General features: G+C 44.1%; 1 protein-coding gene across 1 annotated transcript; it reads left to right on the top strand.

Annotated features, from left to right (window-relative positions):
* The first annotated feature begins 33762 nt into the window (after nt 1-33762).
* SARS1 (seryl-tRNA synthetase 1) lies at nt 33763-136019 on the top strand. The gene is made up of 11 exons (XM_078644215.1): nt 33763-34057; nt 49934-50004; nt 71118-71198; nt 73090-73248; nt 81447-81590; nt 82042-82197; nt 93434-93655; nt 98347-98476; nt 107064-107221; nt 134346-134475; nt 135269-136019. The coding sequence occupies exons 1-11, from the start codon at nt 33922-33924 to the stop codon at nt 135421-135423; spliced, it is 1542 nt and encodes a 513-aa protein (XP_078500341.1). The 5' UTR covers nt 33763-33921; the 3' UTR covers nt 135424-136019.
* The last annotated feature ends 8160 nt before the right edge of the window (nt 136020-144179 follow it).

Genomic DNA, 144179 nt, shown 5'->3' with positions numbered 1-144179 from the left:
ATAAGACAGCTCAACAAGCTAGATGCAAAGAAACCCAGAATGATTCATGGGGAAAGTTGGTTTTGGCCTGTAGTGCCTTCTGGTCTGTGGTGGCTTACATTAAATCTGTGTGTGTGAATCCTAATCCTAATTCACGATTACATCTATTAGTCAAGATGACCAGGTCAATCATTTCACAACAGTTTATTGGGCCTCAAATGCCGCTCTGGCCACTGATGAGGCAGTGGTATTTCCCCTATCACTGGAATTTACTCTAGGTGAAGTGAGGGAAGCAATCAACAGAAGTCAATCTAAGCAAGCCCCAGTTCCGGACGATGTTCCTTGGGCCTTTGTAAATCTGTGGCGGATTTTTGAACACCCCTTGAATTGTTTCAATTCCGTTTGCAAGGCAGGCCTTCCAGACTTATGGCGTACAGCAGTTACTGTTCCAATATTTAAAATAGGCAATCCCCAATTACTCAAGTGCTATCGGCCGATTTTCCGGCTGGGGTCTGCCGTTAATTTGGTGGGGAGAGTGGTGCTGAATCGCTTTTTAGACTGGGTTAGGGAGGCCGAAATTCTGTCGGAGACACAGTTTGGGTTCTGTGAGGGCCTAGGTATGCTGGAGTAATACCTCAATTTGCACCTGCTGATTAGTAAACACACCATTGCTAAGCAGGGCTCCATGTACCTGCCCTTTATGGATGTCTCCTGTGCCTTCAACAGCATGGTGAGGTCTAAAATCTGGGAGCTTTTGTCTGATATGGGGGTTGAGGAGAACTTGGTCTAGTTTCTGAGAGCACTGCATTTTGACCTCTCTCCCTCAGTCATGTTTGGCTCTGCAGGAGAACAGACAGACAGTTTCACGATACGGAGAAGAGTACCCAAGGGGTGCATCCTAGTTCCGTTGCTTTTTCTGTTGTACATCAACAACCTTGGTTCCACTTTGATTGCTAAGGTCTCTGACGCCCCCTGCATTGGCAGAAAAAATGGTCCCCGTCCTATTATATGTGAATGTCCCTGTTTTTTTATAAAGATCCCCAAGTGGATTCTTTACCCAGTTTAAGAAATGTGTCTATTTCATGGGCTCGCTTGTATTAGCCACTAATCATTCTAAAACCTTCCTATTGGCATGTAGCCCAAAGTAAACCAAGGTGCGGGGTGTCTTGCCACCCCCTTGCCATTATGGAGAATTCCCCATTTCAGAGCATTATTTTTGTACCTGAAGGGCAACTGGGGCCCATGCACTGCTAAAATTGCATGGAAGACTCAATTAAACTGGCTCATCCACTCCTGTGGTGCTCGATATGGACCAATCTGCATGCCTCCCTTAATAGGGAAATTGCCAGAGATAGTCTGTCTTATGAAAGAGGTGTACACAGTCCTTGGTTAAATCCCATTTAGGTTGTGTTTGCATACTTGGGTGAGATGAATTTATTCGTTGAGGCTGAGTCCACTACCAAACAAGACATGGTACGGTTAAAAACCTGTTTTAAATAATGCCCACATCAGCATAGAGAGCTCCTTGAGCTTACTAAAACGTTTGTAGTGGAGGATGTCTCGCTATGCTGTACGTCTTGTCTGGAACGGTATCTGGAGTGGATTGATTGCGCCTGGGATAGAATGTTACTCACCCGCTTTAGATTGGGGTTTGTGCATTGGCACCTGAGGTTCCCCATGGGGCCAATTTGACCCCTCTAAAATCATGCTGTGTCCTTGTGATGAATCCTCGCCCCAGGGTCTGCTGCATTTCATGTTTTTTTGTAACTTTTATTGTGATTTTAGCAAACAGTTTTTACTCCCAAATAAGGGTCCTCCTCATACCTGAACCCAACACAACATCCATCAAGTCCCAACTAAAATTCATACTTCTGAACTGTAAGTCGGCATCAAGACAAGCAACTGAAATTGCTGACTTCATTCTCACCAATGAACCAGACCTACTAATTCTGACCAAAAGATGGCTACAGGAATCATCTACGCTCATTCTAAACATACTGGTACCCCCAAACTATGGCATCACAAGACTAGATAGAATGGACAGGCCAGGTGGTGGGATCGCGTGCATACATTGAAGCAATCTATCAGTGATCCGATCCCCAACCCATGCAGCCACTTATACACAAAGTGAGACACTGATACAGATATCTACATATTTAAACATTACACGCTAATACATGTATTCACTAAGATACACTTAAAAAGTCAGTTATACAATTAATTTTACACAAAAAATCCATTTAGACACTTATTTACCCATTTATTCTTCCATCAACATTTAGATATGCATATATAAAAGATATTTATTTTTCAGAAAGACACACATTCACTGGATGATGTCATCAATGATGTCATCAGTGATGTCACTGACCATGTCATGAGTGATGTAATATGTGATGTCATCAGCAGTGCATTGCGGGCGCGCGAGTTATAGTTAGCTGAACTAACTATAATGGGGGAATTTCAATGGTTTTGTATGAGTGAAATGTCCAGCTAACTATAACATGTGTGAAACCTATGTTTTTTTCAGTGAATATATATAGATAGAAAGTCCAGCAAGTTCATAAGAGATCGTATAGATTATGAATCAGGACGCATCTACACCTTTGCCAAGAAATCCGATATGGCCAGGCGCCAGAAAATCTTCAGTGGACAAGCCACCCAACAAACAGTCATGCCAAGCGATGCAAGTTCGGATACCGGCTCGGAACAGGAATCAGATGATGGAAGACGGAAAGGGCCAAACAATATAAGATTGCCTGTAACTGATGGATTCCGCTTTATGATCATGGAACAACAGTCAGACCATCGCATGGGAAAGGGAAGAGGATGGGGAAGGGGCCGAGGAAAAGACGACAAAGAAGAGGAGGCGAAGGGTACAGGAGGAGCACAAGGATGGCAAACAAAAAGATCCTTGCTCTCGAAAACAAAGAAATAATGGAAGAAAGTGACAAAGATGCAACTATTATTAACTTGAGTTCCGTGATGTTAACTGGAGATGATGAGACAATCTTGAAGTTAGGCCTTTCATACTGTGACACTAATGATTTTAACTATCCAAACAGCAGAATGGACCTTTATCGATACATCAGGAAATTAAAACTGGCCAAGTTACATGCAGGACAGAAAAACATCCAGGAATCTGAAGCAGAAACTGTGGTGGATACCCCTAGTACCTTCCTAACTGTCAATGATATACCGGCTTTGACGGACATGATAACATTAATGGATGATGCTTCCCAACCAGAAAGAGATGATATTATTGAACAAGATACTAGCTTAAATGTAAATGACCATACACCCTTCAGGGCACCTTCGAAGTTTCTCCCACAGACTACAAAAGACAATGTGGATTTATTCGGAGAAAATATAACCAGAGATTTGAAAAATTTGTATTTTCAAGAAAATCAAAGGAAACACAAAATGAATCCCAAGAAAGCACTTTATTATAAGACAGTAAAAAAATTACAGGCTGAAGATGGATTCCTAATTAAACCCTCGGACAAAGGAGGTAACATGGTTCTTTGGGGAAGAGAACAATATAAAAAAGAGGCCTTGAGTCAATTGCAGGATTGTAGTTGCTACAGCAGAATAAGTCCCAAAGAATATGAAAATGTGATTGTGGAATTTTATGGAAGACTGGACCATTGTAAAGAAAATGGGCTCCTCAGTTGGGATGAGCACAAATTTATAAAACAAGAGAATCCGATGGTTCCAGTCTTCCATATGTTACCGAAGATACACAAAAAACCCACTAGTCCACCAGGGAGACCCATCATTTCATCCTGTGGTAGTCTTTTTGAGAATGCTTCATGCTATATAGATTATTTTTTAAATCCAATTGTTAGATCGCTCCCTTCTTATATAAAAGATTCAACAGACTTTTTGAAATGTATTTATGATATATGTTGGGATGCTGAGACTATGGTGCTTTAACGCTAGATATCTCGACCTTGTATACTAGCATAAGACATGTGGATGGTCTAAGAGCATGTGAGCACTACCTGAATAGGAGACCGGCACGCCTTGCTTCCCAAAATTCTCTGATTCTTGAAATCATGGAGTGGTGTCTAACCAAAAACATTTTGCTCTTTGGCAATGACCTTTACCTGCAGGAACGGGGAACCGCGATGGGCACCTGTTTTGCCCCCAGTAACGCCAATTTACATCTCGGCTGGTGGGAGGAACGGGTGCTCAGGGGTGGTCCCCTGGACCATTGGACGGAACATGTTCTATTATGGGTTAGATACATCGATGATGTCTTCGTGCTGTGGCAGGGCATGGAGACATCAATTGGCCCATTTATTGAGGATTTAAATCAGAATTCCCTCAATTTAGAATTTATAGGAAATTCAAGTAAGAAAACAATCGATTTCTTGGACTTCAGAATTACCCCTATTGATAACAGATTAGAAACCACAGTGTTCCGGAAAATGACTGCAGGTAATTCAATCTTACATGCGGAAAGCGCCCATCCATCAGCTCTTATAAGAAGTATTCCGTTTGGGGAATACTATAGAGCGAGGCGAACCTGCAGTAATGACGAGGAATATGAGAAAATTGAGACAGGAATGACCCAGAGATTCATCCAAAGAGGATATAAGGATAGTATTCTAAGGGGAGCATCCAGCAAGGCAAAGAAATTGGTGAGACAGAATATACTATTTGAACCTTCTAGAACTCAGAAACAAAAGAATGCAAGTAAACGGCAGAAAGATCAGGTCAGTTCGAGATTCATAACCACCTTCAACAGTAAACATAAGGAAGTCAGATCTATTCTGAGAAAACACTGGTACCTCATACGGAATGATCCGGTGCTAGGTATGAAAGTGAAAAAGAATCCCGAAATTACCTATAGAAAATCTAAACCCTTAAAAGACCTAATCATGAAAAGTGAGTTCATAGAGAACAAGAAAAGCAACACTGATTGGCTGAAACAGAAACCTGGTTTTAAAAGATGTTTTAAATGCAAAGCCTGCCAACATGGGATGAATCGCACAAATTTTAAAACATCTTTTAATAAGACAGTTACCATCAGAAGCGCTATAAACTGCAAAAGTGAATATGTGGTATATTTAGTACAATGTCCATGCCCCAAGACATATATTGGTAGCACTACTTTACCCGTGCACCAGCGAATACTACAGCACAGACGTGCAATTGTGAATCAGGATAGATCTTATCCCGTTGCACGGCATTTCGAGTCACACCACCAAAGAAACCCTGCAGGCTTACAATATACGTGCATAGCAGATGTCCCGAAGAAAAAGAGAGAAGGTGACAGAAAAGGAGAGCTAAGGAGGTTGGAGACTTATTTTATTTTGGAGTTTAATTGCAAAGAGCCTCAGGGTTTAAATGTAGATGAGGATCTCCATACATGTCTATCTCGGATATAAGTACAATTAAAGAAATAAGAAAAATAGCCTCGAGCAAATCAAAACTGCACAGAAAAATTATGAATTGTTAGTGTTTTTAATAAACCTTTTCCCCCCTTTTTTCTCTTTTCTTGTAATACATTAGTGGTAGTTTAATATGAGAAATCACGTTGACATAGGGTCGAACCGTATGGAATGAGAAAATGCTTTTATTAAGAATATATCACTACTCGGATATGTAGTGGTATCGGAATTTCCCTTTGCACTGACACTTTATTCTAATGTGCAATAATAGTGGACTGTTTACAGTAAAAGTATAGTTTATTTTTGTTTACATCAAAGCACTTGCACTTTATTTGCGTTTATGTGCAATATGAATAGTAATTGTTTACAGTAAGAGAGTATTATTGTTTACATGCAAGCACTGGCACTTTATGAAAATAATAAGAGTATGCTAGACCCGTTGTAAAACCAGTAAAGCTACATTCCATTCGCTAAAAGTTTTTTCTATAGACAAAGCTACGTGTAAGAATTTGTTATTCATTGTCAGCTGTCCCAAGGCTAATAATTATGCTTAACTACAAAGGTTTACAGTTCAGCATGTGATCATGAACTTTAGAAAAACATGTAAATGCCAAACAATCCCAGTCTTTTGTTATATGGGCACTTGCCCTAACACACTTTTGCATTTTATACTTTCAGAAAATGTAATTGATTTTAAAGCGCACTTGCACTTTATTTCGAATATGCGTGTGTATATATATTCATTGGTTCGGGAATGTTTAAAGATGAGATATTAGGTTTTTCATGCATAATTATTGGCATTTACCATGATATGCTTGTCTGATTGCTGGAGTACTTTTTCCTTTGCAAGTGCTAAAATGGCAACCACATTGGGATACAGCTTAACAATGATCTGAATGTCCGTTTACACTGTCCACTACCATTTGTTTGTATTTTAACCAGTCTGCAATGGCGGCAAAAACATTGTGATCAAGGGAGCTTGACTCCCGAAACGCGTTGATGTAACTTGAAAATAATAAAGAAGCCTTAATAACTAATACCCTCTCTCGAGTTCCGGATGATTTCCTGTTTACGAATTTGGAATCCTATTGTGGAATATATATATATATATATATATATACATAGAAAACATGGCCGTACTCGAGGAACTACTAGAGGAGAGTGGATCCCAGATAACATCACCAGTGGATGTAGTCGGAAGAGGCACAGCCATCGGTATCGCCCAAATTGGTGAACGTAGCATCTTTAAACCACCTTCGCGTTTCCTCCCCCAGACACCAACTGATGCAGTCGACATCTTCTCAGAAACAGTAAATCGAGAATTCCAAAAACTATCCAAACAAGAGGAAAGCAAGAAATCCAAGACAAAATGGAATCTCTCATTACACCAAAGAGACACAATTTTGAGTCTTGAAAGTGACGACTCGATCGTGATAAAGCCTTCAGATAAAGGCGGAAACGTCGTGATCCAGAGCCGCCAGAACTATTGTAAAGAAGCCTTGCGCCAGTTACAGGACTGCAAGAACTATCTACCTACAACAGAACAAGAATACCAAGGAAGCATACGGGAATATCATACTCTCATCGAGCACTGGTATGGGAAAGGAATCCTATCCAGAGAAGAGTACCTATTCCTGCAGAACAAACAACCAAGACTACCTAGTTTTTATCATCTACCGAAAGTACATAAGGACTCCACTAAACCACCAGGGAGACCTATCATATCGTCCATTGGAGGACTAACGGAAAACATGTCCAAGTTTATTGACTCGTTTTTGGCCCCATGGGTAACTCAATTGAGTTCATACACCAAAGATACCAAGGACTTCCTCAGACAAATACAGGATGTAGAGTGGGAGAGTGACCTAGTGATGATAACTCTAGACATTTCTAGCTTATATACAAGCATTAGACATATTGATGGGATGAGAGCGGTGAAGTCTTTCCTGGACCTGAGATCTGCCAGATACCTGGAACATAGCAGGATGATTATGGACTTCATATCATTTTGCTTAAATAATAACATTTTTATCTTCCAGGACCAAAGATACAGGCAGATCAGGGGAATGGCTATGGGCACCTGCTTCGCCCCCAGCTACGCAAATTTATTCGTGGGCTGGTGGGAGAAGCAGGTGGCCCGGGCGGACGACAAAGCAGAATGGGTGGATAGGGTGAACTGCTGGAGAAGATACATTGACGATCTCTTCCTTATTTGGAGGGGATCGGAATCCTCGGCAGAAGAGTGTATAGCAGCCCTAAACCCAAATGATCTGAACCTGAACTTCACCCACAGTATGAGCAGGAAAGAGGTCAGTTTTCTGGACTTCAGGGTTTTTGTTAAATCAGGCGCAATTCAGACTGCGCTTTACAGAAAGGAGACAGCGGGGAACTCCGTTCTACATGAACGGAGTAGTCAGCCCACAACCCTCGTAAAAAGTATTCCCTACGGGGAACTGTTGAGAATAAAACGCAACAGTTCCCTGGATAAGGACTTTGAGGAAGCTGCTGAGAAAAGCATTAAACGCTTCAAATCACGCGGCTATTCTCAAACGGTACTCCAACAAGCTAACGGAAAGGCGTCAGCTATTGACAGGCAGACACTCCTGATTGAAAGACAGAGCGGAGCCACGAAGGGTGGCAATGGCATAATAAGATTAATCACCAACTATTGGGTGGCAGCGAATAGGGTGAGAGGCATTATGTTAAAAAATTGGGGTATCCTTAAATCTGATGCCGTTATAGGCAAAGATTTACAGGACCACCCAATGGTTACGTTCCGAAAGACCAGGTCATTGAAGGACAGGCTGGTACAAAGCCACCTGTCCAAAGAAAGATCAAAAGGAGAACTGCACGCCATGCATGGGTCATTCTCATGTGGGAAATGCAAGGCTTGCAGTACTAGTCAGAGGGTGCTCTCATATCAGGTACCACATAAGGATGCTAAGATTAGAATCCCCAAATTCATAACATGTTCCACCACATTTGTAGTGTACTGCCTTAAGTGTCCCTGCGGACTCCACTACGTAGGGAGCACTACGAAAGCGGTGAAATTAAGAATATTAGAACACCAGCGGGCCATCGCAAATAAGGACGAGAACTACCGATGGCCCGGCATTTTGCAACCCATCATAATAGCGACAGAACCTTGCTTAGCTTTTTTAGCTTAGACTGTATCCCACAGGATTTGAGAGGTGGAGATTACAAGCGGAATCTAAGATGACTGGAGTTGAGGTACATTATAGAACTCCAAACAAAATCCCCAGGAGGTCTAAATGCGGGGGAAGAATTGATATCACATCTGTAACTTATGATTCAAGGAAAGTTAGTGAGCTGTGTCAATGCCTGAAAGAATATATATTTTTTAACAACGTATTAAAGAAACCAGGATGGTAATGGGTTAATGGACTATCTGAGATATTTTTTTGAAAAATATACCCCTATTCAGTGATTACAGTGAATTAGGAATGAATTATGATTAATTTAATTTTCACTGTTTGCCCATCTAGGGCTCTATTGTTGCTATGGGTTCTGATATATTTAGGTTTTCACTAAACTTATTACCACAGGATATAATGAATTTAAGTGCGATTTTGGAGAATGTTGGATTTGACTTAATATTGTTTCAAAGATATGGAATCAATAGTCTTGAAATGATTGCCCATCCAGGGCGGAAGACGAAAGACACAATTCTCTAATGAATGTAATGTAATACTTAACATCATATGTATTCCTTCCAACAGAAATCCGAATTGCTTTAACTGGATTGATGTTATTTTTTTTTTTCAAAACTCTTTTTATTGAGAGATTGCATAAAATCACAGCACTCCGAACCCCGGAGGAGCTGTAACAATAACAGTACATCATAGTAAGCGATTCATTTGACTGTAAGAATATTGTTCCCTCCACCCTCCACCCCACACCCCAACTTCCCAACCCTCCCCTCCCCCTCCCTCTTTTTGCACCACGTCTCTCCGATACTGTATAGGTTAATCATACATGAATCAGTATATGTATCTTTGTCTCTACATGCCCATCACAACTGCCCCTCCTCGCCTCCCGTTGGTGTTGGAGGCTCCAGGCACAGACCCCTGTAGTCTGCCCACCTTTTCCATATTTATAGTGTTTTTTGGGACAGCCTCTGGCCTCAAACACCAGTCGTTCCAGTCCCATGCAAAAGTCCAGTCCTTTCTTCCACCCAATCACCTTGGGAGCCCTGGGATCTTTCCAGGCCAGCCCCACATCTCTTTTGGCCAGTGTAAGGCCTAGTAGGAGCAGGTGCCGTTTGTAGACGTTGTCACCCACCCCTTCCAACACGTGGAGTAATCCCAATTTTGCTGTACGGGGGAGGTCCCATCCCAGCACTTCAGATAAACAATCCCACACACCAGTCCAAAATCTCACCAGGTCACTACAGTCCCACACTGTGTGTAGGAGAGTGCTCATTTCATGGCCACACCGCAAGCACGCCGGGGACTCAATCAGACCAGCCCTCCACAATCTCTCTCTTGTATAATAGGCACGGTGTAGGTATTTAAATTGAATGAGGCGTAGGCGGACGGCTATAGCCGCTCCCCTGGGGGACTCGAGAGCCTCCCGCCAATCTTCTTCCTCCAGCTCACCCACATCTCTCACCCAGCGATCTCGAAGGGGCTGCAGATCCGAAGAACAATGTGTAACTAGTGTCTGATATATCCGGGATATCTTCTTTTCTTCCAGGTCCCCCATAAACACCTTCGCCTCTATCAGGCTAAATTCGGGCAAAGTTTCTAAGCCCACGAGTGCGGGTGTAAGGGCGTGTTTTAGCTGCAGGTATCGAAAGAACTGTGTGTGGGGCATATCAAATTCTGTGCTAAGTTCCTGAAAAGATTTAAGCGTGGTGCCCTTTAGGACGTGGCCCAGTGCTGAAATTCCTATCGAGTCCCAGCCTCCGAAACCCCGGCGTGACATCAGTGCCGGTAGTTGCCCATTATGCCAGAGTGGGGTCTCCCTCGTTAGTTTTCCCCACATCCCATACGACGCAGCGATTGTCGCCAAATCTGAAAGACTACTCGTGTTGCTTTAGGTAGTCTCTTTCGTAGCTGCGCCGAGTATAAGACCGTGTGCAGGGTGTCCGGTTCCATTAGGTACCTTTAAATAGCATATGCCCGATCCCCCCTGTCACTGTACCACCAATCATTCAGGACTACAAGGTGTGATGCTTGGTAATATGACAAAATATCTGATGTCGCCAGTCCCCCACAGTATGTGGATAGAAAGCAGGTTCGTAGGGCTACTCGCGACGCACCACCGGCCCACAGGAATTGGCCCAGAGCCGAGTTGACCTGTCGGAACCATTGCGGTGGGATTGGGTACGGGTGATTCTGTAATTGGTATAGCATGCGGGGGAGGGCAACCATCTTAAATATAGCGGACCTGCCATATATATTGAGGGGCATACGGGACCAGCATTTCATCTCCTGCTGCACTTTATCCCACACTGGGAAAACATTGCGCTCCCAGGCAATTGCCGGCAAGGTCGTCAAAAACACTCCCAGGTCTTTAAGACCCCCAGCCGCCCTTCGTAGTGTCCAGGCCCACGGCCCGATCTCAAAGTGGTTACCGAGTGTCCAAAGTGTGGATTGCTGCGGTTTAAGGTAAAGTCCCGAAACTTCTCCAAAGATTCTCATTATTTCTAGGACCCGCGGCCCGGACCAGTTCACGCTCGTAAGAAAGAACAGGACGTCATCCGCATATAGTGCGATTCTGTCCGAGGGTCCTGCCTCCCATTCAAAACCCCTCAGCTGCGCATCAATCCGGACCCATACAGCTAGCGGTTCCATAGCTAGGGCAAATAGGTAAGGCGAGAGGGGGCACCCCTGCCTGGATTGATGTTATTTTGATTTAATTTCACCATTGTAAGATGGCGCTTATGATTTGGGCATTAGTCCGCTTTCTATTTTGAGTATTTTTGTCTTTATTAACTTCCGCCTCGCCGTCGCCAGCTGACACTGACGAAGGCAAGTGCTGAAACGCGTTTGTTCTCATTTCCTTTTGTGCAATAAACCCTAAGAAGGTTTTACCTACTGTGAGTGCTGGTTTTGTCAAGCACGTTTTGACTGTGGAGCGAATATATATATATATATATATATATATATATATATCTATATATATATATATATATATATATATATATATATAGATATATATATATATATATATATATATATATATATATATATATATATATATTCCCCCGGGACCTGGCCCACCTGCAAGGGACTTATAAAAACAAGCGCAAGAGACTGCACTTTTTTGAAAAAGTTACGGCGGATCCTCTGTGAATTTGCGGAAAACATTTTCTTTTAAACGTTCCACCATCAGGCCTAAGGGGTCAGGGTTTCCCTACCCTGCCCCAATATCTTTTTTTTTAATCTTTTTTTTTTTAGGACCTTTTAGGACCCATGACCAAGTCGTAAGCCCTAAGATGGCTGCCATCACTTCCTGGTTGAATTGGTGGCAGCGAATCAGATCTCATTTCAAGATCTGTTGGATCATCATAAGATTCACGTCTATAGAGATACATACATCGTTTTCTATATTAACTCAAAAACTACTGAACAGATTGATACTAAGTTACAAAAAGCACTCTTTCTGGACCAAGATCGAGCTTTCTACCAAATGTGGTGTAATTCCGTTCAGCAGTTCGGGCTGTAGTTGTGTCTAAAATTCCTATTGGAAATTACATGGGGAAAATGCATTTTGTAAACCCCCCGCTTGATGAATCACCCTAAAACTTTCCAGACAGCAGCTGAAGTGACTGGCAAACTAGTATTTTAAATTTCGTGACGATTCATCAAACAGCCCAAAGTTATAAGCAAAATTAAAAAAAATCTTGTAAACTAGGTCCTAACTATAACTACCTACTGGCTACTGCCAGTAGGTAGTCTGTGTGTGTATGTATTTACTGGAAAAAAAACTGTTCAAGTGATGTTATGATAAGGTATTGGAATGAGACATGAGCTAATGTTCAACAACCACCAAAAAAACACTTAAATATGCCAGTTATAGTTTAGTGAACAAACTATAACTTGCAGTCCTGTAGTGCACTTCTTTTAATCTGACATATTACATTATCAGCACATGTTAAATGGCTTCATTGAGGGCATCACTGACTCATTGTCAGTGAAATTGCCCTCCCTCCCTCGCAGCTCCACCATTAAGTGAGACCTTCCCCCGAGCCCCTGCACTCTCGAGTGTTGGTGTTCGAGGCCCTCCTCCACCCGCTGGTTTCACCTCTGTCTCCATTCTCTTGCTGCTCTTTTTCTCTCCTTTTTCCCTCACTTCTATCTCCCCCTTTCACTCTCCTTAAGGGTCTTTCCTCCATTTTCTGTTGTTTTCCCCTCATTTCAAGCTCCCCCCTTCACTCTCCTTCTGTGTCTTTCCTACATTTTTCACTTGTTTTTTACCCTCATCTCAATCTCCCCCTTTCACTCTCCTGCGTCCTCTGTGTCTTTCATCCACTCTTTCTTGCACTTTTGCTGCCTTATTTGCACTTTTCTTTCTCTTTTTGCCTTTTTCCTTTTGCCTTTTTCAGCCCGTTTTTCCCCGCAGCTGATGCCCCCGTGCCCCTCCCCCCCAGCACAACCATTGCGACCTGCCCAATCCAGCTCCCCTCCCCGCCTCCCAGCTGTCCAGCCCTCCCCGACCCCTACTTAATGGCGGCCAGGGCCGGACTGACTACCAGGCAGTTTGGAATGCTGCCGAGCTGGGGACTGATTTCACTGCAGTGGGGGCGGATTTCATTCATGGAGACCTGCGTATGCTTCGAAATAATTAAAGCAAAACAAATTTTGTTTAGCACACGCAGGTCTCCATGAACGAAAGCAGCCACCAGCTCAGCGGCATTCCAAACTGCTCAGTATCCTGTCCGGCCCGCGCTGCCGGGGCGCCAAAGGCAAGCCCGTCTGCGCCCGTCTGTGACCCGACTGCGAACAGCGCCAGGAACCCTGGATCTCTGCACCACCAATGCTACGACCCAGCGGCACTCCACGCTTTCAACCCAGGCCGCAACAACAACTGCAAGCTAGCTTCACCAGCCGACACCCACGTACCGCTGCCAGCACAACTGCAGCACCGCCAATACCACTGACTCAGCGCACTTCGCCCGCAAGAACACAACCAAACCGAAGACCCTGCAATGCATCCTCCTCAACGTCCAATCCCTCCACAAACACGCCACCGAAATCTGGGACCTCCTCGACAGCACTATCCAGGACGTAGCATTCTTTACCGAAACCTGGACCAACACCACATCGGGACCAGACATCGCCATCGCCATTCCCCAAGGATACAAGATCTCCAGGAAGGACCGCCCCACCCGCCTGGGAGGAGGAATCGCCATCGTCCACAAATCCACCCTCCTCCTGAGCACACTCCCCGACGAGCCCACAGACCTGATGGAACACCTTCACTTCAAGATACTGGCCAGCCCTACCTCCACCCTCAGAGGAACCCTCATCTACCGACCCCCTGGACCCCGCAGACATTTTGCCAACTCCATCACGGACATCTCCCCACATGCCATCGCATCCACCAACTACACCCTACTGGGAGACCTCAACTTCCACCTCAAAAACCAACTGGACCCCAGCACCACATCCCTCCTGGACAACCTCCACAACATTGGACTCCGCCAGATTGTGACCGAACCAACACACTCAGCAGGACACACACTCGACCCCCTCTTCACAACAGGAAACTCAATCATCTTCAGCCACACCACCAAACTCCCATGGACTGACCATCGATACGTCCACTTCACCTTCAGAACACCCACCATCCACAGACACCAGCACCTGCTCCCACGAAGAAACTGGACTAGAATCACTGATGACCAGCTAACCTCATCACTCAGCAACTCCACCCCAACCATCGCAGAAAACGACGACGCCAACACCGCAGCCCAAACCCGTCACAGATGGATCACCAACAGTGCCAACATCATAGCCCCTCTCAAGAAAAACAACAACACCCACGCCAAGAAAGCTAGATGGTTCACACTGAACTTCGAGAGTCCAGACGCACTTGATGCCACCTCGAAAAGGCCTGGAGAAACACCAAATACAGAGAAGCCAACAACAACTTCAGAGCCGTCACCAACGCCCACCACCAACTCATCAGAAAAACGAGGAAAAAAGCGATTGAAGACAGAATCTCCACTCATGCACACAACAGCAAAGAACTCTTCAACATCATCAAGGAGTTTTCCCAACCCATCAGCGAGTCCACAAACATCCCTCCCTCACAAGACCTCTGCGACAAAGTCAGCACCTTTTTCCACCACAAAATCAAGAGCATCTACTACAACTTCGACGAAGACAACCAACACACTGAACTATCACCAACCACCCCGACACCCAGAAGCCAGCAATCGACAACTGGACTGCCCTCACCACTGAAGACACACTGAAGATGATGAAGTCAATCCACTCTGGGACCCCCACGGACCCCTGCCCCCACCACATTTTCAACAGAGCCGCCGACACCATCGCACCCATGCTCTGCCACACCATCAACCGCTCCCTGGCAAGCACCTCGTTCCCTGATGATTGGAAACACGCTGAGATCAACCTCCTCCTGAAGAAACCTTTGGCGGACCCCATCGACCTCAAAAACTACAGACCAATCTCCTTGCTCCCGTTCCCAGCGAAAGTCATCGAGAAAGCCATCAACAGCCAACTCACCTCATTCATCGAAGAACACAACATCCTCGACTCCTCCCATTCCGGCTTCAGAAAAAAACTACAGTACAGAAACCGTCCTTCTCGCCGCAACAGACGACATCCGTACCTTACTGGACAAAGGAGAAACAGCAGCCCTCATCATCCTCGACCTCTCAGCGGCGTTCGAAACAGTCTCTCACCGCACCCTAATATGCAGACTCCACAACGCAGGGATCCAAGACAAGGCCCTCGACTGGATCCACTCCTTCATCTGCAGCAGAACGCAGCAGGTCAGACTCCCCCCTTTCCTCTCAGACCCTACACCCTCCACCTGCGGAGTCCCCCAGGGGTCCTCCCTCAGCCCTACTCTTTTCACGTCTACATGGCTCCGCTCGCCCCAATCGTCAGAACCTACGGACTCAACATTGTGTCATACGCAGACGACACCCAAATCATCCTCTCCCTATCCAACGAACCCAACACCGCGAGACTCAACTTTCATGAAGGCATGGAAGTCATCGCCAAATGGATGAAAAACAGCTGCCTACAACTAAACAACAACAAAACGGAAGTACTCATCATGGGCCCAAACCCAGACGCCAGATACGATACCTGGTGGCCGCCCGCCCTCGGAAGCCCGCCCACCCCCACTGACCACGCACGCAACCTGGGAATCATATTGGAGTCAGAGCTCAAAACGGACCCCCGATCAACTCCTTCTTGTCCTCCTGCTTCCACACCCTCCGCCTCCTACGTAAGACCTTCAAATGGATCCCTCTTGAACACAGAAAGACCGTCACTCACGCCCTGGTCACCAGCAGGCTCGACTACGGCAACGCACTCTATGCCGGAATAATGAAAAACCTCACCTTCAAGCTACAGAACATCCAAAATGCCGCCGCAAGACTGGTCCTCAACCTGCCAAGACACTGCCACATCTCCCAGCACCTGCGCACACTCTACTGGCTCCCCATTGAAGCTAGAGTCACCTTCAAGATGCTAACCCACGCTCACAAGGCCCTCCATGACACTGGACCAGCATACCTGAACAGCCGACTCAAATTCCACGCACCCCAAAGGACCCTACGATCAGCCCATCTTTCCTACACCGTGGTCCCCCGCATCAGAAAGACCAGATTGGGAGGTCGCTGCTTCTCCTTCCGTGCGGCCAGAGCCTTCCGCTCCACCTCAGACAGATAACATCGCTCCCCATCTTCGCAAGAAACCTCATAACCTGGCTCTTCGAGAGACCCCCTCCTTGATGGACTGGAACCTGTGAACCCCCCCCCCCAACCCCCCAGCTCCTTGAGACCCTTACGGGTGAGTAGTTGCGCTTAACACACACCTGATTTGATTTGATTTTGATTTATATTTAAATAATATTGTTTACAATACTAATGAGATAAACTAATGATCCTGGCAGCATGCTGCAAACTTTGTAAATGAGGAATACAACATCATTAATCGATGGCTGGACATCTGTAAGCTTGTCTGTAAGCTATCACAAGAGGCAAAAGAAATTGTGTAGGAACTTTACCCAGGATTTTTCACCTTTTCCTGGACCCTATATTTTTGATGGCTATATAGCTCTGTGCACTTTACCCCTGCTAACCAGCAGCTAACGTTGTGAAATTGGCATACCCCAAATAGCATATTTAACTTATCTATAAGTTCCTAGTATCCTGTACAGAGGTCAAGAGCGAGTGTGTTCATGTTATGTCACCTGATAGGAAGAGCACCCAATGTCCCTACTGTGTTTTTAAATTCTGCCCTACTCTTTACCTTCTATAACCATAGAGGACAATAAAAAGATTATGATGTTCTTACTTAATTGCCAATCCCTTTCTAAACACGTGACCAAAATACACTTACTTCTAGAAGATAAGACCCTTGATGTTCTGTTTCTAACTGAAACATGGTTAAATAAGGATTCAGACGCTGCTATAGTTCAAGCTCTTCCCCCCAACTATGTGATTATGAGGCAAGATCGTGAAATCGGCCAAGGTGGTGGTATTGTCATCCTCTATAAAAATAATTTTAGATGCAGGTGAAAAAAAAACCCTTTAACTGACTATGAGAGCTTAGCCTTTGCAATCAGTTTTTCGTCTACCTGTGCTTTTTCAGGAATTTTAATATATTGCCACCCAGGCGCACTAGGCCACTTCTGCAATGACCTTCCATATATTGTAGCTAACTGTGCTAGCCTCTCACCAAACTTTTCAATCTTGGGTGATTTTAATATACATTTTGATGACTTGTATTCCACCTCTACATCGGATCTCATTGAAGGCCTGGAAACGTTTCAATTTAAGCAAAAAGTGTATGGCCCCACCCATGATCAAGGTCATCTGATTGACCCCATATTCTCTAATCTACAGGACCTGGTGGTGGATGATCCCATCCCGGTTCCTTGGTCAGATCATTTCCTATTACCAATTACGTGGACCCCACAGGGCCCCCTGTTGCCTTTTGCCAGAACTAAAAAAATGTGGTCGCATCTGGTCTAAATTACCTGTAGAAATCTGGGCAGCTGAGTTAAAAAACACGACTCCTTCACCTCATCCTAACCCTATTGTCACTAATGACAATTTTAATAGTTGGCTTGAATCTTCATTGGACATAGTCCTTCCTAGGAAAGAATCCCACCATCGAGTAGGGATAAAAAAAAAAGCCTGGTACTCCCACAAACTTAGGCAACTTAAACAAACATGAAAACAATGTGAAAGAAAGTGTAGAAAAGACTTTGCGGTTATTAGTAAAGCCAAATATAAAGAGGCACTAAAACTCTATAAAAATGAAATCAAGGCTGGTCAAGTGAGTTTTTTTCATGATAAAATTGTTTCTGCGGCGACTCCCCCCCGGGAAATATTTTAAATTGCTAAATCTTTCCTCACACCTCCCAGTCCCCCCATTGCCTCTGATAGTGCCCAGCGGCGGTGTGATGAAATTGCTGAATTCTTTTCTGCCAAAGTCCAAAACATCTACAGGACTTTTTTACATACTAATTCCACCACTGATCCTGTAATTCTGAATTGACAAGTCTTGCTGGAAGAGTTTACTCCTTTGACTTTATCCTCCCTGCAGGAACTTCTGAGGCCATTAAAATCGGGCTCTCCCGTAGACCCTGCCCCTCCGGCTATTTTAAATCAGGTCTCTGAAATAGTATCTCCGGTAATTCGGGATGTGATAAATACTTCGCTTCTAAAAGGACTGATGCCTCCCCTCTGGAAGCAGCCACGGGTCAAAGCACTCTTGAAAAAGACAAATCTGACCCTGAAGAATGGGCTAACTATCGCCCATCTCTCTGCTGCCAGAATTTAGCAAATTAGCTGAAAAACATGTTAACCCCGTACTGTCAGCATTTTTGGAGAAGAACAACTGCCTTCATTCCACACAGACAGACTTCATATGCCACCAGGGCACGGAGACTGCTCTCATAGCCGTGATAGAGGAGTCCAAGAAAATTCTGGACAGTGGAGGCTACGCTGCTCTTATTTTGTTAGATCTCAGCGCAGCCTTCGATACTGTTAATCACCCACTAATGGTCCAAAGACTCAGGGAGGTGGGTGTGGCTGGAATCGCCCTGGACTAGCTTCAGTCTTTCCTTGAAAACAGACTTTTTTCAGTCTACGAAGATGAAAGTGCTTCAAAGCAAATTCCTTTGAGTTGTGGAGTACCCCAGGAATCCTCCTTAAGTCCTACCATGTTTAACATCTACATGAGTTCTCTTGCAGAAATGGTGTGTTCCTGGGGAATCCAGATCATCACTTACGCTGACGACACCGAACTGGTTGTATCCCTCAGCCAGCAGGACAAATCTGAACCTGGTCTAACACTATGTCTCGGGAAGATTTCTGAGTGGATGGATAAGTCATTCTTAAAATTGAATGGAGCAAAGACAGAACTCATGCTTCTTGGTCAATCTTCCCCCAGCTAATATAGATTCTCTGTGGCCCAGCTGTCAAGCCCCCCCACCTTTTCCGAAAAAACAAATGAAGAGTCTGGGAGTCTGGCTTGACTGCAATTTGGACCTTAAAGAACAAGCTCGCAAAGTTGCAGCCAATTGCTATGGACTTGTTAGGATGATAAGGAAGATTCTCCCTCTTCTTCCTTTTATCGCCAGACGATTATTAGTTCAGGCACTGATACTCTCTCGGCTGGATTATGCGAATGCAGTCTACCTGGGAGCACCACAAGGCACCACTAAGATACTACAGATTGTTCGGATCTGTGCGGCCCGCCTATTAATGAACATCCCCAAACGTAGTTCAGCCAAGCCAGTCCTTACTACTTTGCACTGGCTTCCCATTCAGGAAAGAATTGGATTCAAGGCAATGTGTATTGTCCATAAAGCTATTTCCGGGAAAGGTTCCCCATTGATTCACTCTATGGTGCAACTGTACCGCCCCAACAGGACACTGAGATCCGACAATAAACGTTTACTGGCAGTTCCCACGATCAAGCGAGCACAAACTGGAGGTCGGCGGTTTTCATATAATGCAGCTAAGTTATGGAACTGGCTTCCCGATCATATACGTCTGGAATCAAATAATCTTAATAACAGCTTTAAACTTTTCTCTTTCTGTGATTTGTTTTTAGTTTAGTAAGGTGCCACATTAAGCGCTGGGATGCCTTTGGGTAGCCATGCGCTATATAAGTTTGTATTCAATTCAATTTAATTCAATAAACAATGTATCCAGGGCCTGTAAGTTAAATGCCTGCACCCATTGTTCCACCCGCTACAGTGACAGTAACAATTTATAATCACTGATTATAAATTGTTTACCAAAATAATGGCACTAAGAATGACTACTGCTGCCCAATCTGTGGTCCATAAAGATCATTAAACAACAAAAGAGTGTCGTGGAGGAAAAAGTGTATAAGCACTAGACACAGAGAAGGAAGAATCCCCCTGAATAAGTCACATTGGAAATCAGTTGGGATTTCTTTGGAAGCCCTCACTCACCACCCTGGGTGGTGACATGCTTCATCATCGGGCCCACCAGGAGAAGCCGAGTGCCTCCCTGGTGTGCTACAACGCCAGATTACTGCGGAGCTGGTTCTTCGTGGCAAGGCTGTCAAAAAGAAATGTGAATTAAAAATGTCAAAAACTGTACCATACAAAAAGTTTATTCAATGGTCAGTTTGACATGGATAAAATATGTGTGGGAAAACTACCAGTTAATGACTTGGTTGTTTCCACTTAAAGTGGGGTCAACATGTTTCTGCCCATCTATGTGTTATCTACTGGGCTTTCATCAGGACGGTAAGATAGTGTACCTTGGCGGTATGGGTGCGCTAACGCCCACCCTTACCAGAGGACGTGAAAGTTAAAAGAAGGTGTGGAAAAGATTTTAGTGCAAAAAACAAACCATAAGTGGTGGGATACCTTCAATTTAGAGGTACCTGTACAGTTTGTGATTTACAAGATCCACACCCCATGGGTCTCGGGAGGGGGTGGAGGCGACAATGGCACACCGCTCGCAACACCTGTCACCCGTTCAGCACCTAGCGTCTCCTGCTACCGGACCCCGTGCACGCCCATACCGCCGAGGTACACTATCTTACGGTCCTGACATTTTTAATTCACATTTCTTTTTGATGATGAAGCATGTCACCACCCAGGGTGGTGAGTGAGGGCTTTCAAAGAAATCTCAACTGATTTCCAATGTGACTTATTCAGGGGGATTCTTCCTTCTCTGTGTCTAGTGCTTATACACTTTTTCCTCCACGACACTCTTTTGTTGTTTAATAAGATTGACTAGGGGGACGAAGAGTGCCCTTTACCCTCTCTCTCAATTTGTTATTACTGTCCATAAAGATCAGTCAGGGTTTTTGCTTGGTAGAAAGCTGGCAAGCAATATCAACTTTCTAGTTCAGTCAAATGATTATTATCTACAAAAAGACATAGAGGCTACGATAATTATGATAAACGCCGAAAAAGCTATTGATTTATTTCCTTGGAAATCTTGTTTGCAATTTTAAGGAAATTTAATTTCCCCTTAGAACTCGTAAAACTATTAAATACTCGCTATGATAATGGTGAAGCAAAGATTATAATAAACACTCAAATCGTGGCAACATTACAAATCAAACGAGGTACTCAGCAAGGGTGCCCAATGTCTCCAGTGCCCTTTGCGCTACTTATAGAGCCTCTAGCCTCTTTACTATGACAGGTCCAGAAAATCAGACCACCCCTTCCGGGCGCTCCAAAACTAAAACTTTTTGCAGATGACCTAATTCTATACCTGTCTGCGGAGCAACATAACATTTTGATTGCCTTTAAAAAAATTAAATTATTCTCCGACTTGGGTGGATACAAAATCAATCATTCCAAATCTGAAATTTTGCTTTTTAACTCCTCTAATCAGGTACTTCCATTAGAAATACAGAATCGGGTTTGGTCTTCTGGTCCAATTAGATATTTAGGGATATATGTCTCTCGGGATCCTTCTCAGCTATATCAGCTTAATTATGAAGGCACACTTATGAAAGCCAGAAATCTTTTGAAACAGTGGCAGAACTTACCACTCTCATTGATAGGGAGAATTGCAGTTGTCAAAATGATGATTCTCCCTTTGTTCCTTTTAGTTTTTTCAAAACTAATAATTAAAGTTCCTCCAAAATATTTTCATGAGGTAGACCAAATAGTTTGAGATTTTGTCTGGTAGGAAACCTCACATTAAATTAGAGACTCTACAATTACCAGTTGTAGAGGGTGGACTTGCACTACCTCATTTCAAAAAATATTACGTAGCTGCATTTTTTGATTGGTGTATCAGGTCACTTACAAGACATGATCTGGGCTGCAATTTTTATCTGGAGCAAATGGTCTGGGAATCCGGTTCCCACCTTGTTCCTTTCATTAACATTCTGATGTTTCCAAAGCAAAGTAGATATAAGATATTCCAAATCATTTCTGATAGGTTTCTTCAATTGAAGCAGGAATATCAGTTTACTGCTTTCCATCCAGAAATGCTAATCTCTCCAAGTAGAGGGATAGGTCTTCAAATAAGCTTAAGAAACATATCAGCCTGGAAGAGAATAGGAGTAATTTGTTTTAAGGATCTCTTTGAAGGAGATCAAATTAAATCTTGGAATCAAATTAAACAATCTCATCCAGGACTTCCACTTTCACAAATGCTTTCACTTTTTCAGCTTAGGAATTTTTAAGAAGCTTTCAACCTTTCTCAGATCCACAAGCAGATCTGATCAGTTTTAATATTTATGTAAAAGAAAGCCAAGGGATAGGCAATTGGTACAAAATTTTACTTAGCTACTTTCAGACTAAAACCGCGCCAAAAACTTTACTAATGATCCAAAACTCCACTGGCTGTAGGCTGGATATGCAAACATGAAGGGCTTAGAACACCTGGGCTCATAAAGCTATAAGGGGTGCTAATTTTAAGCGTATGGCTTTTGTTTCCAAATGGAACCTTCAGTATACTCCTTTTAAACTCTCTAAAATGTAATCTTCTATTCAGGAGCATGTTTTAGATGCACACATCCTTTTGGGGACTGGCTCCATATCTGTTTTGCAAGTCCGGTTTTAGCAACATTTTGGAACCAGATCTATCAGTGGCTTAGTAACAAGCTTCAAATAAATCTAGCACCCAAACCAAGTACTGTTCTTTCAGGAAGGACTAATACACTAATACACTTGCCTTACCACTTTGACAACAACAGTATGTTTTTATTGCATCACTTTTTGCTAGGTCATGGATCTTGCAAAGATGGAAGGAGGCTGACCCTCCAACATTTTCGCAATGTCTGGCTAAGATGTCTCATATCAAGTCAAAAGAAAAGCTACATTCGCAAAGAATAGGAGCCTTATGGAAATGTTAAGAAATATGTGGTGGGAACTAGGGCTATGCATGCCCTTATACACGCAAAGTCCGCTTTTATATACATAAGTATAGATTTTTATGTATGTTAAGTAACAAGCATTAATGATCATTTTATTTGGATGATTTGTTTATTAATGTTTGTATTTACTAGCTGCAAATAAAGAAATTTAAAATAAATACAGTGACAGTACCAACATGACTGCAAGCCTACCTTTTGTAGCGTGGCTGTGGCAGTTCTAAACTGAAAATGTAACCTGACAGAATAATCTCTTTTGACACATCAAAACCTTCCTTTTATATATTTGAGGTCGCCCCCCATGTTAGCCGTATTGCCCAAAAGGCAGGGTGCATGGTATTTAAATGTAAGACATGTAGGAATTTAATGTTAAACATGTCTTTGCAGTGAAAAAGCCCCAAACGATATTTCACTGTATCAAGGCTAGTTGTTCCATAGGAAACACAGGGTTACATTATTACATTTAATTATGCTAATTTCAGTTAGCAAACAGCCAGATAAATAATTACATATTTATTTTTAATAGTTATTAAAAATCAAATTCAATGAAGAAGTCGAATTGATGATTAAAAATTTGGGAAAACTACTTTTAGAAAGTAACCTTTTCCAAGCCTAATGCCTCTGTAGGGTATTTTGCATCTGCACTTCCCTTCTGTCAGCCAATAATTACCAAGTGTGGGAAATTGGGTTTTCAGCTTAGGGGGGGTGTGAGCCCTACTCAAGCAAAAAACACAATCCTTGTCATAAAAAAGTAACTAAATTAACCTGTGCTTAACCTTCTTGTAGCCTGGCACAAAATCAGTAAGGCTTAACTTAGAGGCAATGTGTAAAGTATTTATGGAGTATTAAAGTGAAAACACAACACAAAATAAATCTCACACCAATTTATAAAAATAGAGTAAAATGGAATAAATTATTTGACATCAAACAACAAACGTCCAAACAGTAGAACCAGAATTATGAATTTGTAAAGTTGTTAGTTCAATCTAGCACCTAAAAGATCAAAGCGCCAACCACAGACATCGAGTTGCACAAGACCAGGGCAAAGTCAAATGTCATGACCGACTGCGGTGGAGAACAATTTGGATAGAAAAAGTGAATTGGGCCCAGTATCGGCTTACTTTTGGACTTTGATGACATTTCAAAGACAAATTTCTGAGAAAGTAAAGTTCAGCCAGCAGAGACGTCATCGTCGAGGAGCCGCTGAACAAAGTTGGGGTGAAGATTTCTTCATTCGGACCCTAGTCTCTTTTTTGAAGGTCAAAAAACTCTAGCCGGACTTCAGGCTGTATCAAATGAGGGCTCCAGAAGGCAGGATACCCTCCAGGAGAATACAGGATTTTCTGCTGTGGAGAAGAATGTAGCTGGAGTCTCCCCGAAGTTGAGCAGACCAGCGATGCACCTTGAAGTGGATCGGCAAGCAGGTAGGTCCCAGTCTCCTTTCGATTCTCAGAACACTTTCTGGCAGAAAAGTTTTTAAGTTCCAAGTTTTGGATTTTGACTGGTTAGACACCTTTAGAACCACCTTCAAGCGTCCAGGACATGGGGGCACCCATTGGAGGGTCACTACTCACTTCAAGCTGGGTCATGGTGCATTGTGAATGTCGTTGGAACTTTTTGTCTCCTATAGCTCTGACCAGGAGGCCAGCAAACTAACCCTGGGAATCCCTCTGGTGGTCCTGGATTCAAGCAGAAAAGCAGCCTCAAGCAGCAGGGTAGTCCAATGAAGGCACGGGGCACACTTCAGGCAGCAGAGCAGGCCTCAGGCAGCAGAGCAGTCCTCTGAGAGTCCTCTGCAGGTTCAGAAGTAAACTGAAGAGTAGGTCTGAGCGTCTGTTTTTTATATCTCATGCCCGCTTTGAAGTGGAAGAAACTTCCAGAGTTTTCCTCTAACAGATGATTTTGGAATTTCCTGTCTCCCTGCCCAGGTTCCACAGGGCCTGGGGGTCACAAAAGGCTATCTTGTGAAATCCTTTTTGTGTGTGCTGAGACAGCTTCTTTGAATTGTAAGTGGCATTTTCATAATTATTACTGTCTGGGAGTAATACACAAAGGCCAACTGTCATCTACACTTAGTCATGTGTCCCAGGATCCAGACTGCAGGCACCAAATGTTTAGGACAAGAAAATGCCAACTTTCTAAAAGTGGCAATTTCAGTATTGTGACTTGTTTTGATCCGTTGGTTTCTGGTGCTCAGCACATGCACTTAATGATCAACTCCGGCACTTATCACAGTCTGCCACATAGTGGAACTGTTTGTCTAATTTAGACATGAGCGCAACAACAGGTATTTATTTATTCATTCAATATACATAAAAATTACTAATACCTGCCACCCAAGCCAATCCTATAGCTTTATGGGCCTGGAATATTCTGTAGGAATGTGATGGTTAGTAGTTGTGTTGGTACTGTCATTGGCAGCTACAATGGGTGGTTGAAGCTACAGTGACCTCCTGACGAGGGCCCTTGTATTTATTTTGTGACAAATTAAGCAATACTTAATATCCAACTTTAGCAATAAAGAGGATGTTAAATTACAATTCTTTAGACACCAAACACAAGCTCTCTACCTGTTCCCAAATAAACCTTAGTACTTATTCAAAATAACAAGGTAACCTCAATGTTATCCTATGGGAGAGGTGGCCCCACAGTAGTGAAAAATTGATTTGTGAGTTTTTCACTACCAGAACATGAAAAACTTAAAACTATATTTCCAACATTTTTTTACAAACAATGCACCTTGCCCTATGGGCTGTTTTGGGCCTACCTTAGGGGTGACTTATATGTATTGAAAGGGGAGTTTTAGGCTTGGGAAAGGTTTATTCTGCCAAGTCAAATTAGCAGTTTAAATCTGCCCACAGTCTGCAGTGGCAGGCCTGGTGCGTGTATTAAAGGGCTACCTAGGTGGGTGGGATAATAAGTGCTGTAGGACCACTAGTAGCATTTAATTTACCGACCCTGGGTATATGGCATACTACTTTACTAGGGACTTATAAGTAAATTAAATATGCCAACCTGGTGTGAGCCAATTTTATCCTGTTTTAGGGCATGAGCACAGGCACTTTAGCAAGGGTTAGCAGTAGTAAAGTGTACAGAGAGAGTCTTACGACAAGCTAATTCAGAAATAAGGGGGGGTGAAGGCAAAAGGTTTTGGGTTGACCCTGCAGAGATGGCCAAGTCCAACAGCATGTGAATAGGTGTGAAATGCCTCCCAAAAGCAAACAATAGGCTGAGGCAGGGAGAGACTGTGAGCTTCCTTTTTGACATTAAAATGTAAAATCCTGCTTGTCGGGTCTGCTGGGTTTTTACATATACGACATGGGTGCACTTCAAAGGGCGACTACAGGATGCCAAAACAATTCTTGTATACTGTGGGCTTGCTGGAAAACCCTGCTTTGATCTACCAAACTGAATGTTGGTGTTAGATGTGGAAGGACACTATGTTTACCGTAGTGCTCTCCCAACATACACCCCCAGCCCTCAGATCACTCATTTAGTGTTGCTGAAGACTTCCTCCATTTTGCAAATGCCCGAAGTGGGTATTGTTGGCTCTGGGAACTTTTTCCCCATTGGTTAGGGTGTGCCCAGGAGTCACGCCCATCCACTAACTCGAGCCATGGGTTATTGTGACATCTCTACTACATCCTACTTCAGTCATGCCCATCCACTAACTCAAGCCATGAGTTATTGTGACATCTCTACTACATCCCACTTCAGAACACTCCTGCACCTGAGGAAAATAAGAAGAAGCCTGGTTCTGCTGTCTGCGACTTGAGATGAGGCCTGAAATTACTGGACCTGCTGACTTGTGTACCCAGGACAAAGATGTGGACTCCAAGGGTAATAAGGCTTCCCACTATTGAAGCAACAAGGACACAACAAGCTACAAGAGGCCTTTTATTGCAACTGCCCAGCTGACCAGTAGCAACTGGACCTGGACTGGACCCTGCTGTTTGCCTTCTACCTGACACCCTGTGGGTCTCCAAGTGCCTCCCCTAAGGTCCTAGAGGGATTTAGAGGAGTACTTCTATAGTGAATTGGAACTTAAAGAGCTAAGTCAGAAGAAAGAAAAAAATCTTTGACCAGGATGAATTTGCTTGTTTCCTGCGAGAAATGCGCATGAACGGATGCGTGCGCATGCGCAATTTTCTCAAAGAATTACCAGGACGGCGAGGAAGAGGAGTAGGGCAGCCCAGGAACGCCGCGTGCCAGGTAAGTGGTTTTAATTTCATGTTAAAACATGTACAATTCATTGTTAATATAAGGGGGCTGGAGGTGGGGGCTGGCCAACTCCGCTCCACCGCGAGTGTGCAGAGATTTTCCTTCTCCGCGGAACGTGGAGGAGGCAAATCTCCGCACACTCGCAGGCGGAGGTCTCCTCCTGGGGTTACTTATTAGAAACCAAAAATTATCTTCCTATGGAAAGTCTGACCTAACTATAACTACACAGTGACGACCACACAAAATAATGTGTATGTATATATATACGTGCACCTTTAAGAGCACCTGCCCTCAACAAAGTTCGGCATAAATAATGCCCCTCTTTTTTTCATGGTATTGAATAACTGCTTAACTTCCGCAAGCCAAGCAGGAATGGTCTGCCTGCTGCCTGCTGACATGAGTCAGCTTATGACTATGTTTGCAGAGTGTTATAAAAAGGGGTGTGGCCTTCAACCACCTCTCTGCAATCCCACTGTGCGGGGCTTACTGGAGGTACCTGTTGGGCTAGTTGACCCCTAAGGATTCTCAGCAGCGATAGGGACTTCATTCCCCAATCAAGAGCGCTTCCAGTAGGCGTGTTTGCAGAGTAGTGGAGAAAGGGGGCAAGGCCTCCGGCGAGTTGCCGGTTCCTATATTTTTATTTTAGGAAAGGGTGCTGACAGCATCTCGAGAGGAAATTGAAAAAGGAGTTTTTTCCTTACTAAAACCAGCACTTTTTATACCTTTTTCACTAGCTCTACCTATCTAAAAGAGTAGCTTTCAGCATAAATTCGAGTTCTGATTGGACAATTTGGGGTAGATGAGCATCATCTCATCATTACAACATGTATTCCGCTTCCGTCAGCCATATTTTAAATGGGTCATTTTTTTTGGGCCATGTCCGGCCTAGTCTTGTTCTCAGTTAGCAATTTTACCAAACTCTCTCACGTTCATAACCATTGTGCAAAATTCTTTGCCAGCCATCCAGACTTCCAGGCCACTCTGTCCTTGAACCGCTTTCACTCCAGGCACAAGCAGCTCGCATTCGAACTCAGAGTCGGGCTTGCGCATGCTCAGTTCATTTTCTATTCACAGTTCAGCAAGTCAGCCATCTTTTATTAGGCCTCACAGGCAAGAACGGGAACTATCATAGAAACAAAAACAAACAAACGTTAATTTTAGAATTTTAGCCCTTATGTTTACCTCCCCCTTACTAAGGTTTTCCCTATTAGTAGTTACCTAGCAGATAAGCAACATTTAGGCGTAATATACTTACTTATCCTTTGGTTTCTGCCACAAATACATAAACAAAAGCACATTTATGCTGCATTTTATTATTTCAAAGCTGCTTATTAGTTTAGGACACAACATAATCACATAGTTAGTTAATTATAATTGCAACATAAGCAAAGTTAATTCCCACGTGTACTTGTGTAGGTGCAATTTTACTCTAGATAGATTAATTCCACGCATCATTCCATTAGTTCATGTTATAGTTATGGAAGTATGACTTCACAAGGGGTACACAAAATGTTGTTTCTCCTCCTTGCTCCATCAATATAACTATGTATTTCATGCAAGGATAGTATGATTCATGTATTAAAGACTTTTGAATCTTTTGACTTATACATTTACATAATAAATTGTTTTTGAAAAGATGCTTTGTACATATATGAGATATTCAGATGCTATTGGGATCTCAAAATAAGGTATCTACATATAAGTATTATACTAATGCACAGCAATAATGTTTTATATGTCCAATAATAATTTATGTGTTATTGTTGACTAAAAAATACAAGCTAAATCTGTCCCGCTTGAGTGATTCCCTCTTTTTTCTGATTTATTAGCCCAAACGTTAGAGGGTTATTTTGCCCTCCACTCCTTATTCCTTGCTACAAGAATTGCAAGCGGTGGCTGGCGATATAGGTGTGCCGATAGCTCTGTAGAAGATTGAGGACTCAAATACAACATTGGCTTGCCTGGATCTTGAACTGGACACACTGGAAATGGAAGCTAGGTTACTGGAAAATCAGATACAAGAAATGATTGAGGTGCTTGAAAATGCAATAGCAGCCCCGAAATTATTATTGCATCAGATGCAGTGGCTACTAGGACATCTAAACTTTGCAAGCAGATTAATAAGTGTGGGCAGATCTTTTTTCAGAAGTTCAGGTTTTGTGATGTCTTAAACAAAGGTGCCCTATCCCACAGTTAGAACATCAGGTGGTGTGTGTTAATTTTAAGTATGGCTGTTGTTCCTGTGGAATTTTAATGGAGTAGTTATGTGGTCTCTAGACTTGAGTTTGCATGGCTGATTTCAATTATTTCTGATACAGCAGGCTCTGAGAGGTGGTCACAGAAATAGATGTAAGAATGGAGGTTTTTTTTAATCCATTGTTGGTAGCAATTCATTATGGGGTAAGAAGCTAACGAACAAGACAGTGACTTTCAATGTAGACAATAAAACATGGTAGCATTGGTGAATGTACAAAAGGTGAGAGATAGGAAATTGCTGAAATTATTGCAGTGCTTCATGCTAGGTTGTTTAATGTACAATATTGTGCTTAAACGTGTGCCAGGTGTGGAAAATAACATCGCAGACGCCTTGTCTCGTTCACTCAGGCAGAGATTCTGGGAATTGGCACCCGGAGTGGATGTACCAAAGACTAAGGTACCGGAAGAGATTTGGGAATTGGGAAATTGAGAATTCTGGGTATGGAAGAAAACTCATTTGCAGGTCAGCTTACAGACAAGCATGGGAAGAGTTGATCTCCAGTGGTGCTGTCAGTAAAGAGCAGGACAAAAAGAGCATGGCGGAGAGAAGGGAGGATGTAGTACATTTATTATGACCAAAATTGGAACGGGTATCCTAGCAACAACAATTGAAGGGAAATTGTTAGGGATTAGCTTCTATGGCAAATTCTTTTGAGGATATGCATGACCCCACTGTAGAAGAGATGGGTAGGAGAATGTTGCACTGTTGAGCGAAAGGAGAAGCGGTGAACCGGCAGAGTAAGGGAACCTATAACGATGAAAATGTTGATAGTGTTGATGCAGGGCCTATGGGAGGTATGTTTTTATGGTTTTGAAGTATTGCTGTTCAAGTTGTGTATGATATTTTTTGTGCATTTAGAATGTCTAAATTGTTGGGGATTGGCAGGGAAATGGGTTTAAAGGCTGAAGATCTGGGACTAAAAGAAGAAAAGTTGCATTTAACATTGCACAAGACAAAGACTGACCAATAGGGAAAAGAGGCCTAAGTAGTCTTGCACAGCATAAGTGGGCTGGGCAGGATTTCAAAATGTCAGGCGAGGCGAACTATAGAAACATGTTTTTACATCTGGACCGGAAGTTGTTGCGGGTTTCACAGGTGCTAAGTGTGATAAGAAAAATACTAGGGAAGGGAGAAGGCAAAGGATTTTGCCATGCATTATAATCAGGACTGAAATGGTGCCTGAGGCAAATAGTATGGGTTTTCACAGAGGAATATTATGAGGTTGGAAAATGGTCTTCCGAATGCTGCTTGAGATATATTAGAAGTATTGGAAGTATGCAGTAAATATATACTTAACACGGTCTCCTTTTGTTTCTAGATTGTGTTGCAGGATTAAGCGTGTTGATATTTCCCATCTGGATTATTGGGCACTCTTTTATAAAGTGGATGGTGAAGCAAGCTGAATCTCAGCCCTGTGGAAAGGATCCGGGGTTTCCAAATTGATTGGTGGGGCCAGGGTGGTATGAAATAGAGGCAATTGCTGCCCTGGCTATCTGACTTGGTGAGTGGTAGACCCTGCCCAGATGTATTAGTCATACACGTAGGAGAGAAGAATCTGGTGCAAATGTCAGGTCTAGGTTTCATAAACATTTTGCAAATAGACTTAGAAGTGACTGGAAGGCCGTGGTCCATGACTTATATATTTTTTGGACAGGGCTTGTTGTAAGTAGAGTTTGGTGTGGGGCTGTTAAATACAATGCAATGGAGAAAGCTTGGTGCACAGTTAACAGAGACGCTGTTTTGATCACCATATGGGAAAGGTGTCAACATGAGGACATCGCAAAGCATGTTTTTACATTGCTTCACCATGATGGGATGCATTTGTTATTTCTGAAGAATAAGATTTATTTGCTTGAAATAAGGGCTCAGCGGGCAAAGAAGCTAGGTGTGACGATGGTGGTAATGGATGAATTGGCTGTTGGCCGAAAGCCACAACTGCCCGGTGGCTAGTCCGGCCCTGTCGACAGCCCGCTTGGAGTGAGATGAAGATGTCCTGTTGGAGCAACAGCTATTGCACACAGACCATATGGAATATGGCGAGCATCAGGAAAACACCTGTTATGGGATTTTCTTGGGTGGCAGACAAGTAGAGGCTCGTGCAGTAGGCTAGAATGGTTGGAGCCGAACCGGGGTCGGGATGTTGGTCGAGGGAGTAAAGGGGAGTGATGCTTGTCTCAGGTGTGAAAGGATTTGCTGCGCTCCTGCAGGCAGGGTAGGTTTAGATTTTTTCCCTCTACTCAACGTCATTTTCGTGGCCAGATGGCAGTTTTTTTTGTTTCTTTATTCCTGGGTATGCGTTATTGGCTATGCAGGCTGGTGCTAAATTATAGTTGTTGCATTAGGACAAGTGGCAGCCAAGCTGAAGGTTCATGCTAGGAGGGCTCAGGGCCGTTTCTACCATTAGGCAGGACTAGGCAGTCGCCTAGGGCGGCAAAAGGGAGACGGCGGCAAAAAACGTGAGTTTGGGATTCGGAATGAGTCATTTTAAGGAGTGCCTGTACTTTTCGTGTGATTGAGCCTGCAGCTCACGTAAGCGCAGTTTTCAGTGCCCTCCTGGCAGTTGAAAGCCAACATAAATATTACAATATAATAAAATACAACACAAGCAAGCACCGACGGTCCAGGCTTGACAGATTAATCGCTTCCGGGGCAGCAGAGGGTGAATTCTTTGTTGGTCTGTGTCTTTCCGGAGCGTGCCATTTATTGCTAACCAATCGCACAATTATATGGGGCTGTGCAACCAATCCCCAATTCCCTCCTAGTACCAGCCTGCCCTGCCAATCAGTATAAACTAGATTTCCGATTTCCTCTACCTATCTTCACTTATTTAAAGTCGGTTAAAGTTCTTCATATATATTGAAGTGGGTCAGAGTCGTAACAAAGGCGTACCTGCTGTTGTCGGATTTTTAAGATGCTCTTTATCGGACGACGAGAGGAAAGAACAGCTTTTGTCACGTGCGAAACTTAGAATTATTCTGATAACTCCAGTGACAGGTATTTGTAACGTGCACAGTAAAGTGAAAAATGCCAGTATAGAGTTGAGGGTTTAATTTGTCGCCTGTTCGTCTCTGAATGATGTGCAGCAGGTGCCCAGAAGAATAAAACCATTTATTATCATATTATCAACTAATCGTGTGAGTGGGCGTAGAGCTTTGATTGCCTTTGCAAGGCATTTCAGAATATCATTGTTTTTACTGTAAAGAGAGTGTATACATGGCACTTTAAGCAGCGGCGAGCGCTGTTCATTTTTTTTTATCGAAATGTGTGGAGCCTTAGTTTTCATTTCAAATTCTTTGGGTAAAATTATTGGTATAAACGGAGCAAAGCAAATATCTGAAACGTGCACACTGTGTTATAAATGGAGCAAAGAAAATATGTCAAACAACCATAACAGTACGAAGTTCGACACTTCTGTCCATGAATATCTTCTTTTCAAGTACCCATTGTGGATTTTACTCTGTCTAAAACTGGAGGTCAATTTCCAACCAATCTTGGCAACAGTTTTCGGTTTGCAAATTCCATATCACTATTAAAGAGTGTTTTCCGGCTCAGAAAAAAATTTCGGTCCGTCAGGGCTATCTTATGATATTAAGTGAGGCCCTATAATTAACAGATTGTCCGAATTAAGACTCACTATACTCCTTATTTTTTATTGTACCATATTGGACGAATTGTTTGTTATATGCTTTTATTTTTGTCACAACTTGTTGATATATGTAAAGCGTTCTGACCCTTGCTGGCCTCATACGTGTTACAAAAAGCTGCTAAATAGTAATGGGGCACAAAGTTGAAATAATGCAGAGTATTGCCAGCTATACACTGGGGAGGTGTTCTTTGGGTTTAACGTTCCATTTTGATCTCTGATTGAGGCATGAAAGCCTGGTATCATGGAGAGGCCATGGTAGTTAAAGGGAGGGGGCAGCATTTTTCAATTCTTGCCTAGGGCGGCAAAACACCTAGAAACGGCCCTGGGAGGGCTGGGGCTTTGCGGGGGAGGGGGGGGCATTGACAGAGTGTGTACAGGGGAGTGATGCTTGGGTCAGGTGTGAAAGGACGGGAATGAAATGTAAGGGGGATTGTGGTAAATGTTGGGATATTTTGTATAAACAAAATTATTTGTAGGATATTTTATTGCTTGCGCTTTGTTGACGGGAGGAAGACACAAGGGGATGCCTGTCACCTAGGTGAGTATGACAGCTGTAAATATAACCTTTATAGAAATACTGTGACATATGTGACATAAGTTTGCGCAACTCTTGTCAAAAGCCTCTGTCGCGGTTTTTTGCGCATGCTCATTACACTGCCCCAGCAGCGCTTGCTCGGTGCACCACGCCCGGGTGCCGGGGGTTCTTCTGCGCACGCGTCGCGCTGATGCGGGGTGCTCGGCGGTGCGCATGCGTGCTACTTTCTTTTCTCTCCGGTCCCCTTCTGCGGTGCCGGTTGTGTTTTGACAAGGACTGAGCAGAGGCGTGGGAGCAAGCCCCCGAAAACCCGCGACAAGATGGTGCTCGACCTAGACCTCTTCCGTGCCGACAAAGGCGGAGACCCAGAGGCAGTGCGGGAAACCCAGCGCAAGCGGTTCAAGGATCCGGGGCTGGTGGACCGACTGCTGCAGGCTGACGGGGTCTGGAGGCGGAGTGAGTACACGAGGGGGCATGCACGAGCCGGGCCAGATAGGGGTGGAAAGTGGGATAGGCTGTGGCGCGGGGTAAGTGGGGAGACTGGGACAGACAGGAAGGTGCATTAAGAGTGTATACAAAGGTGCGTGGACTAAGAAGTGGTGCTAAGTTTACGAGGAGCACGAACAAGGTGGGTGTAGGGAGGGCAAATCATTTGGGAGGGGAAGGAGAAAGACTTGCCTGTTGAAAGGCAGGTATAATAAGGGACATGTCTAAAGGATACTTGGAGGAAGACAAGCCTGGGATAAATTAGACCAGGGCAGAAGAAGGCCTCTCCTCCAGGTGCTCCCTGGGGTTATAGATGCTGGGAGGAGGGTGGGAAAATTAAGGCTAAGAAGGAACTAACTGTCTTCAAGAGGCTGAATGTAAAGGATGCAGCGTGAGCGTGACATTCTTTTAGACAATCTGGAAAATAGCGTAGCTTGAGTTACTGAATGAGACATAGTTCAGTGAACGTGTGTATATGTAAATTCAAGGGGCGATTGAGGTTGGGGACTCTAGATTAAGGGTCTAGGGAGAGAAGAGCTTTGGCCAAAGGTGATAAAGGGGCCTGTCACTATAGAAGATTGGGGGAAGAAGGTACCTGGAAGGCAGAGAGGCTGCGAATAATAAAGCTTGGCACAGACTCTGGAGTGGCTGAGATACTGTGGTCATGGCTATCGGTGTTTAGTGAGAGTGAACGGGAATGGAGAACAGTATGACAGGTCGTCGAGATGATGAGACGTGTGGAGACCCTTGATTGAAGTGGCTAGAGGCCATTGGGTGTGTAAAGTGGCCCGGTTTGCACTATAGTTTCCTGTGTCATAATCACTGTGACTTTTCCGCTGTTTCGATGCTATGCCACTTCCTGTCTAGATAAACGTGTTCTCAATCTGGAACCTCCTCTCCTCGTCTCATTTATGTCATTGCACTAGGAGTGGGGCCTCCGATTCCTGTTGTGATATGGGCGTGAGCTCACTCTTCGAGTTATAATTATGTTATATCATTGTGACGTGACCCCAAACTCTGCTTTCAGTTTCCACGATTTTGATTTATGAATCTATAGTCTGGCACACCCATGCCGTGTCTGTGTGATCTCACAGTCTGTGATATAGTGATGTCACAAGGTCACTTGAGTCTATCTGTTGCAATCGCCAGTCTCTGCCAACACCTTTTCCCCGTCTAACTGAAATACATTTTTGCTACTTATCCAGAATAATTTGTAAAGGGTCGCCCAGACTATTTTTCTTGGCTTTCATTAACCAGTCTGGACCCTGCCGATTTAGCAATTCTCCCACAACAGCGCCCACATTTGCATTCATTCAAGAACGGAACTGTTATTTCGTAATTGCTATCTTACTCTGTTTATTTAAGATGCTTTCCAACTGTCTTTAAGACGCATCCAGACATTTTTTTTAAATAGCTGCAGCGTTTAGGGGCTCGGTTAACTGTTTTTAACTTGTCGATTCACGAAAATCTGTATGCGAGTTTGTATAAATCCAATTAGAACTTTTATTTTGTGTAACCTCCTCCAGGCGACCACTGGCTGTACGCTCCTGCTTATATGCGGCTTCGGGTGCTGACGCGTGCTGCTGCTTCCTCAGCCTAGACCGTCTGATGCAATATTGCTGCAACCAGCAGAGGCTCATTCATACTGCCGAGCACAGGCCGCGCCATTCCTGCCCAACTAGTTTATCTGACAGATTTCTTTTACCGGCTATTAAGTTTTTTTTCTGTAGCTCTGCACTTAGACTTTGCCTAATGTCGTGCCCCACAGTACTACTATTCGCCCCCTCAACATTCGCACGCCCGAGTAGAATCAGCTGAAACAAGCATTGGCAAAGCCAGAAGGTCTGGTTTGCATTGTGAGTCTTGACAAAACCTTTAATAACGCGTGTGGCTGCGGAAAACACAACACAAGATTTCTTTCTAGTTAGAATACGCCTGTTAGGTTAAAATAAGTGTGTTATGATTCATTATAATTTGAGGTAATAAAGTGTTTGCTCATGTACGGAAATGCAATGATACATCAGAAGGTGATACTTCTGGCAGTGTATTCAAAGCCCATACATACTATGTATATTTTCAAGAATTGTTCAAATATATTATGCAGGCAACTGTCCGGTCAATCCATCCCTAAACTCTCACTCCTCCTTTAGGCTGATTAGGAAATAGATATGACATGAACTACGGATTTACATTTTTGTCAAATTAAATGTACCTACTGTAAATAATTTCTGTTATTGAAAAATATGGCTGTCATGCTATTGCATAAAAACGGAAACTAGCGTATGTACTTTATTAGGAGTATTTCAAAGAGAACCCTTTAATGTTTATAATTTTACTGTGCACATCAACTTGCTTTATGCTTTTATTTACCTACTTTTTCAATAACTTAGCTCATCATTGATTTAAAAAATAAATTGTATAGACGGATTGAAGGACCAGAGCATACACCACAGGTTCAAAGGATGGAGAAATTCCTCCCCATGTGCTTGCACATTTGGCGATCAATGAGGTTGATTTTATCACAAGGCTTTTGTAGGCTTGCAAGTCCATCTTTGACATCCATGATGCACAGGCGCTGAAGATGTTAGGGCGTGGTAACCTGTGGGTGTGGTTAAGTGAAGACTGATGACTTTCCATGGCCTTCATTAAAATGTCGGTCATGTATGTGCACCTATAGTAGAGGTTCACTGTCTCCTTTGGAGATCTCTTAATACAGAGTTGATGATGCTTCCTTGGACCTCTCCATCATTGTGATATTATTGCTATGGTGCATAAAGACTGAGCTCATGCACCAAATGTGTTTAGTTTGCAGCACACTTTATACAGAAGACTCAAATAAAATGTGTCTGTTGCTGTCTGTTATACATGATATTTCATTTGATCTAATTCATTGTGCTCATAGAAACTCCAGAGAAGAAAGTACCTATTCACGTAAATGAGTGAATGGCATAGCATTGAATAAAAGAACACATTGTCTGGTGATGGCCCTGCCACTGTTTTTCCTGGTGATGGCTACTTCTCTTTGTTTACTGGCTACCTTTTACTTGGTAACAAAAACGCAGCAGGACTTGTGGTTTCAAACCTTTGGTGCTCCTTTCTTATTGTGTAATTGAGGCTTTCGGTTTAGTCATCTTCTGTAGGCTGAAGGATGGTTGTACATTTGCTGTTCTGTTTACTTTTCAGACATTCCAAGTGTCTTTTCTCGATTTGGCCAGCTGTGTTTTCTTCGTTACATCATTGTTTTGCTTCTTGGTTGTAATTTTTAATGCTGTTAATTTTTTGTGATATTAACCAAAAGGTTGTCATTGATATGGTTATGCTTGTCAATTCAATTCATAAAGCTTTAGTCGGAGCATAAGAAACATGTCCATAAAAGCACACAAAATTACAATTACAAAACATTTCATCATTTTAAGAAAAAGAAAAAGAACACACATAATACATAATATAATTATCCAGAAGGGGATGGAATAAATAATTAAAAAATGATTAAAACACATACTTTTCCTGGCACCGATTGCTTTAAGCAGGAAGGTAGCTGTAAAGTAGCAAATGTCCGGATGATGCAAATTAAAAAGCAGTTTCATAGAGTCAGTGATTGTTCTTACTCCAAATCTTCTCAACATTGGTTTTAAGAAGATTTTCCGTAACTCACTGTACAATTGGCATGACAAAAGAAAGTACGTAGTGCTCTGTTCTGTATTATTATCACAGGCACAGGGTCCAGTAGGGTGCATTTTTATATTGGGACATGCGACCAGATGATGTACTGTTCCCATCCTCATCCTTGTCAGCACAAACTGGTGCGAAACTCTGGTCACCTGTGCCAAGTATGGATGGAATCCAATAAAATCATTCAAGCTATTATACAGCACACAAGTAGAAAGTTGTAATTCTTCCAGAGCACGCCTCTCTGCACAATAGTTCAGAAAAATGATTTTCATATTAGACTTGGAGATGTCAGAGGCACAATATCGATCAACGGTCATATTAAACCCAAAAACCTTTTGAAATCAGTCAATAGTATATTTGATCCAAGGGATCTTTAAGTGCTGGTCCATAGTGAGGCAATCCACGATAATGGCTCTATTCAGAGAGGTACCATCATTCAGCCATACCTAGCGCCACAATAGTAAGGGTCTTAGCATAATCATATCATTCAGGAATTGAATCCCTGTTTCCTTATGAACCAAGTTGTTGGAGGTAGTTTTGGGTAAGCACAGGAGCCTTTTCAGAAAGTTATTCTCTTTTACCTGTAGACTCCCGGCTGATGCCACACCCCAAACTCCAGCCCCGTAAAGGGCCGCAGAAAGACATCTAGATTGAAAGATTTTTAGCATGTCCTTAATGCTTCTATTCCCCAACTTCTTGGCAAATACAAAAACCCCATTAGCACTCCTAATCATCTTTGTTTTAACAGCTTTATGTTCGGTATCCCAGCTGCCATTTTTAGAGAATGTGATCCCCAGATAACAAAAATTATCAACTTTTTGGACTGTTTCACCTTCTATGGAATAATGGGAATTAACTTTCGTTTTAGCTCGTCCAGGCCCACACTCCATCACATAAGTTTTCGACCTATTAATCACCAGTTTCCTACTTTTGATGAACTTTACAAATCTGTCTATCAAACGTTGGAGGCCCAAAGGGGTCCTTGACAGCAGCACAGCATCGTCCGCATAGAGCAACACAGGGATGTTAAGGTTGTTAACTCTTGGGACGTCTGCCGAAACTGTCTGCAGAACAGAATCCACCTCATTAATGAAGAGTGTAAACAGCAGGGGTGCTAAAACACACCCCTGCCTAATTCCCCTTCTGATCCTGAACTTATTAGTACACTCCCCATTAGGTCCATACCGGACACTGGTGCAAAGTTTTTCATATAGGCGTGCCAAAAAGTAAACTATACCTTTGGGAGCTCCCATTTCGATCAGTTTAGTCCATAGTATTGCGTGGTCTACCATATCGAAAGCGCTGCTTAGGTCAGCAAAGCATAGATAAATTGACCCTTTTTTGGCCTGGGTATATTTCCCTACCAAAAGTTCTAAGTTCAAGCACTGTTCAATGGTGCCCGACCTTTTCTGAACCCAAACTGACTGTTGGTTAAGATCTCATTAGTCTCAGCCCATTCCTCTAGTCTAACTAAAAGGACCCCACTCATAACTTTTACAGATGAGTCCAGTAACGATATAGGCCGATAATTTTTTGCATTGCCCCGGTCACCTTTTTTAAAGATCGGGACAATTATTGAATCTGCCCATGTTGACGGTATCTTGCAACTAACTGCTGCATTAAAGATCTTAACCAACAATGGGCCCCAGATCTCCGGGGCAGTCTTGTACACATCTATGGGTACCCCATCAGGTCCCTGGGCCTTCCCTCCCTTACTGGCTTTTATACTATACATGACCTCAGCTGTAGTAATATTTAAAGCAGCAATAGGCCAGCCATCTTCAGAGAGGGCCGGTCTATTACCAGAATCAAAAATACTGGAAAAATGTTGAACCCATGATTCCATGCTTACATTAGATGTAAGCTCAGGGACCTTTTCATCCTTAAGGAATGGACTGTTCACGGTAGTCCAAAACAGTGTACAGTTCTTCAGTTCAGCCGCTTGGCTAAGATTGTCCCACGCTTCCTGCTGGATTTCAGCCTTTCTGCGTTTAAGGGTCAAATTATAATCCTGCCTAAGTTGAATTATCAGACTCTTATCTCTAGGTTTAACTGCTAAGGCCTCTTTAAGGCCTCTCCGGGCAATAAGACAAGCATGGTCAAACCATCCCCTTTTTTGTCTACTCTTGTGCCCTTCTGCCCTAGAGAACTTCCTATTGATGATTGTGTTAATTCTATCAAAGTGATCAATACTGGCAGCCACGGTTTCATCCTGTTCGAGGATCGCCGTAATTTCCGTCAAACAGTTATTAATGATGGAATCAGATGTTAATTCGGCTTTATCTCCTTTCCACCTCAACCTAAACCCGTTCGGTCTATAAGGTTCGATATTAACTATAGTACCCAAATCGAGAGTGGAAACTGGTTTCCAAATCATGGCTTCAATAGTTAGGCAGTTATGGTCACTTAGCATAACATCAACCACCTTGGGCTCTGAGCACAAAGGGATTAGGTTAGAAGACATGCACATAAAATCAATGATAGTATTAGCCCCCCTCCCTTTAAACGTCGGTCAACTTTCTCCCTGGTCATTCTTTTTGTTTTCCATGATTTCCATATCATAATCTATTAGGAAATTATTCAAAGTTTCGCCATACAAATTATGAGGAAAATGAACATCAGCATCCCCTGAACGGTTATAAACACCACATAACTTTTGAAGTGATAAGGGGCAAGCTGAAAGATTAAAATCCCCAACAAAAATAAATTCAAAAACACCATTAAAATTATTCACAATCTTACTTAGTACATTTTCTAAGTCATTGATAACTGTGTGCCTAGTGCCATCAAATATATTATTATAGAAATTAATCAAAAGTATATTTCTACCCGCTTCTTGTGCTAGCCATAAAATCTGGGAGTGAGCCCCCACTATTATATACTTTTTCACAGAGATTGGCAACTTGACTGAAATCAGGACCAACAGCCCTCCTTTTGCTCTGCCAAAGGGCGATGCCAAGGCAGGAAGTTCATAGGATGCAAAGCCATCACTGCCCTTAAAGGTTTTGCACCAGGTTTCCTGTAGGCAGATGATGTCAAATAAACTAATAAAGTCTTTCCATCCTAACATATCCTCCTTGGCCGTCAGGCCTGCAATATTCCAGCTGGCTATATAACAAGTTTCCTCTTTCCTAAGATGGCTAACAACAGGCGGTCCATCACTAAATACGGACATATTCTCATCCGGATTTAAAAGCTCTGTATTGTACATAAAATTCTCATCTTCTCCTCCAACAAATATGCAATCTACATTCACTTTATTGACCGGTTCAATTTCGGGCGAAATAAACTCTCCAATATTATTTATGTTTACATCCTTCCCGTTTCCCGAGACCATCTGATGTCAATCATTTTGGTCCAGAAAACTCAATGTCTGGTACCTATTCTGGATTGGGACTTGGTAATGTCTTTGTTGGTTGTTTAAGCGAGCACCAAAATATAGGGCGAAATATTGTGCTATGAAACACATTTCTGTCTGCTTTTTCATAAGTCTCAAAACTGTTATGTTCGACTTGGTAATTATAATTTGGCAAAGATTTGACTCCCTTATACGTCCCTAGTATATGGTACCAGGGGTACCCAGGGCATAGTTGGCAAAGGGGTCCCCAGAGCTGCAGCACATCTTTATTCCACACTGGGTGAACCAATCAAACTACTTACAGCAGGCCTGCCATTGCAGACTGCAGGAGTTGTGCAAACTGCTCAAACTCAACTGGGCCCTCACTATGTGCAACAAAGTCAAATGCCTACCTTTATATATCTGGCAGGGACCCCTAAGGTAGGCCTCCTCAGCCCAGGAGGCAGGGTACAGTATATCTAAGGTAAGAATTCATAAGTGCAAGCCTAAATATACCTATAGTGGTGTTTCACATTGGAAACTACTATAAGTGTTAGCGGTTCATAGGATAACATGGGCCACCACCCGGGCATTCTCAAGGTTGGCAGCTCCCTTATGGTACAGCCAAAATGTCATGTTTGGTATCAAACAATGTGCCTTCTCACCCCTGACATTAATCTCGTGCCCTGGGTGACTTGGCATGCACCCCTAAGGTAGTCCTCCTCCTGGTTGTCCCAGCTTCTCTGTGCTCTGGCTGACCAGCCCCCACTTTGCTGCGACTTCTTCCTCCAAGATAGGATCCTGACCCCCTGCTAGGCAGTGTGCTCCCTGACCTCCTGCTAGGAAGTGTGATCACTCCCAGGAGTCAGGAAAAGAGGTTTGAGCAGGAAGGACCTCACACCTCCCTCCTCCAAAGCAGGCTAGCAAAGTGGCACATCAAGGCGGTCAGCTTTGAAGGCTGCACTTTCTCTGATCTGGATCAGGGCTGACACCCAGTTGAGGACACAGCCCTCCCCTGCCCCAGACACCATTGCACCCAGGCAGGCGTGAAATTAGCTATGCTGGGAGGAGTACAACCCCAGAAGGCTAACCAAACCTCTGTGGTGAGCAGTCTGGTCTGTATACCATAGTTTGATTCCTGCCATCTTTAGGAGTGGCAGAATAGAGGTTTCTGGTTAAGAAAGGTGACCAACACCCCCGGGTGTGGTCACCTTGGGTGCGGACTAGCTGCCCATTTGGCTTTGAGCTCCTAAACCCCTAATTCCCTTAAATCTAGAATTTAAGGGACTCCCCCGCCCCGTTACCAGAGCCTCCAATCTGAACAACTTGCATTGAGGAAGGACCAAGAGGAGTCCTGTGTTGCCGACAACAGGACTTTGCGCCAGCACCAAAGCAAAAGAGGAATACTTTGTCCTTGTGGCAAAATACTTGGAACTGAGTGAACAACCCCTATCCTTGGTTAAAACTTGGCACTCCTGAAGTGAGAACACTGTGGGAGCCAGAAGCTCCCCCTGACTCCTCTGGACTAGTGAGCCTAGTCCCCTGTAAACTGCATGTGAATACACTCACCAGATCTTGAAGAATCCCTGGCCATTGGACCCTGCATGGGATTGCCCAAAAATACAGGCGGTCCAGTGCAATGTGAGAGTTGTAGTCTTGCCTGCCCGAAGATTTATGCTGCTACTTCAGTACCCAGTTAAGTTCCAGTACCATTTTGCTGTGCTTACAGCTGACGAGGCTTGTTGATCGCCAATCCGGCAACAAACCCTCACACTCAACACCTCCTACAGGGAACGCTGTGCAACCTTCATCCGACGTCGGCAGCGGTGTACCATTGTGTTTTTGCTTTCTGTTTCGTGCAGCACTGTGTGAGCGGTAAAATCAGCATCCTTGCGGCTCCTGTTCAGCACCAAGGACAGCCAAGACAACTCTGCACCCGGACTCCACTGGTTTGGTAAAATTGATTTGACTGTCATGGCCTGTGCAGGGGCCCACATGACCATAACCCTGTAAGGGTTCCACATAACTCGACCTGCGAGTGATTAATCAAAACTAGAATTTTCCCGTGTACTGCAATGTTATCTTTTTGATGCATTATTCTGCACTGATTTAATATTGCCTAAAAAAATCTATAATTTCGTTTATAAGTACGCTGTGCCGTTCTTTTTGGTGTCTAAATTAAGATAAAAAGACACTATTTTTATAAATTTGTGTCGGATTTTTCTTGAGTCGTCTCAATTGCTTATCGTCCATGTTGGTACTCTGAAATACTTAATGCGTGTTTCTCTAGTAAAGCCTCACTTGTCTTTGCCCTCTACCAAGATTGAGCTACGGATTTGTTAGTATAAATCCAAGGAGAATCCTTTGGGTATTGTGATCGTATAACATGGTGAGGTCTAACCCCACACCACAAAATACTCCACTTTCCTACAAGTAGCATAAATTCGCCTAAGCAGAGATCTTGCATTCTCATGCCTACATGTCACGTTTTAGGCACATCAAACTACAAATGTAAGATTGGCAGAGATTTAGACACCAATTTTTTGGGCCCTGAAATAAAACTTTATTCTAAAAAGGTGCCTGTACTTTAAAACATTTTTTGGGCCGATAATTCAGTGTAGTAAAACTTTTTATAATAATCTAACATCCTGGGATGACTTTCTTTTTTTTAGGTCGAGCTGGCGTTGGAGCGCGAAGCGCTCCCGCCAGCGAGACTATAGTCACCTTCCTCCCTGTCAAGGGAGTAACAGCTGTGAACGAGCCCGATACAGACCTGGGCACGAGCCGACCCAGGTCTGTGAACGAGCTTCAAGGTTGAGCAGCTTGTGCACGTTTGTTGGACGTCAGGCGCTGCAAGCCCGCCAGACCAATTATCCCAGCATGAAACTCTACTTCCTGAGGCCCACAAGACCAATTATCCCAGCAGGAGTCTCCACTTCCTCAGGCGCTGCAACAATTATCACAGCATGAGACCCACTTATCACAGCATGTCAACAGGCGCCCCAGGCTGCTGGAGCACTCAACTATAATTAATGTGCAGTTGAGTGCTCCAGCAGCGTGGGGCGGCTCTCTGCATGCTGTGATAATTATCACTTTGGGGCCTCATGCTGTGATAATTACGGTGGCATGCTCTATTTGCAGCACTGAACATTTTCAAAGAAGGCGAAGCAGTGACATTCATTGGAGACACTCACCCTCACGCCCTCACCCCCTCACCCCTCACACACCTCCTCACCCTCACACACCTCCTCACCCTCACACCCTCACCTTCACACCCCCTCACACACACCCTCACATACCCTTACCAGCACAGCAAAACACAACACAGCACAGCAAAACACAGCACAGCACAGCACAGCAAAACACAACACAGCACAGCAAAACACAACACAGCACAGCACAGCAAAACACAGCACAGCAAAACACAGCACAGCACAACAAAACACAACACAGCAAAACACAGCACAGCACAACAAAACACAACACAGCACAACAGAGCAAAACACAACACAACACAGCACAGCACAGCAAAACACAGCACAGCAAAACACAGCACAGCACAGCAAAACACAACACAGCACAGCACAGCACAGCACAGCAAAACACAGCACAACACAGCACAGCAAAACACAACACAACACAGCACAGCAAAACACAGCACAGCAAAGGACAGCAAAGCACAGCAAAACACAACACAGCACAGCAAAACACAACACAACACAGCACAGCACAACACAGCAAAACACAGCACAGGACAGCACAGCAAAGCACAGCACAGCAAAACACAGCACAACACAGCACAGCACAGCACAGCACAGCACAACACAGCACAACACAGCACAGCAAAGCACAGCAAAGCACAGCACAGCAAAACACAACACAACACAGCACAGCAAAACACAGCAAAGCACAGCACAGCAAAACACAGCACAGCAAAACACAGCACAGCACAGCAAAACACAGCACAGCACAGCACAGCAAAACACAACACAACACAACCCTCACGCCCTCACCCCTCACCCCTCACACACCTCATCACCCTCACACACCTCCTCACCCTCACACCCTCACCTTCACACCCCCTCACACACACCCTCACATACCCTTACCAGCACAGCAAAACACAACACAGCACAGCAAAACACAACACAGCACAGCACAGCACAGCAAAACACAACACAGCACAGCACAGCAAAACACAACACAGCACAGCACAGCACAGCAAAACACAGCACAGCACAGCACAGCAAAGCACAGCACAGCAAAACACAGCACAGCACAACACAGCACAACACAGCACAGCACATCAAAACACAGCAAAGCACAGCACAGCAAAACACAGCACAGCAAAGCACAGCACAGCAAAACACAGCACAGCACAACACAGCACAGCACAACACAGCACAGCAAAACACAACACAGCACAGCAAAACACAGCACAACACAGCAAAACACAGCAAAACACAGCACAGCACAGCAAAGCACAGCACAGCAAAACACAACACAGCACAGCACAGCAAAACACAACACAGCACAGCAAAGCACAGCACAGCAAAACACAGCACAGCACAGCAAAACTCAGCACAGCATAACACAGCACAGCAAAACACAACACAACACAGCTCAGCACAGCAAAGCACAGCACAGGACAGCAAAGCACAGCACAGCAAAACACAGCACAGCAAAACACAGCACAGCAAAACACGGCACAACACAGCACAACACAGCACAACACAGCACAGCAAAACACAGCACAGCACAGCACAGCAAAGCACAGCACAGCAAAGCACAGCACAGCACAGCAAAACACAGCACAGCATAGCAAAACACAGCACAGCAAAACACAGCACAGCACAGCAAAACACAGCACAGCAAAACACAGCACAGCACAGCAAAACACTGCACAGCACAGCAAAACACAGCACAGCAAAACACAGCAAAACACAGCACAGCAAAGCACAGCACAGCAAAACACAGCAAAACACAGCACAGCAAAGCACAGCACAGCAAAACACAGCACAGCAAAACACAGCACAGCAAAACACAGCACAGCAAAACACAGCACAGCAAAACACAGCACAGCAAAGCATAGCAAAACACAGCACAGCAAAACACAGCACAGCAAAACACAGCACAGCAAAACACAGCACAGCAAAACACAGCACAGCACAGCAAAACACAGCACAACCAAGCACAGCACAACCAAGCACAGCACAACCAAGCACAGCACAACCAAGCACAGCACAACCAAGCACAGCACAACCAAGCACAGCACAACCAAGCACAGCACAACCAAGCACAGCACAACCAAGCACAGCACAACCAAGCACAGCACAACCAAGCACAGCATAACCAAGCACAGCATAACCAAGCACAGCATAACCAAGCACAACAAAAAATAGCATAACAAAAAATAGCATAACACAACACAACAAAACATAGCATAGCAAAACAAAGCATAGCATAGCAAAACACAACACAACATAGCATAGCATAACAAAGCATAGCATAACAAACACAACAAAGCATAGCATAACAAAACATAGCATAACAAAACACAACATAGCATAGCATAACAAAACACAACATAGCATAGCATAACAAAACACAACATAGCATAGGATAACAAAACAAAGCATAGGATAGCAAAACAAAACATGGCATAACAAAACATGGCATAACAAAACATGGCATAACAAAACATGGCATAACAAAACATGGCATAGCAAAACATATAATAGCATAGCAAAACATATAATAGCATAGCAAAACATATAATAGCATAGCAAAACATATAATAGCATAGCAAAACATAGCATATCAAACACAACAAAACATAGCATAGCAAAACAAAGCATAGCATAGCAAAAGATAGCATAGCATAACAAAGCATAACAAAGCATAGCATAGCATAACATAACAAAACATAGCATAGCATAACAAAACACAACATAGCATAGCATAACAAAACACAACATAGCATAGGATAGCAAAACTAAACAGAGCATAGCACAACAAAACAAAGCATAGGATAGCAAAACAAAACATAGCCCAACAAAACATAGCCTAACAAAACATGGCATAACACTACATGGCATAACACTACATGGCATAACAAAACATAGCATAGCAAAACATATAATAGCATAGCAAAACATAGCATATCAAACACAACAAAACATAGCATAGCAAAACAAAGCATAGCATAGCAAAACAGAGCATAGCATAACAAAGCATAGCATAACAAAACATAGCATAACAAAACATAGCATAACAAAACATAGCATAACAAAACATAGCATAACAAAACATAGCATAACAAAACATAGCATAGCAAAACAGAGCATAGCATAACAAAGCATAGCATAACAAAGCATAGCATAACAAAACATAGCATAACAAAACATAGCATAACAAAACATAGCATAGCAAAACATAGCATAGCAAAACAAAGCATAGCATAGCAAAACACAACACAACACAACATAGCATAACAAAGAATAGCATAACAAACACAACAAAGCATTGCATAGCATAACAAAACAAAGCATAGGATAGCAAAAAAACATAGCATAGCATAACAAAGCATAGAATAGCAAAACAAAACATTGCATAACAAAACATAACATAACAAAACATAGCATAGCATAACAAAACATAGCATAGCATAACAAAACAAAACCTATCATAGCCTAGCAAAACATAGCATGCCAAACACAACAAAACATAGCATAACAAAACATAGAAAAACAAAGCATAACACACACAAGCACACACACACAACCACACACACACAACCACGCACACATAACCACAACCACACACACAACCACAACCACACACAACCACACACACAACTATCTATCGGCCTCAGTCTATCTATCTAATCGCCCTCACTATATCTTTCTATCTATCGGCCTCACTCTATCTATCTATCGCCTTCACTCTATCTTATCGCCCTCACTCTATCACCCTCACTCTATCTATCGCCCTCACTCTATCTATCGCCCTCACTCTATCTATCGCCCTCACTCTATCTATCGCCCTCACTCTATCTATCGCCCTCACTCTATCTATCGCCCTCACTCTATCTATCGCCCTCACTCTATCTATCGCCCTCACTCTATCTATCGCCCTCACTCTATCTATCGCCCTCACTCTATCTATCGCCCTCACTCTATCTATCGCCCTCACTCTATCTATCGCCCTCACTCTATCTATCGCCCTCACTCTATCTATCGCCCTCTATCTATCGCCCTCACTCTATCTATCTATCTATCTATCGCCCTCACTCTATCTATCTATCTATCGCCCTCACTCTATCTATCTATCTATCACCCTCACTCTATCTATCTATCTATCACCCTCACTCTATCTATCGCCCTAACTCTATCGCCCTCACTCTATCTATCTAATCGCCCTCACTCTATCTATCAATCTATCTATCGCCCTCACTCTATCTATCTATCACCCTCACTCTATCTATCTATCTATCACCCTCACGCTATCTATCTATCTATCACCCTCACTCTATCTATCTATCTATCACCCTCACGCTATCTATCTATCGCCCTCACTCTATCTATCTATCACCCTCACGCTATCTATCTATCGCCCTCACTCTATCTATCGCCCTCACTCTATCTATCTTTCTATCGATCTATCGCCCTCATTCTATCTACTTATTTAGATACTGATCGCCATCACTCTATCTATCTATCTATCACCCTCACTCTATCTATCTATCTATCACCCTCACGCTATCTATCTATCGCCCTCACTCTATCTATCTATCTATCTATCTACCTATCTATCTCGCTCACTCAATCTCTCTATCGCCCTCCCTCTATCTATCTATCCCACTCACTCTATCTATCGCATCACCACAGCATCACTAAGGGGCACAACAACATCACTATGCGCTACCACAACAACATCACTATGCGCTACCACAGGATCATTGAATGCCACAGCATCACTAGTCGCCACCACAACATCTCTCAGCCCCACCACAGCATCAATCTGTGCAACCATTTGCCAACAACTGGGTCAAATATGATCTCTCAATGTTTCAAGCTTTATTACAAATGTCACAAAAAGAGGTTAGTATTTCACTTCTGTTCTTGGATTTTCGTCACAATAAAATACACTGAACATATTCTTCAGAAAAGTTATTTACAAAAGTTTAAGCTATTGCCATTATAAATTACAATAACTTTTATTTAAGTATTAATTATTAAAAAAATTCAAAGCCATTGTTATTTGTAATATCAATACATCTAAGTCACGTGAATACAACACATATTGCATTACAAATGCTATAGGTGTCACAAGTTATAACTATTGGCATTGTAAATGACAAAGCTATTATTTTTGCTATTTTCAAAACCAACACATATATAACAAATGTGTCATTTACAATACCAATAGCTCAAACTTTCCTAATGCGAGACCTTATGCATTGCAAATGCTTGTTTTTGTATGGTCTCTCTGGCTGACACACATGCATGTTATGTTATTTTGTTTTTACTTGGCACAGTGTAATTTGTGGCATCTCTTTTGCCTTCCTGCCCTCATAAGTGTATTCTTCTGTTTCTTATTTGTTATTTTTATGTTTTAGTTCTCGAAGCCATTTTGTTAAACAAGAAGTCTTCACCCCCATGGCTTTGTATTCTGTCTTCTGGTTAAAATAACGTGTCGTTATTAATGTTTTATTGAAAAACGAGACTAGAAAAAAAATATATATATTAACTGTGTGTTCAGTAGTGCATAGAAAGTGTATCACCCTTCTGCTTTGTGATTAAAACTCATTCTTTCACTTACTGTATTTCCTGTAGGCAGATTTCAGGCAGACAATCTGAACAAATTGAAGAATTTATGCAGCAAGACGATAGGGGAAAAAATGAAGGTGAGTAATTTAACGTTTTTAAATGTATAGTTTATAATTCCTTTTCTGTGATACTGCAGTTTTCTGTTAATTAGTCCTTCAAATAACGTGCACTGAATTGCACCTTCAAAATAGTAAATATCTGAGTTGGACTCAGTGTGACTTTGGTTCCATAATCTGCTCCGCAAATGAAGCGCTTGGGTTTGTGGTATCTAACTGGCCTGCATAAAGATATGTTACTAGAATAGAAATGTCTTAATTACCTTGATCTGTGTAAGCACTCTTTGAACCCAGTGATCGTCCCCAACTTTGTAAGTGCCCATTTACCACTCCCTCAACAGAAAGGCTTTGGTAACATTCTATAGAAGGCAGTGGCGGCTGGTCCATAGGGGTGCCGGGCCAGCGTCCCGCAAAAGAAACTGCTCAATGCAGTTCCGGCCGGCAACAGGAATGTAAGCAGACGAATTGCTTTCACAATTCGTCTGTTTACATTTCAAAGCACAGCGCAAGCAGGCAAGCCGCTAGAGCAGGAGTCCAGAAGATGGGCCATCTGACTGCGCATGTGAGTGAGGAGCGTTGCCCCTCACTCGCATTCACGACCCATTAGGTATGCTGTGCATGCCTAGTTTAGTGCAGGCGTCTAAAGATAGGCTCATGTTGGGGCGGTGACGTGTTTTTCGTAATGTCGCCCCATGCCCGATCAAATGCCAGCCGCCCGCCCCCCGTCGCATCCAATCTCCTGATTTAGCACTGCAGTTAGTTTCCTGTTGAGCGGCAAAAGAAAAGAGCGGGGAGAAGTTAGTTTGCGGGACCGGAGGAGATGCATGGTAAGTTCTATTCATTAAATTAACTCTCGCCCCTTCATGCCAGCCGCGACGGGTCAGGGGGTCATTTGCATATGCTTAGGGTGTGAAACGCGTGTGGGTGCACACAAGGTATGATATGTGGCGAGTCGACATATAGTAATACTCCAAGATTAAACGTAAGTGCTGCTACCTTTTCCCGACTGCTGTGAATTAATAAACGCTGCATCCTAGACGCCACATTTTCACTGTAACAGTAATGAGGTTTTATGGGTGACCACTGACCAGAGAGGATTGGTTTCACATTGGTTTCGGGTTATTTAACCCCTTCGGCGCTGATGACGAGCTCAGCTCGTCATCAGTTGTGCCGCTCGCACGCTGATGACGAGCTGAGCTCGTCATGTAACGCGGCTTTTTGAAAAAAGCCGCGTACGGCGAAAATCGCCGCAGCGCGCATGCGGTTAACACCATTAATATTTCTTGTAATGGCAAAAGTCGACTCAGCGGCACCCATTCACTTTGTTTACTTACGATAACCTTCACAGCAAAAACGGTTTATGAACCTATTACTGGGGCTCTGCAAAAATCCGGCGACCTTACATTTTAAGAGCCTGTCTGTTTTTTATGTGTGTATCAGAGTGGCCTGATAAAAGATGAAATATAATCTTCAGTTTGTATCATTAATATGCTACTTTAGGGGAATAAAAGAACGAGGTTGTGAGGCCGACTGAGTTATCACCAACGTAGAGAGAGAGAGACAGACGGGGCACCCGACAGATACTCAGAAAGACAGTGAAATCGACAGAATGACAGAAAGTGACAAAGTAAGGCATAAACAGGCTTAAAGTGAAAGACACAGAGATAGAAAAGCAGACACACATAGAGTAAAATACAAGGAACCAGTAAGATACAGGCAGGCATACGGAGTGGAATGGAAAAAAAAAAACAAGCCAGAAACGTAACATCGTCAGAATGACTTTTCGAGAAAGAAAAATGGGAACAGTGACAGGCAGGACAGCCAGTACAGATAGAACAGTTAAGCATACGTTGATTCGTTCTGCATACGTCCCACAACTTTCAAATTCCACCAGCCGCCACTGATAGAAGGCAGTGATGATGCTTAGACATCCTGCCTTTCTTTGAAGAGCTTGAGCTTCAAAAAAGTCCTCCAACCCTTCCCATGAGAAAGAACCCTTGTTCGATGCTGTTTCTCCTTATAACTTCAGCAACATCTAAGATGTATCTACTGAACTACACTGGTCCAATCATTGTATGATCTTCTTCACCAACCCAACTACTGAGTGCCTCCTCTAGACCAGAAAAAAATGTAATTGGACAAGGACTCAAAAACGATTCTGAACTACAAGAATTTACACTCTCAACAATTCTACGCAGTCTTCATACTGTCTCTGGTTTAACAAGGACAAATGGCATGTCAAATCAACGGTGGCACACTTTTCCTAAAAGATCTTAACCTCCTTCAACCAAGTTTTGTCACTCAAAAGTCAGCTAATAAACAGACATGATAAAATAAATAATGCAACAATCAACTAAAACAACAGAGCAACGGATGGGTCTTAGAAAGAAATTGCCTAAATTGGAACACACCCACAGCAAACAATTCTGTAAAGTTCAGGCTAAAGGGAAAAAATAAACAGATAACAGAACCTCTTTTTTTGTGTTGCAAAAATGATGCAGACAGTAGAAACCTAGAAATGAGTTTTCAAAAGCCTTAATTGCCCAAGCCCATAGACTTGATGGACTCATCCATTGAAATTTGTAATAAAATGTAAATGTTTTTAATTCAAAATGGTAGGCCCTAGCAAACATCCTCACAAGTGCTTAAAATTAGAGCACTGCTCTACTGGATACTGCTGGAGTAGACACACTGTATATGAAACAACTAGTTTGAAGGAAGTCCTCAAAGTCATTTAACCAGGACTGTTGACTAGGGATACTTGCCCGATTTCCTCAGCAAAGGCCTCCGCACACATCGTACAACCATATATTATGCCTCTTACACAAGAAGACCTATCCCACAGTTTCAAAAATTCTAAATTACATTTCCGTTGAAGTCCAAAGCTCACCTAGGTTAATTTAGACCCCTCAGATCTTTTCTTTGTGCCCAAAAGTATTCGGGACATTTGTCAGTCTAGAAAACAAAGTGCTGATTTTGTTTGTCAGTCACAACATTCTTAAACATAGAAAATAAACATGGGTTTCAAAAACAAGGACATTGAATGGCTAAATATTCTGCATGTGACTCGTAAGTGCAAATTGATCACTGTAAATCCATCACCTCCATGCTTAACAAGGATTTCCATATGACGTTTTGATATAACCCATACATTTCACTGGCTATATCTGTCTGTTTGCAAAAATGTTTAAATCTGAGTGGTTATTGTTTCACCTATACTCAGACACTGTACAAAGTGGTTCACTCAAAAACTAGAACTTACTGCAGAAAGAACAAAGATCAACCAACATCCGTGTAATTTGCACTTAAAATTGAAAACTGGTAACCTTGCCCAGATTAAGCAAATGTAGATTTGAAGGGAAAACGCACAGCATCAGGTTGCCACCATTTGAAAATCTTTACCACTTGACATGAGACTAACCATTGCCTTAAAAATTAAGGACATCTCTAAAATGTATAATATGCTCTAAGGACTGTTTTGAAATGGGCAACTGAAAATTCAGGCTGTACATTGTTATTTTGCAACAGCTTATGAGGGTTCACCCTATATGAGCATGGCTTACTCAAGAAAGCATATATCAATTATGATTAGTGAACTCATGCACTAAAAAACATGAACCATAGTAATAGGGGTAGTTGCCAAGCGGGAGACCAAATGGCCGCTTGAGAGCGCGGCTCCGCCGACCTCCCCTTCCAGCCTACTGTCCTGGCATTGATCCTGTCGCAGCCCCCTGCTCCCGGATCAAGTAGTGTACGTGACGTCCCCTGCTGTTTAGTCGACTCCGATGCTTAGATCCGGTGCTGTATTGTCTGGCATTTTGCGGCCTATCCCTGATGGAAGCCGGATACTCAGATGAAGTGGGAGCCCGCGGCCAAACTCACAAACATTGGGGCCACAAACCGGAAGTCACCGGTCCGGCCCCGTGCATACCCCAGAATTCTCTCTGGATTTGTGGCGCGCCCCGCGGACCATACAGGAGGGGCAGGGAGTAATCGGAGGAGCCTGGGGCTGAGTGCCTCATCTGGGTGGCCCCCGTGGAGCCAGAGAGTGGAGCCGCCCTGCTTATCGGAGAGGAGCTGTATTGCGGGGTGTCGGCCTGAGACGGGCGGAGATCGGCTGGTTCGTGGCTGGGGGCCGGCGGTGCGGTCTGAAGTGCCTTCTGGAAGTGGGTGTGGGAGCTGCCCCCCCCTAGGGTCCCAGTGACTGTCCTGCATTATCCTTGTGCCTGAGGAGTTTTTGCTGAATATAGGTGGTGCCGAGGAGGTGTCCAGCATATACACCGGTGGTGGTCAAACGGAGACATCGCTCGAGGGGGAAGTCCCGGATGGGTGTGAGACAAATGACCCCGGAGGCATACGGACCGGGCGCACTCTACATGGCCATGGTGGGACCCTGTCGGTTGATGAAGGTGCAGGGTGGTGTGGGCATTTGTCCGGCGCCGAGACCTGAGTGAAGCCCTCGGCAGACCCGTGCATCTGATCAGTGAAGACGTGAAGGCTTCCGGATGGCGGCAAAGCCAGAAACAGAAAAATCCGTGCCCCGATCTTCAAAGGGGTCCAGAAATATTCAAACCAATAAATTGGATCGGTATACCATGCTGAAGGGGTCCCCAGCGGAGGTGAGGAGAGCTGATTCGTCGGGGGAGACTGATGCTCCCACTGAACCAACCTTGACGGATCTCATGGCCGCTATCAACGGGGTACAGGCATCCCTTGGCCAGAAAATGGAAGCCCTAGATAACAAACTGGATACAGTCACGATTGAGATGGGATTGATACGGGCGGATCTGACTAAGGCGAGTGAGAAAGTCAAATCACTTGAAATTAAGACGAACAGTTTGATCGACGATGTGGCATTGTTGCAGCGAGAGGTGAAAGACCTTAAGGCCTCAAGAACCTTAACAGACCGTAAGTTGAATAAATATGAAGGGAAGGCCAGGCGGAACAATATTCTCATTCTAGGGGTGCCTGAGAAATCGGAGGGCCAGACGCCGGACCTATTTGTCGAAGATATTGTCCTCAATCACCTCAAGCCCAAGGGCCTAAGCAACTTTTTCACAGTTGAACGTGCGCACAGAGTGCCGGGTGGCAGACCCAGACCCGGGGCCCCCCGTCGGCTGATGATTGCCAGGGTCCTGAATTTCCGCGACCGGGATGTGATCTTGCAGACGGCGAGGGCGGGGACCCCCTTGCGCTATGAAAATGCGACGCTTTCCTTCTTTCCGGACTTTACCCAGCTGGTGCAGAAACAAAGGCAGAGCTTCGGAAACTTAGGGACAAGGGACTAAAATACGCCATGATGTTCCCGGCTCGCCTGCGGGTGGAATTCAACGGGAAGGCCTGGTTTGTTGATAACCCAGAGGTGGCAACGGACTGGCTGGAAGGCGTGCATGCAGACGAGCCGGAAGACCGAGATCGAGGTGGAGAGGATGACCGACAGGAATAAGCATGAAGGAGGCTTTGGGACTTGGACCGTGGTATTGTATAGTTAAGGGGCGGGGTGGCTTTACAGCTAATATCTTGCCTAGATCTATTCCACTAAAAATTACATTGGATTGACTTGATTCGAGGAAATGTTGAGAGGCTGGGGAGGTGGCGGGGGGTTACCGGCCCTCCTTCCTTTTCTACCTTTAGTTAGTTTGTAGATTAGTGTTTGGGCGACAGGCACACTGCTAGTTGTGGATGGGCGTCTGCCATGTGCAGGGAGGGGGAGGAGGGTTGAGAATGTTGGGATTTTTGGGATTTGAGATTGCATTGTGTGCAGTTATATTTGCAATTTGTTTTCATTTTCTTTTTACATCGGGTGACATAGCTATGAGTGAATCGATTCCATACCAATACAATGTCTTAAGGAAGACCGGGATTGGGGATAAAGGTGCTCATCTGGAATGTGAATGGACTCTGGGATAGAGGGGGATGGTAAACCAGCTGATTAGGAGACATTCCCCAGATGTGGTGCTACTGCAGGAGACACACCTAGTTGGTAATCGTTGCATGGCCTTACATAAAGGGGGGTGATAAACTGGTGGCATATGCTGGATTCACTACGGGAACCAGGGGGACGGGCATCTTAGTGAAAAACTCCTTTCCTCTGACAGTTCAGGCAACATGGGCTGATCAACGAGGCAGGTACATCGGCAAATCGGGATTGTGGGAGGGGAGAATTGTTACTTTTATGTCTTTGTATGTTCCACCGGGCCTACAAACTGATACTTTCTGTGACCTGGGCGCGATCTTCCTGACTTTGCCCGTGGGTTTATTGGCGATGGGTGGAGACTTCAATGATGTGATCGATGGTGATATAGAAAGATACCCTGCCCAAGCTATGAAGCCGTCTCAGAGGTGGCTTCCTGACTTCCTAGAAACAACGGGCCTCACAGATGGTTGGAGACTGAAGAACCCAAGCGGGGTACACCACACGCATGCATCAGCTGCACACCGCACACTAGCCAGAATAGATTATGTACTGATACCATCGGCTCAGGCGGCGACGGTCCGGGAGGTGAGGCACTTGGGTAGGGGAATCTCTGATCATTCCCCGATCTGGCTCCGGGTGGAGATTGGTCAAAGCGACGCGGGTAGAATCGCCCCCATAAATGCATGGCATTCAAGGGACCCCGCCACCAAGAAGGTCATTGTCAGGAGCACGGACAGGTATTTCCATGAAAATGCGGGTTCTGTCAATTCTGCACAGACCCTGTGGGAGGCGTACAAGACGGTTATTCGAGGGGAAGTTTTATCATTAGTCGCAGAGAAAAAGAGGAAAGGCTGTGCCGAGGTGGACAGGGTTGAGACGGAGTTGACTAACTTGGGGATTGAGGTGTCCAAGGATGTGACCCCAGAGGGTCACATCCTTGGACAAAACTGGACAAAACTAATGTATTGGGATCTTAAATATCTTCACATCCTTTAATCAACATGTTTCAGCCAGTCAACTAAGGCACTTTGAGTCATTGGCTTCATCAGGGCTAACAGATCTCACGCTATGCTTCCTGAACCTTAAAAACAGTGAAAATATAGGGGGCACGGAGATAAAAACAACTTTCATACATACACGAGTAGTTTCAGGGATAAATCGTAAATGTTTCCTGTTGGATAACATAACTTGTATTTATAAAACGCACGGAGAGGGGTTGGCCTAACGGCTAAGGCGCTCGACCTCGGACCTGGGGAACTTGGTTCGAGTCTCGGTAACGACGCCAAAAACCCCCTGTGATTCTGGGCAAATCACTTAATCTCCCCGTGCCTAAAAAAAAAAATGAAAATGAAAGTGTGTCCTCATGTAACTGGTGCTATGTAAAGCGCTCTGATAACTGATTCGGTTCAGTTCTAGTTCGCGCTATATAAAAACTCTGCAAAAAAAAAAAGGGTATCTTGGCGCTGAATAACAGATGTTTGTTACCCAACTCTGGGGCGGTAGGTCCACGATTGTGGGCTGACTGTCAGTGATAGACTTGATGTGATATTAGATGTGGGAGGCTACGCTTCCTTACATTCTTTTTAATTGCTGCTAAAATACTGATTTACTTCTGCTAGTGTGTTTTACCTTTTAACATTTATTTTTAACTGATTGTCCTTTTTATGTGCACTCTACTTTCACTTACCGCATAGCGCACTCTCCTCTCGCCCGGTCCGTCGCGGCAAGTGCCGATTGAACGGAGGGCGTTTCCCTGTATCTTTCCTCTTACTCACTTCCGGGGTAGACAGGCACTTCCGGGTGGTGAGCGGGCTAGTCTTTCCTGCTGTACCCCCTACATAGCTGGATGTCGGAACGGACGCGCAGTGGGCGCGCCAAAGGCAAGCCCGTCTGCGCCTGTTCCGTGTCTAGGGCCATAACCCCCGTGCGTTGCTCGGGAGAGCAGAGAAACATAGCTTATTCCAAAGATGAGCTATGCAAGTTAAGTGCTTGGGGTGAAAGTCCTAGCTACCCGCTTGTTGAGCTTCAGGCAGAGCCAAAACAGTGTGAACGTTGCAAGATGCAGCTGAGCTTTTCCAAGATCAAGGCACTTACACTTCGGCAAAACTTAATAAACACCGGCCATAAAAATAACATCCCACATCTCAAAGGAATGTTAGTCAATGCAAGGTGATTGGTGAAACACAATACCGATGTTGCTAAGTTAAGGGGAACTCCTAAAGTAGACCTGGCATTTATAACTGAAACCTGGGCAGACGAGACATCAGATCCAGAGCTCGCTCTTGCCCTCCCGGCAGGATTCACTATTATTAGAGCAGATAGAATGCTCAAGTGGGGGGGTGGACTAGCGATAATATTTAGAGAGAGCTTGCGAGTGGTGGAATCCTCTGCAGGGAGCTCTGCGGACTGCGATACTCCGTCTTTTCAGATCCCACTTAGTAGCAGCTATACTGTAAATGGCCTTCTTTTATATTTTTTGTCGAACGTCTGGATGGACACGTGAAAATATGTGAAGCTTCCAAAGAGGCAAATGGGATATGATGTGGAAATTATGAAGGACGAATATTGTGTAAAAATATGGACTAAAAGTGGACTAAAAGTTGATAAATAGGAAGGAGTAAAAAATCAGTGGATAAAATATCCGGTTATGCTGTGCGTCTGGGTGTGGAGCATAATGCTTATGCTACCCATAACGATGTACTTCTTTTATATAGGCCTCCTAGGGCACGGACCCCCTCCTGAATATTATCAGTCCCTTTCTGGAGTCCAGCCTAGGTGGTTCAGACTTCACAGTACTCGGAGACTTCAACTATCACCTAGAGAAATGTGGGCCTAGTAATATGGCATCATTGACTGATACAATGACTAGTTTTTCTTTGAACCAGATCATTATGCAGTAGACACATGATGCCGGCCAGACGTTAGACAGGATTTTTACCTCTAATCCTACTATTAAAATCATTGAGGTGTTACTCGTAGTGTGGTCGGACCACAGAGCAATAATGTTTTCAGTTAGTGCAGGTCAGCAACAGCACAGGTCCGCTTGCATTCCTGCCATGGTTACTTACCAAGATTGGGGAAAAATAATTATATCTGCTCTTCAAGAATCGCTCCTGACCTCTAAACCAGATCTCCGAACCGCTCTAATACAGCTGCGCATAGACTGACTTCTTGGGTCAAAGCTGCGGTCGATATTGTGGCCCCGGAAAATAATTTTATCCCCAGGAGATCAAAACCTTCTGAGCCATGGTTTAAAGAATAACTCAGACTGCAAAAACAGGAATGCAGGAGGCCTGAGAGAAAGGGAGAGATAACTATGATCAGGTCAGAATAGCGGAGTATGCTCAATCATTACTAGTATATAAGAAATTGATCATTGAGAAAAAAAGTAATTACTTCACAACTAAAATCCGAGATGCCAAAAACTCCAGCAAGGCACTGTTTGCCCCAGTAAAAAAACTAACCAACATTTCAGGAAAAGCTCCAGTGATGAGCAGCCCCGAACTTTGCGATACTTTGGGAAATTTCTTTATCGATAAAGTTGCCTCAGTTTATTAAACTTTTTTCAAGACAACCTCAATGTCCCTTCGATACAAGCAAAAATCGGGACTGATATTAACACAATCAATACAGGTTTCGTTTTTCTCCCCCCTTCTTTAGATCCGATCATCCAGGTGGTGAAAAACACATAAGTCAGGATCCCCTTCAGATCCCTGTCCCCCTAAAATTTACCATATGTGTCTGAATTATCTTGGTGAATAATAAATGTTGTTGTTCGCTAACAAGTTCCAATCGGGCATCTTCCCAGACACTTGGAAATTATCCTCAGTACTGCCACTGTTGAAGAAACCTAATCTAGACCCTAAAAAGCCTAGGAGCTATCGCCCAATTTCAAGGATTCCCTTTCCATCTAAGGTGTTAGACAAGCTGCTTGATACCCAGCTCACAGAATATATCACCAAAAAGAACCTTTTGGACCATGCACAATACGACTTCAGGGAGGGTCATGGAACAGAGATGGCGCTGGTCATGGCAGCAGAGGAACTCAGGATAATCTTTGATGCAGGGGGAAGGCCGCCTTGATCCTGTTAGATCTGTCGGCGCCCTTCGACACCATTAATCATGAGATTTTAGCTAGTAGACTATGATTCTTCATTAAAGCTTCTGTCGTCATATTTAGCAGACAGAACCTTCTCGGTGGAACTGGGAAACGCTGCTTCTAAAATATTCAAACTGCCATGTGGGGTATCACAGCGGTCTTCACTTAGCCCCACCCTTTTTAGGTCTCGCCTGTCAATGCGCATGCGCATTGAGCTTGCGAGACTATAGGGGCTTAAACAGACTTTAACCAACTTGCGATTCCGTGGCGATTCCTTGCAGTGCCCGTCAAATTTAAGCTCAATGCGCAAGCGCATTGACATTAAAAGCGCGTGCACATGAAAGCGAAAAGGCTCCCTCCCACGGCTATCACCGCCGCCAGCACCTCCCCTCGCTCTCCCCGCACACAGCCAGGCTCGCATTTTTCCTCCCCCTCCCCAGCCGCCAGCACCTCCCCTCTCTCTCCCTGCACACAGCCATGCTCACATTTCTCCTCCCCCTCCCCAGCCGCCAGCACCTCCCCTCTCTCTCCCTGCACACAGCCATGCTCACATTTCTCCTCCCCCTCCCCTCTCTCTCCCTGCAGTTTCACGGCCGTGTCTCGTCTTAAACCCGCAACTCCACGACTCCAAGCGCCACCGCCTCAGCCTGCACAACTCGAGATAACAGACTATTTAAAAAAAAAAATTAGCCAGCCTTCGCCATCTGTTCCCCAGCCGCCATCACCTCCCCCCGTACACAGCCAGGCTCGCATTTCTCCTCCCCCCTCCCCAGCCGCCAGCACCTCCCCTCTCTCTCCCTGCACAACCACTACCAACAGAGCAAAGCTATTAAAGTGACCAGGCAGCCCACCTCCTCCCTCTCCACACTGAGTGGATTTCAGTGACGATTGTTTTATCACTCAGAGTTGTTTTGTTCAAATTTCCACTGAAATCTAAGCAAATCACCAGCTATGGACAGCTATGGACGCCAAAAACAAAAAAAAACCACCCATGTTCTCTCTCCACCAATCTTAATGCTGGCGCTTTACTAAATTACAACTTCGCTAAGTGTAGAACATACTCATAGCAGAACAAAAACAACACTATTCTGACCGATGGTGCCGCAAAATACATACAATGTTACAGACTCACAAAACAAACAGAACACTAACGGCAATCACTTATAATAACAAACAAATAATCACTGATGAAAGCAAATCCACTCATGCAATGGAAAATTGAGCACATAATGATTGCAAGAGGCAGGCAGCAGCAGGCCCATCACAATACTTTTGATTGGAAAAAAAATCCATCTGTTTCGAGAAAAACAAAATGATTTGCTGTGATACGGCGAGCAGCGCTGTGGGTTGAGAACATCCACAAAACCTGAGCTCTCACTTACATCTTCGAAAGTAAACTTTGCAAAAACTGACCAAGCATTGACGGCCTCTATTGACTCTGTTACAAAAGCTGGGGATTTGATATGCATACAGGAGCAGACTGGAGGAACCAAATATCACTCCGGACAGCAAGTGCAATGCTTCACATATGAGTGCAGCCTTTATATGATTGTATTCGTAGCACTGTGGGGTCATTGTGTGGAAGTATAAGCACCCACCATACCAGTCCAAAGCTACAACAACTCAGCATTAAAACAAAAAGCGTTTGCATTATTGCACTTGCTGCTGCCGTCACCCAGAGGCTGGAATCCACGCAGAAGCCCTGGAGTAAGGCCCAGAGTTAGCGTATTCTCCAGCATGTACAACCTTGAGATGTACCTCTTACAGTAGTTGAATGATACAGCAAGTCCACACACCCACGCACACGCACTCTCTCTCACCCACCCACGCACATGCACTCTCTCTCACCCGCACTCTCTCTCACACGCCCTCGCACACTCACTCTCACGCACACTCTCAAACGCCCACGCACACTCTCTCTCACACGGCCACGCACACTCTCTCTCACATGCCCACAAACCACCACCACCACCACCCACACACCACATCCGCCCATACACCACAGCCGCCCACACACCACAGTTTGGGGTCCAGCATACGCCTGTCAGGCATCCGCTTCAAAACATGTATGTTTGCTATAGACATGGGCAGGAAGAAAAGCAGATGAGGCGACAAGTACTATCAAAAAGGTTTTTATGGTCAGAACGAGGGAGGAAAGTCGTCATCGTTTACAAGAAGTGTGCAGCCTAAAAAAATCAAAACACCCATGTTCTATCTCCACCAATCTTAATGGTGGCGCTTTACTAAATTACAACTTCGCTAAGTGTAGAACATACTCATAGCAGAACAAAAACAACACTATTCTGACCGATGGTGCCGCAAAATACATACACATACAACACTCGCCCTCAAACTCTCAGCCTCACTCACCAACAACTATCGTCACACACTCTCACACACCCTTACCCTCACCCCCTCATCCTCACACACCCTCACAACACTCACCCTCAGTCATACTAAAACCGTCACCCTCAATCACCCTCACACCAGCACACACCCTCACACCCCCGGACCCTCACATCCACTCACCCTCACACTCACACCGTCCAAGTCCACCCTCCAACTACACCCTATAACTACAATACCACCCTACAACTCTACCCTCCAACTACAACTCCACCCTCCAACTCCACACATAAATAGCGTTAGGCAACATTTATTTTAATAAGTAAAAATCGGATTACACACTTGTAGCTATTCAAATATAAAAACGTAATGCATTGCGAGGACAGTGCAGCAATTAATACACAAAAATGCAGAAAGAGATTGTAAAATAAATCATTTTTTTAACAAAAAACATAAATGCACACAAAATAGGGAAACATCTGAATACACTGCAAATAATACAATTTAAAAGGACAAAGCCATCTAAAGGACACAAATTCACAACAGAAAGCACTTACTAAAGTAAGGGAAAATAAACCATTAAACAATGCCGGAAAAAACCAAAACACAAACAAAGTGCGTAATCACAAAAGCACGAGACTTCACAGCCTAATTGCAATTCTTCCAAAACTACAATAAAGTATTCCACTCAAAGTAACCCCAAAATTATAAACAATTAATAAAGGTGGCTTCATATGTATACTGGACCATTAATTAACATACATAGTACTTTAAAGTCATTCAAATGGTATTGAAAACATAACATTTCTTTTTGATAAAAAAAAATACAGGTTTTGAAAAGTATAAGCTTACAGTCCATAGGTATTGCTTTAAAATGTTATAGTACTTACAAAAACATACATAAGGAATTTGTGCTCAAAAGCAGTAAAAACATGTAGGTTTCAAAATATACAGCAAATATAGCTTTTACGTACCAGTACAATAAATAGAAATATTTAAAGGTGGGCGAAATTCAGAAAGTATACGGAAAACAAAACAACAAAGAAAACATAAATACAATTTAATCAACACCAAAACACAAGGAACAATAAAAAGTACCGTCTAAATAACACATTGTCAACTAAACAAATATAGCAATATGTAGAAAGAGTACATCCCAAAACGTTTTCTTTATAACATACATTACATAAAAGTAAGCAAAAATACATTAACTAAGGGAAATTAGAAACATTCCATAAAAGTACAATAGGTACATACACAAGCCAAGTACGATCGCAAAGTTAATTCTTTAAAAAACATTACAAAACCTAATAAATATATATATAGTAAAGAAACACTAGGTAAACAACACAAAAAAATGATTAGATTGACAACTTACCTGTCAAACGACGCGGCTACAACGCGGGAAGCACGACGCGCCTTAGACATACGCCGGTTCCAGAAGATCTGGAAGTTTCCCAATTAACGTGACGCAATTGCAACGCTACGTAAGAAAACGTTGCAATTTGATTGGACGGAATACACGTCAATCAAAATCCAAGGTAAATCGGCAAAATAAACTAGAACGCTAACCTAAATAACATAGGTAGCGTCCGCAATTTTTACGCACAAACAAAAAAAAAAGGGAAAAGGGACTAATTCTAGGACTATGCAAAATTCCGTAATCAAAACGCACACACATACAAACTCACACTGCCACACACACAAGCTCACAACAACACAACACACTTACAGTCACCCCCACACACTCACCCTCACACAATTACCATCACACCCCATCTCTCACCCTCACACCCCATCGCCCTCACACCCCATCGCCCTCACACCCCATCGCCCTCACACCCCATCGCCCTCACACCCCATCGCCCTCACACCCCATTGCCCTCACACCCCATTGCCCTCACACCCCATTGCCCTCACACCCCATTGCCCTCACACCCCATCGCCCTCACACTCCATCGCCCTCACACTCCATCGCCCTCACACTCCATCGCCCTCACACCCCATCGCCCTCACACCCCATCGCCCTCACACCCCATCGCCCTCACACCCCATCGCCCTCACACCCCATCGCCCTCACACCCCATCGCCCTCACACCCCATCGCCCTCACACACCACTCACCCTCACACAACATCAATCACTCACACAATAACCATCACACACAACCACTTACCCTCATCCAATTACCCTCACACACCATCACTCACCCTCACACCCCATCACCCTCACACACCTCACTCAATGCCACAGCGTCACTCAACACCACAGTAACACTCAACGCAACAGAACCACTCAACGCAACAGAACCACTCAATGCCACAGCATCACTCAGCACCACAAAATCACTCAGCACCACAAAATGCCACAATACACCACAACGCCACTGCACCACTCAATGCACAGCATCCATCAACGCCCAAAAAAAACAGCGTCACTCAACGTCACAGAAAACACAAAAAAAAGCATTGATCAAAGCAACAGCATTACGCCACACCACAGCATCACTCAATGCCACTGCATCACTCAAAAGCACAGCATCACTCAGCACCACCACAGCATCACTCAGCACCACCACAGCATCACTCAGCACCACCACAGCATCACTCAGCACCACCACAGCATCACTCAACACCACCAGAGCATCACTCAGCACCACCAGAGCATCACTCAGCACCACCAGAGCATCACTCAGCACCACCACAGCATCACTCAGCACCACCACAGCATCACTCAGCACCACCACAGCATCAATCAGCACCACCACAGCATCAATCAGCACCACCACAGCACAGCATCACTCAGCACCACCACAGCATCACTCAGCACCACCACAGCATCACTCAGCACCACCACAGCATCACTCAACACCACCAGAGCATCACTCAGCACCACCAGAGCATCACTCAGCACCACCAGAGCATCACTCAGCACCACCAGAGCATCACTCAGCACCACAACAGCATCACTCAGCACCACCACAGCATCACTCAGCACCACCACAGCATCACTCAGCACCACCACAGCATCACTCAGCACCACTCAGCACCACCACAGCATCAATCAGCACCACCACAGCATCAATCAGCACCAGCACAGCATCACTCAGCACCAGCACAGCATCACTCAGCACCAGCACAGCATCACTCAGCGCAACCACAGCATCACTCAGCGCAACAACAGCATCACTCAGCGCAACAACAGCATCACTCAGCGCAACAACAGCATCACTCAGCGCAACAACAGCATCACTCAGCGCAACAACAGCATCACTCAGCGCAACAACAGCATCACTCAGCGCAACAACAGCATCACTCAGCGCAACAACAGCATCACTCAGCGCAACAACAGCATCACTCAGCGCAACAACAGCATCACTCAGCGCAACAACAGCATCACTCAGCGCAACAACAGCATCACTCAGCGCAACAACAGCATCACTCAGCGCAACAACAGCATCACTCAGCGCAACAACAGCATCACTCAGCGCAACAACAGCATCACTCAGCGCAACAACAGCATCACTCAGCGCAACAACAGCATCACTCAGCGCAACAACAGCATCACTCAGCGCAACAACAGCATCACTCAGCGCAACAACAGCATCACTCAGCGCAACAACAGCATCACTCAGCGCAACAACAGCATCACTCAGCGCAACAACAGCATCACTCAGCGCAACAACAGCATCACTCAGCGCAACAACAGCATCACTCAGCGCAACAACAGCATCACTCAGCGCAACAACAGCATCACTCAGCGCAACAACAGCATCACTCAGCGCAACAACAGCATCACTCAGCGCAACAACAGCATCACTCAGCGCAACAACAGCATCACTCAGCGCAACAACAGCATCACTCAGCGCAACAACAGCATCACTCAGCGCAACAACAGCATCACTCAGCGCAACAACAGCATCACTCAGCGCAACCACAGCATCACTCAGCGCAACCACAGCATCACTCAGCGCAACAACAGCATCACTCAGCGCAACCACAGCATCACTCAGCGCAACCACAGCATCACTCAGCGCAACCACAGCATCACTCAGCGCAACCACAGCATCACTCAGCGCAACCACAGCATCACTCAGCGCAACCACAGCATAACTCAGCATCGCCACAGCTTCGCTGGTTCAAATATGTTCTCTCAATGTTTCAAGCTTTATTACAAATGTCAACAAAAATGTTAAAATGTCACTTCTGTTCTTGGATTTTCGACCCTCCAAAATACACTGAACAAAATATTCACTACAGTTATTTACAAAAAATTAAAGTATTGCCAGTATAAATTACAATCACTTTTATTTAACTATTAATTATTTTAACCAAAAAAAAACAAAAAACGAATTACAATATCAATACATCTAAGTCACGTGAACACAAAAAAAAACATCAAACCATCGGCCTAACACCCCATCACACTCTCACACCACTCACCTTCACACACCACTCACCTTCACACACCATCAAGCACTCGCACACCGTCAAACACTCGCACACCTCACCCTCACATCCTCATAACACCTCAGCCTTACACCCTCACCCATTCTCACTCACCCTCACTCTCACTCATCCTCACTCACCCTCACACACAAAAAACGCTCTAGCGCACTCACACATCCTAAACAACACAAACACTCATTTCCTCAAAAACTCTCTCAAAAACTCACTCACCTACCCTCACACCCACAAACTCCCTCACACACCCTCACTCATTCAAACCTTCACTCATTCACACCCTCACACCCTCAACACCTCATTTTCACACACCCTCACTCAACATATACACTCACCCTCACACATCCTCACTCACCCTCACACACTAAAAACGCAATAGCACACTCACCATCACACATCCTAAACAACACAAACACTCATTTCATCAACTCACCAACAACAACTACATCCTCCAAATACACACTCAAACACAACACCCTAACGCCACAGCACCACTCAATGCCACAGCACCTCTAAATGCCACAGCAACACTAAATAACACTACACCACACAATTCCACAGCATTACTCAATGCTACAACATCACTCAATGCCACAGCATCACTTCATACAACAGCATCACTCTATGCCACAGCAACACTCAATAGCACAGCTTCACTCAATGCCACAAACAAAATAAACGCCACAGCATCACTCAGCACCAATCAACGCCACAACAACAGTCAACGCAACAAAACAATTAAATAGCACAGCACCACTCAGTGCCACAGCGTCACTCAGTGCCACAGCGTCACTCAGTGCCACAGCGTCACTCAGTGCCACAGCGTCACTCAGTGCCACAGCGTCACTCAGTGCCACAGCGTCACTCAGTGCCACAGCGTCACTCAGTGCCACAGCGTCACTCAGTGCCACAGCGTCACTCAGCGCCACAGCGTCACTCAGCGCCACAGCGTCACTCAGCGCCACAGCATCACTCAACGTCAAAGTGTCACTCAGCGCAACAGCATCACTCAGCGCCACAGCGTCATATAACGCTATAGCATCACTCGGCACCACAGCATCACTCGGCACCACAGCATCACTCGGCACCACAGCATCACTCGGCACCACAGCATCACTCGGCACCACAGCATCACTCGGCACCACAGCATCACTCGGCACCACAGCATCACTCGGCACCACAGCATCACTAGTTCAAATATGTTTTGCCAATGTTACAAAAAATATTCAAAATGTCAAACTAAATCTTAAAAATGCACTTCTGTTCTTGGATTTTCGCCACAATAAAATAAACAAAAAAATCTTCACTAAATATATTTAATAAAGTTTAAGCTAATAGCAATATAAAATAACATGCCTTTTTTTTACGTATTAATTATTAAAAAAATGTAAAAGCCATTGATTTTTTTTTATATCAATACATAAGTCACGTACATACTAAACATGTTGCTTTACAAATGCTAGAGGTGTCACATTTACAAAAATTATAACTATTGCCTTTGTAAAGAAGAAAGCTATTAATTTAGCTATTTACAAAAAAAAATACATAAAAAAAAATATAACACCTATAGCTCTAACTTTCCTACTGCGAGACCTATTGCATTTCCAATGCTTGTTAATTTATAAGTGGCGCCACTGGCTATTATTATTGGATAGTGTGTTTTTTTGGCTACCTCGTATGCTGACGACACACAGGTGGTGGTGTTGGTCTCAAATAATGTGGAAGAGACAGCTGACTGTTTCAATCACTGCATAACGCAGGTGAATGAATGGATGCAGGCTAACTGCTTAAAGCTGAACTGTGAAAAAACAGAAGTTATGCTGTTAAGTCCCAACCCTCCCTTCTGGTCGCCAACTTGGTGCCCTGATAGTCTGGGCAACTGTCCAACTCCAGTCTCTAAGGCTAGGAACCTGGTGTTTGTCTTTGACGATAAGCTTACATTTAATGCTCAGATTAATAAGCTAACTTCTACCTTTTGGGTCATCATAAAAATGATTAGGAAAATTTGCCCTTTCATCCCTCGCGAGGCGCTGAAGACATTGGTCACAGCTCTAGCCCTGTCCAGACTGGACTATGGCAATGCCCTTTATGTTGGGATGCAATCGCAACTGCTGCTGGCTTCAGAGATTGCAGAATGCAGCGTCAAGATTGATACTTGACACCCCCAGGTATGAGCTGGTCGCCCACAGATTGGAAGCTCTGCATTGGCTCCCAGTGGCCAAAAGGATTATTTTTAAATCTCAATGTTTGGCCTTTAAAACATTAAAAGGCATTGGTCCGCAGTTTTTAAAGACTCATTTGAAATGGTATACACCAGGCAGGAGCCTAAGATCGGCTCACGCTAAACTGCTACAAAAACATAAGTTCAAGCAGTTCCAATGGGGAGGAAGAAGTTTCCTAGGTGGAACAATTAAAATCTGGAACCTCCTCCCAATCTCTATCAAGAGCAGTACGTCGCTTATGTCGTTTAGAAGAGCATTGAAGACCTGGCTCTTCACAAATAGACATGGTGCATAATCTGCATTAAAACGATCCTGTCCTACTGTCCCTATCGCCAAGATGCCCCTGGGCATTCGTGCGCTGTATAAATTATAAAATCAAATCATAAATTATAAAATCAAACTCAATGGTACTCATTTTATTGACCACAGAAGGATGAAAGGCTGAGTGGACCGTCTGGATTAAAACATATGACCATAAGGTCGAACACAGGCCCCTACAGTGGATACATTAGTCCACTAAGGACCAGACCCTGCTTTTTAGAAGAATGTGTCAAACAGATATAACTTGAAAAGAGACACTTTTATATTGCAAATATGCGAAAAAGACGTTAGGCATACAAAAATACACCATTGTGTTACATTGCACTTGTTGTGTTAACAGTACAATCCAAAGCCAGTACACTGAACTATACAGGGCACACCCTAGACAAAAAGGCCCAGGAATGTTCCATATTTTTTTACCAGTTCATATCTCTGTATGAAATGTTCATCCTTAGCCTCCATATTGTCAGCTAAACATATAGGGTTTGAACATGGATTTCTGCTTCCACACAGAAAGCATCATATACATACTCTGTGTTCACTCTGCTACATTTATATAGAGCAAATATACCTACTTCGTTGATATCTAGTATGGATGGGATGAACAACCCTCAGGCCTCGAGAAATCTACTCGCCCACTTGCTTTAGCGAGTCAGATTTGATCAGGGCTATTTTAGGTCCTAAAGGCATGTTCTGGTGAGCTGATAAAGAACTGGTGTTCTGTTCGCTCAGAACGTGAATTAGCAAATAATGCCTTTAAATCTTGTTTTTAACTTGTCAATTTTGCTCTGCTTTCAGAGACAGAGGTTAAATATTAAGTTTGTCTTACAGTTTGCAGTCAGAGAAAGAAAAGTAAACAACCTCCAGGATAAAATAAGCAGTAAAGTTATAGGATTTTATAAAGTGAAATTTCTGACAATCGTGCTGTACAAAGAGTGTGAAATTAATGGCTGTAGGATGTCAGTTTTTTTTCTAACACATTTAAATAGTTTGTAAATGAACTGTACAACGTTTAAAAATGTATTCTAATAGTTATCAAAGCACTCTTGTAATTCTGTGTGATGAAAACAAGTTTAATACGATGAAAAATCCTCACCTACATTCAATAGATACACATTTGGAGGCCAGACATTCCTCATCAGGGTGGCAACATTAGGAACTCTTTACAATTTGACATGAAACTAGTCGTGGGCTTAAAAAATGAAAGATGCCTCTAAACTTGGTACAGTTACGAATGTTTTGACTGGGGCAACTGAAAATTCAGGCAGGGCTGTGACATTGTGCAGCAGCGTTTGAGGGCCCTTCTCATATGAACTTGGCTTGTTTCAATAAGGACAAATCAAATAAGTTTATTGAACTCAGGCTCTAAAGAGCTTGAACCACTCCACCAATGAAATGTCTTTCCATGATATGCCTTTATCATGTACTTACTTTGTGAATTGGATGACCCAAACCCAGAATTTGTGGCATGTATCATAATTGGGACTTTTCTCAACACTAACATCATTGTATAGTCCGGATGAACCAATGCGATAAATATTTACAGTGCTACACAATAGGACCATGGAAGTGAGCACTGTCAAAACGCATAGTATTGTATGGACTATTTTTATTGGAGGGGTAATGTGTTTTTTTGTGTTCGTTTTTCTTTTTGCCAGACGTTTGTCAAAATTCTTTAACATCAGCTGGACCGGTTACCGTATTTTCTAGGTAGCTTTCACCCCCTCATCTTTTGGTATAATAGTTATTTTGAATGTTCTGTTTCAGAAAAAAGAACCCGTAGGGGACAACGAGACCATCCCAGAAAATGCACAAAACCTTGATGACCTCACAGCAGAGATCCTTGCAGTAAGTCTCACTGGCATGCACTGTGAATATTCACTATTTGTTTATCTTTACTTGCTGTTTTTTGTCTCTTCTTTTGCATTTTTTCTATCATTTGCACCTTAAAGTTGCAATTCACTTTCAGGCGTATCCTGAAAGAATTGATGAATTTGCTGTTAAAGTTAGATTTTCTGAATGCACCATCAGAATTTGACTTTTATTTGGACACCTATGATTCTTGGAAATGTTAATTTTTTAAGAGCTATTTGGTTTTTCTTACCCCAGTCTTTGAACTGACCAGTCGTAACACTTTGAATGTATTGGAAGAAGACTGTGGCAAAATAAGGAACATTCAATAGGAAAGGCAGGGAAATGCATGCACCATGTTGGATATCGAACATCCACCCATCATATAATTTATGCACAAAGGATTAAAGATTCCTCTAAAATTCGCATTTTTTGTATGCACTTCTTAAAATCTTTTTTCAAAGTTTTAACTTTGCTCACATTTGTTTTTCTGTAGAAGCACAATTGGATATAAAACTTTGAAGCAAAAAGTTGGGTCCCACTATGGGTATCTAAAACAACCTTTTTGTGTTCGGAGAGAGCACCTCACCTGCTTTTTCATGTATTCATTATGTGAAACCTAGTAAAATTCAGCATTGGCACATTTTCAATGTTCTTCTTTCCAGTCTTTGCTGATTTTCAATTTATCTTCAGTAAATGAAACATAGAAGAGATGAAACCAAGATTCTAGCTTGCAAGTTTATTTATAACTGCACTAGGGTTATTTGTTTTAGTATAGTTGCTAGATGAATTTATATTATGGCCCACTTTTGTTGCTTGTAGCCAAGGAACAATTCAAATTTAGGAAAGATGTGTAGGCTTTTTAGTTAGTGAATGTGTTGATCCGAAACATTAGATTGTGTTCTCTGTGAATGTAGTACTAGCTAGTTCCAAAGAATATATGCTCTCTCATTTCCTCCCTGGCTGGGTACTTCCTAAATAATTAATTAGTAAGACGTAGGGTTGGATATGTCAATTTCTTTTCCTTTTCTCATGCAACCCCTCACAGGTTTATGCATCTAGCTTTCCTGAGGCAGAACGTCAGTTTAACTTTCTTCTTGCAGTTTCTTTTCCTCACTCCCGTCCCTTTTAGGCTATGTATTGTAAGAAGCCATACTTCTGCCTGAGTCCCACTTGCCTGTTAGAGATGAAGATCAGTTCAACTCTCTCACTAATAATGAAGAATTGCCTTCATAACATTTCTGGATAGGAACCCTTCATCTCTGTTTCCACCCTGGTTTTTTTTGGGGCAGGACGTATGCTGAACCCTCCCTTTTTATGCCCCCTTTTATAAGTATATTTATTCTCACCAACTTGTAAATTATGCCCCTGTTCGTCTTCCTGCTGAGAAGCAATACATTTGATTAGGAACCAGGAAAGAAGACCTTCTTTTTTGTGACTTCTTAGGTTGTTTGCACAAGCTTTCTCCAACAGTCTCTGTGGCTGAGTGTGTGGTGCCTGCTGGTGGTATGCATAATACCCTATTTGCAATCGAAATTGGGTTTCTCCCCAGCTAACACCCACCCAAACAAGTAAAACGAAATTGACCTCCAAAGCCCTCTTGGAAAGCATTGGAATTTATTGTGCATGTGACAGGTTAAGGTTTTAGATAACCTGGCTTTTTATCTAGTGGCTAGCAGAGAATTTGACAAGTATAGAAGGAGTTGGATATTATTAGCAAATCTTTGTTGTATGCCTTTATTGATAGCGTGCCTGAATGGAGACTTAATTTTAGTCTGTGATCTAGGCCTCTTGTGCATGTGTTCTGTGTAAGTCCTGTGATTAGCAAGGTTGTTGTCCTCCTTTAAACTAATTCTGGTGTCAAAGTAATTTGTTTGATTTGTTCCAGGGTCTTACAGTAACACAAATTAAAAGGCTGCGTGTTCTCATAGACGAGGCCATTGAGAAGGGTAATACTGAAAGGGTGAAGTTGGAAGCTGAGCGGTTTGAAAATCTGCGCGAGATTGGAAACCTTCTCCATCCCTCTGTGCCTATTAGCAATGATGAGGTGAGTAGCTGAATTGAATTGAATTGCATATTCTTAGGTGAGAGAAATGTCATTCCTTCTCGCCCCCTTACACCTTCTTCCCACTTTTTAATATATTGCCAGCTCCAGTGAGTATTAGTTAGGTTTAACCTTTTGTTCCCGGAAGAATTGAAATGGTTTTCGACTCCCATGCTATGCTCTTACCTGTCTTTGAACGTTCCATACAGATTCCTGCTGGTTCCTATTTGAGGAGACCAAGAGTACGATAGATTTCTTTCTGTGCTTTATCCGTAGGACAGAAGCAGTCAGAAGGCCCATAGGAGGTCTGTAGGCTTAACGTATACAGAACAGATAGAAGCACAACAGAGTGAGGGATGGAACAGGCAGTGAGAGGGAGACCACAGTGCAAGGAATAGCACAAATACCTTGGCGTTGCAGGAGGTATACTTTGTAAAAAAAAATCAGTTAGCATAATTTTCTACTCCTATTCTTCGCTCAAATGTATTACAACTTTTGTAACCACATTTGATCGTAAATGTTGAGCCTGGTAGTAACAAGTACAAACTATTGATAAAAAATACAGAGACTACACATCATTTCTGATTTCTCAGCACACTAATTCTGTGGTATAGTTATATACATTTAATACATACCAACCAAGACCCACATAAGTAAATCCGGGTTATACATGATTAACTCCCCTAAGAAATTTTCTTTAAAGAATCCACCAGTTTAAGATATCCATGGAAGTGTAGTTATTTTGCTACGGTTATGTTAAACAAGGATAGGCAGAAATATGAATTCTTATTAAATATAAGAAATAAGGGAGATGTAAAATTAACGGGTCCAGGATGTTGGACATAATTAGAGAGGGGGAATGACCAATTATTTTGGAAAGTAGTGGGCAGAGAGATGGACCAAAATACTGTTTAAATGTCCAGAAGAAGGTATCACAAAATCATCATTAGAACGTGCACATTGGATCCCTGTTTCACCCCCAGTATTTTTAGCCAGCGGTCTAAAAAAAGCCACCTTCAGAGCACCTCCTATTTGATGTGAAATCTAATGTCATTCCTTCAAAAAATTTGGGGATGAATTTTACAGAATAAGAATTTGATATCACTGAGACATATACACACAACATAGCACTAACTCATACAATGCTTATAGGTTTGCAGCTCAGCCACGGCCGGTGAAGTGCCCAGTAGGTGTAAGATCAATCTAGATAAGACCAAGGTACTATGTTTTGCATGTCACACAATCAAGTACCAGCAGAGACTGGGTGAAGGTAGATTGGAATTAGTTTCTGTCAATATTTGAGCCTGATATTTGAATGGAAACATAATACTGTCTCTGCAGAACAGTGCCTACTTGTCTGATTTTTTTTTCCCCCTCAATCAGAAGCAAACACGTTTGTTTTGTGAGAAATTACATTTGCGATCAGTGTTTACCAAGAAAGATATTTTTCATATCCCTAAACTTTAGTCTATTGATGTTGCTGAAATGAAAGGAAACTCCTTTCATAACCAAAGATTTCCCGGAATTATTCTGTTCAGGACTTAAAACTTGCACTCAGGACATTGCACTGACTCTCAAGCAAGGGGTTAGTTTCAAAACTCTCCCAGTTTTCAACTGCGCAGTCTGCGTGATTGGCCATTATTTCACAGAAAAATCATTATTTCACTGAAAAATCATCTACAGGTGTTTGCTGCTCTAAATATTCCTTTAAATACATTTCCACCTCTTTGTTATTAAGCCCATTTCCAAAATGGCAACAGACTCCTCAACATCGCATTGTGCATGCCCTTTAATAGCCTAAAACAAAATGGCATGTCCTCTTTCTTAGCATATCCTTAAATATGACTACCCGATCTGTAAACCCTAAAACCATTCTCTTCCAATCAACTCTCATAGCTGAACTTGGCATGCCGTTTCAGTGTAGCTGGGAGCCACAAATTTGATTTAGCACACAATATAAGTCCCTCATATCAGAAGCAAGGCTTCTGCAAAGCTGAAAATCTCCATGTACAGAGCCTATCACATCTGTCCTTTCCAGCTACCTGCAGTTATAAAATGGAACCCTGTGCCTTTATGCATTTGAAATCTTCTGCTACTCTAGCCCTTCTGCAGAAATGTCAAAAAAGTTGCTCTTTCGCCAACACTTCAGTGACTGATAAAACATTTACATTCCCAGTTTTTGTGCATTCTGCAATCAGCCCATTCGAAACACACTCTGCTCCCAGTTTTCTTGTTTAGTCTTGTTCTGTTTTGTAAAGACAAGATTTTGGGCCAGATGTACGACCATTGGATTTAGCTTCTCGCAATTTGCGCGGCAATAAATCCAATGCACAACAGCGCCTCAGACACTGTTTGCAATTCCCAATGGGGTTGCAAAATGCGAGGCTCATGATTATTAATAAGCCTCACGCAATTTGTGAGCCTATTGGGAATGGCAGGCCCTCCCAGGCATGGTGCACTGCTGGGCTCAGCAGACCACCATGTCTGGGACTGCTTTTAAATACAGCAGTTTTTTTTAATGCAGCCCGTTTTCCTTAAAGGAAAACGGGATGTATTTAAAAAATAAATGAAACATTTTAGTTTCATTTTTTAATGGCAGATAGTAGTCCCTAGGACCACTGCCAGCCCTTAATAAATATTTTCAGAGCCTGTCACAAAGGGGAAGGGGTCCCCTTGGGACCCCTTCCCATTTGCAACTCCATTACCACCCTCTTGAAGAGGGTGGAAATTTGCGAGTGTTTTGCTACCCAATTGTGGTTGCAAAACATTCGTACATGGGTTAGAGAGTCGCTATTAGGAAGGGAATGCCCCTTTCAAATAGCAAGTCTCAAATAATTTTTATGCGAATCGCAATTCATTTGCGACTCGCAAAACTGTGTCCAGTTTTAGCATGCGCAAACAGGTCGCTAACCCGTTTGCATGCTAAAATTGGGCATACATCTGGCCCTTTGAGGATATGCAGTCTGTTCATGAATACCTGTAGTAGCTCCCGGACGGAAACTGCGGCTGCGGTCGTTGTTCGATCGCGACCGGCCCCAGTCAGTTCCCACCCGAGTGAGGGGGGGATCGGACCTGGCCCGGGTGGACACCGGAGTGAAGGCGGGCGCTCTTGGAACCAGTGAGCGCAGCAGACCTCTGGACCAAGCTGCACTTGTGTGTGAGGCAGTGGGGGCCAGCTCAGCTCATCAAGAAGGTGCGTGGTGCCGGCGTTACACCCTCAGTGCCGCCTGACTTTAAGATGTTATAAACAGGGAGTTAGGTCCTGGGACGTACGGGCAGCTGGACCATATGTCAATTTTAGAAAAAATGTAGTGCTGGCCGTACATATACTTTACAACGTCTCCTTAATTGGAGTAACAAATCACCTATTGATTGAGGATTTGTATGGTATTGTTTATTTATACCTTTTGAATTATTTATTTCAGGCAGGAAGATAATTTTACGAAAAAGACATACCAAATATACACAATTATTCAAAAAAATCAACTATACAAAATTACGACACTACTACATAAAACATGAAACAGAACATTTCATATGTACATTTCATATGTACATTTGCACAATATTCAAGTTTGGTCAATATCATATATACATTACCACAGTATCCACATTTTTGATACAGTTCCAATCAAGGAATGGTGAAAACAATTAAGAAAAAATCAAGTGGAGAGCAGATGAATCAATAACATGCACAATATTAATCAATGAGAGAAAAGAATAAACTGAATCAATGTTTCAGTCATTCAAGAGTGCTTGTCTCCATTTGGCCGACGCGTTTCGAACTCGAGATATGAATTAACGTGTTCTCATCAGGGCTGTATGATTTTCCTGTGTGGTTTTGTGCAAAAGAGTAAAGAGAAAAGAAATATATACATGAGTTCCTAATTTAAAATAGCCTCTGTAAGCTGCTCCAATGTGAGCTTTAATTGCAAGGGGGTTACCTTACAAGGGTCGTCGCACTTTTTATTGGGTTTCAGTTGAAGGAGTTCAGTTACTTTTTGTGGTCCCTGCCGCAGATTCTGAAAGAGGGACACCAGATCAATAACTTGTTCCTGGATAAGGTCAGTTTATAATGCCAAAAACGTGCACTATTTTCTCGACATTTGTGACATGTGTTACCTTAAGGTGATTGCGTTGGGCATCCCAGATAATTACAAAGCGGACTTGTGACGTGCCCACCGGTGCCAGTTGCGAGCCTAAAGAGTTAAAATAAGGTGGAATGTGAATCACACTCGTTGTGTGCTAGACCACATATGTAAATTTTGAATGAACAACGCTTGTACCTGTACTTGGGTTCGCGTGTTTTCAATGCACCAGGTGGTTTTAAGGATGGTTTTTAGAGTGAGAAAATTCCGGGCAGATCAGCGCGGTTCAGTGCAGTGCAGGACCTGCAAGGGGGAGAGGATGTTTGTACCATCATGCAACATGAGCGCTAGCTTTTTGACTCTCATTAGCGTGTTACAAGGCATCTATTATTCTCAACTGACAGTCGCTTGTACCTGGGCTTCAGGTCGCGTTTTTCACTGCTTGTGGCGGGTTCAGGGCGACAAAGCTCAAGACCAAATCAGAGCGTGTTCGGTTCTGCAGGAAAAACGAGCGCTCAGTTACTTCAGTAACTGAGCGCTCGTTTTTCCTGCAGAACCGAACACGCTCTGATTTGGTCTTGAGCTTTGTCGCCCTGAACCCGCCACAAGCAGTGAAATTAGGAACTCATGTATATATTTCTTTTCTCTTTACTCTTTTGCACAAAACCACACAGGAAAATCATACAGCCCTGATGAGAACACGTTAATTCATATCTCGAGTTCGAAACGCGTCGGCCAAATGGAGACAAGCACTCTTGAATGACTGAAACATTGATTCAGTTTATTCTTTTCTCTCATTGATTAATATTGTGCATGTTATTGATTCATCTGCTCTCCACTTGATTTTTTCTTAATTGTTTTCACCATTCCTTGATTGGAACTGTATCAAAAATGTGGATACTGTGGTAATGTATATATGATATTGACCAAACTTGAATATTGTGCAAATGTACATATGAAATGTACATATGAAATGTTCTGTTTCATGTTTTATGTAGTAGTGTCGTAATTTTGTATAGTTGATTTTTTTGAATAATTGTGTATATTTGGTATGTCTTTTTCGTAAAATTATCTTCCTGCCTGAAAATAAATAATTCAAAAGGTATAAATAAACAATACCATACAAATCCTCAATCAATAGGTGATTTGTTACTCCAATTAAGGAGACGTTGTAAAGTATATGTACGGCCAGCACTACATTTTTTCTAAAATTGACTTTAAGATGGCGGGAGCAACACCCCAGCGAATAGATCTCTTACGGAGTAGCACGAGAGGTGCCAGTTGATGGGGAGGTTTTAAACCGGAGTCCCCGAGGTCCGTAATGAAGCAACGTGGGAGTCGGATGTGAGGAGAATCCAGAGCTGCAGTGTGTGTCTGACCCTAAGATGGCCGCCACTGGGGACATTTGCCCGGGGAAAGCTACCACCTTCTCACGCTAAAGAAGCCCGAAAGTGCACAACGAGGTCTCCAGCCAGAAAGCACTACAAAACATAGACATCGCCCAGGACACTACAAGGGGCTCCTTATTATCAGCGCTCTATACTGGGGACATTGTGGGACCTGCTTATTCAAAGTACAGGTCAGGCCTGGGCTTGCCTGACTCTAAAATGGCGCCCAGATCAAATCTACAACTGTCGCTATTGGGGGCTATAGAGGACTAAAGTCTGATGAGGATCAGGTCTCTAGGCCCACTACTCTTCATCTTCACCCCGCTAGGAGGTTTGAAGGCAAGAAAGATTGGTTGTCCTACAATCTGCCGACCTTGGAATCTGTCCCTTTCACATCTCCTCTCACCACTTTTGCTCTGGGGGCCAACTGGAGAACCTAGCGGATGGCGCTTCCCAGTAACACCAGGACCGGTGACTGTCGATGGAACTTTGACAATGCCCCCTGGGCGGATACAATAACTGTTTGTACTTACCTTGGAGCCCGAGCAACCTTGGCTGATGCCCTCGTGGAGCTGTCCTATGCAGCTATAGAGGAGTTTTGGCTCTGGTTCACCCCCTCGGCCGACACCTATGCAGCTGGGCATCTGACATTGTTTTCCTCGTTGCCCCGTTGTGTTTCCTTCCCTCACCCGCATCTCATGTTTTTGTTTTTTCCTATGTCCTTACTTGAAAGCTGTAATTGATGTAACTATGTAACTTGTAACGCTCTGATCCTCATGTAAAGCGCTCTGATACCTCCAGGTCTAGCCAGCGCTATACAAAACTTTGCAAATAAAAGCTCTTTTGGTTTGCAGTGTTGCATTAAAAAACAAATGCAATAAACTAGCTGTTCATGACCTCCTTTCATTAGGGCACACTGGAAAACTGCAAGGGTGTTCAGCAAAATGAGAATTAGGAATGTTCTGGAGAGTAGAATGGTGGAACAGTCACTTTTCAGACAGTTGGTTCTGCGGCACCACATTGTTTTGTGATACATGTTCTTTGTAGAATAATTCCCTTGTGTCAAGGAATTGTCAAGGGATACTTTTTAATTTTAGAAACGTCTTCAAGTCTTTCATGGTCATTTTGACCAAACAGGCCACTCCGGATGAGCTAGTTTGCGGAGAGGGTACTCTTTCACAACGGTGACTTAGTACCCTCTCTGCCAAACTTAAGGTCCGCCTGCCTGATTTACAGTTGCACCGACTTTAAGTATATTAACAATGGAACCTACTCAAGCTCTGTCGCTGAAATACTCCTCCAATGGCCCAACAGAGTATAGGCTGTTGGGAGATCTCGTATAACTCCATCTGCCCGATTTAGAGTGGTCAATGTCCTATAGTTTGGGGGAAGGGAGGGGGGTTGCTTTTCATCACGGCCAAGTTTTAGGAACAGTAAGAAACAAAAGTAATCCCCCAAACCATGATAGACAGCTCCCATAGTGTGGTGCCCATTAGTTTTGCTTTTTCCCAAAATAAACTCCTACTTTAGGAGTTTTGTTTTTGGACAAGGTAAAACACAGTAAAAGATTGAAGGGTGGCCTTCACGTTTGATGGAAGCATCTGCAAAAACTTTTATAACATTAACAGTAACTGTCGAGATAACAGTTCCTGTCAATGTTTAGAGTTGGCCACATGGCTGGCGGGCAACTCTAAATTTGGCTGATGGAGGACCCCCGGTATATCAGGAGTAAAGTACTTCACCATGCTGACTGACTTAACCTCTGCCTGCTGTGCTCTACATGGGTTAGCTTTTCAAATGTGGTTAATTTTTTTGATTATCTGCCATGATCTATTGGTCTTTAGTATGATCCCTGTCTTAAACTGTAACATTATGCCCCCAGTGGCAGCTAATTCGCTAAGGCAGACTAGCGTCGCCCAACTGCTATTTCAGCAGTGCATAAAATAAAATGATAATAACAGGACATTATTATAATTGTATTTTTCAATGTGGCACTCTGAGTCGGGCGGAGCTTGGCTATGTGACACCAGAGCAGAGTGAGGAGTGGTTTGATCTCCTCTAAGTGATTGGTTGGGAGAGTCCGGAAGCCTGGGTGCTTCTGGTGCTGGCAGCAGATCTGAAAAGGATGGAGGAGTGTTGCTGCGCATTGGAGAAGATAAGTAAAATGTTGTTTTTTTTTTATTTTTTTTATTTTTTTAAATCATCCATTCCCCTGCCCCACCGCACCTGTTCCGAGGCAGCCACCAGTGTATTCCTCAGAACATTTAACTGATGCCAAAGGCATTCCACTCTGTCCATACATTGCTCATGCTTTAGCGTGATCTTCCACATTTGTTACCACCATCCTTGTGTTCTAAACAAATGTTTTCTTTTCTCTTTGTACAGTATGACCAGGAAGAGAAATGTGTTTTATTGTTCAGAAACTTTGTGCAAATGCATTAGTTTGCAGAGATGCTCACTTGATTGAGTGTTTTTACTTGGAAGTGTATTAGAATATGCTCATAGTACTTAAAATTATCTGATAATAAATGACCGCATTGCCCGATTGTCAAAGCTGTTGTATGTTTGCGTAAGACGTTCTAATGGTGTATAACAGAAATTAATATAGTGATAGAAATTCATCTAACATTAATTTTATGGTTTCCAGGAGGTGTGCACATAGGGCAGGAATCTTTATTCAATAGTTCTGTCTTTTTTATTAGTTTATTTTGTCTTATGCATATAGGATAATGATAACAAGGTGGAGAGGACCTGGGGTGATTGCACCGTGCGTAAGAAGTACTCTCATGTTGACCTTGTTGTAATGGTTGATGGTTACGAAGGAGAAAAGGGAGCCATTGTGGCCGGGAGCCGGGGCTACTTCCTGAAGGTGAGTGGGTTTCCTGAGATCCAAAACAAATGCTGTACCTTCCTTCTCCCTTTTACCTAGCCTATGATCTTTTAATTAATTCAGCTGTGTGAAGCTAACAGCAGCATCTATTAACTGACTTGTGGTTGTGTCCTCACTTGGAAACCACACAGGTACTTGTTTTGAGTCACAAAGACATCCCACAGTTGTTTGATGCTGTTGCTTCGCTATTGACTATTACCAAGTCTTATGTATTTACCAGCATATACTACTGTGAAATAATGTATTGACATTTACTTAATTCATGTCTTATTAAGTGGGCTTCCCAATTCCTAAATGTGAGTTAACTGTTATGAACATCTCATCATAGGATTTTTTCTCCCTACCCTCCAGCTACGATGTAGAACTGTTTATGATTGAGAGAATGCAGTTTATTCTAGCAGACCATTTTCATTTTGTTCTTGTCTTGCAGGGTGTCCTGGTTTTCTTGGAGCAGGCCTTAATAAATTATGCTCTGCAGACTCTTGGCAGCAAAGGTTACACTCCAATCTACACTCCTTTCTTCATGAGAAAGGAGGTGATGCAGGAGGTCGCACAGCTCAGCCAGTTCGATGATGAACTGTATAAGGTACGAAAATGGAAACCAGCACCTTCTAGCAGAAGGCAGAGGTGTTGGTAAAAACTAACAAGGTCAATGGTTTAATCAGACCCGCCAGCTTCCAAGTCATTCTTTCGTTTGCCAGTGGCAGATTTTTTACTCTCCACTGGCGTCCAGTCTATTTCAAATGTAAGGCAGAATCTGTGAATCGCCTTCAATTGCTGCAGATCAAATCCGATCACTGAACTATTTTCCGTATGTCTGTTGTTTTTACACTGCCTTGGAGGTCCTATAGGGAGTAAGATCTTAGTAACCTGCTGAAAGAAAGTGCATTGGTTGATCTGTTTGTGAGTTTTTGTTTTCATTTTATTTACTACTATGTTACTCTTGTAGTCAAATCATTCCATTAACATACTTTTAAGGGCATGAATGCCTGCTTCCTCCAGTAACCAAATCTCTGTTGGAGTTAATTCATGTTGACATACTATGTATTTAAGTGCTCTTTGAAAGATTACTGCTTTAATGGCAATCACATTTTCCTTTTAGCATTGTCCCATTTACTTTTGTTCAGGTAGGCCAGTGTATCATGAAAACACGCTCCTTCATTCTCAGATTGTATAACTCTCGTTTATAAAAACATCTCTTTCTTAGTATGTTTTCCTAGTCGTTCTATTTTTCAACCTCAAGAAATAGTTTTGATGTAAATACGCCTCTGAAGTTTTGTATCCATCGTATCGAGGACTATGCCTGTTTCCTATGCTTTAGACAGCTATGCGAGCAGAGTGGGAGGGATTGTACCAGTGAGACAAGCTACTAAATTTCCTAGAGATGGCGAGATCTCTGTTCTTGAGGGTGCACACACTCGTAACACAAAAGATAATGGAGTATGTGGGCTGAGAGTATAATTCGAAGCTTAAATAAAAAAAGCCTTGAACAAGACTGGTATACACGTCTCAAGGGCGGCGCACATTTGGATTGTATTTTTCATCTGCTCTCAAGTGTTTCTCACTGAAAATTTCATTTTTCCCATTTGAGTACTTTTTAGGTCTCGCCTAGCGTTGAAGCACGCATGCGCTCCTCGCTCTGCGAGGCATCTTGTAATCGATAACATTTCTGTAGTGGGTTTGAAGCCACGCCCATCTTTTTGATTGGCTGGCGTCAACGTTTATGCAAGACGCTGGCCTCTGATTGAAAACGAGGCTTCTTTGTTACCGCCCTGTCTCCTTTTGACCCCGCCCACCCGGACTGGATCTATTACTCGTGGCGTGACACGGTGTCTCTTAATTAGCCGCTAAGCACTTTTTTCTTGTATTAGAATAATGGCAACGCCCTGCAGAGGATCCCTCCGTTGTGCGCTCTTATGTAATGTCGGCTGTGTTACATTGTGTTGTGCGCTTTTACGTAATATCAGCCAGGGAATACTTATTTACTTTTTAACAAGCAAGACTTGTGATCTTTCACGTAATGTCTGCCGCGTTGCTTTGTTTACCCGCGGACTCGTGCTGCCAGGACCCCACTGCAGACTCCTTAAGGAGGGACCACAGCCATGGTACAGGAGCACGTACACCCAGGGTTAGTCTGTGCCGCTTCCAGAACAGGACTTCCAGGAGGAGTCCGGTTAGATGCATACAGGGTGCCAGCTGCTCAGTGTGGTTCATTTGCCTCAGCCAGGCTGTGCCCGTACACCGTGTAAAGTAAGCATGGCCTGTGTTTAGTCCCACCTAGATAGAGGTGCTCCCTCGGCCTCCTGTGTGCTTCATTGCTCGCCCAGCTCCTGAGAGGCTCCTCGGGTGGCCCGCTTGTTGTATTTTATGGTTTTTTAGAACTGTATCCTGCTACAAATTGCCACTAAAGACAAAGTGCTTGCTTCTTTTGCTTCTAATTGTCCCTACGTGTGGAGGCTTCCATGCATGCCGGGGAGTGGTCGCTCATTAGCCACAATAGCCGGCCTTGTCCCTCTCCAACCCCCTCATCTTCATTTGTCTTCAGGACAGAGCGCCCCCTGCATGGGATAGGACAGGCCAGTTAGCTGATTCAGTGCATTTCAATAACGCTGTGTTTGCAGCCGAGCGGGTGTGCTCCCTCGCTCATTGTGCCTACTTTCACCGCTGAAACCTCAGGGTGGAGCTCTGGTGAAGCTGTGTGTGCTCGGACGGGCCAGTCCAGCACTGCTTGCATGGTCCCCAGACTGTATTTCCATGACAAGCATTTGCAATGCAATAGATCTTGCATTTACACGAGTTTAAGCTACTGTCATTGTAAATGAAAATGCCTTTTATTTATGTTTTGAAAACAAAAATAAAAGGCATGGTTATTTGCAATGTCAATAGCTCAAACTCGCATAAATTCTAGACCTATTGCATTGCAAATGCTTGTTCTCATTTCAGTTAATTCCGCGCTTAGAAGAGAAAGACCCCATTCCCTCAACCTAAAAGTCCCCTGCCCCTCCCTTTTTAGTATATGTTTTTTAACCGCCTTTCTCTTTGCTTTCTCCAGTTCCCTATCAAATCCCCTTTTACAATTTCTTTGACTGTATCCTAACCTCATCCCAGGCAGCTTGCCATGTTGTGTTTATTTCCTCACTACTGCATCCCCCTCCCTTCCACTACCACTCCAATGTGACTTTCTACTTCTAAAATATTTCAGTAATTGAAGCACCTGTTTAATTTTTTGCTGCTAAAATCTTTTCTGTTGGCAGCTTGCCCCCCCACTTATCCAATACATATGGTACAAGTATGTTAAACGATTCGAAATATATCCTTCTCACAAGTGGGTAACACATTGGTGGGGTAATCCTAAATTACTGTAGATGTCGGCACACCGTGTTTTTTTGCCAGCTGAGCTGTATGCATATTTTGATGTGTTCCAGTAGGTGGAGCCATGTCACTATTAATAGTGGGTAGCAATTTTGAGTGGCTGAAAGTGCTGACCTGGTGGCGAAGCTCAGGGCAAAAAAAACTAGGAATAGTATGTGGGTTGTTAACATGTAGATTTCTCAGTGATAGGGCACAATATTATGTGTCCATTTCTCCATGCCTGTGTTTACAGCCATTATCCCCTTGCATGCTGGTGACGAACCCCAGCCGTCACGCTCCACGGTGCTCGTGTGCGGATGACGGATGGGGTTCGTCACGGCCCCGCCCTGTTCTTTTGTTTACCGCACAGCGGCGGAAACGGCCCAGCAGCGAAGGGGTTAAAGCATGTTAAACTTGTTTAGCATGTTGACTTTGCCAATGCGTGTTGTCATTATTTTCAGTGTGTCTAGATTTTACCGTTTCACAATCTGTTTAGCATGTAGAGGTTGGATTTAGTTCATTATTTTGAAAGTATTGAAAATGTGGTCTGATGGATACAATTTGTGAGGGCCAAAGATGTGTATATGGTATGAATATCGTGTCCGATTCTTGAAGTCTTAATGAAGGTAGGAAAGATGCAGTGTTGTAGGTTTCTGTTCTATTTTAAGGAGGAATCTGTGGCTGTCTAACTCTTTTTTTTTTTCTCAGTGGGATTCGAAATTTCCCAGCAAAAACTGATCACAGGTGTGTAACTGGGCTTTTGTTGCAGTTACCCCCGATTGCCATTGCAGGCTGCGTGACATGGTGCAAACAATGAGTTAAAACATGACCTGATTCACGTCTGTACCATGCCAAAGTCACTGCATCTAATATATATAAGTAACCCCTAGAGCATGCCTTTGAGCCCAAAGGCAGGGCACAATATATTTTTTGTGAGGACATATGTTCATGAGCAGACGTGCCCCTGTTATGTTGAGTTCTATTACTAGATATTGCAAGTGAACAGGGTAGTCCTCTTAAGGTATGTATTGGGCACTGATAAAACGAGTTCCCCTGCTACATAATGGCTTCACTGAAAAATATATTGTTTAGTATCAAACACTTCATATTAATAAACCCACACTGAATCCAGTAATGGATTTTTTAATACGTGCACGCATAGGGCACCTTAGAGGTGCCCCCTGAAAACCTCCCAACTACCAGTGTTCATTACGTATTGTTCTTAGCCAGCCTGCTTCCGCATAAGAGTTTCTGACCCCCAGGGGTTAGGGCCTTTGCTCTCAGGATGTCAGAAACCAAGGCTGCTGGGGTAGAGGGTGTTTACACCCCACCCATGGGATGACCTGCTGATTAGCATTTCAAGGCATGGGGCTTCAAAGAACCCACCGCCTTTGGTATGCAAATGTTGTTTCCCTAACAGGAGAGGATGCAGACATCTTCACCCCCTCCATCCCTTTGGGATCTGACCAAGTCTGGAGATTGGCTATGCAGATGGCATGTTGCACTGCCAGACTGGACACGCTTCTAGGGTGACCAGCAAGAAGTGAATACCACTTTAGAGATTCCACCATCTTGTGTGTGGTGGAATTGGAAATTCTGGGACAGGGTGATGCCCACTCCCCAAACTTCCATATCAAAGGAACTGTACCGTTAGAGCAAGCCAAAACCAACCCGCCACATGACATCGCATATGCACTCTATCAAATCAAGCTGAGTGCAGTTGGAACCTTAGTCACTGGCCTCTCCTCTATAGAGCTCGTCAAAATCAAATTGTCACAAGACATTGCAACATGCACTTTATCGAACCCAATCTGATTTGCTTCTTGCACTTTATTCACTGGTTCCTCCAGGACAAAAGACTCTTGCAGACTAAATAGGAATCATCCAGGCTTGCGAAGCTAAATAAATCAGCTTGCAGATGCCACCAACCAGCCCACCACGACCTGGCTGACCCAGGCGGCAGGGACTAGAACAAGCCAAAATTAATATGTCAGGCACTTTTTATGTATTAATCTGATTTTAAAGGCACAAGGCTCATTCACTTTTAGGATGTATTATATTGGTGGAAATAAACATGACTTGGCTGAACAAGACATCATCTGACCATGCAATTTTAAATATTTCTATAGTCGTTTGTTATATCGTGATAGTTTTAAATAACTTGAAACAATAATAATGTATCCACCTATCTGTCTACAATCTACTGTAACTCGGTCTTTATCAGCGAGTTTGAATGATTTTGACTTGATCATTTGGTTGTAGCTGTCATACAGGTGTCCATTCATAGCCAGTTAATGTGTGGTTCGCTGCTTAAGCTTTCCTACCTGTAGTGCAATCCGCCTTTGCTACCCGGCTTTCTATTAAAGTTTGCTCAATGTTTAGCATTGTCTCTTACAGTATGAGTATGATAACCGCAGATGCAACGAGTGGTTTATGTGGGCCTTTTGTCTGTAAGAAAGTTTCTTCCTCATTGGACGTTGGTCTGAGATGCATAGTAACATAATTTAGTTAGCTTACTATTTCCGGTAGACATTTACTTAAATTCCTTGGTTGAATTACCCGGAGTGCAGGAATTACTCAACAAAACATTAAAGGCTATTTAATTACCAAGAACACATACAATCTACACTTACTACACGCCGCACACTACCGTAAAAACATCTTGGAATCTTTATTCTTTGCTACAGTTCACTGCCTAAAATTAAAGCCGTTTTTACTGTCTTTGGATGAACTTGTTTCGTTTTCATCCTAGATAAGGAAGTATGTCTCTTACGGTGCTGAGAATTACGCGTATGGCAAATTTTCTCTTTTGCTATTATACAGCGAGGCATATTGTTTACTTGGATGGATGTGGATACATACATACACTAGGAGCGCTTTTATTATGATTGTTGATCACCTCATAGATTACAATTGTGATAAGAAAATTAAGACCAGTACTTCTAATACGAAAAGTAAAAAATGTTGACATCAAAATTCCCTTCATCTACTGCTCAAGCCTCAAACATGAACACTTCTTCCCCACTGGCTACCAATTATTTTTATTTCTCTGAGTTATGATTCTTCATTCAAACATATGTCTGCTAAAACAATCTTGTCCACCTACACAGAGCTGTCCCCAGTGGAAACAGCGGAAAACCAGGTGCCTTCTGTATATACAAGTAATATCATTTTGATGAAAAAAGCTGAAAGAGGTTGCTTTGTGCTTTAAACGTATGTAAAAACAGCAGTCCAGAAGCTCCTTGTTCTTGAATTTGACCAATAACAAAGATGACATTTTACCTGAAGTTAATGCAAAGTTTTCAACACAATTTTCCTTTGTTAATACAGAAAAAGGTGTTTGTTAATAGCACTCCACTTCATTTGGAGTATATCACGAATTCGGATACTGACCCCCTGGCTTCCCATTGTTATGAGGAGAACAAAATAATATAATGAGAACAGGCGTTAATGCCAAGGCAATTCACACTTTACATACTGTACTATATTCTTGTAGTTCTGGAGAAATCCATTTGATGCTGGAGCTGAGTCACTAGCATAACTGCTGCAATAAAAGGAACAAAAAAGACCTTCCTTGGGCGGAAGGGTCTAGAAAAGGCAAAATAAAATGAAAAAGAAATGAAGGCTGTTTAATAGGTATTTAAGACGTTTAAGGAGCCATGGCCCCATAGTATTTAAAAGGGACAGTCTTGCCCACAAATCTCTATCTAAAACAAATGAAGCTATATCCTTTATTTGAAAGGCAACATGTAATCCTGTGAAAGTGAACAAACGTGAAAAAAAGCTAATAGAAAACCAAGATTTCCCAAAAATGCTTGCTTTCATTTCAGGTCTGAGCATCAGAAATGCTATGGGAGGCTGGGCACTGGTCTTTTATTAACTACCTCAGTAAGAGAAACTGCTGCTGGCCCTGAATCTCTTATTCAAACTACCTTAATTTCACAGTATCCTCTTACCCCAAAATTAATTGAGTCCAGTGGCTCAGGAATATCTACATGTTACAAGCAACCTCCTCTTTCCTAGAGGAGGGTGTTGAGGCGGGTAATTCAGCTGTTAGCATCACAGGGACTCGTTATACACTTTTCCAACCCCAAGAGGAGAGGATGTAGCCTTACGATTAGAGCAGTTGACCTGGAAGCTGGGGAACCGGGTTTGAGTATGAGGAACGACGCTCAACATCCTGTGATTCTGGGCAAATCACTTCATCTCCCTGTGCATAACAAAAATGAATGTGTCCATCTGTAACGAAACTGCTGCTCATGTAAAGCGCTCAGATACCCAATGTCTCGGGTCTAGTTCGCGCTATATAAAACTCTAAAAAAAAAAGATGTTTGGTTCTACATGCAGATATATGTAAATTGGAAGAAGATAGACATTGTACTTGTGCAACAATGAGCAGATCCTTTTTGCTGAAATTGTTGCATTCCGTCTAAGGAGATGTGAAGATTGTTCATGAGTTAAAAAAAAAATCATATGACCATGGCCACACGAGTTGAATTTGTATTGCATCTGAGCACCTCCTACACAGTTCAGTAGGAGTTGCAATTGCGTAGTTGAAATCTCAGCTACGATCCCCAGTAGGGCGGTACATCAACTCTGTGCCCTCTCGAATAGGAGATCCCGAATATCTACAGTTCCCCCAGAAGGTTCTGTTTACCCCACTAGTTAGATGCACATTTGAGTTCAGCAGTTCCCACCTCCCCCCCCACCCCCCACTATTCACTGTACAAAAAGTCTTACGTACTCATACCAGATTCCATTTTGCATCTTTGTTTATTGCCATTTTGCATGTTTATTGCCTTGTTCTGTTTGTAGGTTAAGCCCTCGGGACGCATGTCTCCCAAGAACTATCCATAAGATTCCCAAGGTCCTAGCACCCTACCTCACATGCATCTTTAACAACTCACTTAGCACAGGATACTTCCCAGGAAAGCTTTGATCTTCCCACTTCTGAAAAAAAACAATTTGGATGCTAGTGACCCTAATATATAGGCTAATCTCCAGTTTGTCTTTTTCTGCTAAGGTAGTGGAAAAGTCTGTCAATCAGGACTTCACCAACTTTACAAATGCTAACATGATCCTGGATGCCACGCAATTTGGATTCTGTAGTCATCACAGCACAGAGCTTGTACTAATCACCGCCACTGAGGAAATCAGACAGAACCTAGATGGCGGGGTGATCCTACTAGATCTCTCGTCCGCGTTCGACACTGTCAACCGCACAGTCATTGTTGACCGGCTTGCCTCTGTAGGAATCGAGGATAAAGCCCTGGATTTCTTGACATCTTTTCTAACAGATCGAGTTCAGTCCGTGAACCTAGGAGATTTTTTGTCACCATCCTTCTCACTGCCATGTAGGGTGCTACAGGGGGTCCTCTTTGAGCCCCAGCTTTTTAATCTATAGGTCACCCCGCTAGCAGCACTGATAAAACCCCATTGCTTTTCCTTGGTTTCTAATGCCGAAGATACGCAGATCATTGTATCGGTAGCTGGTAATCCGGATGCCACTGCAGTTAAATTTCATGACTGCATTCTGGATATAGGTAACTGGATGGGGGAGAATTATCTCAAATTAAACGCATCAAAAACGGAGGTGCTGTTATTTAAAAATAACACCTTTTTTTTGGGCTCCCAATTGGTGACCTCACGAGCTTGGTACTCTGCTCACTGCAAGTGCTAAGTAGAAAAACCTGGGGATGTTTTTTGATACCAAACTATCTTTTGGAGGCCAGATAAACCACATAACCTCATCTTGCTTCTACATTCTGAAACGTCCCATAAAGGTTCTGCCTTATATTCCACTGACACTACAAAAGACTGTAGTCGCTGCTCTTGTTGCGTCTAAAGAGGATTATTATAACCGTTTGTTTACAACATCCAAAAACGCTTTCTGGACAAACTTCAGATGCTTCCAAATGTAGCAGCACGCTTGTTTCTGGGCATTCCTAGACACAATTCTGTGTCCCAATCGTTGGGTCAGTTAAACTGGCTCACCATTGGTAAACGCATCCAGTCTAAGGCCCTCTCTATAGCCTTCAAGTCCCTACTTGGCCTTGGTCCAGAGTATCTTAAACAACATTTTCAAAGATACACCCCTACAAGACCTCTCTTCTCTTCCTCTAGCGGAAATTTGAGCAACCCTAAAATTTAAAAAGCCACTTGGGTTGGAGAGTTTCATAGCCTGTACAGCAAAGCTGTGGAATTCACTCCACTTAAGAACAATTCAAATCTCTTGGAATTTCGGAAAAGTTTGAAGGCCTGGTTATTCAACAAGTAGTATTTCCTCTTTGCCTCTATTGTATGCTGTTCTGACTGAGCGTTCTCTCTTTTTTATTTAAATGGTTTTAAACGTTTTAAAGGATGTTCTTATTCGAAATGATAACGTGTACTGTATACATTGCTAGTTTGCACCTTTTCAATTGTATTTTTACATTTTTAGCTAATTCTGGTCTTGACATAAAATGTTTAGTATACTTTTATGGTTTTTGTTATGAACCGAATAAAGTATTTTTGACTGACTGTATGCTGTTCTCTCTTGGTTTGACTCCGCACCTAGATACCTCCGGGTGATAGCCACGCTGCATAAATTCTATTTTCATTTCAGTTCTATTTTCACCTACTTGATGGTTGAGTCCGATCCAGTTTCAGAGCGTGATAGGCTCGAATCCCCACTCTTTTCAGTGGCAACTTCTCTTATTAAGGGCCTCACCAGCGATCTCCCCTTGAAACGGGAAATCCCCGTACAGCATCAGTGAAGCAAGCAAGTCTTCTGTAACAGCACTGCTTGATTGTCCATTGCTTCCCCTTCAACAGCGATGTGGCTCTTCTCTAACATCAGCAGCACCAGTACTTCGACCCATAACAGATTACCAAATTACATTGTGGTGCTCATTTTTGTAACAACTTGGAGTTCACAGAAACTGCACAGAGCCAGCTGACCCTATCACAGCACAGGTCTTCCCTGGTTTTGCTGTCCTCTTTTTCTGGTTGTTTATCACGCCAGATACTTCAGGCCATCTGTTTCTGCACAGCCTCTCTCCTTCTGCAGCACCAACAAATTCCTTAATTTTCTCAAGAGGCAGGTTTCTAGTCCGTAGGCAGCTCCTTAAACAAAGTGCAGACCTCCGGTGATTCCCCCTCGCCTCCAGTAGACTGGCTTTCAGCCAAACACCGGCAGTGGTCACACAGCAGTTCTACCAGTACTCTGCACAGCATTTCCTTCCTTGTTAACGAAGGACTTGGAACTGGATCAGCATGAGGGGGTTTGGGTCCCATTTTTTACACATTTTCTAGACAGGTGTGTGGATCCACTGCCTCATATTTAAGAACCGTTTTGAGACGGTGTTTTTTTAAGCATCTCTTTCAGGCTGCTTTCCAGATGGTGTTTGTAAAGAGTGCTGCTTCTCACAGCTGGTAGCATTGGGCCTGACTCCAAAACTGGATCATCCACAACACCGGCTCATTGATGTGTTGGGCTTATGCACCTTGCTGCCAGCAGCCTCTCTGAATCAGAGAGAGACAAATGGTCATGCCTGACGTGGACATTTCCTCATCAAGCACAACAGAAACTGGAGTTCAACCACTTACCATATTAATCTACCAAATAGCAGTGATCTGAACGAATCAGCAGTGCCTTGCTTACAAGACCTAATGACATTTCTAACTGTAGTCCTGTCTCTTTCCTCCTCACTTGTTTTAGTGTCTGGATCTCTACCACCCACCCCCAGCAGTGAAGGCAATTGTTCCTTGTACCATGCCAAACAAAAGCATCTAAAATGGACCCACTGGCTTTAGTACTTGGATTTGCTAATGGACAGGCCTTCTGCTTTGCATGTACTCCATATACACTGCATACGCACTGGATTTGCGGACAGAATGTCAGCACAAAGTTCTAGGCATTCACATAACCGCAGAACCTTACACAAGAGAGGTATGTAAAGTACACTCTTAGTGAAACAGAACTGCAATCCACACACAATCCATTGAGCTATACTGTGTAGGAAATACACTTGTGGAATGCAAATGGTTCACTTTACCTGATGCATGCCTCATTTGATTACAAGGGCCAGTCTCCTAAATGTGAAGCTTATTTTGCATCTGTTCTGAATCTTGAATCTCTGAGATGCTTTTGGAATCTCCATGATGTTGGTGTAGGAGATATTCAGTTATTAGGCCATTGTTACTGGGAGCCTAGGTTGACGGATTGTTCTTTCATAGCTCCTGGACACCTGCTGGTAATTGTGTTCTTTACCAATACTTTAAATACAATAAATACATTGATAATGTGACCTAACTCTGAGGTGTTCCTTATTTTATAGTGTGCTTTAAAAGATAGTCTTGTATTTTGATTTTGTGATATTTGTGTTACATTGTGGTGTCTCTTATGTATTTCAGCATGTCCAGAGAGAATGTATTCATGTAGCTATTGTTACAGCTTGGCCTGAACAATTTCTTTTCCCGGTGTCTTACAGGTGATTGGAAAAGGTAGTGAAAAATCAGAAGACAGTTCCATTGATGAGAAGTACTTGATTGCGACTTCAGAACAGCCGATTGCAGCCCTGCACCGAGATGAGTGGCTTAAACCAGAGGACCTACCCATTCGCTATGCTGGTCTTTCAACATGTTTCCGCCAGGAGGTCGGCTCTCATGGCCGAGACACCAGAGGCATCTTCCGGGTACATCAGTTTGAAAAGGTAAGGGAAGCCAATCTAATCCAGTATATAGGAATGCTTCTGGTATGTGGGAGAGCAGAATGTCCTCTATGATCTAGTAACTTATGTTGTATTTGTAAAATTAAAGTGCCATATGTTGTCTAAAAGCAGTACGATAGGGCATGAGAGAGAAAAGGAGTAAGCAAGAATGAGGCAGGAGCCATGTAAATTGAATGATCTTCCCCAAAATGTTTCTATACCACGAGATAGACAAAATGTGTTCTGTGAGTAGCCTCTCTTTCACATCTGGTCAGAATGGTGGAAGCAGGATGGTGGAGGAGGGAGTAGTTTAGGGAAGGATGTTAAAATCAGGAGTAACCATGTGAGCAAACAAGACAGAAGACTGCATGGCTAGACAGTCCCTCCCTTTACCCCACTTGGTGCCATCAAGGAGGCATCGAGCACCCACTTGGGCACTCCAGGGTTGGGGCGGTCTTCCAAGGATGTAGGTGAAGTGGGCCATGGGAGGTTAAGGGTCAGTTTCACTCCCAGGCTAAAATCAGGTCCCAAGCATCACCACAGATTTGGAGGGGGAGGCCCCGGGCACAGCCTCTGCAGACGGGCTGGCACTGTGAGCCTGCCGCGCCACGGCCAGACTACCGCCCGAGTAGTGGAGAACGGGCCTCCGCCACGGGCTTCAAGGGGCGGAGGGCTGTGGCAGATGCTGTATGTGCCGCGGATGGAGCCGGTGCCGTTCGGCAGGGTGTGCCGACGATTACGTAGCTTTCATTGGCAGCTGCTGGACCCAGCTCCACTTTGACGGCCCGCAGCGCTGGGGCCGCGACACTCCTGGCCGTGCATTCGCCGATCCGCACGTGGCCTCGCCACAAGAACCCCGGCTAGGCAGCACAATGTTCAGCCTCTGCTCAGGCCGTGTCCCGGTGGGCCACACCTGCCTTCGGCGCGCGCTCCCCTCCGGGCAGTTGCGAGGCTATGTAGGCCCGGCGTCCAGACCGTGGCCTGCGTGGTTGGGCCAGGTGGTGCTGTGGCTCGTATGCTGCCTCCAAGGCTCTAATTCATGGATCAGGGTGTTTCTGCCGGATCCTCTGGTCTGTGGTCCGCCCCATGCGGGGGTTAAAGACTGATGTTGGGCTTGATTGGATGGAGCTTGTCTGACAGCTGCCATGATGGCTATGCAAGCCACGCCCTGTGCCTCCCTCCCTTTTTAATAACATAACATTTTAAAAAATGGGGAGCCCTAGGGAATGGGGTCCCCGGGGCCTATATCTGCCCAGGAGGGGGGCCCACGCGTTCCCTCTCCCTTTTTAAAAATAAAAAGCTACATTTAAAAAAGTGGTAGGCCCCGGCAGATGGGGGTCACTGCGCCGAAAATGGCCCGGGGTTGTGGGGTCCATGTGGCCACCCTGCCTGTATTTATATAAAGAATGGCCTGGCCCCGGGGATGAGGTCCCTGGGGCCTAAGCCAGCCCAGGAAAGGTGGGCTACATAGCCCCCTTCCCTAAAAAAAGAAAAAAAAACTTTAACAAAAACAAAAAAAACCCTGGCAACTCGCCGGAGTCTTTCCCATCTTTCTCCACCAGTCTTTCCTCCTGGCACGCTGCTGGTTGGTGGATGAAGTCCACTTGGCTCCTGAGGGTTTTTGGGGGCCAACAAGCTCTCCAGTAAGTCACACACAGTGGGATTGCTAAAAGTTCTTTGGAAGCTACGCCCGCTTTCTATACCACTCTGCAAATGCACCTCCTGGCGCACTACTGCTTGGGGAATGAAGTCCCCTTGGCTGATGAGGAACTTTGGGGGCTAAGAATCCCTCCCGTTTCCTCCAGTGAGTGCCTTACAGCTGGACTCCTGACAGCTGGTCAGAGGTATACGCTTCCTTTCTCCACCACTCTGCAAACGCAACTACTAGTTAAAAAAAAAAACATAGAAATTCACTGAAAAAAACGAAGGCTGCAGTAACATTATAATTAAAAGAATTATAAAAACATTTGAAATCCACGGAAAATGCCAAAGGGGTTACAGGGACGTTCTAGTTAGGCTGAGATTTTACTCGTACAAAATCAGTGAAAATCATAATTTCTAGTTACCTAAGCTAACTATAACTTATGCCCCTGCAATGCACTGCGTATGACCTCACATATTACATCACTCATGACCTGGTCAGTGACATCACTGATGACATCGCTAACATCTCAAATTCTATTTCCTAACTTTAACATCACTGTAACCTTGTTTTTTTTATATATATATTTATTTTTTATTATTTACTTACCTTAGTTTTACTTCCCTGTGTGGTAAACGCATATGCGTGGTAAAGGCATTATTAAAGGCATGTGTGGGAATGTCGTACATCAGGAATATTGTGTGGGCATAGTCATAGAGAATGATTTTTGTATGTTGATCTTTTCATGGCAAGTAGTTTGGAAGCGGTTTAATGGTTTCTTGAAGTATTTTGAGAATGGTGACAGTACTACTACAGAGAGCACAGCTTTCTGTTCTCTGCTGATCTACATTTTAATAATTGAGTCTGTGCAAAAAAGACTTTTACCTGTAGTCACAAGATGTTTCTCACTTCATGCACAATTGAGTCATCCCTTATCTTTCATTACTTTCAACAGCATGCTGTGTTTGAGCTATTTTGTATTTCAGGAGTTATTGGCTTACATTTACACTGCGTACAGTGGTTACTGCATTTGATTTGAGTGATCCAAGCTCTGTCATCAAGCTTTACAAATATCTGTTTTAAACATCACCCATGTACAATGATGGTTTTGTTTTTTTTAAACACCTAAAGCTTCCTTTTTTCTGGGACTGCTAATCTGTGCAGTTACTCATGTTACATTTATTTATGGAGCCCTTAAAACCAGGAAAGTGTTTGAAGTCACTAGATGGTTCCAATGTGTGGCCTGACGTACAGATGCTCCATAGTACAAAGCTACTCGTTAATTAATTCCTGTCCTCTCAGCTGACCTCGTCAGTTGGCTGTAAGCATTGTCTAAGAGTTAGCATCTACAACAGCGCTTTGCTAACTTTTTAGAGCCAAGACCCACGTTTTAGAACAATAAACTTTTGCAACTCACCTAGCTTTAATTGACATGATGTTGGCAATTTTTTTAATGTAACTAAAGCAACGTGTGACAACACTGCCATTTACAGAGAGCACATTTCCCATTGAAATGGCCACTAAATTTGCAGAGACTTATCTTAATTTATGATTTCTTAACTGCTGAATGTTAATAGTTCATTTACAGGTATTTACATTTTGTCTATCCTTTCATACTCTGTCATGCAGCAGGATTGTCACATAATTCACTGAATTTTTATTTCTCTGACTGCAAAGTGAGGAGAGTTTGTAATCCTCAATCCCCGAGGTAAAAAAAAAAAAGCAGCAATTTGTCAGAAGACATAGCCTGGCATTTGACCTCTTTCTTTGAAGCTCAGCAAATGGGACAAGTTAAATATAGAGAAGGAAAGATATCTTAATTTATTGCTTGGACTTTCACGACACACCAAAAATCGTCTCACGACCCACAGTTTGAGGAATACTGATCTAGGATGTAACAGCTCATGTCCTCTTCAGTATTTCTGTTTTAAGGTGTTGGATAAGCACAGGGTGTCAATAAGTATGATGTTCTATAGAGATCCCTAACCTACATTGGTGGTAGTGAACAACACACAGGAATTTCTGACAGTCTGTATTCAACAGATAGCCTACAGGCTCTTCATAAAAATAGTAGGGTTATATATATTTAGGTCCTGGAAAAATGTCACTTGACAGATGGTGGGGTCAAGAGGGTGGAAAGTATGTAGACCTCACACTAGAAACAAAGAATAACTAATGTTCAGTTGGTCCATGCCATTTTCTAACCTTGCCAAAGATCACTAAAACAGACTAAAAGGAACGCATCGTGATCATCTCTAGGCTATATTAATACCACCCATCACACCCAGTACCCCCTATCACCACGGCCTGATTCCCTACCTCTCACTAAGGGCAGGAAAAATATGATCTCCTTTAAAGAGCCTCTGCTACTGACTTGTGAACTGCAGATTTTCAAAAGAATTCCTTTGCAGGTTATATGTGATGTTTTTGTCTTCTTAGTTAACAAATAACTTTGATTATTTAATATTTTTCAGCTCAAAGCAGAACTATGAAAATGGTTTACAGTTGATCCAAAGCCTGACATTTTGCTTGTTCCTTTTTGGATTTCTCGATCATTGCTAATCTGGTGCAAACTACTTGTTTGCAGCCTAGCGTATGCCGAAGTTCTCTTCACAATAAGAGTAGATAAAGCATTGGGGATCTCTGATATACGTCTTTTTTCAGCCTCTTGGATTCATGGAATGTCCTCAGGACAAACGCCATACCGTAGCCTCGTTTTGCAAGTCCTTTAAACACTGGGTCTAAATGGAACAAATGTTGCATCAATGTGAAACAACGTAAAAATCTAGGAATTGTTTTTAGTGTTGTAAAGATTGATACTGTTTATGTTTGTGTAAGCCCGAAATAATTGCAGTCTTAAAGGGGAAAATGTGGCAAAAATATTTTTGGGAAGCACTGTGGAGTATGGCGCCTGTTGACTACTAAATACTTGCCCAAGAGTAAGGCTTTAATGCAGCTATAGTAATGTGTTCATCCTATTAATGTTGTTTTTGTGATCTGTGACCAATCTTGAGAAAACCCTGATGTCAATATTGTTCCCCTCTCTCCTCAGATAGAACAGTTTATCTATGCATCACCTCACGATAACAAGTCTTGGGAACTTTTCGATGAGATGATCGGCACAGCAGAGGAGTTCTACCAGTCCCTTGGCATCCCTTACCGCATTGTTAATATTGTCTCAGGTATGTCATATAAGGGACACCTCTTGCTTCTTTCCTTAAAGTGGGACCTACCTCAGGCTTATTCCATATAGCACAGAGATTGTTATCCTTTTGACTTCTGTGGACCCCCACTTAATTATTACTGGAAGCCAGGGACCCTCAATTAATCATCATAATCTGGGGACCCCCATTGGGTCACTAGTGGAAGCAAGGGACTCCAATATTGAGGCCACTCATTGTCCGTAATATATTCTGTTTGATGCACTTGCACTGCTCCGTATCAATTTGAAGATACTAACCTAACTTTTAGCCAAAAATTTCAAATTCCTTCACATTTGCAGAATGTTACATTTTGCTTCTTTATTAACACTGTTTTAATATGCTAATATTTAATATTCTAAGCAGCCGTGGAACTCCGGAGTAGGCTTCCAGAACCCCAGGAGTCCCCAGACCACAGGGGGTCCGGGAACCCCTGGTCTAGCATATTCCCTACACCAGAAGTAGTGTTCTGGAAAACACCAGTTCTCTTTCTCTAGATTGTTGACTCATTTCTTGTTTGTGCCCTTGAATGGTAAACCACTTGATGCGCCTCAAGAGGGTTTGACTGCTAGAATGGTGAACAAGACCAAATGCATATTGGCGACTCTTCCGTTTGTGAGGGATATGGTGCCGGACATGTACAAATTGCAATTTGTCACTTTGTCAGCCTGATCCTCCAAAATAGCATTGCTTGCTTTTTTATGAGAGACATGATGGGCTCCTATACATGCATATATATTTTTAGCGACTCCGCTTTTGGCACACTAACAGTTATTGAAGAAAACATTAAAGCAACGTTGAAGCAAAACGTAACCCCTACTGTAAACCATCCTAAATCAAATCCATCTAATTCAGTTGGCAGCGGTTCTTGGAGATATAAATGCCGGCTGGAATTACTTGCATCAAGATGGGTAATATAATATAGTTAACCATCATTTCAACCACAACTGTACTCACCAACTTAATTATCTTGATGAACTCTTCTAACAATTGTACTACCCTTCCCAGACATTGCCTACTAACTACAATTGTCTACCTCCTTGGAAACACCTGTTGGCTGTCACTAATTTCACGATAAATTCAGAAAAAGAAATTGGAATAAGGGAACCAAAGCAAAAAAACTTTTGCGTGGATGCAACTTTTTAAAGCCTTTGTTTTTCCTAGAGCTAAATCTATTACTAGATTTGTGTTTGGACAAATTAATCGCGAGTTATTAGATATTTCATATTGGTTGCACTCACCTGTGTGCACCACCTTGTACACTTAAATAGGTGCACCCTGAGCAGACCCGGAGTAGGCCACCTGAGTACACGCAAAAAATGTGCTGTGCTCAGCGCAGGTGCATATTCTCCTCAGTGCACTTATGAACTGTCCGAGTACATTAGTAAAATACATGCCTGTGATGTGAAAATGTGGCGCCATCTTTCACTGGAGACGGACTTGCCTCTGTTTGAAGAGGAAGGACCGGCACCCCATGTGAAAGGAAGGTGCAGTGCATTACTACACTCACCTGGGGGTACTTGGGGCTGGATTGACCCCCCCTCCCCCCATTGTGGAGCACTTACAGTGCACCACATCTGTGTGAATGTCAGCATGTCTACTGGCAGCTTCTTTGCATTTACACTTTATTCTGTAATACGGCTCTGACACAAAGTGTTTCCTCATTTGCATGTGGCCATAACCAGACAAATGATGGAATGCCCCATGGGGATCACACCAGTGCAAAATGTGCACCAGCGAGATTTCTGTTGTGGAAGTCTCCGCACAGGCATTTATGGCCACTTCTAAAACGCGCTATTATACAAGAAGCGGAAATGCCTGTTGCACCCCCTATAGCACTTCCTGTTATCAGACCTTCCAGGATATTGCGGCATGGATTAGCAAATTTTGCGGCACAAATATGAAAATCTTGCGGTACTTTATTTTACTCATAATCATTCATTTTCATCCTGAAATCAATGGATGTTTTTTTAGCAGAGTAATCTACTTTGAAATAGGCTAGTTTAAAGTGTCTGCACCTCTACGGAAGCACAGCTCCTGTCCTAACCTCATAGGATGGAGCTGTAATTCTCCGTGAGATGTTCACACTTGGGTGTGGCATATGCTTCATATGTATTTGCGCTCTCTGAAAAATTAGAAGCAACATCAGACCTATTAAGCGAAGTAGTCGTGACATCGAGCAGGCTGGCCTTCTCTGATAAAAGCTTAGCTGTCGATGCCATTGAAGCCAAAATAGTGTTAACCTTAGGAGTTTGAGGGAAATCTTTTTCAAAATCTCTGACCTAATGTCTTGTTCAAGAATCGCAAAATGGTAGGTTTATCTGGATCTTTCTATTGTTAATATAAAATTTCCTTTGACATCGTGGAGAATCAGGTAAACTGTATCATAACTCCTTCATTGTGAATGAAACCCCTCTTCCTGTCGGTCTTTGCCTTTAAAACCCTGGGTTTCTCTGATGTAAAGCAATAATTCTCGTAATGGAGAGCCGTATATATCATTTCCCTTTTGATCCTTTTCAAAATCATCATCTTGATCTTTAGAGTTCGTTGCTCTGGGTTCTGCCATTGTAGAATCCACCGCCTTTTTAGATCGGGCCTAGAGTCAGCTCGCAAGCGCTGCTCTTCGAGCCTTGCTTTACTGGAGTATGGAATAGAAGCCCCGCCCATTCTCCGCCCATAATTGTCATTGGCTTGTGTCATTGTCCTTTGTAAATGCAGGCTTCTATTTCGTAAATAGGCTTACTAGTCCCTCCTTTATGCCGCCTTGTCTTCATTTGAAACCTCCCATGGCGACTGGCCCATTTACTTTGGTTGTTACAGGGTATGTGTTATTTAGTGTTGTAAGCACTATTTTCTTTATTGAGTTTCTCTTACTGCAAGCGCGATGTGCTTTGCCTAAATTCAGCACATATTGCAGCCTTCTCCGGTCGCCCTCTGGGCGCCGCGTTTTAGGTTTCAGCACTGCTCCCACTTTAGAAGTACAGTAAAACATTTTATTTTACTTTTACCAGCTTTAACTTTAATATGGTGCATTTGCAGGGCACAAGTCCTAAAAAAATAAGTGGGGGGACGCTGTCACCGAAAGTGACGTCACGACAGAAAGTGACGTCACGAAAGGTGGCTTGCACAATCAGATTCATTGCCTCCCCTCGCTCACCCCTTAGATGCGAATGCATCAGAGACGCCAGCACATTAGCAGCGTGCTGAATAAGCTCCGATCTCGCCCCAGAGAGTACAAAGTGCAAAGGTTAGCTTTTGGGCAGGGGGGACGGCGACCACCCGGTAAAGATGCGGTAAAATAAGTGGGGGGACGCCGTCCACCTGCGTGGTACCCCGACTCGAGCCCTGTGCATTTGTGCCTTTCACTTGTTGTGCACCTAATCATTGTTTTATTTTATTTAAATTAACACGGCGCATGCCCAAAAATGGCGCCTGCTTCCCGCAGCACCCTCCCATATCCACCCCTCCCCGCCGCACTTTAGGTTTCAGCACGACACCCTCTTTACAAGTACAGTAAAACATTTTAGTATTTTCTTTCACAATGCTGCTGAGAAGTACCAGTACTGTGATACATCATCCCCGCTGAGAAGTACCAGTACTGTACTACATCAGCTCTCCTGAGAAGTGTCGGTGCTGCCATACATAAGCCCTGCTGAAAAAAAGCTGATTTCCATCTCGCCAGCAGACCTGCGGCAGTGCCTTGTGGTGCAGGTATTGTCCAATCCGAGATAAGACTGTCCTGCAGGGAGATGCCGATACTGTCCCACTGACTGATTGGCAGCCTATGTCCGAGGTACCAGTACTGCCTCACTAACAGAGCAGCTGCACTGGCAGTGCCTGCTGAGAAGCTCAGGGAACAAAGCATCAAAAGTGCGCCGGCCATTATGAGTATCACCACTCGAGCGAAAGCTCGCTGCTCCTCGGGGCTGAATACTGCACGTCTTAATGTAAGCATAACGTATTGCCGCGATGAGACTGCAGCTCTAGGAGCTATTCCATCCATTTCCAACACTGATACGGCTAGATTAAATACTCTGTATGCCGGGGCCTCGAGTTCAAATCCCAGATTGCCCTTCACCCCAACCTATATTGTGTGACCCTGGACTGCATCACTTTACTTACAACTCCCTCATCTGTTAAAAGAAGAAAGCTGTAAAGACGCCGTCAAAAGAGGTATTTAAAAACAAGTTCTTAATCTTGCAATGCAATACGTCTCGCATTTGCGAGAGTTTAAGCTATTTACATTGTAAATGACAATGCTTTTATTTATCTTTTAAAAACCAACACAAAAATAAAAGGCACTGTCATTTAACAATGCCAATAGCTCAGTCTCGCAAATGCGAGAGCTTATTTATTGCATTGCAAATACTTGTTAATCATGTAACATTAGTGTGGACACGATAAAATAGCCACAAGAGGTCCTCGTTTCTCAAAAGTTGGGAATGGAAAGGTGAAAATATCTGTTGTTTTCACTTTGTCAGCCTCATAAAAAAATAATCACATTTTCACATGTTCAAGATTTTGCGAGCAGTTTTGTAAAAATCGCGGTATTTATACAAAACTGCCGTTTTCGCGATTTTTTTTTGTGTGCAAATCACGAAATCATGGAGGGTCTGTGTAATACTGCAACTGATGGAAATAAGTTCTCTTTAGCACTGCACCCCCTAACCTGACAGATCCTGACATTACATGGTATCTTAAATGTGTGGTATTTAAGTCTCTCTTGCCCAGCGTGGTCTTCTCTTTTCCTCTGTCTTTTAGATTTTGAGGGCATTTTAATAATCTTGCATTTTCTTTGGTAGTAATTTCCCCTCCCCCACAGTTCGCTTTTGTTGAAATGTTCTACAAGGGAATGGATTTCCTTCCCATGTTCCTTGAAGATTTTGGTTTGTGTGAACCAGAAAAAGGTTTTGAGGTATTTTTCTTCAGGAAAACTAAAACTATGAGGTTAAATGTACGGTTTGTTTGTAACAAACATCACATATACGAGACTATCAAATTGTCATACTAATGGAGGAGAGAAAATAAGTTCCTGTTTTTATATTTTAATGGTATTCAATAGCGGAGGCAGCCCAATAACCACCTGGAACCAGTGGCAAATGAACAATAATAGAAACCAGGGTTTCCGATTGCTCCTAAAATGAAGGTTACTCAATATCAACAGACACATAGCGAAACCTGTTTCCATGATGGAATGCTCTGTGCTCAAGTGACCACGCTGTGAGGGACTTAAGACAAGTGTATGGGGTGTGTATAATGCAAGGTGACCACGGACCAATATACAATCAACAGGCATGTAAGTGTGTACAAAGAATGTGTCTTTAGCAGTCGGATACCAATAAAACTCGCGGATGTTGTTCTCATAGCCTAAAGTGTTGACAGCATTTGTACCTCGGGTGTCTGGTGGGTCATCATCCGGACAAGAAAAATTAAGAAGCAAAAGCAGAAATGCAAGAAAAAGTTGTACAAAAAAATGGGCATTTACCAAAACAGGCACGACTCGTCAAACTGGAAGGATCCCAACAAATCAGGAACACTGGGCTGCATGCGCGTCCATTCAGGACAGCAGCATTAGTCGGCATCAGAGCATTTGACTGCTGTTGCTGCTCAACCATCATGTACCCTATGCATACACTTTTGGGCTGGGTGCCACTTTTGTGTCAAGACACAAATCTACCTCGGTTTTTTCCGCTGTTATTTTTTTATTGTCATCTATACTTGAGCAGTGCAAAGGTGTTGTTCCTCTGGGTATGGTTACTTGTCTCATTGATGGCATAGTATTCTCTTTCAGTTGCTCCAGAACCTGCTGGCCAAGTGCTTGTTACACAGGCAACGGCTTAAGTATTGAAAATTCCTCTGAGTCTGTACCATAAACAAGGATCATGCATTATCTTTTAACTCTAATAGTTTACCATGCTCAGTTTACAGTGCTTCAGTTGACTACACCAAGAACTAGCACGCTTAAAAGCCACGTCGTTTTTTCCAAGTGCCCTAAATTTCGATACAAAAAAAGACAACTCACTGTTTATATGGATTATAGTGTCATTGTTTTTAGCCCAAGACCCGTCATCTTTAACAGTTAGTCTTATTAATATTGTTATTCCCGGATCTGTATCTGTTCCAACGGAATATTAAGTATCCATGAATTGACTATCCATCAAAAAGCACAAAGGACTTGTTTATTTACATGGCAGTCTTGGAGCTTTGTAGCAGTGTAAGAACATATGTCTTCAAATCCACTCGTTTCCAATGAGATTTGTGAGAATGAGAGACAAAGATGAGCCCACCTGTTACCCCTGTAGGGTAGCAAGCCAGACCTCCGCAATTGTACACAGACCATTCATAGGTTATATCAACTCTGTGTGGGACACTGTAGAAGGACGTTGAGGCTTTGGAGGGAATTCATGTTGTTCCTTAGAAGGTGAATAGGTCTAATATCCGGAGGGGAAACAGAAAGAATATATTTGTACTTGGTCCACAAAAGTTGGGATTACTTTTCGGTGGACGTTAAGAATGGATTTTACCTCTGTAGCGGAAACTGCTTTTGGGGGGTGTCCTCTCCATTGACGAATAATGTTGAAAGGGGAATAGGAGATTTCTGCCTGTTTGTCAGTTTTGGGTGGGGGTGTATTCTCTCTCTCTCCGCCACCCCCCTTTCAATGATAACGTGTAAGTTCTCCATCATGTACACTTAGCTAATGTTGGTAAACTCTGGATATCTCCACCCAAGTGCTAGATCCTAGAAGAGAAAGCGAAATTCTGGTATAAAAAACCCTCAAATTCTTACACAATGTGTATCCATAGGCAGAATTCGCGTTCTGTCTCCTAATAACCAACACGTAAATATAGTCAAAAAGATGTAGCATAAATAGTCTATTCATCACTTATGCTTACATTTTTAACACTGTTACAAGAATGTGTGGGCAAAATGGGGTCCTGCGCAAGAACAAGTACACAGAAAGGTTTTCTTTCTGAAAGCATTTCATTGAGTGCCACACCAGTGTCTATCTTCTTTTACGGAGAACTCATGCTGGCTGCCTGACTCCAGGGAAGTCGTCCCTGAAAGCAAGGTTACTGAATCTCACCAATGTAGAATATGCAGCCGTGAGGACGTGGGCTAGACCCTGAGCTCTTTGGCAAAGCGCTTCAGGGCAAACCTCTGCCAAAATCAACAATACTGCCACTGTTTCTTACCTCGGATACTATAAAGTGTGAGAACTTTTGCTCTTTCCAAGAGGGTTAATTGGTATGCTGAAGGGCCATACCCATAAAAGCTCCTTTAAAGGCACAGTGTCCCTCAACAGAAAAATGAGTGAAAAGAAACCCAGGCCGGCGCCTCATGAGTGTGGTGTGAAACAGGGATTACTTGAATGTCTTTGAGAAATTGTTTACCCCTGTGGTAGAGTTATTTGCAATACAAAATGCAAGGTTTTGACCCCATGGCTCCCAAGAGGTTCTGGTTGGCTTTGCTGTGAGCACTCTTTTTAAAATATGATCTCGGATGATGAAGAATATTTGTCTGCATTTTTTCTTTCTCTATCTCGCCGGGGCTTCCGCTAACCCTTTGGTTCTGTTAACTCCATCCTGTGTCAGACAAATCTGGTACTAAACCTGCTTCACTGCTGCCAAGCCCAAATGTCTGCCTCAGAAGTAACCAGCAATGAAAATAAGTTGCTCAATCAAATAATAAAGATTATCTAGTATATTGCCATGAGTACAATTGTTACCCTATAGAGTTACTTATGCCTTATGTTTAGTGCATTAATAGGTTTATAGTGCTTACAGGTTATAGCTAAATACTTAATAGGTGCTACGTGCTGTTTTTAAGTCACACAATTTGTAGGACTTTCTTACATGAAGCACCAACATATCTCATTTTCAATGAGAAGTAAAATATCTTTTTTACTGCTTTTGAGAAATATTCTGCATCTTACCACCCTAATAACGAAGCCCAAATAGAATGTAATATATTGTTTTCTGAGTGTATTTGACTACCACGGGTGCCCAGTTACAAACATGATTTAGGATTTGTATCTTTGAAGTGTGCCTTTGTAAGTCTGATTCATGCTCACTACATTTATTAACCTTTTGTAGGAAACAAAACCTCTCAGCACACACATAAGATTCGTAGTGGAGGTTACTTCCTAAATAGAACCAGGACAATGAGTGGTTATTAGTATTTTAGTTCATAAAAAAGGGCGTTCTCATATTAGGGCCTATATTAGACTTTTTTTTTTTCTGAAGGGAAAGTGCAGTTTCCCACTAAATAAGTTTAGATAATGTTGCACAAAATAGACCTATGTCCTTTGCATTCTGAAGATTCTTGGCTTCTGAAGTCATTTATTCCAGGCAAAAGTGTTTTAAGGCCTATCCTGTCAGTTCAGCAGCCACAAATATAAAGTTATTTATATGACGCATAAAACAAAAACATATATGTGAATTTGTTCACTTGGTATGTCATTGGAAGTCTGGTATCTGTGTGTGTGTGTGTGTGTTGGTGTTAAGAGCAGCGGAGGCAGTTAGCTTTCTGTACCTGGGCATCACTTGCTTCTTTATGCTGATATTGCAGGTTCACTAAATCATGCTGCTAGTAAGAAGCTGGATCTGGAAGCCTGGTTCCCAGGCTCTTCTGCATTCCGCGAACTTGTTTCCTGTTCGAACTGCACAGATTACCAAGCTCGGCGGTTACGGATCCGATACGGACAGACTAAGAAAATGATGGACAAGGTTGGTATCTCTGAACAAGTGTGGGGTTTGTTTTCTGGCTGGACATGACACTGCATACTCTTCAGTAGTAAAGTAGTAGGTTCAGTAATTTTTCTTAAAGTGATTATCAGAATGAAACAATACGGGATTAATGATATAGACTTTATAAAAATAAATGAGAACCATTCAGTCAGAACTTGAACTTTATCAAATGTACTGTTTTTTTAAATTATTGCAGAGCATTGACAGTGGCACTGTTCAGATTGGCTTTATAACAAACTATAGTACAACGATTCCATACTGGAGTTTGATGGGGGTCTCTATGATTAATGAATTGTAGTTATTCACTCGTATAGTTTTCAAACGTTTTAACGCAATATATTAAAATAGCAAAGTTAAGGAGGATAGTGATTCAGGGTATTCATTTCTTTTCTTGAACATAATCATACAGATTCCCTTTAAGAAGCGAATACGAAAAATTTAAGAAATTATTACTGTGTCTCCGCTATCAGTAATTAGAATAACACAGCTGAGCCTCCTCTATAAATGCCATTCAGAAATAATGTCCTTCATGACATCCGTTTTATTAAAAAAAAAATCGTACTGAATAAGTTTCAATTATTTCAAACATTTTTAAACAACAAAGGAGTTAAATCTGAATATAAGGGAGAATAGTAGTTTTTTTCTTATTTCATAACCTATTTCCACCCAGTTTGAATTTTCCTCCCCAAAAGAAGCATGTGTCGAAAATGTCATATTGGCTTTGAAATGGAAAGATATTGGTGGAATATTTTTATGCATGACAAATTGGAGGCATTGCGGAACCGCTGTGTGGGAGTACCCGTCCCGCCGACTTTCGCCCTAACAACCGATCTCGCCGAATTGAGCGATCACAAGACTCTTGTCACTTACCACTGAACCGACTACTTAGATACTCAAGTATCTCTAAGCGGATGCTTTATACCATTTGGTGGCATTTATTTACTACAGTCGCCTGGAGCACTGTTTACTCAACGTAAAGCATCATTTTTACCGCATGAACTTTTTGGATCTGGAGCCACATCCACTAACAACCGTCAACCTGGTCTCGAGCTGGGGCCGGGTCGGAAGTATCACCGGCTTAGCGACCTGTGGTCCATTCCCTTCGCGCTACAGCCCTGATGAGTCGTGCAAGCACTGTTACCGCTTGACGACGAAACACGTGTCGGCTGGCCATCCATGCAATAAAAGAGGAATCGTACTACAATCGTTTTCCCTTTGCTTTGATCACTGTTACTTGTACTTATTAATGTCCATTGAGACATCTCTCTCTATACTGTAAATTGGTGTGCATTTGGTTTTTGTTCTTGCTTTGTATGGCGTGTGCTTCGCACACTCTTGGAGGGGTTTAGGGCCTTTGTCCCCTCACCTACTTGCACCCAAACCTATCTATACCTAACACTAACGTGTGCTGTGCGCCTAGTATTTCCCTGTACTCCAAAAAAACCCAGTTCTCCATAGGCTAAATTGGAGGCATTGGGCCCAGTATTTGAGGTATTTTAAAGCTCAAACTATAAGTTCTTGTTAATGCACCTAATGTACAATAACAGACATGTAGGACTTTCCACATGGTTTGATCATTTGGGGGGGAGGGTGGGGGGGGGAATTTTAGTTCGTACAAACACGACCCAGTGGCTGTCTGGGAGCTCCCCATAATGACTGTTACAATAAATATGCATTGCCTTTCTTTTAAATAGCATTTTCTTGAGAACTGGATTGGGTTACAAGGTAAAATAAAACTTTTTTTTAATTAAGGCAGTCTATGTAATGGTCCCATGTTGTCCCTTTTATTCCTGGTACACCTTAAAAAGAGACCAGCTTGTTAGGGTCAAATAGCCTGTTCCTGTGCTATGCTGGAATGCCCATCAATGTGTCGCCACTTTTCCTGAGCAGTAATTGCGGAAACTGAAGGCAAAACAGTATCTCAAAGAAATAGTCCACTCATTTAGAACAAAATCTTAGTACTTCTCTCTATTTTTTTGTTTGTTTACCGAAATCCATCACTTCATGTGTTGGTTTAAAAATCTACCGTTGGCAGATTTTTTGGGGCATATTGACAGCTAAATATTTTTCGGAACATCTGTTTTTTTAAAGTCTTGGATTATTCAGATTAGAAACAAGCATTAGCCAAGACAATAGGTTCCACTTTTGGAACCTATTGGCTTTCCCAGTGTTTTTAAACATGCTGCACAGCAACACCCAATGCTGTGCGCATGGGCAAAAACATTTTTTTATTTAATTGATGTGGGCATTTTTTTCCTTTTTAGTTATTGATCGAGTTGAACCCCAAAAATTTTTAAAACATGCATTGATTTTTTTTTTTTTAATTGAAGAATGTGAGGAAATGTAATACTGGGAACGGGGGGGCTGAAGCAATAAAAGGGCATGGGTGGGGCGTAAGCAACAAAGGCAGTGCAGGTAGGGGAAGCAACATGGGGGCTTCTGTTGGGTGAAGCAAAGTGACATTCACATAGCAAACTGAAAAGCTGGGGGGCGAAAGAGCAATAGAGAGCAACATCGAGCTGGCATAGAGAAGGCACACGGGCAAGAAATCAATGCTGGAGGAGTGGGGTGGGAGGCAAACCGACACATGCCTTCTTGTGGAGTGCAAAAAAAGAAATTAATAGCTCTCCATTTTTGGGGCGTCCATTTTTCTCTGATGGCAGCACGCATACAGATTCTGTCACACTTTTGAGATGAATTGCTAACTTCATTACAGAAAGCATAGAAAGCACAGATTTCATATCAATTGAATATCTGCCATTTGTGGGCATTTGAGTGCCAAAATCACGTTATGATTACGATGGACTAGGGCACGCAAAGTGAGCCACCACCAATCTGTCCAGGAATGCTTGTCATACATATTGCTGGGCGCCAGTGATGGTAAGGTAGGGGTCTATTGGCAATGTTTCCCACTTGTACTTAGTTCCATGTTGGCTCTTAGAAATAAATCTAGGTATACTGATTAATTTGCAGGAGTAACATTGGTGGTGAACTAGGGAAACAGGAGTATGCTATGCTTCCTTGTGTGTGTTATGAAGAAATGTTATGTTTGCTGGAGTATTTAACTGTATAAAGATATAAATAATGTTTTATGGAGTAGGTTCCTAATATGCTTCTACATTGCAGCAAGTGTTGTGGAGTTAAATTTTTGTAGATGCCCAAGAGTTTTCCTCCTGTATCCAGTGTACAGTTGTTTTGTTCCTGTAGAGATGCCAGCTTCCTCCCAACATGCCCGTCATCTCGTGAGATGAGCACAAAATTCTCTTGCTATATCTGTTCATAGATGCTAATCCAAGAAACTGGCAACATGGCATAAAATAACAAGACAGAAGCTTTTGGAGACTATATATCTATAGATATAAATATGTATGTATATAGATGTGTATATAGATATGTATGTATATATGTATATATGTGTGTGTGTGTATATATATATATATATATATATATATATATATATATATATATATATGTATATATGTATATATATGTATATGTATGTGATATATATCAAGCTTGTGGGGATGTGTCCAAGGTATCAGCAGCACTCAACAGCAAGTTAGCTTTTCCCCAAGAGCTTTAATAGGTATGGGCATGCGCACATGGAGTTAATTATAAGCACCTGACTGATGCCGACGCATTTCATGAGTTCACTTCTTCCAGGGCGTTAGTAGTCAGGAAGCTGCATTGTGGGCATTTGAGTTCCTCATTCGGCATAATCACGTTCCCTATTGGGCTACTTCATAATTGTGCGTGTCGCCTTAGGAATACAAATTGTCCAATGTTAATCCTGGATGGATGCAGCTTTAATTCCGTGCTTCATGAAGGCTCCACAAGAACCCCTCCATTAACGCGTGCCCTAAATCCATACTTGCTTTCCACATTCGGCCTTTGAAATACATCTAGCTCCGTGGCCCCACTCTCAGTGGGTGGTGCAAACTGAGCGGCAGGACGGCCGCTAACATATCAAGCTCGTGGGGGTGTGTCCAAGGTATCAGCAGCACTCGACATTTGTGAGTTCACTTCTTCCAGGGCGTTCGTAGTCAGGAAGCTGTATTGTGGGCATTTGAGTTCCTCATTCGGCATAATCACGTTCCCTAATGGGCTACTTCATAATTAGGGAACGTGATTGTGCCGAATGAGGAACTATAATTAACTCCACGTGCGCATGCCCATACCTATTAAAGCTCTTGGGCAAAAGCTAACTTGCTGTCTAGTGCTGCTGATACCTTGGACACATCCCCACGAGCTTGATATATACATTATGCTCCACAATCCTCACTCCTCCATGCAGCGAAAAGATTCACTACATCATAAGTGAAAGGTACTCTTTTTGATTATTTACAACGACACCACAGTGCAAACAAAATACGCGTTTCGGCTCCCAGCCTTCTACTGGACCATAGAGTCCCTTTGTCTGGAGCATTTTTTAAGTGCTCATGTGCAGTAGCCCCTCATTGCTTTTCATTACAATACATCACTAGACTGCTAATCTACATTTTCTGTCAGTGGGAACTTTTGTAAGCCATTTTGAAGTGTGCTTGTAAAGTACATAAAATTAATTTCAATATATTCCTTCTTGTGGCGTTGAGAAGTTAGGATAAAGTGCAAGTGCATATATTCTCCAGAGAGAGAGAGAGAGAGATATATATTGTCCAACAAAGGCCGAAGCTTCACACGATGCACTCGAGATGCAGTCGACAGTGCGTCTGCCGTCCGGCATCACAGTTCAGCCCGCCCCAGCCATCCAAGTTCGTTGTAATGCCTGACGCGTTTCTGTGGCCAACGTACCACTACATCAGAGGCATTTCTCCCATACGCATTGTAGCGCTCTTTATACTGCATGCTGTTTAGTTGAAACCCCTCATAGGTTCAATTACGTACTTAATTGCTTCATACAGCATGCTGGGATGTGTAGTCACATCGAGCTTTCATTAAACACCTAGAGTAGGTTCCAATGCGTACAGAGTTCAGAGTCAATTAAAATCCTTATTAGGATCTAGATGTGATGAGAGCAGGCAATATTCATCAAGACGCACTGTGCTAGGAAACCGGAGCAGGAAGGTTCCTCTCCCTCAGCCTCCCATTCCTTGGAGTTGTGCATCCTGCACAGGACAGCACCCGTGTCATAATATTGTCCAACAAAGGGTGAAGCTTCTCAAGATGCACTCAACAGTGCGTCTGCCATCTGGCATCACGGTTCAGCCCGCCCCAGCCATCCAAATTCGAACTTGGATGGCTGGGGCGGGCTAAACTGTGATGCCGGATGGCTGACGCACTGTCGCGTGCATCTTGAGAAGCTTCGGCCTTTGTTGGAATATATATGTTCGAGGCATGTGGGCTGCTGAATTCATATCTTGTGCATAGATCTCCGACTAGTGTTGGGTCTGGATGATTGCACATTGTTGTCCTGGAAGAGTCTTCGAAGTATCACGAGATAGGTGGCTCCTCCCTCGGACTACAGTGCGCATGGGCATCCTCTCCATCCTCAGATTGTTTTTTTCCGCCATTGGGTTCGGATGTACTTTTCTTTACTCAAGTTGGGAAACTTTTCTAAAGGCCAAAAGGCCTTCGGGGTCGTCGGTATTGTTATTTCGATCGGTGCCGAGTTTTTGTTCCAGTTCTTTTCGAGCAGGACGTCGAAGAGAGCCGCGTGGCCTTTTCGACACCAGAGGCCCGATCGTCGATGGAACGGAGCCGGTTCAAACGATGCCCCCTTTGTAACTCTAAGTACCCACACATCGACGTACACCCGGTGTGTAACAAGTGCTTATCACCAGACCACAATGAGGACAACTGTCTAGCTTGTGCTCGATTCAGGTCAAAGAAGACGCTTAGGCTCCGACGTGCAGCGAGGCAAACGATGACGAAGCCAGCACCCGACCCGGTGAATATCTTCGATGAAGAAGACTATGAGGTCGTCGAGACTCAGGATCCAGAACAGCAATCGGATCCCGGTTCGGAGCATGACTCCAACTATTATGAAGACGACGAAGAAGACGTCGATAATGAAAACGTCGTCGAGGTAAGGGACGACGTATCCCCCATCGGAGCCGTCGATGATGACTCAAGCGATGAACCAGGCCCAACAGTGGGTACGGAGCTCGGAACAGACACTGAAAGGCCTCCAAGGGCTCAGGTAGAGGCATCGCCGGAAGGCCTTAGCCAAGATCTTGACGAACGTTCTATAGCCCCGCGTCTCGGCCCGGCTAAGAACATATCACACGAGACATCGGTCGCACTACTGAAAGCGAAACTGAAAGCCATCAAGTCAAAAGCGAAACCGAAACTGCTGAAGACAGTCTTCGGATCGAAGAGTTCGAACACATCGGATTCGATTAAGAAAAAGTGTCGACGACCCTGCGAGGTCAAAAATGAAGGGCGTCGAGCCAAAGATCGGTGCGCTAAAGTCCATCACAAAAGTCAAGCATATTGACGAAAGGGCAAAGTCGGTCGGACCTCTATCGACGCCGGCCCCGAAAAAGGTCAGTCTGTCTAAAGACTCTATGCCACCCATAAAATTCGGACTGTCCCCGACTGCACGCCCTAAGGCGCTCGATCCGAAAACCGGGGTCGAGACACCCAAAACAGTGTCAATGGGAAAAAGGAGTCATCCTGTAGAAGAGGACATTGTATACCAAGAGCCCTCCTATGATGAACAGTCGAAGCTATATATCGACTCAGAATCTGGCAGACTTACCCTTTATCAAAGGAAGATCAGGTCGGAAAATCCTCTGGAATCATATAAAATTCCACTCAAAAAGAAAAAGGATTCTTCTACATCGCAGGTCCTTTTTGAGACTGTGAGCTTCCATGGCCTAGACACTTCTGCATACTCACCCACATGCACTACTGAGGATATGGGGTATGACTATAATGAACAATATGATTACCCTGAGGACACGGATCAGGATGACCAGACTCAAGCCTGGGCAGACACTATTGACCCGGGTGAGTCACAGGCTATTCCTGATACTCCTTCTTATCCTGTCAAAACTTCACCAACAGAAGATACAGCTGCGTTTAACGCATTAATAGAAAGGGCAGCACTGAATCATGATGTGGAAATGCATGCTGACCCAATTGAAGAGGACTTCTTGTTTGACACTTTCTCCACTTCAGAGAAACCAGTTAAAACATTGCCAATGTTGAAAGGTGTTCTTAAACACGCAGGAGACATTTTCAAAGAAACCACAAGAGCAAGGGTTGTTAACCCCAGAATTGAAAGAAAATACAGACCGGCGCCTGTGAACCCTACATACATTAAGGGACAGCTGCCATTGGACTCTTTGGTGGTATCAAATGCTCGTAAGCGTGCCAACTCACAAACTACTGGTGATGCTCCTCCTCCAGACAAGGAGTCTAAAATATTAGAAGCATCTGGGAAAAGGGTGGCTGCTCAAGCAGCTAATATCTGGAGAATTTCAAATACACAGGCCCTATTAGCCAGATACAATAGGGCGCATTATGACACACTAGAGCAACTGCTACAACATTTGCCTGATGCCTACAAAGAGGGAGCAGAAACACTGATACAAGAAGGGAAACTGATATCCAACGCATCCATTAAATGTGCGCTTGACGCAGCAGACACCGCAGCCAGGGCCATCAACACAAGTGTCATGCTCAGGAGACATGCTTGGTTGCGCATCTCTGGGTTTAAACCTCAGATTCAAACCACATTATTAAATAAGCCTGTGAACCCTGATTTTTTTATTTGGTCCTGATGTGGACACAATCTTAGAAAAGATTAAAAAAGACACAGAGACAGCCAAATCTATGGGTGCCTTGCAGTCACAACAATTCAGAGGCTGCTCCTTTCGTAATAAAGGGTGCACGCAAACCACCTATAATAAGAACAATAGAGGTGGATACCGTGGCAACAGCAGCAAGGGCAGAGGACGAGGGAATAACAACACCAGATCCTCCGCCAATACTAAACAGTGACACCTTGCCACTGCCCCCGGACCATGTAACACCGATCGGGGGCAGATTACAACAGTTCCTGCCAGTCCGGGAGAGCATTACCACAGACAGGTGGGTGAGACAACTTATTCAGTACGGCTATTGTCTAGAGCTAACCTCCACTCCACCCAACATACCCCCAAGACACCGTCCTATGTCCGCAGAGCACATAGACTTATTGCAGCGGGAAGTCATCAGCATGCTGCAAAAAGGGGCCATAGAACTCGTCCCTATCCAGCAACAGGGTGCAGGGGTGTACTCGCTGTACTTCTTAATCCCCAAAAAGGACGGGTCTCTCAGGCCAATACTGGACCTCAGGCCCCTAAACCAATACATCTTGTCAGAACACTTTCACATGCTCACTTTACAGCAGGTTCTACCATTACTCAGTCAGGGAGACTTCCTTGCAACACTAGACCTAAAGGATGCGTATTTCCACATACCAATACATCCAGCACACAGGAAGTATCTCAGGTTTACCATACAAAATCAGCACTACCAGTTCAAGGTACTGCCTTTCGGGGTGACAACGGCCCCAAGGGTGTTTACCAAGTGCCTAGCGATAGTAGCGGCGCACCTACGGAGAAACCATATTCACGTCTACCCCTATCTGGACGACTGGCTTATCCAAGCAAAGTCAGCCCAGCAATATGCCGACCACATGTCCCGCACTATTCACCTCCTACACAGCCTCGGATTCTCATTAAACTACACAAAGTCTCATCTCCAACCCGCACACGTACAACAGTACCTGGGAGCGACAATAGACACTCTGGCAGCGAAGGCACAGCCAAACTCAGCAAGAATCAACAGCATTCAATCGCTGATTCAGACCCCAACACTCGCTCCCGGCACGGGTGTTTATGCAGTTGATAGGCATGATGGCCTCCTGCATCTTCATAGTCCCTCACGCGAGACTACACATGCGCCCGCTTCAGGAGTGCTTAGCACAGCAGTGGAACCAGGCTCAAGGACAATTGAAAGACCTAGTGTTGGTGACCGGTCGCGCATACAACTCTCTGCATTGGTGGAACCCACAAAACCTTTGCAGGGGTCGACCGTTCCAAGAGCTTGTGCCACAAATAGTGCTGACAACGGACGCATCTCTCCTGGAATGGGGAGCGAATGTCTTCCATTACACAGTGCAGGGGCTATGGAGGACACAGCAAAAGAAAATGCACATCAACCTGCTGGAACTGATGGCAATCTTCATGGCAATGAAGGCGTCAAGGTACATTTGTGCAACAAAGTCGTGTTGATCCGGACTGACAACATGACTGCCATGTACTACATACAGAAGCAGGGAGGGACACACTCTCCACAGTTGTCACACCTAGCTCAAAGCATGTGGAAGTGGGCCATTCAGAGAAACATCTTCCTCATGGCGGAACACCTCCCAGGCAAGGACAACCAAATGGCGGATCTGCTCAGCAGACACAGCCACCAGATGCACGAGTGGGAGATACATCCCTCAGTGCTGCAACCGTACTTCCAGCAGTGGGGTCACCCAGAGATAGACCTGTTCGCCACAAGGGAAAACGCAAAATGCCAAAGCTTCGCCGCCAGGTTTCCACATCCGCAGTCTCAGGGCAATGCGATATGGATGAACTGGTCAGGCAAGTTTGCGTACGCTTTTCCCCCAGCCCCGCTCATACCACTAGTGGCACGCAAACTGCGACAACACTCAATGACACTCATCCTAGTTGCTCCAACGTGGGCGAGGCAACCATGGTACACCACGTTCCTAGAACTTTCTGTGGTGCCTCATCAAAGGCTGAGATTAACACCCAGTCTTTTAACGCAGAGCCATGGCGACATTCAGCACCCAGATCCGCAACAGTTGAACCTTGCGATCTGGCTCCTGAAGTCATAGAGTTTGGTTACCTGAACTTGCCTCCTGACTGTATGAATAGTATCAAAGAGGCAAGAAGACCTACAACCAGAGCATGCTATGCGGCGAAGTGGAAACAATTTGTCATCTATTGTAACAATAATGACATAAATCCGCTAGGTGCATCTACTCAAAACATCATATGTTACCTGTTGCATTTGCACAGATGCAATCTGGCTTACAGTTCCATACGTATACATTTAGCTGTGGTGGCATCTTATCTTCAGAACAGGCAGCACCTTTCACTCTTCAGAGTACCTACTATTAAAGCTTTCATGGAGGGACTCAAACGAGTGATTCCTCCAAGACACCCACCTTCGCCTGTCTGGAACCTGAACGTAGTTCTAACCAGACTGATGGGACCACCTTTTGAACCTCTACACTCGTGTGAGAAACCATTCCTAACGTGGAAAGTGGCTTTTCTAGTGGCGATTACATCCCTTAGAAGAGTTAGTGAGCTGCAAGCTCTAACTATTCAGGAGCCATTCATACAAATTCACGCAAATAGGGTTGTGCTACGAACAAACCCTAAATTTATGCCGAAGGTGGTATCCCAGTTTCACATCAATCAAGCTATAGAACTGCCAGTGTTCTTCCCAAATCCAGATTCAGTGGCAGAAAGAGCTCTACATACCCTGGACGTTAAGAGAGCTCTCCTGTACTATATAGACAGGACAAAACCTTTCAGAAAAACTAAGCAACTGTTGGTTGCCTTTTCGCCACAGCACAAAGGCAACCCCATTTCCAAATCAGGTATAGCCAGATGGATTGTTAAGTGCATACAAATTTGTTATCAGAAAGCTAAACGCACATTAACAGTTCCCCCAAGAGCGCATTCAACACGCAAGTTAGGGGCATCCATGGCTTTCCTAGGAAACATTCCTGTAGAAGACATATGTAGAGCAGCCACATGGACTACCATACATACATTTACCAAACACTACTGCGTAGATGTACACTCCAAACAGCAAGCAGCTGTAGGACAGGCTGTACTCAAGACTCTTTTTCAGACAGCTGCAGCTGGCACGGGCAACCGCCGCTAAAGGGAGACTGCTGTACATTCTATGCACAAGATATGAATTCAGCAGCCCACATGCCTCGAACGGAATATGCTACTTACCAGTATGCATCTGTTCTTGGCATGTAGGGCTGCTGATATTGATATCGCCCTCCCTCCTCCCCGGTGCCTGTCTCAGCTGTAGCACTCAGAATTAATCTCTAGCATGGACATCACTTACTGTATCATACTCCATCCCTGCTACAATGGCGAAAAACAATCTGAGGATGGAGAGGATGCCCATGCGCACTGTAGTCCGAGGGAGGAGCCACCTATCTCGTGATACTTCGAAGACTCTTCCAGGACAACAATGTGCAATCATCCGGACCCAACACTAGGCGGCGATCTTTGCACAAGATATGAATGTCAGCAGCCCTACATGCCAAGAACAGATGCATACTGGCAAGTAGCATATTCCATATAGATCTCCTTCCTTCCTTCCTTCAGTCGCCAGTAGGTAGTTATAAAGGAAAAACAAGTGAACCCTACTCACAATGGAACCAGGGTAGTTAAGTATTCTAAGAAAGACAGTGGTTCCTGTGGAGAAAGATACTTAATAGAAATGGATAAAGTAGGAGCGAAAATTCGCATGTATGGACAGGGTTTTGGTGGGGTGTCAGATAGAAAAGGACTCAAACGCACTGTTCGGTTTGTATAATAATTGTATTGAAAAACATAAAAGTTTGTGAAGCAATTCTACAACACATATTCACAATTGTGAATTGTGTCCCAAGTGAAATTTTGAACCAAGGCATACGAATAACATTTGTGAAACAATATGTGCAGGTTTCAATTAAATTATCTACAAAAAGCGACCCGTTTCTTTTTTTCAATATACAACATCCATAAATTGATAGAATGTCAGTTCACTTTTTTCAATTGTCGACGGTGTTTCGACCCTAGCATGGATGTAGGGTCTCTTCAGGACTTATTATGTAGGGGACATCTGGTATTTGAATAGCTCAAATTAGGTGAGGTGCGTGAAGCCCTTGTGCAAGTGAAATAAAATGAAATTACTCACTAGGAAACCCAGCCGGGTTCCCTAGTAGTGAGTGCGTGGATCTAGCACTTCCATGGGGAGCCCGAAGGCTGTCCTTACTGTTACAAGGTTTTCTTTCCAATTGTGGAAGTAGTCCTTATTTGAGTGCGGGCGCTCGATCGCAGTCTAGGTTAAGTCTTTCAGTTGGATGGGGAGGGGGGGGGCGCGAGGATCCGCTTACGTCCGTCCTCACCGGGCACAGTGACACTGCGCCCGCACTCAAATAAGGACTACTTCAAATACCAGATGTCCCCTACATCATAAGTCCTGAAGAGACCCTACATCCATGCTAGGGTCGAAACGCCGTCGACAATTGAAAAAAGTGAACCTATATAAACTGACATTCTATCATTTTATGGATGTTGTATATTGGAAAAAGAAACGGGTCGCTTTTTGTAGATAACCGAATTTAATTGAAACCTGCACATATTGCTTCACTAATTTTATTTGTATGCCTTGGTTCAAAATTTCACTTGGGACACAATTCACAATTGTTTAAATATTTGTTGTAGAATTACTTCACAAACTTTTATGTTTTTCAATACAATTATTATACAAAACGAACAGTACGTTTGAGTCCCTTTCTATCTGACACCCCACCAAAACCCTGTCCATACATGCAAATTTTCGCTCCTACTTTATCCATTTCTATTAAGTATCTTTCTCCACAGGAACCACTGTCTTTCTTAGAATAGTAGGTAGTTATAGTCAGGACCAAGGTTTCCATAGAAAAGCGTTTTTATTTTGACAATAACTTTGGCGCCGCTAGACGAATCTCTGCGAAATTTTCACAAAACGTCCCCATTTTGGTTCCGCTGCTGAGTTGACTGTTTCTGGGTGATCCGTCAAGCGGGGACTGAGAAAAAAGGGGGTCCCAAAACGTGTTTTCCCTATGTGATGTCTGTGGGGAGTTTTACATTTTTAAACACGGCTACAACCCGAAACACGAAAAAGAATTACACCAAATTTAGCAGAAAGCTAGATGTTGGCCTAGAAAACGTGCTTTTTAGGTCTCGCCTTTTCCATTCCGAAGGAATGGGAAACGGCGAGAATTCAAGTGCTCGAAATTCTCGTGAAACCACCGCTTTTTTCGTGCGGTTTTCATCGAGTTCACGTGGCCACAGGCACGCGCTTTTGGGCCATAAACTTTCCCCCTCCCCAGCCAGCTTTGCCAGCAGCATTTGCCTCATCAAAGGCTTCCGCTGCCCCGCCCCCCGCCCTCACTTATTCACGGCCGCAGGCCGTGACTTCAAAGGGTGCATCTTGCTTAACAGGCCGGGCTGCACGCATGTCTCGCTCTTGCCTCATCAAAGGCTTCGGCTGCCCCGCCCCCCGCCCTCACTTATTCAAAGGGTGCATCTTGCTTAACAGGCCGGGCTGCACGCATGTCTCGCTCTTATTTCAGTGAACTTATCCACGAGTTATACAAGATACTTTGAAGTTCAGCTCGGCTGTTCTACATGTGATCAATTCTAGTGCCACCAGCGATTTACCTGATGCGTAAGTAAGCAAGCAAGCACCATGTTTACTAAAATGGTAATCATATCAAGTGTCCTCATTTGCCACGAATCTCAGATAGTTGGCTTCTCTTTTCAGCAAATGTTATTCATAAGTGGGCTGTAACTTACTTTTAACTGCTTGCAGGACTGTCTCTTTTCCCTTACCTTTCTAGTGTCCCACCATCTTTGAACCCCCAATTCACCAACTTGCTCCGTTTCTCTTCACATTCAAAAAGTAATTAATTCAAATGCCTGCCCCTCTAACAAGCATTGGCATTGCCAATAGGTCTCGCTTGTGGGACCTTATAAGTATTTAGTTATGCAGCACAATATCATTAGTGCAACAACATCAACTGTTGCATGCCTAAACACTTATAAGGTACAAGGTTTAGCCGTGCAACAGCTGATTTTGTTGCACCAAGGATATTGTGCTGCAAAACTAAATACTTATAAGGTCCCACAAGCGAGACCTATTGGCTATGCCAATGCTTGTTGTGATTTGGTGTAAATCTGTTTAGTAGTTCAGGGATAATTTAAGTTTAAAAAATATAGATGTCTGGCAGTCCAACAGCCTACTAAAACCCTACTGAAATTTGATTGCCTGCAAACACTTCAACCAGGAAGTGTTGGCAGCCATCTTGAAAGTGTAAAAAAAAAAAATACAGAAAAGGGGAAGGGTAGAAACCCCGTGACCCCCTAGGCCTCTTGGGGGGGCCAAAAAAAGCCCGGAACCGGCAGGGGAAACTAGAAAATGAAGTGCAGGCTCCCAAGCTTTGTTATTAATAAGCCCCCCGGGTGAGCCAGGTCCCGGGGGTATTGTTTTAATAAGGGAGGGTGGGCCTAACATTGCCACGGGGACCACCACTTCCCCGGGGCTTTTTTTTATCAAAGAATTCAGGGGAGACCCAGACGTCCTCCCCCCTGCCCCCCGAGCCCTCTGCGTCCCCAGAGTTTAATGAAAATAAGTGCGGGAGCCGGGCAGCCACCTCCCGGGGCTTCATGTTAAAATAATGCGGCGGAGCTCGCATGCACCCTCCCCAGCCACGGGGGCTGCCACCTCCCTGGAGCTTTAATGTGAAACAATGCGGGGGGCCCGTGCGGATCCTCAGCAGCCCGGGGGGAGGGGACTCCACCTCCCCAGGGCTTTAATAATGCGGGGACCCGCACGGACTCGCCGCAATCCAAGGGACTGCCACCTCCACGAGGCAAATGCAAATAAAGGAGAGCCCTAGATGGCCCTGGCTTGCATGTTAGCAGCTCCCTCTGGTCAAAAGCAATGGCGGCCTGCAGGAAGCATGGAGCTGTCGGGAACTTCAGGCTCTCTTAAATAACGGGGAAAAAAACGGGCTATGCCCCTTCACCACCACTCTGCAAACCCACCTCCTGGTGCACTGACGGTTGGGGGATTAAGTCCCCTTGGATGCTGAGGGTCCTTGGGGGTCCAGAAGGAAACCCCTTCTGTGACTTACAGTAAGTCCCAGATAGCGGGATTGCTGAGAGGACTTGGAGGCCATGCCCCCTTTCTTCACCACTCCGCAAACGCGCCTCCTGGTTGGGGAGCAAATTTTACATTCCTCCTAAGGGCCTCCGGTCTAAAGTGGACTTCTGCCAACCAGTAGTGCTCCTGGAGGCGCGTTTGCAGAGTGGTGGAGAAAGGGGGTATGGCCTCTGACAACTTCTCAGCAATCTTGCTGTGTGGAACTGACTGGAGGTAACAGGAGGAGTAGTTGGCCCCCCCAAGGACGTCCTTGGGGCCCAACTACCCCTCTCCAGTCTGTCCTACAAATCGGGACTCCTGAGAGCTGGTCGAAGTCCCCGCTCCCTTTCTCCACCACTCACCAGACGTGACTACTACTTAAAGAACCATGGAAATCCACTGAAGAATCAAAGGTTACAGGGAGGATTTAGTTCAGACTTCGCATTTAAAAAAACCTTAGAAATTCATTAAAAAAAACTGAAGGTAACTAGGACGTTACAGTTAGACTCAGGTTTCACTTGTACAAAACCAGTGAAATGCACTGCTTATGACCTCACATATTACATCACTGATGACATGGTCAATGACCTCATTGATGACGTCTCAAAATACATCATCCACAGAATCTGACGCTCTCACTCTCATCCCATATAACCTTTCATACACCCACTCCAACTTCCACACTACCATTTGCAAACCCATTAACACACCCATACCAGCTCCCACTCTCATCCCATATAACCTTTCATACACCCACTCCAACTTTCACACTACCATTTGCAAACCCATTAACACACCCATACCAGCACTTAGTCACTCACTGATTCATAGATCAACACACACACACACACACACACTCACACACTAATACAGCCATTAATATATCCACTTGCATCCGTACAGCCACTCACACACTGAGTCAGTCACCCATAGAGCTACTCGCCCTTCTACTTACTCACCCGGTCAATCACCAAGCCACTAACCCATGTACACACTCACTCATGCTGATACTAACATGTACTCACTCACCTATACAGTAACTGACACAAGCACACACCTATACAGACTCACTCACAGATAGTCACTCACATACACCATCACTCACCTATACTGCTTTTCACATGCCCTGTTGTTCACCCATATATCACTGACACATGAACTCACTGACACAGCCATACACACTCACTCGCCCAAGCACTCACTAACCCATACAGCCACAGACTTACCCACTCAATCATCCATACAGGTAGACACACCACTGCCTCACCCACCCACACAGGCACCCATAGAGGTACTCAGACAGCCAACCACTCACCATACAGCCACTTAGACACCAACTGACAGACAAATACAGACATTCACACAACCAGTCACCCACCCATACATTCACTGACACACCTAGCCACTCATTTATGCAGTCACGCACCCACTGAATCTCCAAACAGGCACTCATACACACACCAATGCACCAATACTCCTTGGTGTATATATATTTAACACACACAAACTTTTTTAAAACACTCAGTCACTGGATGATATTCGAGATGTCCCTTACCATGTTATGAGTGTGGTGTTCTATGTGAGGCCATAAACAGTGTATTTGGGGGATATGGGGGGGGCGTGGGTTGCAGTTAGCTCACTAACGATAACGGCTGAATTTCACTCGTTTTGTACAAGTGAAACCTGAGCCTAACTATAACGTCCCTGTAACCTTTGGTTTTTTCCAGTGAATATTTATATACATTTATCCTTGAATATCTCATCTTAAACACATACCACTTAGGCTCTACAGCCCTGCGGGGGTGTTGCATTTCGTCAGGCACGGTACCTGGTTTCCCTAGAAACACGCCGTATTGTAAATGTAAAGAATGCTCATTCAAGACTGCGATGTTCACCTTGTTTGTTCAAAATTCCACAGTTCAGCAACGCGTTACAGACATCCGACCTTTCTGATGCTCAATCTGTGAAAAGAAAACATGGTTATCACATAGGTCAACAGATGTAACTGAATCAGCAACCCTGTAAATAGTGGGTGGTGGTAGGACTAAGATATGTGACTTCATCTTTGAGTCACTGCTTTAAATATTGATACAAAGAGAAAGCCCTGTCGGTACCATTAACCGAAAAGCATAATTCAATAACTTAAAATAAATAAGTCCCATAACCCGAATAAACATTACTGCACGCAGCAGGCATTAAGTTTGCAGTATATGGAACAATCTATGTACATGTCAATAATTGGTTGCTCCAATATGTGCAAGGGTGTGACAGGAGTGCTCTGCAGAGTGACTTGGGGGGGAAAAAAGGAAAGTGACAGAGTAAAAAGAGAAAATCCAACACACTGTTGGCTGTCTGCCAATACTAGTATAATCAAATTTACCAGGGGCAACAAGAAGAGCTCCTTAGAAGTCCCAGGAGGGAATAAACTTGTGTCCAGACCCCTTAAAGAGCATTGACGTTCCAACACTATGGATAGCTTGGTTGCTCAAAACCATCTAGGAGGGCCTTCATTAGGACATAGGGGAGGGGGAGAAAGCAACCTTAAATTGCCTGAGATCGCACCTTCCAATGGGGAATCACGGAGGTGGAAAAGACAGCAGGCCTGTTCGTCCTAACAATATCAGTGTTCACCCAGGTTGGTCGCACAGAACTCATATGAGTCCTTCAGGGAGATAGGGCTGGAGAAATTAACCAATAAATCATAAATGAGTGCATCCTGTTATTTCTGCCTGGAATGGGCTAATGCGGCCGAGGCTCGCAACTTCAAATAAGTCTGTGCGCTCGCCGGCCATTCATTGTAGTTTGAGACTACCTTTAAATATCAGCTGGCTTTTGAAATACTGAAGCTTTGAGTATACATGAGACGAGCAATGTAAGAAAGGACAGTTTAAAAAAAAAAAAAAAAAACGTTTTTCAGCCAAAGACGTGTCTGCAGTGGAACTGTATGCGATTTTGAGCAGAAACCTACAACGCCGCTGCATCGACTTCATGCTTTATTTCATCGTCCGGTCTGGTCCAAACTAGCACAGATTTTGAAACAAGGTCTGTTTAAATTTTTCTCCATGTGCTAAAATCTGTTCCTTTGATCGACAATAAGGAGAGTAGCCAGTCCTTGCCTCGGAACTGTGACACCAGGTTTACATCTTTCTAGAGAATTCTCCAAAACAACGTGCAAATCATGCAAAGTAGGAATCTGTGCTCAAATAGACCTTTATATGTCTGCATCCCTCAAAGTTTTTGCCTTAAATGCGCTATTGACTGGATAATATGCAACAGTGGTGAAGAATGTGATTCTCAAGATATGCGATTTTGGACAAATCAGTTTAAGGAGCAGTGTAAACTTTTCTTTTTGTGAAGATAACCATCTACAAACACAGGTGCACTGGGTTGAAAGACTCTGTCATCAAGTGGTCACAAGAATGTCTGTCAGTAATGTATTCCTACTGTAGAAGGCTTTCCGGTCAGAATCCAGGACCATCTACTTTCTCCACTGCTCCAGACATCCTTTCACTTTGCTCCATTTCCACCAATGCATATTCACCATACGTCAACATGCTGGATGCTGGCACAAAGGTTCCTACCAGGAGCCTCTACCGCTCTGCGGACTGATTAATTATTTTACCTGAATCGTTATGCATTTTGCCTCTTATGTATCACTATCACACAGCACTGTGAGACTTCCACAAGGTAGTGATGTACTGTGCTTTACTAATACCTCAAATAGAATGAAGTAAACAAAAAACTGGATGTATTGGCTGTTGGCAGTGATTTGTTTTAACCAAAATGAACACTGACATGAGAAATGCTCCCCCGCACCTGCAATTCCGAAAGAGGCTGAAGGTAAACCTCCTCAGGGAGTCATTAGCCCAAACTCACTTGTAACCACTGTTTCATTATAGGGGAACGAGACCATGTTCAACACTCTGTTGGTTCCTAGCTTGTATATTGCTTTGCAGGTAACTGTATTAACGTGCATACATACAGGTATCCTGCTTGGAAAGCAATTAAACTCTGGAATTGTCAAAGTGCCTTGTGCAATCCCTTTTCTCAAGAACAAGCGATTCATATCTTCCTCTAACCTAGATACGCACGGCAAAGCATATTACATATCCATCTTGGCTATGCCAGTACCTTGGTTTAGCCCAGAAGAGTACAGATGCCCTTGCCTTTGAGAGGGTCATTTGAACTCATTCATGCATTCCTAAATCGACTCTAATTACAACAACCCTAACTACATTGAGAGATTGCATTTCAAATCCCAAATTACCATCGGCTGTCTATAGCCTTCTTGTAAGAGATAGGATTGTTTTTAGTCATCTGACACATTTTGGCAGTAAAGAAGAAGATTGCTTAGTCAGTTCTTTGTAGTACCTCATAGTTCCCTCTTCTTTTTATTGTTTAGTCTGTATTATTCAATTTAGATCTTATGTACTTAGACAAAAAAGCGCCATCTTCCTTCAATAGCATACTTGCCTGTACTGTTATTTAGAGCAGTTGGACTGTTTCAGTTAAATTGGTATTAATAAAATGTCACTAGATACAAATCCACAAGGGAAAAAGGGTCCTAGGGACAATTTAACGACCAACTGACAGATTTAATCCCCAATACAACTTGAATAAATTACAAACAGTAATCAAAGAAAAAGAAAAAGGCGCGACAACTGGTTCATTACCACTCATTTGTTTCATTCTATCTTTTCCTGCCGAGATTTTTAGTGACTTGTACGAAATCCGAACCACATGATTTCCCTCTGTGATCAAGAGGTGCTGTGGTAGGAAGGAAGGATATCCAAATGATGACACTGGGCACTCTTGGCAGTTGATGGAAATCCGACTACTTCGTAATGGTTGCTTTCACATATGTCATTCTTACTTAATGAGCAAGCTGTTTTTTGGGTGTTACACATTTAGTTGTGTGGTAATGAACCAGTTGTTGCGCCTTTTTTCTTTTTCTTTTTCTTTGACCACCAGATTCTGTTTGTAATTTATTAATATAATGTCCACAAATGTTTATCGATTAAAATGTTTGTGTGGGCATGTATGATACTTGCAACCGTTGTAGTAGGAAGTTGTCCAAGTTAGTGGTGTCTCATCATTTAGCCGAGCTTTTTTCTTTAAAGATGAACCTGAAAGGCTCTAGTTACTCCCTCCCCCGCAATATTCTTTTTTTTTTTTTTTTTTTTTTTTTTTTTTTTTTTTAAAAGATAGAACTATTTTATTTTCTAGCGCTATCCACACAAAGGAAAAATACGACATCTACAAACAATTACACAGTCCTCCCCTGAGGTCGGGGCTCTAGTGTTTCTTTTTTTTTTTCTCAAAAACCTTTATTTGAGCAAGCATAGAAAAATACAAGAATGGGCCTACAACCTCACGGGCTGGCCGCTAATAATAAGGCACCAAAAAAAAAAAAACAGGAATGTATGCCCGTGGTCAGGTACAAATCAAGTATCCAGCATTACTCCCAGCATGTCACAGAGCATAATGAATTTTGTTTTATACAAAAAAGAAAAACAAACATTAAAAAGGCGAAAGTACAGGAATCGAGGTCAGCTCAAAGAACGGAGGGGAAAGTTAGCAATCAGGAGAACAGAACAAGAGCCCTGAGGCCCTAGCGAGGTCGGGGGGGGGGGGGGAAGCAGCGGGGAGAATCAGAAGATCACAGAATAGTATGAAAAGGTTTCGGGAACGCTCGCCTAGGGAGATAGGACCACATCAGTAGTGCCTACAAGGGGAGGGGCACAGATATCCCCACGATATTCATTCCACTGGCCCCAAATCTTCGTCCACGCCCTGGGTCTGCCCCTGGCCACATACACAGTTTTCTCACGAAACATGGACCAGTCCATGTTGTCCTCCCATTTCGAGACCTCAGGGGGCTTGGATGCGCCCCAGAGTTGCGCAATATCCCGTTTCGCAATCATATAACCCAAAGTAGCCCATCTGGTCTGGGCCACAGAGTAATCAGTGGGCTCCCATACATTCAACAGACATCGCCGTGGCTCCGGCCGCAGGGCAACACCAGTCACAGCAGTCATCACCTCAAGCACCGCAGTCCAATAGGCCGCCACAACTGGACATTCCCAAAGAATATGTAAAAAGGTAGCACTCGACCCACAACCACGCTTACACAGCCCATCCGGGGAAAAGCCCATTATCACCAAACGTGGACCGGTGACATACACTCGATGAAGGATTTTAAGTTGAACCAAGCGGAGACGGGCAGGGATGGCTACCTCCTTGGGAGAGGAGAGCGCCGATTGCCAATCCTCGTCGTCTAGTTCTAACCCATCGCTGACCCAAACCTCCCGAAGTCGGACCAGTAAGTCCGCCCGATTATTGATCAGCTTTTTATAGATCAGGGAAATAGTGCTATCAGGCAGGTGCCCATCCAGGACACGATCTTCGAGGGGGGAAGACTCGGGCAGAGCCACATCAGGTGTCAAGATTGAGGCGAGGGCGTGTCGGACTTGCAGGTAACGAAAAAATTCCCTACCATTCAAACCGTATTCCGCCTGGAGGGCCTGGAACGACTTCACACTACCATTCGAACAGACATCACCCACCTTACATATCCCAATCATATCCCAGCGGTCAAAGCCCTTAGTAGACCAGAGACATCCCAAACGTTCCGAGGCATAAAGCGGCGTCGCCAGTGTCACTCGATTCTCCCATCCCAAACTCACATTCGCGGCTCGCCACACAGTCATTGCAATCCTGGACGGGCCCACAAGATGGCGCCCGGCCGATCGAGAATAAAGCGCTCTATTAAAGTCCCCACCCGGCAGCTGGAGTCTATCCATCTCGAATGCAGGATTGCGACCCGGTGAAAACATCACGTGATTAATAGCAGACAACTGGGAAGCCCAATAATATCGCTTGATATCGGGGAGCGCCATGCCCCCGTCGTACCAAGGGATGGTGAGTTTCGCAAGGGCAATACGTGGACGCCCGTCCCAAATCAATTGCCGTTGAAGACTCTCGATCTCTCGGAAATAGGTCTTGGGGATGTCGTCATAGGAATTCTGGAGTGCATAGAGGAACCGCGGCAAGGACATCATTTTGAACAAAGCCGCCCTGCCCAGAGGAGACAAAGGAAGTTTACGCCAACGGGCCACGTCCAGTCGCAATCTAAGCAACGGGGGGAGGAGATTACGCTCAAATCGGAGCGAGGGGTCCAGCGTAATGAAAATCCCTAAATATTTGAAGCCAGACTGGACCACCTGGATAGGAAGTCTGCTCGGCAATGGGGGTAAAACACCCGAAAGAACATACACGCAGGACTTGGCCCAGTTAATAACGAGGCCTGAGTTGGCACCAAATGAGGTGAGAACATCAAATAAAACAGTCAGAGATTTACGCGGTGAGGTGAGATATAAAAGAATGTCGTCCGCGTAAAGCGAGACGCGGTCCTCAAAGTCCGGCGACCAGCGAATCCCCTTAAGCGAAGGCTCCCATCGAAGCCACGCAGCCAATGGTTCCAAGGCGAGTGCAAAAAGCAGCGGAGACAAAGGGCAACCCTGACGGGTACCCCTGCCAAGGGTGAAAGGGGCCGAAACTCTACCATTTACAACTACTTGCGCCAGAGGTTCAGCATATAGTAGCTGGATCCAACCAATAAACTCAGGTCCGAAACCAAATTTCTCAAGAGCCGCCCAAAGATAAGGCCATTCCACAGTATCAAAAGCCATCGAGGCATCCAACGACGCCAAAATGGCCGGCTCCGTCAGACGCCCCGCCCTCGCGATCGCACCGTGTAGACGACGTAGGTTAAGAGCCGTGTTGCGATGCGGGATAAATCCGGATTGATCTGGATGGACCAAGTCACCAATGACCGTTAGGAGGCGGGACGCCAGGAGTTTCGCCAACACCTTGGGCTCAACATTCAGCAGGGATATAGGCCTATAGGATGAACAAAGGTCCCGCGGTTTACCATCCTTGGGGATGACAACTATCGTGGCCAGTCGCTGATCATATGGGAGTACACCCCGGTCTCGAGACTCCAGAAACATGGCGCAAAGATAGGGCGCCATTTTGTCGGGTCGCAACTTGTACAGTTCAATTGGCAATCCGTTCGGGCCCAATGCTTTGCCCGAACGGAGTGAACGGATGGCAGTAGCTATCTCATCAACCGTAAAGGGGGAATCCAACGCTACACGATCCAAATCGGAGACACTGGGCAGAGCTATATCACGCAATAGAAGGCGAGAGTCAGCCACATCCCTCACAGACACAGGGGTATATACCACACGGAAGTACTCAGCAAAACAGTCAACAATTCCAATCGGGTCCGTCACACTCTCACCACTCGAAGACTGAATCACGGGCACCACACGATTAGCTCTCTCCTTCTTATCCAGCCATGCCAGCAATTTACCCGCTTTGTCCCCCACATCATACAAGCGACCCTGTTGTTCCCGAAACATCACTTTAGCAGCATCCGTGACCATAGATTTATAAGCAAATTGTTTCAGACCCAGGGCGTGGAGTTTCGCAGACGTGACACCCGAGTCCAAAGCATCCTCCAGAGCAGAAATCTCCCCCTCAAGGTCCACCACCTCCCTATTCCTTGCCCTCTTAGCCTCAACAATAAGGGAGAGGGCCTGTCCACGAATCACCGTCTTAAAGGCCTCCCACAGGGACACCGCTGAGGACACCGACCCCTCGTTATCCAAAAAATACGTGTCCAAAGACCGAAGCAAAAGGCTGCGGGTCTCGGGGGAGGTAAGGTACCACGGATTGATGGGAGCCACCCGGCCCGCTGCCTCCACTCCAACCTCAAAACGGAGCCAGAGCGGAGAGTGGTCAGAAATACCCCTGGGTAGGTGCACAATCTCACGCACCGCTGGCGACTGAGCCGCAGGCATCAGGAAATAATCCAGTCTAGACAGACTCCCATGGGCCCCAGAGTGAAAGGTGTATTGAAGCTGAGTCGGATGCAAAAGCCTCCAGCAATCCACCAAGCCAAAGGTATCCAAAAACCCGCCCAACCACTGTTGGGCCGCAGGAGTATCTCTGGGGGGGTGGCGATCGTGGAGACCGGAGAACACTGAATTAAAATCACCAGCCAGAAAGAGAGTACTATCAGGGAGGTCCAACAACACACGGCCCAAATCAGAAAAGGTAGAAGTCTGCAAGCCGGGGGGCACATAAACAGTAAAGAGGGAGAGGGTACGACCCTCATAGCGACCCACAAGGACAGCATATCGCCCCCGATCATCCAGAACCACATCGTCAATAGCTAGGGGGAGGGAAGCCCGAACCAGGATACCTACACCCCTAGAACCCGAGGTAAACCCCGAATGTGCTACGAGGCGATAGCCCCACCTATTCATCGCATGACAAACATTGCCTACCAAATGAGTTTCCTGTAGAAAAACAATATCAGGAGATAAACGTCGTATACATTTCAACACCACACTCCGTTTGATACGATCCCCCAGACCGTTAACGTTCCACGAAACAAATCTCAACCCGCTACCCCCCATCCCACCCAGCAAAGCCAACACCCCCCACCAATGAGCATGACACAAAAAACATCGTCAAATACAGGATAAAGTCGCCTTGAAAACAGAACACACAAACAACGAACTTCCCAACCGCCCTCCCCCCAAACAACCCGAAAACACCCCCCACCCTGCACCCCTGCAAAAAGCTAAAAAGCCACCCCAACCTGCAGTGTGCCTGTCGCCCAAGAACCCCTATTCTACACAAAGACCCCGGAGGAGGAAAGGCTCCGTCCCACCCGCCACCCCGATCAAACCAGTAACGAGAAAAAGGAACATACATCAAATCACATAAGCAGTGGAGGAACGTAGGCATATAACCCTGGAATGAGTCATTCAAAACAGGGCACCAGACAAAGACGAAATGTTCAGCTCTCTACACCACCTTCAGCACCGCCCGGGTGGGCTTCGGACTCAGTCTCAGAAGGTCGGTCAGGCAAGGAGTCCAGCCAGTCGTTCACAGCATCCGGCCGATCAAAAAAGAAAGTTCGGTCATTATACTCAACCCGCAGCCTGGTCGGAAAAAGCATAGCGTAGCGCAACCCCATGTCCCTAAGGCGCTTCTTGGCACCACGAAAGCCCATCCGCTGCTTCTGGACCTGTTGGGAAAAGTCCGGATAAAAGTACACCGTGGCATTCTCAAAGGCCACCGGGCCCTTCACCCGTGAGGCCTGCAGGATAGCGTCCCGATCCCTGTAGTGGAAAAGTTTCGCAACAATAGTTCTCGGCGGGGCACCTGGCTTACCCTGGCCCCCCGGAACACGATGTGCACGCTCCACTGTGAAAAATTTACTAAGGCCGGATGGAGAAAGGTGGTTTTGAATCAGGTCTTTAACCAGGAGATCAACCGAGTGGGGTTCTGGATTCTCCGGAACACCAACCACGCGAACATTACAGCGACGTGCCCTGTTCTCAAAATCTTCCAAGCGCCGGGTCATGAAATCGTTCACCCTACGGAGATTGCCAATCTCCGTCTGTATCTCAGAGACGTCCGACGTGAGGCTGGATGATTTGATGTCCAATGACTTCACCTTTTCGTTCGTTTTTGAGAGATCGGCTCGAATTAAGTTCACATCGATGGCCACGGTGTCAATTTTGTGGGCCAAGGTTTCATATTGTTGGCCTATCGACTCCCTCATGCCAGAAATGGCGCCCATGATGTCCTGCAAGGAAGGCTCCGTCGACGCATCCACGACTTGGGCAGACGCACTGGGACCGGGCAGGGCAGCACCGGGGGACCCCTTGGAGTGGGTATAATGGTCCATGACGTTAGATTGGACCGGACCCCCGCGCAGAGGCGTCTTCGTCTTCCGCGTCTCCCGATCCCCTCTGCCCGCCATTTAGGAGCTGCGTCACAGGGAGATTCACCAGGGTCAACGGACCGGGCACCAGAAAGGGAGGCCTCGGGACCAAAGGACCACAACAGGGGTACCACTAGGATAGGGACGGCCAAACAGGAGAACAGGCCAGCCAAAGGCCCGACAACAGACTCGTGCCCTGGACCCAACGTTGGCCCGACCCTCTCGCCGATGTCCCAGTCAGAGGCAGAATCGAAACCGAAACTTAAGAGGGGGACCCACCAGTCCAATCCCCCTGCCGTTGTTGTTCAACTCCAAGACGGCCACTGAGCCTCACCCAGTCCCGGGCGCACCTCAAGGGCGGAGCCCAAAAGTTCGAACCACCGTAACTCAGGCACCCGGTGCCAAAAGAAAGATCTGAAAGGTCCAGGTAGATCTGCCCAACGTCCTCTAGACAAATCCTCGTAAAAAATCAGGATTCATGCAGGATATTATGCCGGGAGCGGCGGGGGTCCGGGGAGCGCTGTGCTCACGCGGCCATCTCGGATGCCCGCCAAGCTCCTCCCCCCGCAATATTCTGATGTTTTGTTTTTTGTTGTGCCTCTTGAATCCAAATAATGCTTCTGGACACTTAGTACAATTTCAGTTTTTATTTCAGTTTAGTTGTTTGCCAGATGCATATTTCACATCGCCTATTTGGTTGAAAAGCTGGACTTTTGTGTAGCCTTATGTAGACAAGTGGAGGCGATCACAATCTAAGAGTTGTTTGCCCCTACAGAAAGTGTCTTTGGTTGTGCAACAGTGCTGCCCAGTTTAAGACTAATCGTTAACAGCATGGTTGTTCCAGAGAATGCTTGGCGGCCATAGATTTGGTAATTCTTCTTACTGACTCTAGAATTTGGACTTGAGCTGTGAAATTGGGACCTCTGACACTTGCCTTCTTAGAGTTCATGTACAGGTTTCTGATCCTATTGAAGTGCTTAATGAGTTCTGCTGACTGGGAATTCACCTTATTTTATGCTCTGTACTATGGCAGTTACTGGTTTTAGAAATCATTGTTTAACTTTACAAAACCTCCCTTCCTGCCTCATTGAGATATTGATATTTTTTTCTTTTCTAGCCTTTCTGCTGGTCGATAAGATAATTTCATTTTACAGCTGTTGATCTTCTTGACACCAGACTGTAGTGTGGATGTATGCAGTAGTCTGATGTATGTTGTCACCACTTCAGCTTACAAGACACTTTAGTTGGTAGAATCTTGTGTTGGAGCTACATAGTCCTTGTTCAGCTTTGCAGTGCCATTCAAAGTTCTATATCTAATGTAAAACCTAACACCCAATCCTGCCAGACCCTAATTTTATTCTTCTTCAGGTGGACTTTGTGCATATGTTGAATGCCACAATGTGTGCCACAACCCGAGCAATTTGTGCCATCCTGGAGAACTACCAGACAGACGATGGCATTGTGATTCCAGAGAAGCTGCGGGACTTCATGCCACCAGGTGAGCAACCTACCCGCTGTTTCATTTAAAGTCATGTGTACCATGACATTTCAAGATTGTGGAAGCAGGTGGTGGAGAGACAAAATGTGGGTGTCTTATCGGAGGCTCAGACTTTCAGCCTATTTAATTTGTGCCTTTTGGGTTTCCTTTGTAATAGTTAAACTTAACATTGTACTGGAAGGTCCCCCTTTGACTGCCCTATACACTTTCTGTTCAGATTTGCTTTTCATTGTTTGGTACACTCCTTGTTATGTAAATCTTAACCGCTTCCGTGCGGCGCCGATTCCGCCCCTGTGCTGGACATTCCAGAACAGGGTGCGGTCGTGACGGAACCGTTCCGTCATCAGCACAGCTCAGCCGTGACTGATGACGGAACGGTTCCGTCACAAGCATCGAAGGGGTTAAAGAACCTTAATAATGCAATGTCCTTTTTTGTGTCCCTCACCAGTCACTGTTGAGCTGTGGCTGTCTCAAAACTGGACCTTCACTGTAGATTGACACAATCTCACTTTACAGAGAATTTAAATACATGATGGTTACCACTAATCCTTAATGTTGGTGGTACAGTTGGCTTTCAGGAAGGCATCACAGCACTTTTTAGTAGCCCAGAGATGACATTCCTGGTGGTTCCAAGGTTTGTCACCCATACCAAAATCCCGATTATATTTATGGAAATGAGTGGTGTCCGTACAGTTGCTCCCCATTTCCCTCTCGAGTCTGTTCAGTTTCTGTTTCTGCTTTATCACTTTTAAGACTGCTTAACTGTTTTAACTGTTGTATTCTTTTCCCCTAGGAATGAAAGAGTTAATTAAATTTGTGAAACCTGCTCCAATTGATCAGGAGAATTTGAAAAAACAAAAGAAACAACAACAAGAAGGAAGCAAAAAGAAATCGAGTGCTGCAGTGTTGGAAGATCAAATGCAGCACATGGAAGTAAATGATGCCTAAATGTAACCTCTATAGGATGCTGCTGCTTCTCTGCCGTCCCTCACCTCTTAAGTTATTATGACCGTTGATCTGCCCTGGAGGCACATGCTTCCATATGTGGAAACTGGAGCGCCACATCCCGCACGCAATTTTTTCCTCTCTTTGACCAGTGATTTGCACCACGCCTGGCATGCCTTCAGTGAGAGCAAGGACTGGGGATTGTGGACTCTGTCCTCACAGTTGACCCCATCTCAGATTATGGAGCAGTAATATGACTTTTTATTGACTGTTCGGGCCACTGTCGCTCACTATGCGTCGTTTCTGGTCATTTTATGCTTTCCCGTTCCACTCCCACCCTAATCCTGCTTCGGTTTCAGAAGTAAAAAGAACACGCCATCCTGTACCAGACACTGGGAAGAGTGAGGTCCTCGCAATGATTTGTAAAGCTGCTCCCAACTATGTTGGTTAACCTGGCTAAAGGGGAAAGAAGTTGGGTATGATTTGATTTTATATAAATCTTGTATTACAAACCATTAATCTAGACATGAGCCTACAACTTTTATTATTGGTGACTGAGACCACTATTCAATAAAGCAACATTGTAATGTCAAAACAAAGTGCACATTTTGTCCATTGTGTGTACTTTTATGCCGTGGAAGTTCGCTTATTGTTCCAAAAATATTACATGGGTTTCCATATTGAATATTGTATTTTTTTGTGATATTTAGTAAGCATTTGCCATTAAAATTCAGAGAAATGTCAAACAGAAACACGATCAAGAAAGAAAATATCCATTCTACTTTCACCCGATTGGCAGTGGTTTAAAACTTGCCCATTTTATTATGTAGCTTCGGAAATCAGCAATGGCATACTGAACATGCTGAAATTCTGCTGCCGGGAAAAATTTTGCTTCCCCTACAAAAATAGAATTTCTTTCAATGCACAGCTTTATTTGCATAAAGTTTTAAAATAGAATCTTACAGGAGTGACTTTCGTTTGCAGATCTATGCTCTGCTGCGTGCACAAGGGTCTTTTGTCACAATTTTATGGAAATTCTGTATAATCTACAATTCATAAAAAGTCAGTCCACGTCAAAATACCACAAATGATGCCGTTTATCTTGAGAAAGACTTTAGATGTGTTGGGATACATACAGTTTACACACATTTTTTGTGGGGTTGAAGCAGATAATCTCCTGTGTGCTACCCCTCTGCATGTGCATGTTTTGTTCATGTATTTAATTAGGAGAAACATGCTTGGAATCTTTGCCACCCTTAAAAGATATGCTTCTTTAGTGCACAACTATCCATTAGTTCAATTTCAACCTCTCTGTGCAGTGACTAGTAAAATGAGCAACACAAATTTCTAAAATCGATCATTTTTGTCTGAATAATATTAATAGAAATGTTCAGATCTTCAAAAATGTTTGGGCAATCGGTTCTTTTTTCAAACTAGGATCAACAAATTGTGGAGAAGATAAAATAGAGGCTGGGATACCAAGCAGCACTGGGAGAGCCAATTGGTCAAGGCTTTGGCACCTATTGGCGTGGCCAATTATTTTCTTTTTTTTTGTAGCAATGCTTAACAGCATCTCTACTGGGCTGCATGGCTAAAAAGATATGTTAAAAGCCTATAATGCTGATCCCAGTGGATTGGAGAAAACAACACTGGAGTGTGGGCGGGGACGGCGAAAGGCAGACTGGCGCGAGGGGTTAGGGGGAAGAAGCACAAAGGTGAGAATGCAACACCGGGGGTATGCACATGAGTATAAAACAGAGGGGATGGGGAGAAGCACACTGATGAGAGAGTGCACCATGTATGAGAAGCACACTAGGGACATCGCTTCAAAACACATACTCGCTCAGGGGCGTTGCTTGGAAGCCGATGCGAGCAGCAGCATGAGCACCGAGCTCCGCTGCGAAGGCCCCGCAATCATCCTGAATAAACGACATCTTGACCCCCCCTAGCGACCCCTGTTGATCGGAGAGCGCGGGGGTGCTGCATCGGAGCAGCTTGGCCCCCAAAACGGCGTGATTCGAGTCGTTTTGGTGATTCCTTGGGCCGCGTTGGTAACTGGCGTCGCTCACAAAATGGCGGCGCTGCAATAATCAGCGGCTCCCAGACCGCACTGGTGTAGAAGCGGCCTACCGCTGCGGCTGCTGGCGAGACGACGGACTGTATCTGAGTGGAGTGCAGCCCTGCTCGGAGGCTGCAGTGCGTGACTGCAGAGGGGAGGGCGGTCCCGGACCGACACCTGGAAGACTCGCCGGGACTCTGCCTGGCGCTGCGGAGGGCACGAACTCGGGCCAGAGGGCGAGAGTGATCCGAGAACCTCTCCCCCCCCCCCCCGCCCCCGAGGATTGCACGGCAAACGGACGACAGCAAAGGAAGCTCTGAGGATCAGGAGCTTCCAAAAAGGCCTGAGCTGGTCGACCCTACACTGGTGAGTGGGGCACGGTGGAAACTGGGCCTACAGACCGGAGGCGGGCGCGTGGCCCTGGGACCATGGCGTACTGCGAGCCAGGGCACGGGCAGAGGCTGGCGCCCCGAGACTTAGGCAGGAAGCGGAAGAGTGACGGCCGAGTACTTGGCTGTTGGTACCTGGGGCGAGGGGGCCAAGCGCAGAGGCCTAACCCCGAAGGATTCGAGAGCAGTCCCTGGGGGTGCATTGCTACACTGAGAGGCCTGAGAGCAGCAGAAAGTGGGTTGCCTCCAGAGCCGGATTAAGCGAAGAACCGGCGAACCTGGTGCGTGTCTGGGGCACAATGAACGCTGCTGAAGGTTGGAGCGGCGAGAATAAATGACACTGCCTACTCTTGAATGGGGACCACCACGACAGCCAGGACGTATCAGTGGGCCGCGAGTATAGGCGATTACAGCGGGGAGAGACGCGGACCTATGAATAAGCGCACGCTGGATTGCGCGGCACTGATGGTCTCGTTCCGCCCTGACCCGCACTGCTGGCGGAGTTGCCACGCGAAGCTCTCTGGCGGCATAGCACTGGGAAATATCGGCAGCGGAGCACTGGGCCACTAGCGCATCAGAAGATACAGGTCCCCTTGTGGAAACACTGCAGCTACAGCTGGGTAACGGACAAAGGAGATCTTGCACTTCAAGCCCTACGGGTACGGCCTGGAGGTCCTCGACATGGGCAAACCTAGAGAGAAGAAGGATGGGGCACAACAATTGCTAGACACTGAGTCTCCGCCTCAACCAGAGCAGCAAGCACGCGAACTCCCGCAAGACTCTGGGCTGCAGCAGCAACTGGATAAGATCTTGGCGGCCATCGCGGACTCTCGTACTGCCCTGCAACAGGACATTGCGCAGGTGGTGACAGGCCTTGGCCTCCTGCGGGCAGACCACTCTAAGTTGGCGGACAGGGTGAAGCACGTAGAAGGGGTTATCCAGGAGGTGGAGCCTGCACAGACTGCCTTGGCTGCAACAAATGCTTTAGATCGGATTGCGGCGCTGGAAAAGCGCGCTGAAGATGCGGAAGGAAGAAACAGATGCAACAACATTCGCGTAGTGGGCCTTCCTGAAAAAGCGGAGGGATCGGATATGATACGCTACTTAGAGGACTGGCTGAGAGCGGTGGTGGCTCCTGAAGGTCTGTCAACCTTTTACACTCTGAAATGTGCACATAGAGTCCCTGCGAAACCACCACAGCTGGGACGTCCTCCCCGACCGGTGGTGGCACGCCTGTTACACTTTAGAGACAGAGACTTGCTGCTCTAGAAGGCCCGTACTGATGGCCCGTTCCACGTGGGTAATAGTAGGGTCACTCTGTTCTCAGACTACACCTTCGAGACTCAGCGGCGCCGCGCGTCCTTCCAGGCAGTCAAAAAGGAACTGCGGGCGGAGGGGCTCCAGTACTCCCTGCTGTTTCCTGCCAAACTCACAATAATCCTAGATGGGAGAACTTGCTTCCATGAAACACCGGAAGATGCATGGACATTGCTGGAATCTTATAGAGCTGGTAAAGATGGATCGGAACGACACTCCCAGAACCTCGCCGAGAACCCTCCGCTCCTCACAGCGGATACGGCGCCGGCGGTGGGGACTGCAGAAGCCATCTAATTCACAGACAGAAGTCGAGCACCGGGGTGCACTGGAGGCGGTGTCGGCCATATCTGGTGACTTGATGGCGACTCCGCTGCTGGAATCAGACTTGGAGAAGGACAAGGACCACTCGGAGGCTGAATCATCGGGATCCGACAGTGTACATTTGCCGTTTGTCACGCCTGGAACGGCGGATGGACTCCTGGATGAGTAACTTTTACAATTTATGTGGATATGGAGGGTCTGTTGAAACTGGGAACGAGCGGGCAGATGTTGCTACGAACTTAATGTGTTGCTACCTGGGACTGTGGATGGGAGGAACTCCAGGCTGGGTCCCAAAACAACGCACTTGGATACTGACTAAATGTTAAGGGGCTCTAGTAACAAGTAGGGGGGGGATTGGAAATGTTACGTTCTTATGGGGCCTTAGCGGCCCTAATTGGGTGTTGCTTTACCTGATTGTTGTTTGTTTGCTAGGCTCTATCCAGCCCCCACCGGATGGTCCCCAGTTAGTACGCCTTTAATACCTTTAGAGGCGATTGTTGGGTTAGTTTGGATGGAATTCACTATGTTAATGCCTTTTCTAGGGAGGGAGGGCGATGGAGAGGGTGGTTTGGGATTGTTGGGGCAGGGGGGGGTCATATTTCGGCAATGGGACTCACCGGTGTGTCTAGGAAGGAATAGTGATTCTTGATGCTTTTTACAACTGAACAATGAGTCCATTACCTGATGTAAAATGCATGACTTGGAATGTGCGGGGTTATACTCTATGCAGCGAAGGTATAAAGTTCACTCATACCTAGTACGTAGGGGCGCGCAGATAGTATTCTTGCAGGAAACACACCTGACTAAGCCTGAAGGGTTAGCATTGCAGCGCAGATGGCGGAGACGGCTCTATTATACTACCTATTCAGCTTTTACGAGGGGTGTGCTGATTTGGGGCAGGACCGGGGTCCCCTTCCTGATGACAGACCAGTTGATCGACCCGAAGGGCCGCTATGTAGCTGTTAGGGGACACCTGCATGGGAGAGATGTAACCCTCTGCAATGTCTATGCCCCTAATGTAGAACAGGCGACTTTTTTTGCTTGCATGTCCGATACCCTGGCTGTTTATTTCACGAACCTGATCTTGTTGGGAGGGGACTTCAACTCCATTGCAGATGTGACCATGGATAGATCCCATCCCCCGTTACTCGCTGCCCCATTTCATAAACTATCAAAGGTTAGAGCCCAGTGGCAGGATAGCTGGGGACTTATTGATATATAGCGTGCGCAGCACCCCGGTGAACGAGATTACTCCTATTTCTCGGCTCTGCATGATTTGCACGTGAGGCTTGATGCAGTTTTGTGTAGCGCTTGCCTTGCTCCTATGGTAATTAATAGCGAATACTTATCGCGTACCATCTCGGATCATAATCCGGTGCTGATGAGTTTCTGCTGGAGCGCCCAGCGATCCCGACCTGGCGATTGCATCCGGAGCTGCTGGAAGACCCTGTTTTCCGAGCTGAACTGGAGACGGGGATAGAGCGGTACTTTAGAGATAATGAGGGCACCGGTACGACAACTGCCTTCGAATGGGATGCATTCAAAGTGGTGATCTGCGGATTCTGCATAGCTAATTGGGTGGGAGTGCGGAAGACGCTGTTGCGGGAGATGGACACAGCAGAGGAGAACCTTAGGAGGGCTGAACGGACCCACTCCACTAACTCAGAGGCGCGGGAAGTGGTTCTGAACTTGAGAGAAGCACTGGCGGTGGTCGAGGAGCGCTTGAGTTGCTTCGACCAAGGGCCTATTTGGCCCGCGTACACGCTAAGAGGGACAAGGTGGGTACTTTACTGACATAGTTTTCTAAGTTGGTAACAGTTATATTGGAGCGCACAGCGTGTATAAGTGAACGTCACTGCAAATACCGTATGAATGGTGCTCTAAGTGGAGAAAGTAGGTTACCACTACTTAAAACAGCGTCAAATGACTAAACAATTAACAATTATCCACCAAGCACTCTTGTTGAGTTCAAACAACACAGAATCAATGTTCATGTATCTTTAATTTCATCTGTTCATCAGATTCTTCATCAGATTTCTTCATCCAATGTGTAACAATATAACAGCCAACACGTGTTTCGTCTAGTCAGTCTATGACATACAGACTTCTTCAGGGCTGTAATTAATACAGTAACCAAAATTACATAACAATAACCATGTATAATAATCACAATTATAAACACCGAGTAAGTGTATCCAGGAAAGTACAACAAGAAAGTAATAGTCACCAAGAGAAAGCGAGAAATACCCACAAGTGAAACACTAATACGTTTAAAGCCCAAAGAAGAGAGCCCTCATTCACACTAGATTGAAGTATACGTAAAAGGTAACATACCTAACTTCAATCCAGATTTTGCCAAAATTAATAATCATTAACCTGCAAAACCAAATAGGGCCCAGTCACCAGCTGTACCAACAGATGAATCATCATAATCTATACAAAATTGCCCAAACAAACTCACCCATATTATAGGGGAAACACCATGTAGTACATGAGCTTCAATGTTCAATATATCTCCTCAGTATTAATCTGTCATTAATAAATTGTACATTATAATATAAACGGAAGAACTAAACCACTTATGGCATTTGCCATCACCAAATATAAGCTCTCTTAAAGCAAATGCGTAATTCGTATAAATGTATAAGTGCTCTAAGAACATCAAATATTCCACTGTACTCAAATTATGAACCCTATGTATTCCAGCATAATCAGTGCTCGATATTGTAATTATCATATTAGTACCTTTAGACAGTAAGTCGTAATCCAATTAATGGTTCCCGTATAAGTCTCAACTCCAATCCAAAATTTCGCAATACTCCAAGTCCGAGTATATATTAGGTAAGTATTAGCTCTGTAATTTCGTAATGGTAGGCTGCAATCAAATAAACCAATATTATAATAAACACTAATAAGAACCACAGTTGTACTGTGTAACAACTATTTTAGTTTATTAAGGTGCCTTTCTAGACTACGTATCTTCGCCTATTTCTATACATATCCTCTATAATGGCCACTCTTGCCCATATATTCGTAAAGTATGGAAATTATAAAAGCTAATATTATGTCATACAATCACAATAGACAGCCTGTTTTGCGAGTAATATTACTTGTAATTAATCAAAATTTAGTCAAAATTTAACCGCAATCTATCAATCTTTCTGGGTTCTCTTCATTATCTACAGTATGATTGCACACTAACCCAAGTCATTCGGAACCATATCGATTAGTGGTTTAGTCGACCTACACGTGTATTCATTAACCTATTGAATGCTATGTAGTATTTACTCCATAGTAAATCAACTCTATGAGTGCTACAAATCCTCATAACACAGGGGATAAAAAGTAACCCCACCTACATCTGACGATACAACCCAGCATACTGGGGCCAAATGGTCTTCCATTTCTGCATAGATATAAGCAGAAAATCTAATCGCACATTCAGGATACCGAGGGAGAAGGAAAGGAGGACAGGACATCAGATATAGTTACATCAGATAAGTCAGTATCATTCTAGTCATAGATCTTATATTTGACATAATACTGTACAGACAGTGAATGTAGTCCATTGTTATACATTCTATTGCTTAATAACACCAGAGCAATAACAGATTGTATACAGCATCATCAGGTTATTCTTGCCCTAAGTAATATTCATATTCATGGTCAATGTTCAGACCACGCTCAACCGCCTTAAGTTTCAATAACCACATCACTTCTCTTCGCCTTAACTGTAATTGTCTATTCCCACCTCTTGCATCACGTTTAATATGATCAATTCCATGATATTTAAACGTATGTTTATCTTTTTCTTCAAAGTTTCTAACAATGTGAGAGGCAATGGGATAACGAGTATCCCCTGTTTTCAAAGCTCTAAAATGCTCAACCATTCTCTCCTTAAGTTTCCTAATGGTACTACCAACATAAATCTGTCTACAAGAACAAACTATAACATAAACAACATAATTGGTATCACAATTAATGAACGTATTAATTAGGTGTTCGCCTGTGTTGTTATAGTTAAAAGTCTTGATCTTATTCACTGCCCATCTGCAGGAGCTACACCTTCCACACTTATGGAAGCCTGTAGATCGCCCAGTGAGCCAATCCGGAACAGTTGTCTTCAACGGGTAACTAGGACTGATGAAATTAGAGAGGGTACGACCCCTTCTAAAAGTCAGTCCTGGTTTATCTCCAATAAAAGGTGACAGATCTTTATCCATCTGTAATAGATGCCAGTGTCTATTCAGGATTTTGAACAGTTGAGCACTATCAGAGCCATAATTAGTTACTAGGCGAATCTGATTTTCTTTGAGTACAACAGATTTATCCTTGAGAGTACTAGGCCTTTTGAGTTTCTTAACTCTTGTTATTGCATTTTCAACCACTTTGCTCTGATATCCACGTTTAAGAAATCTCTTAGTAAGATCAGTAAGATTGTGCTCGAAGTCAGTATCTATCGAACAGTTCCGTCTCGCCCTTACCATCTCACCATAAGGGATCGCTTTGATCTGACTATTTGGATGACAGCTTCGAGCATGCAACACAGCATTACAGCTAGTAGGTTTACGGAACATGCGACTGCAAATTTTATTGTCTGTGATGAATAACTGAATGTCCAAAAAATTAATGTTATTTTTATCATAGTGGGTGGTAAATGACAGGTTGAGAGT

The sequence above is a fragment of the Lissotriton helveticus genome, chromosome 5_1 (genome assembly GCF_964261635.1).
Source record: "Lissotriton helveticus chromosome 5_1, aLisHel1.1, whole genome shotgun sequence".
NCBI classification, from domain to species: domain Eukaryota; kingdom Metazoa; phylum Chordata; class Amphibia; order Caudata; family Salamandridae; genus Lissotriton; species Lissotriton helveticus.
This window is presented reverse-complemented; position numbering and strand designations above follow the sequence as displayed.

Bases quoted from the DNA above. Each gene is read 5' to 3' on its own strand.
- SARS1 (XM_078644215.1), top strand. From the start codon at position 33,922: ATGGTGCTCGACCTAGACCTCTTCCGTGCCGACAAAGGCGGAGACCCA. The intron at 98,477-107,063 runs GTATGTCATATA...CTGATATTGCAG, and splicing joins CATTGTTAATATTGTCTCAG to GTTCACTAAATCATGCTGCT. The intron at 107,222-134,345 runs GTTGGTATCTCT...ATTCTTCTTCAG, and splicing joins CTAAGAAAATGATGGACAAG to GTGGACTTTGTGCATATGTT.